We start from the raw sequence: 121,896 nt of genomic DNA on the forward strand, positions 1-121,896 counted from the left end.
GTGTTTCTAGCTCCGACAGTGCAGTAATATCTAACAAGTAATATCTAACAATTTCACAACATATACCCAATACACACAAATCTAAGTAAAGGAATGGAATTAAGAATATATAAATATATGGACGAGCAATGTCAGAGCGGCATAGACTAAGATGCAATAGAATAGAATAGAATAGAGTATATACATATGAGATGACTAATGCAAAATATGTAAACAATATTAAAGTGACTAGTGTTCAATTTATTAAAGTGGCCAGTGATTTCAAATCTATGAATATAGGCAGCAGCCTCTGATGTGCTAGTGATGACTATTTAACAGTCTGATGGCCTTGAGATAGAAGCTGTTTTTCAGTCTCTCGGTCCCAGCTTTGATGCACCTGTACTGACCTCACCTTCTGGATGATTCACCCCTGTGAACAGGCAGAGGCTCGGGTGGTTGTTGTCCTTGATGATCTTTTTGGCCTTCCTGTGACATTGGGTGCTATAGATGTCCTGGAGGGCAGGTAGTTTGCCCCCGGTGATGCGATGGGCAGACCGCACCACCCTCTGGAGAGCCCTGTGGTTGTGGGCGGTGCATTTGCCGTACCAGGCGGTGATTCAGGATGCTCTCAATTGTGCATCTGTAAAAGTTTGTGAGGGTTTTAGGTTCCAAGCCAAACAAACACAGTCAATGTCGATGCGCTTCATTCCATTTCCATTGTGAAGAGATGCAGCAATAAATCTTATCCTGTTAAGGAAATCTCCATCTTTTTTTATGCACTTAGCGCACTTGACTTGCTAAGATGTTTCCTAATGAATGGCCTGTGATTAATTTAGCAGGGCATAGTCATCCTGCGATACTCACTGAGAGTGACGACGGTTGGTCGGTTTGACACTTGATATTCCAATCATGCCACTCTGTTTTCTTCTCTGTGATGTAGAGATATCTGAACTACACGACTGAATGCTTCCCTGCATCAATCTATCAGCAGATATGGCCTAACTGGGTTCTGGTCTGTGTGTGTACGTGTGAGCTTATTGGCACACACAACACTAAAAGCCAACTCAAAATATGGTTCTTCCACAAATTTTTCTAAGAATAATTATGTGAGAAATCAGTAGACCATATAGGCATTGTGACATGCCGCAAGTTGATTACAAAGGCCAGTTGCCTCTTATGAATGTCAAACACAGAGTTTTGATGATGGCGAAAGGTTCTTTCACTTTGGTCATTCTAATTCATCTTTGTTAGGTTTCAAGGTTTATCCATAAATGAAATAGACAGCTCATTGTTCAGAAAAGAAAAGGCCACTTCACTTTTAAGTTTGTCTTTTGAATGAATGGCCTTCATTCAAAAGAAGCAGGTCCAATACTGTGTATAATACCTTAAGGTGTGGACATTAGGTATGTATCACCTCAGTATAGAGTGAGTAAATTAGGATAATTGCTATGAGTGTGTCGGAACTACGGCTCTGGCATCCCAAACGGTAACAGAGTATAAATCACTTTTAAAAAAGGCTGTTCTCTGCCAACATCTTACCTCATGCCCATAAAACTTCACCTGTCTCAGTAGTCCAATAAAATTCCTCTCTAATTAGATGATAATATCTTCTTCTTTTATTTAAGACCTAGGCTAGATTACTTTTAAATGAAACCCTTGTGAACTGTGCTTGGAATAAATCCCTGTTGTTTTTAATTAATGCATTATTAATCTGTTATTATGAAATGAATTATTAAATGCTTAGTTTATAGGTTTTAACTTCATCTGTTTGTCAAATGATCTGATAACAAGAATTACTTTGGCACTGTTTGAAGTTTGTTATGGCAAAAGGTGAAACACTGGACATAAAGATGTATGACCATTAAAGTTAGACCTTGGCCTCTTGACCTCTACGTGCTCTATTCAGTCTGTATCACTTGCAGATTGCACAATAGAAATGAAAAAGTAATTTCCGATTGAGCAGACAAATGCAGCGTTTACTGTGAATGCAGTCTCTGCTAACACATTGCCTTTAAATTTCAATCACGCTGTAACGCTGAACTTCTGCGATATGGATTGAATAGAGCCTTAGGACTCTGCACATTACTCTTCTAGGTCTAGCCATTACCCAACAAGGGAGGATGAGGATTCTTGAGGGAGTTAACCATCATGGCACTCAATCAACCGGCCCCTCCCTTATTTCCAAACGGCTTCCAGAACATCCTGTCTGTGCCATGGAAGGTATACCAGAAGTAGGTCAGGTAAAATCTCCACTCTGTACTAATGAATTCCCTCAGCATTGAGTTACCGTTACCGTTTTAGAAGTGCGCAATTTAAATGACTGGGCTAAAGCACGATGGGGAGCCGTAGTTAAAGCAGAGACAATCTACAGGTAGACGGGAGGACAGGAGATTACCAGAAGCGAGGCACTCTAAGAAACTAATCTGCCTCTGCATGCCAGACAAGCCTTGTGATACCTGGTGAATAGGCACAGAGGGAACGAATGTGCATTGAGGAGATTAATATTGCAGTCCCAAGGAAAGTCCAGACTGTTCATGAGCAGTATTTTAATAGCCCACATATATCCAATTCAGGCAGCTGTTATACAGTTATAAATCTTCCGCCTTGGCCAAAAGAATGGCACATCTTAATTGACAGGGCAGTATGCAGAGAATGTAAACATCTGCAGGTCAGAAAATCCCACTGCTGCACAGCGCTTAATATTATTGTGAGTATGTGACCAAGAAATACATACAGCGCCTTCAGAAAGTATTCATACCCATTGACTTATTTCACATTGTGTTGTGTTACAGCCTGCATTCAAAATTGAATACATAGATTTTTATTTTTCACCCATCTACACACAATACCCCATAATCACAAAGTGAAAACGTGACATTTTTGCAAATGGATTGAAAATGAAATACATAAATATCTAATTTACATAAGTATTCACACCGCTGAGTCAATACTTTGTAGAAGCACCTTTGGAAGCAATTACAGCTGTGAGTCTTTCTGGCTAAGTCTCTAAGAGCTTTCCACACCTGGATTGTGCAACATATGCACATGATTATTTTCAAACTTCTTCAAGCTCTGTCAAATTGGTTGTTGATCAATGCTAGACAACAATTTTGAAGGTCTTGCCATAGACTTTAAAGCAGATTTAAATCAAAACTGTAACTCGGCCACTCAGGAACATTCACTGTCTTCTTGGTAAGCAACATCAGTGTAGATTTGGCCTTGCGTTTTAGGTTATTGTCCTGCTGAAAGGTGAATTCATCTCCCAGTGTCTGATGGAAAGCAAACTGAACAAGATTTTCCTCTAGGATTTTGCCTTGCTCCATTCAGTTTCTTTTTTATACTGAAAAACTCCCCAGTCCTTAATGATTACAAGTTTACACATAACATGATGGAGCCACCACTATACTTGAAAATATGGAGAGTGGATTTGCCCCAAACATAACACTTTGTATTCAGGACAAAAAGTGAATTGCTTTGCCCCATTTTTTGCATTATTACTTTACTGCTTTCGTGACGTTGTATTAGTTAATGTGGCGACTGTTGCTCATCGAATGATTACACGTTTCTAATTACGTGATTAACTGAATCAAGCAATTATTAACTCATTAACCTGGGGCACCATGGGAAAACTAGTTTTTATTGAGTTTCTATTTCCCAAATTAACTCAAAGAATATCAGAATATCGATTTTACCACAGCCGCTAATTAACCAGTTGCCTCTAACAGTCTCGTTCTGAACGTCGTATAGCCCGGGATTCTGCACGGACCCAGGTCTCACTAATGAATTCGCACCACACCAATCTTAGTTGAATGTTTATTTACTAAAAAGCTAAAATGATGATAAAAGATACACATACACAAAAACACATTCTAGGCTATTGATTAGAACTTAGTATAACGGGCCAACACACTAGGGCGCGTGCTACCCAAAATGGGGATTTAAAAGAGAGAGAAAGAGAGAAAGTACACAAGAGGAATATACATTTGGGTGAAATTGTCAGCTATGCTCATTCTAACCCTAGCCTTGCCCCAAACTGCCGCTGTTATGAGTCAGAATATAAGGATGTAATTACTTGTGGAGGTTCTCCGTGGATTTTCCCGCGTGGACCGTTCAAGCTGCTCAATGACGCACTTCTCCTGCGCACCTCTCTAGGTGTCCTCACGATGTCCGTGTCCTTTGGCTTTACTGGCCTGTTCCTTTGTTCTCGCTCTGGAAGGGGTCTTCGGAGGACAGATAGCTCTGTAGCTCAGAGCTCACAGCGTAAAGATGAAAGAGTGTAGATACCACCATTCGATTCGATGGGGAGTGGAGGCTAGGTGGTTCGGCTTGAATACACCCGCTTAGACACGCTACTCATCCATAGCTTGGGTAGAAAAAGATTTCTTTGTCTTCAAACTTGTTGCGTTTTGGGTTCGTTGACCTTTTAGACCTTTGGCTGCAGCTCGGGTCACTTAGTCTAATCTGTTAATTCTGCACTCACAGGTTTTATACCCTCGGGTCAGAAGTGGGCGTAACCGCCTTCAGGGCAATTCTCTGGGCGTACCAAGTTTGAGGGGCAAGGTATAGATTTTACTCAAATCCAATTTTAGACAACTAACTTCACATTTCATCTCTACCGAAACATTCTCTTTGATTTGGACATTTTCCACACAACGTACAATGTATAAACATCAAGCATATACGAGGAAAACTCTTAACGTTACAATGTTATCATAATAACGTAATCTATTAACCTTTAATAACAAAACAAAAATGACATACATTTTCATATTCCATCTATCGTCATGACCACCATTGTAGTTGACGGAAACCATTGTTCCAAAGTCCCTTTATTGCATGTTTAAAGTTCTGAGGCTGGTTCTCCATAGTGAGAGGGAATGTTTTCTGTGGCCTCAGAATTACCATGGGCGTGAGGGGTCATAAAACCCCCACATCTTCAGACCCCTAGATCTCTCCTCCTCTGTTGGGGTTGAGAGATAATCTGTAGGGTTGTGGTCTCCTGTAACCTGACCTGATCAGGACAGTCATGACACTGCCTTTTTGCTAACATGATTTAGAATATTTGTATTCTGTACAAGATTCCTTCTTTTCACTCTCTCAATTAGGTTAGTATTGTGGAATGACTACAATGTTGTTGATCCAGCCTGAGTTTTCTTCTATCACAGCCATTAAACTCTGTAACTGTTTTAACCCTTTACAGTCTAAGCCCTGTCTAAGCCTGGGGAGGGGGGTTCTACTAAACTATATGGAATTATTTTAAGAAGGTCATACCAAGGTGTCACGCCCTGATCTGTTTCACCTGAACTTGTGCTTATCTCCACCCCCCCACCAGGTGTCTCCCATGTGTCACCATTATCCCCTGTGTATTTCAAATCAAATCAAATTTTATTTGTCACATGTGCTAAATACAACATGTGTAGACCTTACAGTGAAACACTTACTTACGAGCTCCTAACCAACAATGTAGTTAAAAAAAATATGGATAAAAATAAGAAATACAAGTAACAAGTAATTAAAGAGCAGCAGTAAAATAACAATAGCGAGACTATATACAGGGGAGTACCGGTACAGAGTCCATGTGCTGGGGCACCGGTTAGTTGAGGTAATATGTACATGTAGGTAGAGTTATTAACCTTTCTCGCCCAGGGGTTCCGCTGGCGGGACACCCACAACATTCCGCTGAAAAGGCAGCGCGTGAAATTCAATTTTTTTTTTTAGAAATATTTAACTCACACACATTAACAAGTCCAAATGAAAGATAAACATCTTGTGAATCCAGCCAACGTGTCCGATTTTTAAAATGTTTTACAGCGAAAACACAACATATATTTATGTTAGCTCACCACCAAATCCAAAAGAGCACAGACATTTTTTCACAGCAAAGATAGCTTTCACAAAACCCACAAAGAGATAAAATTAATCACTAACCTTTGAACATCTTCATCAGATGAGTCATATGACATCATGTTACACAATACATTTATGTTTTGTTCGATAATGTGCATATATATATATTTAAAAAATCTCAGTTTACATTGGCGCGTTACGTGCAGTAATGTTTTGATTCCAAAACATCCGGTGATTTTGCAGAAATACTCATAATAAACATTGATAAAAGATGCAAGTGTTATTCACAAAATTAAAGATAAACTTATCCTCTATGCAACCGCTGTATCAGAATTCAAAATAAACTTTACGGAAAAAGAATAATCTGAGAACGGCGCTCAGAGCACAATCCAGCCAAAGAAATAGTCGCCATTTTGGCGTCAACAGAAGCTACAAAAACACTATAAATATGCACTTACCTTCGAATAACTTCATCAGAAGGCACTCCCAGGATTCCCAGTTCGACAATAAATGACTGAAAAGTTCCATAAAGGCCATCATTTAGCCACTTGTTGTTAGCATGTTCAGCCCACGAATCCATTTTCATGACGCACGAGCAATAACTCCAGACAAAAACTCAAAAAGTTCCTTTACAGGTCGTAGAAACAAGTCAAATGATGTATGCAATCCATACTTAGGATTTGTTTAAAGTGATGATAACAACAGAGAGGGAGGGAGCAATGCAAATAGTCTGGGTAGCCCTTTGACTAGATGTTCAGGAGTCTTATGGCTTGGGGGTAGAAGCTGTTTAGAAGCCTCTTGGACCTAGACTTGGTGCTCCGGTACCGCTTGCCGTGCGGTAGCAGAGAGAACAGTTTATGACTAGGGTGGCTGGAGTCTTTGAATATTTTTAGTACCTTCCTCTGACAGCGCCTGGTATAGAAGTCCTGGATGGCAGGAAGCTTGGCCCCAGTGATGTACTAGGCCGTTCTCACTACCCTCTGTAGTGCCTCAAGGCGGCGCAGCTTGCACCTGAACATCTTCCAGTGGGCTTGGGTAAAGCCTTGGATCTCTCCACTGTCCCCGCGGAGTATCAGGACCTCTGGGAGGTTTTCAACAAGGCCCGCGCCACATCTCTTCCTCTGCATCAACCCTATGATTGCGCCGTTGACCTCCTCCCAGACACCACACCACCTCGTGGTAGGTTATATTCTCTATCTGGTCCGGAGACCAAGGCCATGGAGGAGTACATTGAGAACTCTCTGGCTGCTGGGAGCATTCTTCCTTTGTCCTCCCATGCCGGTGCAGGGTTCTTCTTTGTGGCGAAGAAGGACATAACCCTGTGCCCGTGTATCAACTACCAGTTCCACAATGACATCACAGTAAAGAACCGTTACCCGCTACCGCTACCACTCTTCTCCTCGGTGTTCGAGCCTCTCCAGGGGGAAACTGTATTTTCGAAGTTGGACCTTGATAATGGTAGCGAGTGGTTTGCAGAAGAAGATGTCATCCTTAATTGACCCCCCATAAACGTAACGGACATATACCAGGAGCTGTGCCGTGCCCACCATGTCTGTTCACGCATCCAGCTGTAACACATATAATTCACTGGCTTGTATGCAAAGCAGTAATTGTTTCAAAACATCTCCTGCCATGTCACTGATGCGTCATGAAACAGTGTTGTTGGATGAAGACATTGTCTTTATAGTTTTTTTGGCCTTTTCCCCCAGCATTGTCCCAGCCGGAATGAAGTCCTCCACAATAGTATGGGGCTTGTCTGTCCTAGCCACTCGGTAGCTCACCATATAAGACACTTCTAGCCCCTTCTTATTAATGGTATCTGTTGCTTTTATGCGTGTCTTCCTACATGTATACATGTCGTCTTTATTCTCGCTCAAAAAACTAATGTGGCTTATTTTTCAAATTGTCGTGTTTCGTTTCTAAATGTCTGCACAAGGTTTCCTGCGACAGAGTAATGGTTAATGTGATTGGATATCCATTATTTGACTAGGCTACCTGTATTTAACATTGTGTTGTTATTTCGCTGAACACTAGATGGTTTCATTTTATTTTTGGCAGTGACACGGTGCTACTCAGGCGAGAAAAAAACCTCACCCAAATGTATTGTAATGAAAATATAAATGTATTGTTTGAAATTGCGAAGAACAATGTGAATCACATTTTTATTTGGTGCACCCCCGACGGCATTGCACGTACCTCTGGGGGGGGGGGAATACCTGCTCTAAGGTAACCTGCCATCCCGGCTCCTGCCGAACCCTGGCCTTCCTCTGACACCGCTTTGGTGGCCCACTATGGTTTCTGACATCTCCTCATTCGTCGCCGCATGCACGGTATGTGCTCAGAATAAGACTCCTTCAACCAGTCCCCATTCCTCATCACCCCTCTTCCCATATATCCCTGGACTTTGTCACTGGTCTACCTCCGTCTGATAGCAACACCACCATCCTTACAGTGGTGGATAGGTTTAATAAAGCGGCCCATTTCATCCCCCTCCCCAAGTTACCTTCAGCAAAGGAGACGGCCCAGCTCATGGTGCAGCACGTCTTCCCGAATCCATGGACTTCCTGTTGACATAGTCTCCGATCGTGGTCTTCAGTTCTCGTCCCAATTCTGGAAGACATTCTACACCCTCATTGGGTCATCGGCCAACCTGTCCTCCGGGTTCCATCCTCAATCCAACGGCCAGTCGGAGCGTGCCAATCAGGACCTGGAGACGACTCTTCGGGGCCTCATCTCGGCCAACCCCACCACCTGGAACCAGCAACTTGTGTGGGTGGAGTACGCTCGGAACACCCTTCCCAGCTCAGCCACTGGCTCTCGCCCTTCGAGTGCTCCCTGGGTTATCAGCCCTCGCTCTTCCCCGAGCAAGAGGAAGAGGTCAACATACCCTTGGACCAGATGATCATCTGCCGCTGTCAGCTTGGTCCACTCTTCTCAAGACCACTTCCATGTATCGTCGACAAGCGGACCGCCACCGGACCCCAGCTCCTCGCTATTGTCTCAGGCAGAGAGTATGGCTGTCTACGCAGGATCTGCCCCTCCAGGTAGAGTCTTGTAAACTTTCTCCCCGTTTTATTGGTCCATTCCCCAAAGTCTTTAGCCCCTCTGCTGTTTGTCTTCTGTTATCCCGTACCCTCCGTATACATCCTACTTTTCATGTGTCTAGAATTAAACCGTTGTCTCACAGCCCTTTGTCTCCTGTTTCCCGGCCCCCCCCCCCCCCCCCCCCCCTACTATCAAAGCGTCGTAGCAGAAGAACAGACACTAGTATGAATTGAAGCCATGTTTTTATTAAGCCATGAAATGGTCACCGGGATTTTCTCCCACTGAAATCTAGTTGATAAATTACAGCCTCGAGCCAGTAATCTATCATCTGGATTTCACATGTGGTCTACTACAGTGCACAGAGAGACCAGCGAAAGACAGGAAGGGAGCTTGGTCACCTGCAGACCGTGGCTTATCAGGAACAGGACTTGCATGTTGGAGAGATAACAGTTCCACCAAAGGGATTTTTAAGAAGGCAGGATTTTTTTTCCTGAGTCACCAACAATGTCCCATTTATTCTTTGAAGAATATTAGCCAGATAATCATAATGTAGTGCAAATTTTTTTTTGACAGGCTGACTAGGATAAAGGAGATACTCACTTTGGTTAACTAATCCATTCACACTGACCTTTCCCTGCTGTTCTCTCTGTGTGTGTGTGTGTGTGTGTGTGTGTGTGTGTGTGTGTGTGTGTGTGTGTGTGTGTGTGTGTGTGTGTGTGTGTGTGTGTGTGTGTGTGTGTGTGTGTGTGTGTGTGTGTGTGTGTGTGTGTGTGTGTGTGTGTGTGTGTGTGTGTGTGTGTGTGTGTGTGTGTTGCTGTCACAATTAGGAAAGATTCCCATGAATGTCCGTGCTATACATCAAGGACAAAATGCAAATGTCCACGGGAGTGATTATTAATTTATGCAGCATTGGCAGACTAATAAAACAAATACATCACCTACAGTATTCTCATAAATATAGTCTTTCTATGACTGAAAGTAATTTTTCATGTAGCACACCGCATAACATTTCCTTTCCTTCTACTCAGTCTGTAAAGCCATACTGAAAGTGACATTTTATTTTAAGCTTGCCTGTTTAACATTTGTTTGATTTTGCAGTGAGGAGGTCTGCTGTTTCCCCGAGGCAGCCCTTCAGACTCTGAGAGCCCATTTGAGAAGTGATTACCTTTTGACAGCTCTGCCCTGGCGGGAGAGTCGTGCTGGGATCCAGCGGGGTGAACACAGTGTAGGCGGGTGTGCGTTGGTGACAGGTCGTAGCCTGAGCTCCAGACACCCCGCAGAGGGCTTTCACTCCTCCCTAATTACCCCAAACTCCATTACAGGTGTCTGCAGGCAGGGCAGCAGAAAGCCCCCTAATTCTTCTCCTCTCAGGCATCCTGTGAGCATGGGGAAAGTATAGGGCTGCATTAGCAGGGCTGAGAGAAAGAATCAGAACAGGGAGCACAACTTCCACATTACATAACGCCACAAGCAGCCACAGTCATCCATACGGATTTTCAGTGCCTACTTTAAATGGCACTGAGGAGAACATACTGTTTAGAAGAATATTTCCTCCCGAAAGCTATTTATGTGGCCAGAAATGTCACTCTTTTTCAAATTTACACAGTGGGGTTCAGGTGGAGTTGAGATTAGGTGTTTAATTCACAAGGCTACAAAAAAACAGTAGCTATGCTTCATTAAGGGTATGAGTCAGAAACCCTGTCTTCAAATAGCAGAGGGTATAAATAACACCTGTATCATCTGCATGGCATTCTCAAAACTGGCACAAAATAATCCTTTGCTCCTGAGTCTGGGTGTCTCTTTCCCAATGACAGTCTGTCACTCCAACAAGATCTCATGGTTTGACACGGTCTGACATCAGTACTCAACGTTTGCCCAGGGGGGAGGACATTGCTTTTGGATGGTTAAGTATAGACATTCATTCCGATTGGTTAAGGCTTAAGGTTTGGGATAGGGTTAAAAAAAATAAAAATAAAAAGGAGAATACAAACGAGTGCCTAGCACTGGCATTGAACCTTCAATCCCTGGAACTGGAGCTCATGGCTTGCGCCCAACCGCCATCCCCCGTCCACAAACCCCTAGCAAGCCGCGAGCCTACTTGATGGTAATAGCGCTCCCCGTTGCCCCTAGTGGTCGGTAAAAAGCATCGCCCGACGTCCTGGGGACCTGGACGAACATTGAATATTGCATTGGATATGTTGTGACCTGGCTGGTCACTGTCTGACAGCTTCCCAACAAGTAGCCCTCTGCTGAGGAGACAACAGTGTGAGCACCTGATTCAGGTGTATACCAGGGATGAGGAGAGATGTCTGTAGTTAGGTATACAGGTTCTCCTAGAGGTGAATGTCTCCTCTCATGCATTCTCCGGCTAGACAGGCTCTTATTGGCTCAGCAGGGAAGCTGTGATTGGACTTTCTCAGTCTTTCTCAGTATCTGCTGTCAGCAACAGTCACAGGTGCTACTTTTATTGGCAGGCAGTGTGTGCGTGAGTGGTGCGTGTGGGTATGCCTGTGAGTGAAAGTTTGGGGTATATCAATCCGTTACCAGTCAGTGAGTTGCCGATTTAAGAGCAGTACATCACCAACGTAGCGTTTCATAGCTGTCTACCACCCATGCTCCTGCCAGTCTGGTTATAATAAATGAATTACACATTATGTAATAACACAAGTGAATGGGGCATGAATATCTGACGATGTTCACCCCTGCTGTGCTGCTATTTAGTAGCATAACATGGCCATTTTCATTGAGGTAGACATTTACATCTTGCCCCATGCTGGTTATGCACCCCCCCAGGTTTTTGATAATTGCAGACAATGTGTGACGTCTCTACACCCACTGCTACCAGTGCTTGATAACCATGACCAGTCTCTTTGCTTTGATCTGTGTTTGGATCTGGTAGTCAGTACAATATTGTGCTTCCATATGGCATATTATGTAACAATAACTCATTGCTCACTGAGGTATTGTGTGTACAGAAATGTGAGTATTCTAAAAGTAAACTACAACAGAAAATACGGGGCATTTCTTGTTGCAGTGTGAACAGCACTTTTTATTTATTTTACCTTATTATACAGGTTTTTTCTCATTGAGATAATATCTCTTTTCCAAAAGAGACATGGTCCAATAGCAGCAGGGGGAACAACGTTTCAGACAAAACAACTTACATACAGTAACACAACATTAAACAAATCTATAAACACACATACAGTACAACAATTACATATTACATTAAAAACACAAAAATCTTGACTAAAAACAATTACACTCTTCTATGATATATACATCGATCAAGTGTTTAAACTCCAACGAAACTAGATCATCACATTTTAAAATGTTCAGGAGAGAATTCCAGGACCACGGTGCTAAGTAACTAAAACTATTTCTACCATGACCTGTTCTAATTTTTGGTACTGTTAGAAGCAAATCAGAATGGGACCGTAATTTATATTTATTTACTGACCTGACTAAAAAAGGACAGAAAATGGCATTTTACCCAATATGGCATTATAAATCAGTGTTTAAGCCTACGCACGGTCAATGATGACCAGCCAACAGCGCTGTAGAGATCACAATGTGTTAGACGTTTCTGATTTATTCATTTACTGGAACAATAATATGAAAAGCGTTGGGTATGACTGAAATAAGAGGATTGACGGTGAAATACTAACTCAGAAAACCGTGTGAGCCAAATATATTTGAGAATTTCTGCCCCTGGAGCCTGATTTAATGGAAGTGTAATTGATGTGAGATGGAATTGATGATTTGTCAGGTTTGTGTTTGTCAATCTTCTTCAATGTCATACCTGGTAGGGCGCCTGATATGCAGAGGTTGGCATAGACTCTGTGAAAATGTGTGGCAGGTTGTTAACCATCCCGAAAAGATCTGGTTGACCTTGTCTTTGTGATCTAGGATGAACTGATATTGTTTGACCTGAGGAGAGACTGTGGTCTGTCTGCAATTCTTTATGAGTGATGGAATTACGTTTCTGATATGAAGTGCAACGCAATGCATGTCTGTCTAAAAGAAAATGTGATTACAAATGGTCAATTGAAACTGACCTTGAGCTAAATTCTGTTAGTGGCATCTACATAGGGAATTAAAAAGGTACACTCAGCTGTTTCTAAGCCATACAGTAAATGATATCAGTGAAATCCCTGACTTGATTATTTAGAAGGATACATACATCTCAGCATGGATATTTTTTATATACAATTTCCTAGATACTAACACATACTGTATTACACATTTTTCTACAGGCAGAGTTGCCTTGTTATAAACTCAGCAAAAAAAAGAAACGTCCTCTCACTGTCAATTGCGTTTATGTGTAAATATTTGTATGAACATAAGATTCAACAACTGAGACAAAGAAATGGAATAATGTGTCCCTGATCAAAGGGGGGGGGGGGGTCAAAACCAAAAGTAACTGTCAATATCTTGTGGCCACCAGCTGAATTAATTACTGCAGTGCATCTCCTCCTCATGGACTGCACCAGATTTGCCAGTTCTTGCTGTGAGATGTTACCCACGATTCCACCAAGGCACTTGCAAGTTCCCGGACATTTCTGGGGGAAATGGCCCTCACCCTCACCCTCCAATCCAACAGGTTCCAGACGTGCTCAATGGGATTGAGATCCGGGTTCTTTGCTGGCCGTGGCAGAACACTGACATTCCTGTCTTGCAGGAAGTCACGCACAGAACGAGCAGTATGGCTGGTGGCATTGTCATGCTGGAGGGTAATTTCAGGATGAGCCTGTAACGCACAGCGTTGAGATTGCCTGCAATGACAACAAGCTTAGTCCGATGATGCTCTACCTCCAAATCGATCCCGCTCCCGAGTACAGGCCTTGGTGTAACACTCATTCCTTCGACGATAAACGCGAATCCGACCATCACCCCTGGTGAGACAAAATCATGACTGGTCAGTGTAGAGCACTTTTTGCCAGTCCTGTCAGGTCCAGTGACGGTGATTACTCGCAATACTAAAATGTCTCCAGCATGTTTTGCAATCTATAACACTAGTATTGCGAGGCTGCCATTGGCAACCGCTGCTGTGGACATAATTTTAAGTACAACTCACTTAACAGGTGGAAGTGAAAATGGCAGGCTTTTGGCACAATTAATTTAAGGCTAAAGATACAATTAAGTGTAAAATGAGAGCAGACACTCTTACCGATACTGCAAATGGCTGCTTCAAATCCTTAATAATGGCTCTGCAGCAGTAAACACAGACATGGAGTCGGGGGAGAGTAAGGAACAGGTGGCGTATATTGTGGTCACCTTTGTTCTGCCGGTTTTGATTTGATAACGGTTTGACAGTTGGGCCTGCCCATGGGGCTCTGAGTCAGGGCTGCAAAGGGGAAGAGGTGAAGGCTACAGATGGACCCAGCACTCACCAGGGGTTCATCGACCATCTGTACCTCTCCTTCACAGGAGTGACAGATCCAGAAGAAAAAGGCAGGTGTAAATCTAAGGAAGGGTGAGAAGACAGGGTAAAGGAAAGAGACACAAAGACAGGGCGGTAGGTGGCGGTAGGTGGCCTTGTGGTTAGAGCATTGGGCAAGTAACTGAAAGGTTGCTGGATCAGATCCTCGAGCTGACAAGGAAAAAAATATGTCGTTCTACCACTGAACAAGGCAGTTAACCCACTATTCCCCGGTGGGCCGTCATTGTAAATAAGAATTTGTTCTTAACTGACTTGCCTAGTCAATAAAACAAATAGACAGGCAGCAGCTCTAGGGAAGAAGTTAAATGTGTATTCACTGAGTATACAAAACATTAATGCTCTTTCCATGACATACTATCCAGGTGGAAGCTATCATCCCTTACTGACGTCACTTGTTTAATCCACTTCAAACAGTGTAGTTCAGTGGTTCCCAAACGAGAGGTTGCAGCCCCATGTGGGGTTGCCTGGTATGAAAATGGGTTTGAGTCACGTTCGTCGTAAGGATCGGACCAAGGCACAGCGTGAGTAGAGTTCCACATATTTAATAAAGAGAAACTCATAAACAAAATCACAACCGAAACGTGCCGCTACTGATGTGCACAAAGGCAACTATACGTAAACAAGATCCCACAACACAAACAAGGAAATGGCTACCTAAATATGATCCCCAAGCAGAGACAACGATAAACAGCTGTCTCTGATTGGGAACCATATCAGGCCAACATAGACATACAATACACCTAGATGACAACACCCCTAGACATACAAAACCCCTAGACATACAAAACCCAGCGTACCCACCCTAGTCACACCCTGACCTAACCAAAATATAAAGAATAACAGAGATATCTAAGGTCAGGGCATGACATCGAGGGAGAATTGACAAAATCCTGAAGAAAATAATATGCAGTACCAGCCCAAAGTTTGGATACACCTACTCATTCAAGGGCTTTTCTTTATTTTTACTATTTTATATATTGTAGAATAATAGTGAAGACATCACAACTATGAAATAACATATGGAATCATGTAGTAACCAAAAGTGTTAAACAAATCAAAATACAGTATATACAAAATTAATTATAAAATCATCTTTGTATCTCAAAATCATTGTAATGTGGTTAACCTTAAAATTGTAAATTAAAATGATTCAAATCTAAAAGATATAATTCAACCAGAGAGCGCCCTTACGTCATTGGAAAAGGCTACACTTTATTATTATTCTACCTTTATTTCAACAAGGAACACATACTGAGACCATGGTCTCTTTTACAGCTGGGCCCTGCGTGTTCATGTTACACATCCCGTTTAGGTACAATGATTAAGAAATTACACAAGACACAAAAAACAATCACAGAAGACAAAAAAATACAACAGCAGTTTGTTACATTTACACATACAGTTGAAGTCAGAAGTTTACATTCACTTAGGTTGGAGTGATTAAAACTTGTTTTTCAACCACTCTACTAATTTCTTGTTAACAAACTATAGTTTTGGCAAGTCGGTTAGGACATCTACTTTGTGCATGACACAAGTAATTTTTCCAACAATTGTTTACAGACAGATTATTTCACTTATAATTCATGTATCACAATTCCAGTGGGGCAGAAATTTACATAGACTGTGCCTTTAAACAGCTTGGAAAATTCCAGAAAATTATGTCATGGCTTTAGAAGCTTCTGATAGGCTAATTGACATCATTTGAGTAAATTGGAGGTGTACCTGTGGATGTACACTGCTCAAAAAAATAAAGGGAACACTTAAACAACACAATGTAACTCCAAGTCAATCACACTTCTGTGAAATCAAACTGTCCACTTAGGAAGCAACACTGATTGACAATAAATTTCACATGCTGTTGTGCAAATGGAATAGACAAAAGGTGGAAATTATAGGCAATTAGCAAGACACCCCCCAAAAAGGAGTGATTCTGCAGGTGGTGACCACAGACCACTTCTCAGTTCCTATGCTTCCTGGCTGATGTTTGGTCACTTTTGAATGCTGGCGGTGCTCTCACTCTAGTGGTAGCATGAGACGGAGTCTACAACCCACACAAGTGGCTCAGGTAGTGCAGTTCATCCAGGATGGCACATCAATGCGAGCTGTGGCAAAAAGGTTTGCTGTGTCTGTCAGCGTAGTGTCCAGAGCATGGAGGCGCTACCAGGAGACAGGCCAGTACATCAGGAGACGTGGAGGAGGCCGTAGGAGGGCAACAACCCAGCAGCAGGACCGCTACCTCCGCCTTTGTGCAAGGAGGTGCACTGCCAGAGCCCTGCAAAATGACCTCCAGCAGGCCACAAATGTGCATGTGTCTGCTGGAATAAAGACCTCCTCCATTCCTGCCATTATTGAAAGAGATTGTGATACCTCACATCTCAAAATAGGGCTACTTAATGTTAGATCCCTCACTTCCAAGGCAGTTATAGTCAATGAACTGATCACTGATCATAATCTTGATGTGATTGGCCTGACTGAAACATGGCTTAAGCCTGATGAATTTACTGTGTTAAATGAGGCCTCACCTCCTGGTTACACTAGTGACCATATCCCCCGCGCATCCCGCAAAGGCGGAGGTGTTGCAAACATTTATGATAGCACATTTCAATTTACAAAAAAAACAACAGAAGTTTTCATCTTTTGAGCTTCTAGTCATGAAATCTACGCAGCCTACTCAATCACTTTTTATAGCTACTGTTTACAGCCCTCCTGGGCCGTATACAGCGTTCCTCACTGAGTTCCCTGAATTCCTATCGGACCTTGTCATCATAGCAGATAATATTCACATTTTTGGTGACTTTTTTTGGGCTAGGGTCACTCTGTTATATCTGGAGTATTTCTCCTGTCTTATCTGGTGTCCTGTGTGAATTTAAGTATGCTCTCTCTAATTCTTTCTTTCTCTCTCTGAGGACCTGAGCCCTAGGACCATGCCTCAGGACTACCTGGCCTGATGACTCCTTGCTGTCTCCAGTCCACCTGGCCGTGCTGCTGCTCCAGTTTAAACTGTTTTGCCTGCGGCTATGGAACCCTAACCTGTTCACCGGATGTGCTACCTGTCCCAGACCTGCTGTTTTCAACTCTCTAAAGACAGCAGGAGCGGTAGAGAAACTCTGAATGATCGGCTATGAAAAGCCAACTGACATTTACTCCTAAGGTGCTGACCTGTTGCACCCTCGACAACCACTGTGATTATTATTATTTGACCCTGCTGGTAATCTATGAACATTTGAACATCTTGGCCATGTTCTGTTATAATCTTCACCCGGCACAGCCAGAAGAGGACTGGCCACCCCTCATAGCCTGGTTCCTCTCTAGGTTTCTTTCTAGGTTCTAGCCTTTCTAGGGAGTTTTTCCTAACCACCGTGCTTATACACCTGCATTGCCTGCTGTTTGGTGTTTTAGGCTGGGTTTCTGTACCACACTTTGAGATATCAGCTGATGTAAGAAGGGCTTTATAAATAAATTTGATTAGGTGGATAAAGGCTTGCTCTGAGAAGTGTTTGTAGTTTCTCTTTAGAATTATACGGGGGTCAGGGTTTTTTAGCCTAGTGTCTCTGATACATGCAATAGGGCAGTGGTCACTGATATCATTTGAAAATAACCCACTTGCTATATGTTTGTGAGGTGTATTTTTTCAAATCAGGTATATTAATGTAGATTTTTCAGAGTCTTTTGGATTAGGACGGGTAGGTATAGTTATTCGTTGAGTAAGATTTAGTTTGTTACAAATGTCTTTTAATTTAAGCAATGCTAGCATCAGCCAGTCCAGATTGAGATCTCCAATAATCAATCATTCAGAGTTTGCATAATTAGACATTAACTTAAACAATTTGCATAGAGCAGATACCGGAGCTGAGGGTGGGCGATAGAGCAGATACCGGAGCTGAGGGTGGGCGATAGAGCAGATACTGGAGCTGAGGGTGGGCGATAGAACAGATACCGGAGCTGTGGGTAGGCGATAGAATAGATACCGGAGCTTAGGGTGGGCGATAAACTCCCACTAGCGTTAATAGTGCATTATGACCAAGGACCACATTTAGAACTAAGCATTCATACGGTTTCAGAAAATAAGTTGAAATGGACATATGGCAATACCTCCACCTCTACCCACTCTGTCTGCTCTGTAGACATTGTACACAGCTAACAGAACATCTGAGTCTACCTCTACCCACTCTGTCTGCTCTGTAGACATTGTACACAGCTAACAGAACATCTGAGTCTGGAACAGAGACACAGAGCCAGGATTCAGATATAATCAATATGTCTATCCTGACTATCCTACCGATCCTCGACTTCGGCGATGTCATTTACAAAATAGCCTCCAACACTCTACTCAGCAAATTGGATGCAGTCTATCACAGTGCCATCCGTTTTGTCACCAAAGCCCCATATACTACCCACCACTGCGACCTGTATGCTCTCGTTGGCTGGCCCTCGCGTCATATTCGTCGCCAAACCCACTGGCTCCAGGTCATCTATCAGTCTTTGCTAGGTAAAGCCCCGCCTTATCTCAGGTCATTGGTCATCATAGCAGCGCCTACCCATAGCACACGCTCCAGCAGAAATATTTCACTGGTCACCCCCAAAGCCAATTCCTCCTTTGGCCGCCTTTCCTTCCAGTTCTCTGCTGCCAATGACTGGAACGAACTGCAAAAACCACTGAAGCTGGAGATTCATATCTCCCTCACTAGTTTTAAGCATCAGCTGTCAGAGCAGCTCACAAATCACTGCACCTGTACACAGCCTATCTGTAAATAGCCCATCTAATTACCTCATCCCCATACTGTTATCTATTTGATTTATTTTTGCTCCTTTGCATCCCAGTATCTCTACTTGTACACTCATCTTCTGCACATCTATCACTCCAGTGTTTAATTGCTATATTGCAATTATTTCGTCACTATGGCCGATTTATTGCCTTACCTCCGTTATCCTACCTCATTTGCAAACACTGTATGTAGACTTTTTCTACTGTATTATTGACTGTATGTTAGTTTATTCCATGTGTAACTCTGTGTTGTTGTTTGTGTTGCACTGCTTTGTTTATCTTGGCCAGGTCGCAGTTGTAAATGAGAACTTGTTCTCAACTAGCCTACCTGGTTAAATAAAGGTGAAATTAAATGAATACATTTTAAAAAATGTCAGCATGTGATTGTGAGACCAGTATTTCAATAAAATCTAACTTTTGGATCAAGATTCTAGCATTCAAATGAATAATTCCAAGGCCACTGTTTCGAGAGCTCATATCAGATGGAGCATTCAAGGTAATATTAGATGAGCGATGCTTCCTCGTGTAGCTACTGACAGGCCTGAGTTGGATGGAGACGAGATTACTTCTAACAATACCCCTCTGCCTGTACGAGGAAGTGGCAACACGGTACCTTGACAATAGTGTAACAATAACATAAATCCATCAAACGTTTCATCCATGTTAGCAGCACCTGTAGAGCTGTTTAAAGCTGGGAGGGGAGCAATGAGTATAGTCTGATGGGTAATTGACCAATTCCGCACTTGAATCATTCCCACGGTGAATGACTAGGCCTGCTATGAAACTACACACTATTGCAGAGAATTTGATATTACCGGCCACAATTGATACATCAATACCTCTCCAAATAGACGTTAGCTGTGACGGCCGAGATGCCCATGCATTGACTGTTGTTCTCTATACATGTCGGGGGATGCTTTTCACAAGGACATATTGTTCTGTCTCACGATTCCCTAGCATGAAAGGGCACAGGGGATGTTCAGTGTGCTGAGTGGCTATATTGATGAAGAACAGATTCCATGGGGTCAAATGGTGGACTTTTGCACAGATGGGGCTCCATCTATGGTGGGACGGTGGGCAGGCCTCTGCACTCTAGTTATGAATGTGTCTCCCTCTGCCATATGGACGTATTGTATGATACACCGAGAGCAACTGGCGGCAAAAGAGCTGAGCACAGAACTCGGAGATATACTGCAGCAGGTAACTTAGATTGTAAACTACATCAAACCACATCAACTGCACATCCACTGCACACCCGTTTGCAAAACTATGTGGAGATATGGGATCAGAGCATGACAATGTTTTATTTCATACCGAGGCTTGGTGGATATCGAGGAGGAGTGTTAGAAAGATTTTTCACATTGAGAGAGGAACTGTTGTCATTCACAATGGATAAAAAAAAGATTTGTTGTCTTTCTGTGTAATGAAAAGAAAACGTGTCTCCTTACCTATGTAACAGACACATTTCGGAAACTGAACGAACTGAACACAAGCATGCAGAGGAAATACAAAAACATTCTACAGATGAGTGACCGAATCAGGGGATTCAGAGAAAATAAATCTTATTGGAGAGAGTCTTTCAAAAGCGAACCATGCCCCCTTCCCTCGGCTGGGCATGTTTCTAACAGAACACAGCATCAGTAAGTGTCCCACACGAGTGATGACTGCTCACCTCCAACGCTTGGAAGAGCACTTTGGGACCTCATTCCCAATCTGTTTGCCTGTGATCCTGGCTCAGTTGACATGCCGGTAAGTGAAATCGAACAGCTGATTGAGCTGTCATGTGACAATGCATTCACGAGTCACTACAGAGGAGTTTTAGTTCCTGACTCATAGGGAATACCCCGCCGTCTGCCTCTGAGCATTAATGCCGCGTTCAAAACAACTGGAAACTTGGGAAAGATCATTTTGAATGGTCATGCAACTCGGAATTCCAACTTGGGAATTCAGACCTCTTTGTAGAGCTCCGGCTTGAAGATCACTGACATCATTTGACTCAGTGTGCTCGTCTGCATTAAAACCAAATAGCCTTCCAGGTTGGATGTGACAACAGAGATGAGGTGCGCACTGTCGACCAAGCCCCCTGACTTTGAGAAGCTCTGACACAACATGCATCAAGCACATTTAATTCGTTGTGGTGAGATATGTGATGGTGAGTTGAGAAGACAATCAGAAATACTGTTCAAATGTTTTTCTATTGACTGCCATAGCCCCAAATAAAAAAGTAAACATTGGCTGTTAATTACCTTTTTTTTTTACATGGTTGGGGACGTGAGAATTTTCACATATGAAAATGGGGTTGTGGGCCAAAAAGGTTTGGGAACCCTTGGTATAGATACAGGGCAGGAAACAGGTTAAAAAAAGATGTGTAAGCCTTGTGTAAGACAATTGAGACAGGGATTGTGTATGTGTGCCATTCAGAGGGGGAATGGGCAAGACAAACTATTTAAGTGTCTTAAAATGTACGGTAGTAGGTGCCAGGCACACAAGTTTGTGTCAACAACTGCACTGCTGCTGGGTTTTTCACGCTCCACAGTTCCCTGTGTGTATCAACAATGGTCCACCACCCAAAAGACATCCAGCCAACTTGACACACAACATGTGCTTCCCTGTGGACTGCTTTCGAGTCATGTAGAATATATGAGAAGATGTTCTTAATGTTTGGTATACTCAGTGTATGTTCCCGAATGGCGCAGAGGTCTAAGGCACTGCATCTCAGTGCAAGAGGCGTCACTACAGTCCCTGGTTTGAATCCAGGCTGTATCAAAGCCGGCCGTGATTGGGAGTCCCAATTGGCCCAGCGCTGTCTGGGTTTGGCTGGGGTAGGCCGTCATTGTAAATAAGAATTTGTTCTTAAACTGACTTGCCTAGTTAGATAAACAATTAAAAGTTCCTTAGGCAGTAACCTATGCTGCAATGTTATTTTAGCACAGAACAAATGCATCTTCCCCTATCTTTCACTTTAAGCACATTTTACTGTCATTTGTCATCACTTGCAGTACTTGAGCAGTGCAAAACATTTAATCAGTGCTACTGAATACATTGACATGATTCAATCATAGGTGATGATAGTATTTCTCCTTAATTGGAAGTATTTCAAGGATTTTGACAATGAATCCCTTTATCTACTTCCCCAGAGTCAGATGAACTTGTGGATAAAAATGTTATGTCTCTGTGCCCAGTATGAAGGACGTTAGAGGTAGTTTCGCGAGCCAATGCTAACTAACATTAGCGCAATGACTGGAAGTCATACTAGCATGCTAGCAGTTACCATAGACTTCCAGTCATTTCACTAACACTACTTAGCAATTACATTAACTCTCGTTAGCAACTTCCTTCAAACTGCACACAGAGACATAAAAATGGTATCCACAAGTTAATCTGACTCTAGGGAAGTAGATAAAGGGCTTCATTGACAAAATCTTTAAGTATCCCTTTAAGATATTATATGGATGTCAAAAACCTGCATCACAATAAATAGATAACAGTTCCTCAACAATGCACCATGCTTTAACTCATCGATGATGGCAATGACGTTCACTAACTGCTTGCCTCAATTTTCATTTAATGCTTGAAAATTATTCAGATAGTATTGCTAATTTGTGAATGATGAGTTGTTATCGATGAGAATCCACTAACTCTGTTCTTTCCCAGAGTTAGACTTCCTAATTATATTGTCCTGTCAGTAGTATACTGGATATGATGCTACAGTAAAACACCCACAGAAGACCACTACAAAGTTTCGGGAATAGTCACACATGTAATTTAACTGCAATATATTTAGTACACAGACAACGTGCTCCAAGTGTGTTGGCCAGATTGAATATGTGAATATGTTAATGTGACATATCCCTAATGTGGCTGTTTATGGCGAAAAATGATGCCATTCGCACTGTTTTCATGTTTCCATTGGCAGCATCTGGGGAGAAAATCCTTTCCTTCATAGATTGGATTAGCCTGAGCAACATAGCGTTTCTAACTCTAATGAAAAATAAGAGTCACATTTTTCCCCCACGTCATGCTTCTCCAAATCTGTCTTGCATTGTAAGAATTCCACTTCTTTCTGTATAAAATGGGAACTTAAGCATGACGTTTGGAATGAAATATGCCAGTTACAGACTCAGGAAGTGTTAATCCGTCTGTACATTGCTGCACACAGAGGTACGCAAGCTACCATGAGTCATGTTTTACAGACTGTGGGTTCCCTCTGCGCATCGTTGGGGCTATTCTCACAATCAAGCCATTGTTAAAATACAGCTATTTAATCCAATGGTTAGAGGACCATTGCTGGCAGCCATAATGGAATCTGTTTCTCTCTCCCTGTTATTATCAACAAGCTGTGGAACCATGCAAAGCATTTCCATGACACAAACAGCCTTTGGATTTTGTCTTTTTCATGTCCTCTCTTTGATGAGATAATGTCCTCTCTTTCGAGTCCTCTCTGCCTACAAATAGTCAACAGTTTGTGAAGGGGATTTCTATAGATTTGATTGTTTTCTGACGAACTAAGTCAAGCAGTTGACATACTGTACTAAAGCACTATTGTATAACACTATGAGTAATACAGTACGTAAATAGTATGTAACCTATTAACCTTCTATAAATGCATTTCCAAAGCAAATACATTAATCATTGTCGATCCATCAATTCTGTAAACATTTCCCCCCCTCTGATGTTGTTGTCGAGTTGAATAAAATTGCCATTTAGAAAACACTAGTATGTCCAGAGCTCAGCTGGGTGCACTGCAGTTTGTAGAACAAGATCAAAACTGAAAGCGCAAACCACTGCATTTAACCATGGCAAGGTGACTGGGAACATGGACGTGTACAAACAGACCAGCTATGACCTCTATAAAGCAGAACGATAGTACAGGGACAAAGTGGAGTAGCAATTCAAGGGCTCAGACTTGAGACATATATGGCAGGGTCTACAGACAATCACAGATTATAAAGGGAGAACCAGTCACGTCGTGGACACTGACGCCTTGCTCCTGGACAAGCTAGACACATTCTTTGCCCGCTTAGAGGAAAACAACATTGAGCCGCCGACGTGGGATCCCAAAGCTCCCGAGGACTGTGTGCTCTCGTTCTCCGTGGCCGACATAACTGTTAACCTTCGCAATGCTGCCGGCCCAGACGGCATCCCAAGCAGCGTCCATCAGATCATGGGAAAACCAGCTGACTGGAATGTTTACTTCCATATTCAATCTCTCCATATATCAGTCTGTTGTCCCTACTTGTTTCAAAATGTCCACCATTATTCCTGTACTCAAGAAAGCGAAGGTAACTGAACTAAATGACTATCGCTCCGTAGTACTCACTTCTGTCATCATGAAGTGCTTTGAGAGGCTAGTCAAGGACCATATCACCTCCACCTTACCCAACACCCTAGACCCACTACAATTTGCATAAAGCCCTAACAGATCCACGGACAATGCAATCGCCATCGCACTGCACACTGCCCTATCCCACCTGGACAAGAGAAATACGTATATAAAAATGCTGTTCATCAACTTCAACTACAGCTTAGCCTTTCCACACCACAGTGGCCTCCAAACTCATCACTAAACTCAGGGGAACTCACCTGTGGAACTGTGGCAACAACACCTCCGTCACGCTGATCCTCAACACGTGGGCCCCAAAAAGGTGCATGCTCAGCCCCCTCCTGTACTCCCTGTTCACCCGTGACTGCGTGGCCTCGCACGTCTCCAACTCTATCTTCAAGTTTCCTGACGACACAACAGTGATTTGCCTGATTACCAACAACGATGAGACAGCCTACAGGGAGGTGAGGGCCCTGGCGTAGTGGTGCCAGGAAAATAAGATCTCCCTCAACGTAAAAAAAACGAAAGAACTGGTTGTGGACTACAGGAGACAGCAGATGGAGCATGTCCCCATCTACATCAACGGGGCCGCAGTAGAGAGGGTCAACAGCTTCAAGTTCATTGCGTGCACATCACTGACAACCTGAAATAGTCCCTTCACACAGACAGTGTGGTGAAGGAGGAGCAACCCGGTGTCACAGGAAGGCCCAGAAAATCATCAAAGACCTCAGCCACCCGAGCCAGGTCCTGTTCGACCCGCTAACATCTAAAAGGCGATGATCGTACAGGTGGATCAAAGCTGGGACCGAGAAACTGAGAAACAACTTCTGACTCCAGGATATCAGACTGTTAAACATTCACCGCCCCGACACTGCCCTGAACCTTAGTCAATGTTCTACCCGGCTACCTTAGAGATTGCTGCCCTATGTACATAGTAGGAGAGGGAGTTTTCAGTATAAAAAAAGAAACGGAATGGAGCTAAGCAAAGGCAAAATCCTAGAGGAAAAGCTGGTTCAGTCTGCTTTCCACCAGACACTGGGAGATGAATTCACCTTTCAGCAGGACAATAACCTGAGAAAAAATAAGAAACCGCACTGTGCAGGTTTCTTATTTTTTCTCATGTTATTCAACTGTTAACATGCTCTGGAAAAATAGACAGCTCAGATGTGCGTGTGCTGGACAATAATCTAAAAGGCCAAATCTACACTGGAGTTGCTTACCAAGAAGACAGTGAATGTTCCTGAGTAGCCGAGTTACAGTTTTGACCTAAATCTACTTGAAAATCTATGGCAAGACCTGAACATGTTTGTCTAGCAATGAACAACAACCAATTTGACAGCACTTAAAGAATTTTGAAAAGAATAATGGACAAATGTTGCACTATCCTGGTGTGGAAAGCTCTTAGAGAAAGACTCACAGCTGTAATTGTTGCTAAAGGTGCTTCTACAAAGTATTGACTTAGGGGTTTTAATACTTATATAAAAGAGATATTTCTGTATTTAATGTTCAATACATTTGCTAAAATGTCTAAAAACATGTTTTCACTTTGTGGTTATGGGTTATTGTGTGTAGATGGGTGAGAGAATTATTATTTTTGAATTCATTTTGAATATTGTTAACACCTATGTGAGAATGCTATTCACTGACAACAGCTCAGCGTACAACACCATAGTGCCCGCAAAGCTAATCACTACGCTAAGGACCCTGGGACTAAACACCTCCCTCTGCAACTGGATCCTGGACTTCCTGAGGAGCCACCCCCAGGCGGTAAGGGTAGGTAACAACACATCCGCCACGCTGATCCTCAACACGGGGAACCCTCAGGGGTGCATGCTCAGTCCCCTCCTGTACTCCCTGTTCACTAGTGACTGCATGGCCAGGCACGACTCCAACACCATCATCAAGTTTGTCGATGACACAACAGTGGTAGGCCTGATCACCGACAACGATGAGACAGCCTATAGGTAAGAGGTCAGAGACCTGGCCGTGTGGTTCCAGGATAACAACCTCTCCATCAACGTGATCAAGACAAAGGAGATGATTGTGGACTACAGATAAAGGAGGACCGAGCACGCCCCCATTCTCGTCGATGGGGCTGTAGTGGAGCAGGTTGAGAGCTTCAAGTTCCTTGATATCCACATCACCAACAAACTATCATGGTCTAAACACACTAAGACAGTCGTGAAGAGGGCACTATTTCCACTCAGGATACTGAAAAGATTTGGCATGGGTCCTCAGATCCTCAAAAGGTTCTACAGCTGCACCATTGAGAGCATGCTGACTGGTTGTATCACTGCCTGGTATGGCAATTGCTCGGGCCTCCAACCACAAGGCACAACAGAGGGTAGTGCGTACGGTCCAGTACATCACTGGGGCCAAGCTGCCTGCCATCCATGACCTCTATACCAGGCGGTGTCAGAGGAAAGCCCTAAAAATTGTCAAAAACTCCAGCCACCCTAGTCATAGACTGTTCACTCTGTTACCGCATGTCAAGCGGTACCGGAGCGCCAAGTCTTGGTCCAAAAGGCATCTTCACAGCTTCTACCCCCAAGCCATAAGACTCCAGAACAGCTAATCAAAGGGCTACCCAGACCCCTCTTTTACACTGCTGCTACTCTCTGTTTATTTTCTATGCATAGTCACTTTAACTCTACCTACATGTACATATTACCTCAATTACCCTGTGCCCCCACACATTGTCTCTGTACTGGTACCCCCTGTATATAACTTTGCTATTGTTATTTTACTGCTGCTGTTTAATTATTTGTTAATTTATTTTAAATGTTTTACTAATCAATTTTTTACTTAACACTTATTTTTTCTTAAAACTTCTTAAAGCATTGTTGGTTAAGGGCTTGTCAGTAAGCATTTCACTGTAAGGTCTACATCTGTTGTATTCGGCACATGTGACAAATTTGATTTGATTTGAGTCTCAGACCATGAGAAACAAGATTCTCTGATCTGATGAAATCAAAATTGAACTCTTGACTGAATGCCAAGCATCACGTCTGGAGGAAACCTGGCACCAACCCTACGTTGAAGTATGGTGGTGGCAGCATCAAGCTGTGGGGATGTTTTTCAGTGGCAGGGACTAGAAGACTTGTCACGATCGAGGGAAAGATGAACCGCACAAAGTACAGAGTGCCTTGACGAAAACCTGCTCCAGAGCACTCAGGTCCTCAGACTGGGGCGAAGGTTCACATTCCAGCAGGACAACGACGCTAAGCACACAGCCAAGACAACGCAGGAGTGGCTTCATGTCTCTGAATGTCCTTGAGTGGCCCAGCTAGAGCCCGGACTTAAACCCAATCGAACATCTCTGGAGAGACCTGAAAATAGCTGTGCAGCGACGCTCCCCATCCAACCTGACAGAGCTTGAGAGGATCTGCAGAGAAGAATGGGAGAAACTCCCGATGTACAGGTGTGCCAAGTTTGTAGTGTCATACCCAAAAAGACTCCAGGCTGTAAACCCTGCCAAAGGTGCTTCAACAAAGTACTGACTAAAGGGTCTGAATACTTATGTAAATGTGATATTTCTTCTTTTTTTAGATACATTTGTAAGAATTTCCAAAAACCTGCGTTTGCGTTGTGATTATGGGGTATTGTGTGTAAATTGATGAGGGGGAAAAAAATATTTAATCCATTTTAGAGGCTGTAACGTAACAAAGGGGGGAAAGGGAAAGGGGGGAAAAAGTCAAGGGTCTGAATACTTTCCTCAATTCACTGTATAAAATTGCTCGTTCTGATATTTCTTAATTAACAAATGTCTGTATATTTGCAAAAAAAATATTTCTAGCTATTACTACACTGTTGTAATTACAGCACTCTCTGGCGCTCAAGGGCGCCAGGCGGCCCATCATTACGCACACTTGTCACCATCATTACGCGCATCTGCGCAATATAGGACTCACCTGGACTGACTCCATTACTTTGTTGATTGTCCCTCTATATCTGTCTGCTCCTCAGTTTGTTCCCCCTGTCAGCATTGATGTCATTATGTTTACCCCTGTCCAGACGCTATCCTTGTTTGTCTCTTGTCTATTATCCATTAAATGTTCACTCCCTGTACTTGCTTCTCGTCTCCCAGTGTCAGTCCTTACAGAATGCTGACACCACAATTTGAAGCATCAGGGAGTTTTGTGTTTTTTGTTTTTGTTGGTGACGTTGGGTCCGGGTACCGCTAACTCAGCTGGCTTCTATGCCTTAGCTGGCTCGAGAGGTTTCCTTGCCTCGGTTGGCTCGGCAGGCTCCCATCCCACATCATGCCTCAGCCGGCTTGTCGGGCTCCCACGCCTCAGCCGGCTCATCGGGCTCCCATCCCACGTTATGCCTTTGCCAGCTCGTCGGGCTCCCGCGCCTCGGCCGGCTCGTCGGGCTCCCATGCCTCGGCCAGCCCGTCAGGCTCGCCCAGGTGGGACGCCATCATTACGTGCATCTGCACAATATAGGACTCACCTGGACTCCATTACTTTTTTGATTGCCCCTCTATATCTGTCTGCTCCTCAGTTTGTTCCCCGTGTCAGCATTGATATCGTTACGTTTTCCCCAGTCCAGACGCTTTCCTTGTTTGTTTCTTGTCTATTACCCATTAAATGTTCACTCCCTGTACTTACTTCTCATCTCATAGCATCGGTCCTTACAGTTGGAGCTAGAAACACAAGCATTCGCCACACCTACGTTAACATCTGCAAATCTGTGAACGCAAACAATAAGATTTGATTACATTTTTTATTTGATTCGATTTTGATCAACATCATTGATTGTTTATGTTTGAGTGAACTACTTTGCCCTGAAAACCTTGAATAATCAAACCTGATATCTTCCTGACTTTTCAACCACAAGTGAGAGGGGCATTTGTCTGTTGCGATCTTATACTACTGTATATTCGTATTAATATACAGTACAATTAATGTGAAAGGACAATCATAAAAAATGTATGATGTTTTAGTTGCCATTGAGATAATCAATTTCAAATAAGTGTTTTCCGCAAGGGTGTAACTTCGTGCTGCACATTTGGGGGGGGGGGGGGGGGGTAAATGCGGTATGGGGGCAGATGGTTGTTTTTGAAGGGAAAATACATAAAAAAATGTACTGATAATTTTGTAAATATACCCTAATCATAACTGAAATAGCAATATTTTTATATATTTCTTTAAACTTTACTCTTAACAGTTCAGATACTCACCACCACACCCCTTCTTTAACTACATTTAAATGCCATAACCTATTATTCTATTTTTCTACCCTTCACTATGCTTGGCTTGTACATGGTCTTGAATAGAAAATGTATACCCAATTAACTTAAAAGGAGTTGAGGCAATCAGAGTGTAACCAGAAATGTCTTACTTGGTTACACAATTTAATTGTAGTATTTAATTCATAAAATAATTCAGTGACATTCAAAATATAATTCTTCAATATGGAATAAAATGCTATAGGAAAATAGACTTCAAAATAAACCAATCAATATGGCATCACGCTCAAGAAATAGATGTAAAAAAGACATAGCAACAACTCATTGTCATTCACCATCAAGTAAAAAAACATACACATTCAATAACAGTCAATAACCGGTTGCAACCTTATACATGGTACAGAGAGGGGTCAGATCTTCAGTCTCAATTAACTTAAATGCAACAAATACCATTTTACGCCTGTCACTGCCAGCAATAACATTCTGGCATATTGTTTCCATATCTATGCTATCCAGCTTCTCCTGGTGAATATGACAGAAAGCAACATGGTTCAATCTGCTTTGTCATTGTTGAGCGCAGCCACGTCTTCAACCTCCTGAGGACACTAAAGCTCCTTTCTGCTTCAGAGGACCAGACACGTACGACAAGGAGCAACCTGACCAGAGCTTCAACATCGGTAAATAAGCCATGAACTTCTACTGGCAGTCCTTTTAGAATTTCTGCAGCCTCTGCACTAGAACTGAGTAGTTGAGTAAAAACATGGGCAGTTGCACTGCAAGAGAGTGGGTATTAACATCTGGATATTGAGCTACCATAGATTTAATCTGTTCAGTGAGTAGTGTTCTCCAGTTTCAAGGGTCAGTAGACCATCTTGTTGAAACCTCTCATTAAACTGTTAATCGACCGCATCTCCTACCTTATAGAACTCTATTCTCTAGTGTTCCATGGGAGATTTTGGTTTATAGACATTTGCCTTATAACTCAAATTCTCACCTGATGACCTGTTCGTCCTCTCCCTGCTTCAACATGGGTGGTGCTCTCCCTCTCACTCTCTCTGCTGCGTGTCTCTGGCCCATGCCATGACAATCAAATTAAATCCGAATAGAGGCAATACCATTTGTTATATCACTTGGGCTACAGTCAGAAAAGATGAGAAGTTGAAAAGATAGTGCCATATAAATCAAATTCTCACCTGATGACCTGTTCGTCCTCTCCCTGCTCACTCTCTCCCTCTCTCTACTTCCTGCCTTTGACCCCTGCAATAATCATATGACCAAATACCATTATCATCTGACAAAAATAGCTGTCCTTAATTATGGTGTTAGCTTATTAACATTAATTTGATTCTTTTTTTATTAGCAGAATTATTTATTTACTGGCTGGTAATTATGTATAGCTAGCTAGCTGATGACACACTAGTCCTTTATTGTAATGAGTGCGCTGAGAGTCGGGAAGCAAGTACAGGGAGTGAGTGTTTTAATAAATAAACACGAAACACAAACAATGCGCAAACATGAAACAGAGTCAATAACAGCTGAGGAAAGAAACAAGGGTGACAGATATGGGGAAGATAATCAGGGAGGTGATGGAGTCCAGGTGAGTGTCATGAGGCGCAGGTGCACTTGACGATGGTGACAGGTGTGCGGGATAATCAGCAACCTGATGACCTAGAGGCCGGAGAGGGAGTATACGTGAAGAGGGAGTATACGTGACAATTAAGAATTGTACAGTGTACGGTGTAGTTAGCTAGCCAGCTATTTAGCCATTCCTTCATAACTTACAGTTCTCTGCAGCCTAATCTTATGTCCTGCACTTTTCTCTTATTTGGTGATGGCATCTCCATTAAGGGCACTACCCACTGGGCACAGTCGTCAGTTCAATGTCTAGTTTGATTTACATTTGATTGAGTTGTCAACTAACGTGAACTCAACGAGAAATCAATAAAAAATCTCTGGGAACTAAAAATATATATTTTGAGGAATATTTTGAGGAATTTAGTCGGGGTCTCAACTTACTGTTTAGAGTTATTATAATAGTTCAAAGAATGTGCAATTAAAAAATGTGGTTGTGCATCAGCAGTCACTCAATTAGCCCATGTCAGCAAATTGTATTTATTTATTCGAAAGTTCGTCTAGCGGCCAGCAATCGAAACTTGTAGTAAGCATGGTCGAATTACCGACCGGGCTGTGGCCCATTGATCATCAGTTATCATATTAAAAACTGCTAACTTTTTCTCCATCCTATGGCAAAATGTATAGAATTGCTAGAAATTAGCTGTAAAGCTGCTGATTTTTCTCTCCACCCCATTGGAAAAATTTGTAGAATTGCAGCAAACTTGCTTTAAAATGAAAACATTTTCTCTATGGCAAAACGTGCAGAATTCCAGGAAAAGTATCTTTGCTGTGGCCCCCACCCCCATCAAAGTTTCCCATCGCTGATCTAGAGGGTGACTCTCCGCTGTAACGAGGGGGGCCGCTAAAATGTTTTACTCGCAAAGTGGGGTAAGCAGACCCATGAGCCACTGCGGCCCCTCATTTCCTTTTTACATTTAACCTTTATTTAACTCATGATGAGTTCCAATGTTTTGTGGCCCCCGCCCCCATCAAAGTTGCCCCCCCCCCCCTCAACTCATTCAGTTAGTAGTCAAAACATCAATATCACAACCCAGCAGAGTTTATAAATGGGAGTGGTTTTGTCATTGCCTGCAATCATTACTCTGGATAGAAGATATTTCATGCCTCAGAACTATACCTTCATTACCTTTTAAAAAAAATGTATTTCCCAAGCCTGAAGAACAAACAGAATTTTACCTCAATTATAAAACCATAATTTGCTCAAACGGACTCATTTTGGGTGTTCTGTTTGACAGCGGGCAATCGGTCAACTTGCCATGCATCTCACACCACATCTGACCCTGTATGAGACGAGGTGAACGACAGTGAGAGTTAGAAAGAGACCGACAGAAAGAGAGAGACATGTTCTATGTCTCATCACCCCCAGGACGTCCGCTATCTCCGAACAGCTGTTGTCTGAGAGCTAGAGGCAACACTGCGGCGTCCTGTCAACTCCTTCTCCTGTGAAAGCCTTGTGCATGCGAAACAGTTACACGCTGCCCTCTCGCTCTCTACCTCCGTCACTCTCTCCCCCATCTCTCTCTCCGTCTTTCACTACCTCCCTCCCTCTCTCTCTCCGTCTCACTCACTCACTCACTCACTCTCTCTCACCCTCCTCTTTAATGCTCTGCACCTTCAAATCTAATCCAATCAAGCTTTATTTCTATAGCACATTTCAGACCTGAATGCAACGTAATGTGCTTCACAGGAAAAAACAAATAAAAAACAATGAAAATAAAAACAGAAATGTACCACACAACAAACATAAGAGGATTAAAAACAAAAGAATAACAATAAAAACTGACAGATTAAAAAGTACCCTAAGGAAAAGCAAAGCTAAAAAGATCTCTTAAGATCTCTTTTTAAATATGTCCACAGTTTCGGCCCCCTTCAGGTTCTCTGGCAGGCTGTTCCAGAGGCTGAGGGCATAGTAACTGAAGGCTGCCTCTCCATGCCTCTTGGTCCTAGGCTTTGGATCTTAGCACACATGCACTCACTCACGCACACACAATACATTCATGCTACACACACACATCACAATTGCTGCTACCAGACTTATTTACCATTGCAAATATTGCAGAATTTAAACACTTGCCCCCCAATCCAACCTTCCTCTGATACATGTGTAAATATTGTACTATAAATTGTGCCTTCCTGTATTATACTTACGCTAAAATGTTTATTCTATTCTACTGAGCCATTTACTTTATGTTCATATTCATATATTTTATTATTTCTTATTGTTGTTGCATTGTCGAGAAGGAACCCGCAAGTAAACATTTTTTGGGATGGTGTACTGTATACCATGTGTATCCTGTACATACGACTAAGAAAACTTGAAACTTGCCTCTTAATATGTGCACCTCCACTTTCTATTGCATAAGCTTTGTCTCTGTGCCACCTTTTAAACAATCTTCTCATATCTCTCTCTGGGCACATTCTATGAGTTCACATTCTCTCATTATAGACACAGACGGCGCCATCTTGCCGAAGAACATGGCTGACGTTTTACATTCTCCCAACCAATTGTACTATTTTGTTATTTTTTTGCGTTTTGTGTAACTTATTATTTTACTTATTGTGTACATAATGTTGCTGCTACCATCTCTTATGACCGAAAAGATCTTCTGGACATCAGAAAAGCGATTACTCACCACGGACTGGAAGAAACTTTTTCCTTTAACGAGTCCGACGAGAAGAATGTCCTGCATTCACTGGACAGGCCCAGATCCACGCCTTTTGCGTGAAGAAAAAACGCCGAAAAAGGGGACCAAATCTGGGATCCTTCTGAGAATTCGGAGACCAGCGAGTAAACTCCCAATGCCTTCCATTCTTCTTGCTAGCGTGCAATCATTGGAAAATAAAATTGATGACCTACTATTAAGATAATCCTACCAACGGTACATTAAAAACTGTAACATCTTATATTTCACTGAGACATGGATGAACGAAGATACGGACAATATAGAGCTAGCGAGATTTTCCATGCACTGGCAGAACAGAGACGCTACCTCTGGTAAGACGAGGGGTGGGGGTGTGTGTCTTTTTGTCAATAACAGCTGGTGAGCAATGTATAATATCTCAAGCTCGAGTCTAATATCAAGCAATGTCTAATATTTCAAGTCTCAAGGTATTGCTCGCCTCAGGTAGAGCTGCAGACCACATTATATACCAAGAGAGTTCTCATCTGTATTATTCGTAACCGTCTATTTACCACCACAAAACAAAGCTGGCACTAAGAGCGCTCTCAACCAACTCTATAAGGCCAAAAGCAAAGAAGAAAATGCTAACCCAGAAGCACCGCTCCTAGTGGCCGGGGACTTTAATGCAGGCAAACTTAAATCGGTTTTATCACATTTTTACGAGCATGTCACATGTGCAACCAGGGGAAAAAAATCCTAGACCACCTTTACTCCACACACAGAGATGCATACAAAGCTCTCCCTCGCCCTCCATTTGGCAAATCTGACCACAATTCTATCCTCCCTATTCCTGCTTACAAGCAAAAACTAAAGCAAGAAGTGCCTGTGACTCGCTCAATACGGAAGTGATTTGATGAAGCAGATTTTACACTACAGGACTCATCCAATAGCATTGAATACACGACCTCAGTCATCGGCTTCATCAATAAGTGCATTGATGACGTCGTCCCCAGTGACTGTACGTACATATCCCAACCAGAAGCTATGGAATACAGGCAACATCCGCATCGAGCTAAAGGCTAGAGCTGCCGCTTTCAAGGAGTGGGAAACTAATCCGTACGGTTATAAGAAATCTCGCTATGTCCTCAGATGAACCATCAAACAAGCAAAGCGTCAATACAGGATTAAGATTGAATCCTACTACACCGGCTCTGACGCTCGTCGGATGTGGCAGGGCTTGAAAACTATTACGGACTACAAAGGGAAACCCAGACGCGAGTCTACCAGACGAGCTAAATGCCTTTTATGCTCGCTTCGAGGCAAGCAACACTGAAGCATGCACGAGAGCACCAGCTGTTCTGGATGACTATGTGATAACGCTCTCGGTAGCCGATGTGAACAAAACCTTTAAACAGTTCAACATTCACAAAGCAGTGGGGCCAGACGGATTACCAGGACGTGTACTGGATCAACCTCAAGTGCCTTCACTGACATGTTCAACCTCTCCCTGACTGAGTCAGTAATACCTACATGTTTCAAGCAGACCACCATAGTCCCTGTGCCCAAAGAAGCGAAGGTAACCTGCCTAAATGATTACCGCCCTGTGGCACTCACGTCGGTAGCCATGAAGTGCTTTGAAAGGCTGGTCATGGCTCACATCAACTGCATCCTCCTGGACACCCTAGACCCACTCCAATTCGCATACCGCCCCAACAGATCCACAGATGACACAATCTCAATCGCACTCCACACTGCCATTTCTCCCCTGGACAAAAGGAACACCTATGTGAGAATGTTGTTCATTGACTCCAGCTCAGCGTTCAATACCATAGTGCCCACGAAGCTCATCACTAAGCTAAGGACTCTGGGACTAAACACCTCCCTCTGCAACTGGATCCTGGACTTCCTGACGGGCTGCCCCCAGGTGGTAAGAGTAGACAACAACACGTCTGCCATGCTGATCCTTAACACTGGGGCCCCTCAGGGGTGAAAACTTAGTTCCCTCCTGTATTCCCTTTTCACCCACGACTGCGTGGCCAAACCCGACTCCAACACCATCATTAAGTTTGCTGACAACACAACAGTGGTAGGCCTGATCACCGACAACGATGAGACGGCCTATGGGGAGGAAGTCAGAGAACTGGCATTGTGGTGCCAGGACAACAACCTCTCCCTCAATGTGAGCAAGACAAAGGAGCTGATCGTGGACTACAGGAAATGGCGGGCCGAACAGGCCCCAATTAACATCGACGGGGCTGTAGTGGAGGGGGTCGAGAGTTTCAAGTTCCTTGGTGTCCACATCACCAATAAACTATCATGGTCCAAACATACCAAGGCAGTCGTGAAGAGGGCACAACAAAACCTTTCCCCCTGAAAAGATTTGACATGGGTCCACAGATCCTCAAAAGGTTGTACACGCTGCACCATCGAGAGCATCTTGACCGGTTGCATCACCAAATGGTATGGCAACTGCTCGGCATCTAACCGTAAGGCGCCACAGAGGTTAGTGCGTATGGCCCAGTACATCACTGGGGCCAAGCTTCCTGCTATTCAGAACCTAAATAATAGGTGGTGTCAGAAGAAAGCCCATAAAATTGTCAGAGACTCCAGTCACCTAAGTTATAGACTGTTTTCTCTGCTACCGCACGGCAAGCGGTACCGGAGCGCCAAGTCTAGGACCAAAAGGCTCCTCAACAGCTTCTACCCCCAAGCCTTTAGACTGTTGAACATTTCATAAAAATCGCCGCCGGACAATTTACATTGACCCCCCCCTCCCTTTTGTACACTGCTGCTACTCACTATTTGTTTGTTACCTATGCATAGTCACTTCGCCCCTACCTACACGTACAGATTACCTCAACTAGCCTGTACCCTTCCACACTGACTCGGTACCAGTGCCCCCTGTATATAGCCTCGTTATTGTTATTCTTATTGTGTTACTTTTTATTATTACTTTTTATTTTAGCCTACTTGATAAATATTTTCTTCTTCTTGAACTGCACTGTTGGTTAAGGGCTTGTAAAGTAAGCATTTCACTAAAAAGTCTACACTTGTTGTATTCGGTGCATGTGGCAAATAAAGTTTGATTTTGAATTGAACAAAACATATGACAAGGATCATCAACTAGATTCAGCCGCAGGCCAATTTTTTCTTGAGCGGATGGTCAGGGGACCGGAACATAATTACAAATAATTTAAAGACCGCAAATCAAATCAAATCTATTGGTATTGGTCACATACACATATTTAACATATGTTATTGAGTGTGTAGCAAATGCTTGTGTTCCTAGCTTCAACAGTGCAGTAGTATCTAACAATTCACAACAATACACACAAATCTAAAAGTCAAATAATGGAATTAAGAAATATATAAATATTAGGATGAGCAATGTCTGAGTAGTATTGACTAAAATACAGTAGAGTACAGTACATACATATGAAATGAGTAAAACACTATATAAAATTATTAAAGTGACTAATGTTCCATTTAAAGTGACCAGTGATTCCATGTCTATGTACATAGGCAGCAGCTTCTAAGGTGCAGGGTTGAGTAACCGGGTGGTAGCCGGCTTGTGACTGCTATTTAACAGTCTGATGGCCTTGAGATAGAAGCTGTTTTTCAGTGTCTCAGACCCAGCTTTGATGCACTTGTACTGACGTCGCCTTCTGGATGATAGCGGGGTGAACAGGCCTTGGCTCGGGTGGTTGATGTCCTTGATTATCTTTTTGGCCTTCCTGTGACATCGGGTACTGTAGATGTCCTGGGGTTGCAGGTGGTGCAGTTGGTGTACCAGGCGGTGATACAGCCCGACAGGATGCTATCAGTTGTATATCTGTAAATGTTTGTGAGGGTCTTAGGGGTCAAGACATATTTCTTCAGCCTCCTGAGGTTGAAGAGGCGCTGTTGCGCCTTCTTCACCACACTGTCTGTGTGGGTGGACCATTTAAGAATGTCAGTGATATGTACGCCAAGGAACTTGAAGCATTTCCCCTTCACTGAGGTCCCGTTGATGTGAATAGGGGCATGCTCTCTGTTGTCTCCTGAAGTCCACGATCAGCACCTTTGTTTTGTTGATGTTGAGGGAGAGGTTATTTTCCTGGTACCACTCCACCAGGGCCCTCACCTTCTCCGTGTAGGCTGTCTAGTCATTGTTGGTAATCAGGCCTACTACTGTTGTGTCGTCTGCAAACTTGATGATTGAGTTGGAGGCGTGCCTGGCCATGCAGTCATGGGTGAACAGGTAGTACAGGAGGGGGCTGAGCACGCACCTTTGTGGGGCCCCTGTGTTGAGGATCAGCGTAGTGGAGGTGTTGTTTCCTACGTTCACCACCTGAGGGCAGCCTTTCAGGAAGTCCAGGACTCACGGCGGGGTTCAGACGTCCAGGACACAGGGCATGGTTCAGACCCAGGGACCCGAGCTTAATGATGAACTTGGAGTTGAAGGCTGAGCTATACTCAATGAACAACATTCTTACATAGCTTTTCCTCTTGTCCAGATGGGATAGGGCAGTGTGCAGTGCAATGGCGATGTCATCATCTCCAGATCTATTGGGGTGGTATGCAAATTGAAGTGGGTCTAGTGTATCAGGTGAGGTAGGGGTGATATGATCCATAACTAGCCTCTCAAAGCACTTCATGATGACAGAAGTCCACGATCATTTCCTTTGTTTTGTTGACGTTGAGGGAAAGGGTATTTTCCTGGTACCACTCCACCAGGGCCCTCACCTTCTCCCTGTAGGCTGTCTAGTCATTGTTGGTAATCAGGCGATAGTGATTTAGTTCAGTTGCCTTTGCTTTCTTGGGTACAGGAACAATTGTGGACATCTTGAAGCAAGTGGGTACAACAGACTGGGATAGGAAGAGACTGAATATGTCCGTGAACACTCCAGCCAGCTGGTCTGCGCATGCTCTGAGGACGCGGCTAGGGATACTGTCTGGACCGGCAGCCTTGCGAGGGATAACACGCTTAAATGTCTTACTCATGTCGGGCACGGAGAACGGGAACCCACAGTCCTTGGGAGCGGACCGCGTCGGTGGCCCTGTGTTATCCTCAAAGCGGGTGAAGAAGGTGTTTAGCTTGTTCAGGGGCACGATGTCTTAGTCTGCGACGTGGCTGGTTATCCCTTTGTAATCCGTGATTGTCTGTAGACCCTGCCACATACGTTTTGTGTCTGAGCCGTTGAATTGCGACTCCACTTTGTCTCTGTACTGATGTTTTGCCTGTTTGACTGCCTACGGAGTTAATAATTACACTGTAATTATGCGGTGGTTTGTGCTTTCAGTTTTATGCACATGCTGCCATCTATCCACGGTTTTTGGTTTGGGTAGGTTTTAATAGTCATAGTGGGAACAACATCCCCTATACACTTCCTGATGAACTCAGTCACCATGTCAGTGTATACATCAATGTTATTCTCAGAGGCAACGCAAAACATATCCCAGTCCACGTGATCAAAACAATCTTGAAGCATGGATTCTGATTGGTCAGACCAGCGTTGAATAGCCCTTTGCACGGGTACTTCCTGTTTCAGTTTCTGCCTATAGGAATGGAGGAGCAGAATGGAGTCGTGATCTGATCTGATCTGATTTGCCAAAGGGAGGGCGGGGGAAGGCCTTGTAGCCATCCTGGAAGGGAGAGTAACAATGGTCTAGAGTTCTTGTTGCGCGAGTACTACAGGCAATTTGTTGATAGAACTTCGGTAGCGTTTTCCTCAAATTTGCTTTGTTAAAATCCCAAGCTACAATACATGCGGCCTCAGAATATGTGGTTTCCAGTTTGCATAAAGTCTAGTGTAGTTCCTTGAGGGCCGTCGTGGTATCGGCTTGAGGGGGAATATACACGGCTGTGACTTAAATCGAAGAGAATTCTCTTGGGAGATAATATGGTCGACATTTGATTGTGAGATATTCTTTGTCGTGAACAAAAGGACTTGAGTTCCTGTACGTTATCGCAATCACACCATGAGTAGTTAATAATGAAACATACACTACTTCCTTTCTTCTTCCCAGGAGGGGTTCTTTATTCCTGTATGTGCAATGTACTGAGAACCCAGAAGGCTGTATTGATGGGACAGTATATCCGGAGAAAGCCATGAATCCGTGATACAGAGTATGTTACAGTCCCTGATGTCTCTCTGGAAGGAGATCCTCGCCCTGAGCTTGTCTACTTTATTGTCCAAGGACTGAAAATTAGCGAGTAAAATACTCGGAAGTAGTGGATAGAAGTGGTGGATGTGCACGCCTCCTGAGTCGGACTAGAAGTCCACTCCGAATACTTCTTCACCGTCGGCGACGACTTGGAGCAGCTTCTGGGATAAATTCAATTACCATGGGAGGTACGAACAAAGGATACAATTCGGGAAAGTCATATTTCTGGTCATAATGCTGGTGAGTTACAGACGCTCTGAGCTGGTGAGTTACCGACGCTCTGATATGCAAAAGTTATTTTCGGCTGTATGTAATAACACAAAAAACATACTGGGTAAATAATGTATGAAATAACACACACAAAAACAAAATACTGCTAAGTTACTTAGGAGCTAGAGGCAGTGATGCCATGTCTGTTGACGCCATCTTAGCATATTTTGTTATCCAAACAGAATTCCAAAATCCAAATCACTTCGAGATGATTTCCTGGTATTTTTAAAGTATTTTATGTCCAACAATAAATAAATAAAATACATATGTATTATAATTATTGTTTTATTTAGTGCTTGAGCCAGACATGTGAAGGACAGAGAACAGGACACAAAGAGGTAATACAATGACTTGCAAAAGTCTTCACCCCCTTGGCATTTTTCAACCTGGAACCTTACAACCTGGAATTAAAATAGATTTTTTGGGGGGGTTGTATCATTTGATTTACATAACATACCTACCAATTTGAAGATGCAAAATATTTTTGATTGTGAAACAAACAAGAAATAAGACAAAGCAACGGAAAACTTGATGATGATGATGCCACCACCATTCTTCACTGTGGGGATGGTGTTCTCGTGGAGATGAGAGATGTTGGGTTTGCCCCAGACATAGCGTTTTCCTTAAGCTCTATTTTAGACTCATCTGACCAGAATACCTTCATCCATATGTTTGGGGAGTCTCCCACATGCCTTTTGGCGAACACCAATTTTTTTCTTTAAGCAATGGCTTTTTTCTGGCCACTCTTCCGTAAAGCCCAGCTCTGTGGAGTGTACGGCTTAAAGTGGTCCTATGGACAGATACTCCAATCTCTGCTGTGGAGCTTTGCAGCACCTTCAGGGTTATCTTTGGTCTCTTTGTTGCCTCTCTGATTAATGCCCTCCTTGCCTGGTCCGTGAGTTTTGGTGGGCGACCCTCTCTTGGCAGGTTTGTTGTGGTGCCATATTCTTTCCATTTTTTAATAATGGATTTAATGGTGCTCCGTAGGATGTTCAAAGTTTCTGATCTTTTTTTATAACCCAACCCTGATCTGTACTTCTCCACAACTTTGTCCTTAACCTGTTTGGAGAGCTCCGTGGTCTTCATGGTGCCGCTTGCTTGGTGGTGCCTGTCACATCTGCTCCTGCCACGCCCTCTAGTGCTCATCCTGTGTCTTCTTGACCTGCCGCCACTCCCACAGTGCTCTCTCCCTCTCCTTCTCTCTGTGTGGGTGGAGACAGGTGTGCTAGAGTCAGAGCAGATCCTCACCAGCTGCAACCTGTTCCATAATCAAGACCTCTACATATACTCAGTCCTGCCTCTTCCACACTGCCAGATCGTAATCTCTGCCCAGTCAGTCCATGTTTCTAGCCATTTGTTCCTGTTGTCCTTGTTTTCCCTTGCTTGAAGCTGTTTCCTCTCCACTATAGTTCTGCCCGCTCTGACTCTGGTCCCTGTCTCCAGTTCGACTTCTCGTCAGTCCTGCTACCCTGTCCCAACACCTCTCGCTCCAGCCTCAGCCTCTGCACCTGGTTTCCGGCAACCCGCTCAAGCTTCCCCTGGCCTGCACTCAATCTTCCCCCAGTGTTTCAATAAATACTTTGGTTACCTCATCCCAGTATCCTCATCTGACTCTGCTCTTGGGTTCACCTGTTCCGGTCCATGTGACAGTGCCCCTTGCTTAGTGGTGTTGCAGACTCTGGGGCCTTTCAGAACAGGTGTGTGTATATATATACTGAGCTCATGTGACAGATCATGTGACACTTAGATTACACACAGGTTGACTTTATTTAACTAATTATGTGACTTTTGAAAGTAATTAGTTGCAACAGATCTTATTTAGGGGCTTCATAGCAAAGGGGGTGAATACATATGCACGCACCACTTTTCTGTTGAAATTTTTTTTGAATTTTTTTAAACAAGTATTTTTTTTCATTCGACTTCACCAATTTGGACTATTTTGTGTATGTCCATTACATGAAATCCAAATAACAATCCATTTAAATTACAGGTTGTAATGCAACAAAATAGGAAAGATGCCAAGGGGGATGAATACTTTTGCAAGGCACTGTACCACTCATTTAGCAGACCAGATTGATTGTGTATTAGGCAGCACCTTTAATAAATTTCCCTATATAAGAAAATTAATAAACATGTCCTAAACTGATTGACCTGTGAAGCTTGTAATGTTCTCGGCTCCCCTCAGCTGTCAGAAGCAATTTGCAAAGAGGAGAATTAGGCAGTGTCAAACTATTCTCCGGTCTCCATGGTACCAATTTAAATGGCACGGACTACACCAGTCATGCATATGTATGAAGTTAAAATACAAGACACCAGATATTGACTATAACCACTAGTGTTCATTTCACCATTTGTTTTACACTTTTGGGGACTTTTCTGTTCTTGTTTTTTATACTGTGTCTCTCCATACAAGTGTTAAGGTATTGCATGAAATTTGTTAGGAATGCTATATAAAGTCACTGTCAGCAAAAAGTGGTGTAGTTGTAGTAGAATATGAACTCATCTGATTTCATGAGTTTGGATCTGTTCAAAGCTCTCCTCAGGACACAGGAGGTAAATATTTCAATGGAAACCCTGTGCTGTCTCAGAATGAGATGGAAGAGGGTAAATACAGGGATTTGTGAACTTTCTGTTAACCTACCAGATGTGTCTGGGTTGGGTGTCTGTCTGCTGAGAAGATTACAGTCTTGAGTCAGGCTGTAATCTCAGGACCGTGACATTGTGTAATAGCTCCCACTATAGAGGTTTCAGATTTTCAGATGGGCTTTTTTAAATCCAAGTGTATGAGATTTTAGATAGCGAGCAGGCAGAGTTATCTTTGTCAGAACCACTACATTTACAATGCACTCACGCTGTTGCTTGCTGTTTGATATTTGTACAACATCTCCTGTCAAAAAAATTAAGTGTTCAAAATCTAATTAATAAAGAATTCAAATCATATCTCTCCCTGTGGAGAAACTGTTGCCAATGAAGCTAGACACAACACGGCACTAAGTGTGCACCTGTTTCTTAGTCAGTTAAGTGGCAGCTTGACTAATTCATTTGAGACCATTTAATGTGGATGAGAAACAGCTTAAGCTGGATGCGTCAGTGACTGAAACCACCAGCATTAGTAGCCATTATCTAAAACCCATGTGCATTCCTAAAAAGATGGTAGACACACACAGCGACAGATATTCACCTTGTCAGCTCGGGGATTCGATCCGACAACCTTTCAGTTACTGGCCCAACGCTCTAACCACTAGGCTACCTGCCACCCCGCAACTACAGCCCACAACATGCTTATAACACAACATGTGTACAGAGCTGCTGTACAACAAACATTATGTCTTTGATAGAGCATGGCGCTTGCATCGCCGGAGTTGTTGGTTCGATTCACATGGGGGACCAATACAAAAATATATGCACTACTGTAAGTCGCTCTGGATAGAGAGTGTCTGCTAAATGACTAAAATGTTAAGCAAAAATGTAAAATGTAATAAAATACATACACAGTGCCTGGTGTGCCTCTGTGAAAATGGTCTTATTGAATGGTCATATTAAATCTCTCCTTATGTCAGTCTGTTGTCCCCACTTGCTTCAAGATGTCCACCAATGTTCCTGTACCCAAGAAAGCCAATGGAACTGAACTAAATGACTATGTTTATTATATATGCATATATAACTATACATTCATGTACATAGTACCTCAATTGGCCCGGACCAATCAGTGCCCCTGCACATTGGCTAACCGGCCTATCTGCATTGTGTCCCACCCACCTCACGCCAACCCCTCTTTTACGCTACTGCTACTCTCTGTTTATCATAAACGCATAGTCACTTTAAGCATATCTAAATGTACATACTACCTCAATCAGCCCGACTAACCGGTGTCTGTATGTAGCCTCGCTACTGTTATTTTCCATTGTCTTTTTACTCATTCTTATTTCTTTACCTACCTATTGTTCACATAATACCCTTTTTGCATTATTGGTTAGAGCCTGTAAGTAAGCATTTCACTGTAAGGTCTACACCTGTTGTATTCGGCGCACGTGACAAATAAACTTTGATTTGATTTGATCGCCATGCAGCACTCACTTCTGTCATCATGAAGTGTTTGAGAGGCTAGTTAAGGACCAGAGCATTCTGGCAGGCTGTATCGCCGTATGATACGGCAAATGCACCACCTACATCCGCAGGGATCTCCAGAGGGTGGTGCGGTCAGTCCAACGCATCACCGGGGGCACACTGCCTGCCCTCCTGGACATCTACAGCACCTGGTGCCACAGGAAGGCCAAGAAGCTCATCAAGGACATCAGCCACCTGAGCCACGGCTTGTTCACCCCGCTACCATCTAGAAGGCGGAGACAGGACAGGTGCATCAAAGCTAGGACCGAAAGACTTTGAAACAGCTTCTATCTCCAGGCCATCAGACTGTTAAACAGTCATCACTAGCCGTCCTCCGCACCGGTACCCTGCCCTGAACCTTAGACACTGTCACTAGCCGGCTACCACCCGGTACTCAACCCTGCACCTTAAAGAATGCTGGCCTATGTACAGTGCATTCGGGAAGTATTCAGACCCCTTGACTTTTTCCACATTCTGTTACATTACAGCCTTATTCTAAAATTGATTAAATAATGACAAAGCAAAAGCTGGTTTAAAAAAAACTGAAATATCACATTTACATAAGTATTCAGACCCTTTACTCAATACTTTGTTGAAGCACCTTTGGCAGCTATTACAGCCTCGAGTCTTCTTGGGTATGACGGTACATGCTTGGCACACCTGTATTTGGGGAGTTTCTCACATTCTTCTCTACAGATCCTCTCAAGCTCTGTCAGGTTGATGGGGAGCGTCGCTGCACAGCTATTTTAAGGTCTCTCCAGAGATGTTCAATCGGGTTCAAGTCCAGGCTCTGGCTGGGCCACTCAAAGACATTCAGAGACTTGTCCCGATGCCACTCCTGAGTTGTCTTGGCTGTGTGCTTAGGGTCGATGTCTTGATAGAAGGTGAACCTTCACCCCAGTCTGAGGTCCTGAGCACTCTGGAGCAGGTTTCCATCAAGGACCTCTCTGTACTTTGCTCCGTTCATCTTTCCTTCTATCCTGATTAGTCTCCCAGTCCCTGCCACTGAAAAACAGACCCACAGCATGATGATGCCACCACCATCCTTCACCGTAGGGATGGTGCCAGGTTTCCTCCAGATGTGATGCTTGGCATTCAGGCCAAAGAGTTCAATCTTGGTTTCATCAAACCTGTTTCTCATGGTCTGAGAGTCCTTTAGGTGCCTTTTACTGAGGAATGGTTTACGTCTGGCCACTCTACCATGAAGGCCTGATTGGTGGAGTGCTGCAGAGATGGTTCTTTCTGGAAGGTTCTCCCATCTCCACAGAGGAACTCTGGAGCTCTGTCAGAGTGACCATCGGGTTCTTGGTCACCTCCCTGACCAAGGCCCACCTCCCCCGACTGCTCAGTTTGGCCGAGCGGCCAGTTATAGGAAGAGTCTTGGTGGTTCCAAACTTCTTCCATTCAGAATGATGGAGGCCACTGTGTTCTTGGGGACCTTCAATACTGCAGACATTTTTTGGTAGCCTTCCCCAGATCTGTGCCTCGACACAATCCTGTCTTGGAGCTCAATGGACAATTCCTTCAACCTCGTGGCTTGGTTTTTGCTCTGACATGCACTGTCAACTGTGGGACCTTATATAGGTGTCTGCCTTTCCAAATCATGTCCAATCAATTGAATTTACCACAGGTGGACTCCAATCAAGTTGTAGAAACATCTCAAGGATGATCAATAGAAACAGGATGCACCTGAGCTGATTTGAGTCTCATAGCAAAGGGTCTGAATACTTATGTAAATAAGGTAGTTCTGTTTTTTATTTTTAATGCTTTTGTAAACATTTCTAAAAAAATCTGTTTCCGCTATGTTATCATGGGGTATTGTGTGTATTGTATTTATTTAATAAAAAAATAAATATATTTAATCAATTTTAGAATAATGCTGTAACATAAAAGAATGTGGAAAAAATCAAGGGGTCTGAATACTTTCTGAATGCACTGTACATAGAGTCATTGAACACTGGTAATTTTAATGTGTACATACTGTTTTACCCACTGTTTATGAATATACTGTATTCTAGTCATGGCTCATCCTATATAACTACAGCTGTACACACCTTTTTCATTCACATATTGTCCATATTGTCTATACACACTATGTATATACACTGAGTATACCAATCATTAGGAACACCTTCCTAATATTGACAAGGTGTCTAAACCGTTCTACAGGGATGATGGCCCATGTTGACTCTAATGCTTCCCACAGTTGTGTCAAGTTGGCTGGATGTCCTTTGGGTGGTGGAACATTCTTGATACAAACGGGAAAATGTTGAGCTATACCCCGTTCAAAGGCACTTAAATATTTTGTCTTGTCCATTTACCCTCTGAATGGCATACATACACAATCCATCTCTCTGTTGTCTCAAGGCTTAAAAATCCTCCTTTAACATGTCTCCTCCCCTTCATTTACACTTCTTGAAGTGGATTTAACAAGTGACATCAATAAGAGAACATAGCAGGTGTTCCTTAATGTTTTGTATACTCAGTGTAGATATATATATTTTTTTATATATATTTTTTTTTTATTCCAGGCTCTGACATTGCTCATGCTGATATTGCACATTCTGATAAAAAAAAATTTTTTTTTCATATTACATTTTTTTATTTGAGATATTACTGCATTGTTGGAGCTAGAAACATAAGCATTTCACTGCACCTGTGATAACATCTGCAAATCTGTGTACCCGACCAATAAACTTAATTTGATTTGAAAAAGGTCTGACAGTGCAACAATGCCATCTACAGATATTTGGTAAGTAATGGGTCCCAGGAAATGCTTTTTATAGTTAAATACCTGCTGCCACCATGTGGTATCCTTCAAGAAATACAACTTGAAACAGAGAATTGTTATTTTATTTAATTGAATCTTTATTTAACTAGGCAAGTCAGTTAAGAATAAATTCTTATTTACAATGACCGCCTACCAAAAGGCAAAAGAACTCCTGCTGATATAAAAAAATTATAAAATATAAATATAGGACAAAACACACATCACGACGAGAGACAACACTACATAAAGAGAGAGCTAAGACAACAACATAGCAAGGCAGCAACACATGACAACACAGCATGGTAGCAACACAAAATAACATCAACATGGTAGCAACAGAACATGGTAGCAACACAAAACATGGTACAAACATTATTGGGCACAGACAACAGCACAAAGGGCAAGAAGGTAGAGACAATAACACAAAACACAATGCAGCCACAACTGTCAGTAAGAGTGTCCGTGATTTAGTCTTTGAATAAAGAGATTGAGATAAAACAGAGCGTTGGGGACCTTTAACAGAATGTCACTGGCAGAACGGGTGTTGTATGTGGAGGTTGAGGGCTGCAGTAGATATCTCAGATTGGGGAAGTACAGAGAAATACAGAGAAAAAGTGTGGTTATTTTGTTTCTCCCTATTATTAAAGCGTAAAAAAAATGTATTTTTGAAAAACACTAAACATCTATTTTATATCCTTCTAAAATAAAGGATTCTGTTATAAAGGGGTTACTAGATTATTTAATAAACTAATCTCACAAGTGTATCTGTTCCAAAGACGATACATTGTCAATGATGACGGCAGCATATCAGGGTCACCACAGTTCCCAGATCCTCATTCACTGTGACAGTGCATTTTGAGTGGTGTGAAGCCTGAGCAATAGAATAAGTTGTGGTTTCACATTAATAAATCAACTCATCAGATTTTGTTCAATAGTGGAAACATAAAATGAATAATCATCAATCGTTCAAGCTCTGAATGCTGAAATATACCTTGGTAACCAGTTTATAATAGCAATAAGGCACCTGGGGGGGTTGTTGTAAATGGCCAATACACCACCGCTAAGGACTGTATCCAGGCATTGCCTAAAAACAGCCCTTAGCCATGGTATATTGGCCATATACAAAACGTCCTCGGGCCTAATTGCTAAAGTATAGGCCATATAATGGTTATTGCCTATTGCACCCCAAATACTCAAGCAACTAGGCTATCAGTCAATTCAAGTCTCAAACTACCCAATACTGTGTAGATGACAATGTGAAGTTTTTTACTCGTGAATCCTTCAATTAGACCTAGGCCTACTTATTTTTTTCTTTACTCGTGAAAATGTTTTTGTTCATGTAGTGTATGTCTGCAGAAGCTAACACACAAAAAAATTCTCAACAGTTTTGGCGTGATTATGACCGAACAGCATTGTTTTTCAAAGGAGCTTTTCTTGAGATATTAGCACGAGCGCATTGGCCATCACTAGTGAGTAGCCTATGCTTCATCTTCATCAGTGGGTGAGTCAGTGAAACTAGAAAGTTTATTTTGTAGCCTTTATATCTATATATATATAGATATAAATATACAGTGCATTCAGAAAGTATTCAGACCCTTTCCCTTTTTCCACATTTTGTTACGTTGCAGACTTATTCCAAAATGTATTAAATAAAAAACTTTCCTCATCAATCTACACACAATACCCCATAATGACAAAGCAAAAACAAGTTTTTAGAAATGTTAGCAAATTTATTTAAAATAAAAACAAAAATACTTTATTTACATAAATATTCAGAACCTTTGCGATGAGACTCGAAATTCAGCTCAGGTGCATCCTGTTTCCGTTGATCATCGTTGAGATGTTTCTACAACTTAATTGGAGTCCACCTGTGGTAAATTCAATTGATTGAACGTGATTTGACAGTGCATGTCAGAGCAAAAACCAAGCCATGAGGTTGAAGGAATTGTCCGTAGACCTCCGAGATAGTATTGTGTCAAGGCACAGATCTGGGGAACGGTAACAAAACATTTCTGAAGCATTGAAGGTCCCCAAGAACACAGTGGCCTCCATCATTCATAAATGGAAAACTTTGGAACCACCAAGACTCTACCTACAGCTAGCAGCCTGGCCAAACTGAGCAATTGGAGGAGAAGGGCCATGGTCAGGGAGGTGACCAAGAACCAAATGGTCACTCTGACAGAGCTCCAGAGTTCCTCTGTGGAGATGGGAGAACCTTCCAGAAGGACAACCATCTCTCAGCACTCCACCAATCAGGCCATTATGGTTGAGTGGGTAGACGGAAGCCACTCCTCAGTAAAATGCATATGACAGCACGCTTAGAGTTTGCCAAAAGGCACCTAAAGACCCTCAGACCATGAGAAACAAGATTCTCTGGTTTGATACAACCAAGATGGAACTCTGTGGCCTGAATGCCAAACATCACGAATGGTGGTGGCAGCATCATGCTGTGGGGATTTGTTTCAGTGGCAGGGACTGGGAGACTTGTCAGGATCGAGGGAAAGATGAACAGAGCAAAGTACAGAGAGATCCTTGATGAAAAAATACTCCAGAGTGCTCGGGACCTAAGACTGTGGCGAAGGTTCACCTTCCAACAAGACAACGACCCTAAGCACACAGCCAAGACAATGCAGGAGTGGTATCGGGACAAGTCTCTGAATGTCCTTGAGTGGCCCAGCCAGAGCCAGAGCCTGGACCTGAACCCAATCTAACATCTCTGGAGAGACCTGAAAATAGCTGTGCAGCGACGCTCCCCATCCAACCTGACAGAGCCTGAGAATATCTGCAGAGAAGAATGGGAGAAACTCCCCAAATACAGGTGTGCCATGCTTCTAAAGTCATATCCAAAAAGACTCGAGGCTGTAATTGCTGCCAAAGGTGCTTCAACAAAGTACTGAGTAAATGGTCTGAATACTTATGTAAAAGTGATTTCATCAGTGTGGAATGCTCTATTTTACTATTGCAGCACCCAAAGAAAAGAACACAGTTGCACAGGACTTAAATAGGTAAGACTACAAGGTGTGCATTGAAGAAGTATCGACTGATACTGACTCAATGTATTCGGAGGTAGGCCTATACTCCACCAAAACTCCATTGAGATGTAGGCTATATCGTGGAGTGGAGTTTAGTCAGCTGTGAACGCAGCCCATGCAATACTTTTTCTTTTTTTTTGGAATGTAGTAGGCCTACCCACCGTAGACAACTACATGAGGACACCAAGGTCCGGACCTCAGTAATTTGGGGTCACTTAGAAATGTCCTTATTTTTGAAAGAAAGGCACATTTCCTGTCCATTAAAATAACATCAAATTGATCAGAAATACAGTGTAGACATTGTTAATGTTGTAAATGACTATTGTAGCTGGAAAAGGCAGATTTTTTTATGGAATATCTATATAGGCATACAGAGGCCCATTATCAGCAACCATCACTCCTGTGTTCCAATGGCACGTTGTGTTAGCTAATCCAAATGTATCATTTTAAAAGGCGAATTGACCATTAGAAAACCCTTTTGCAATTATGTTAGCACAGCTGAAAACTGTTGTGCTGATTAAAGAAACAATAAAACTGGCCTTCTTTAGACTAGTTGAGTATCTGGAGCAGCGGGATTTGTGGGTTTGATTACAGGACTAAAATGGCCAGAAACAAAGAACTTTCTTCTGAAACTCGTCAGTCTATTCTTGTTCTGAGAAATTAAGGCTATTCCATGTGAGAAAATGTCAAGAAATTGAGGATCTCGAACAACGCTGTGTACTACTGCCTTCACAGAACAGCGCAAACTGGCTCTAACCAGAATACAAAGAGGAGTGGGAGGCCCCGGTGCACAACTGAGCAAGAGGACAAGTACATTAGAGTGTCTAGATTGAGAGACAGACGCCTCACAAGTTCTCAACTGGCAGCTTCATTAAATAGTACCCACAAAACACCAGTCTCAACGTCAACAATGAAGAGGCGACTCCGGGATGCTGGCCTTCTAGGCAGCCCAAACTCTTGAACGGTAGTGTACAGCAGCCAAGGTGATAATGGCTGGGGTCATTTTTGCTTGTTTTTTCTGTTCTCCAAATATAACTTTTTTATTTGTATAGAAATGTACAAGTTGAAGCTCATTTACTACACTTCTATACAATAAAAAACTTCGGACCTCACAAAAATTCTAACCACTACTACACTGTAGCCTAAGTAGGCCACTGCTGACAGTAATAAGAGAACATTCGGAACCCACTACGGTGTTTCCGGTGCCAAGTTCCTGGTCATGTTGCAGCAGTAGGTAGGAGGGAGATTCAAAGATGTGAGAAGTGTGCAGGAGGGCTTGTGACAAAAGAGTGTGTAGTTTCAGGGAAAAGGCTGGGAGTTTCAAAATAGTAGTGGTGGCCATGTTGCCGGGGATCAGAAATGTCCTGTGCGAGTAAGACAGATTGAAGTTTCCAGGGTGAGAGGAGCGCAGAAAGTGTTACATGCTGAGGCAGTGAGGAAAGTAGAGGATGGTGTGTTAAAGGAATGGGAAAGTAGGTCAGTACAGAGTGACCAGAACAGTTTGTGCTTTAGTAAGGTTGGCTTCTTGGAATTTATTGCTATGGTCATTAATTTTACCGCACAGATGGGAAGGAAGTCCCAGAAGATTGAATAGGTAGTAGCAGAAGCATAGATGTGTTTGGGTATCAGAGATTTTAGTGCAAAAAAACTACAGGGGGTTTTGAGAGAAGGGGTTCCAGCCTCCCAGGCTGATGACCTGCTGTAGGATCTGTTGGGGCCAAAGTATTGGGCAGGGGTGGACGGGTGTGTTGGAGATAGTGGTATATATATATAGATGGGGATGCAATTTCCTATTTTTTTATTTCCCTTTTCTGTGAACAAAATGTGCAATACAATGCACTTTCCAAACTGAAAGGCAGCAATACACAACGAAGCGGCTGTCTGCCAGAAAACCAGACGAAGAAGAAGTAGTGAGACAACTAGATCAAAGGAGACTGCCAAGTTGCGGAAGTGCGCGCTCTGTCTGCAGAGAATGACACCTTGAAATGCATTAGGACCTTGAAGAAACTGGCGTATTACTTAATTATGAGCGCAGCCGGTATCGACCAATAACATGAGTTGGTGTTGTGCTAATGAAAAATATCTGTTCCACTGAACTGACGCCGTTTCGATTTCAGTAGTTACCAGCGTTGTCCTGAACGAGACCAATCGGTATTTCCATGCGTCTGGATTGGTCGGCTGGCGCGTTTCTCGAGTTATGGGCGCATTACAGTCATTATCTGATGAACCCGGATACAGAGAATTGGCAGAGAAGACGGGTTGTGAGTATTACGTTTTTGTTTTTTGTAGTATACGATTACAATTTTGAGAATACGCATTTTTATGGGATTATGTAATCCTGCGCTAAAATGTATCATTATTGTGAAATGAAACGCCCCCACAATAAGTAACCCCATTCTCAATAATAAGTATCTTCATAATACACGTCATCAAGTGTAGCGGTAAGTGTTCTGGGGGCTATTTCCACAGCAGAACAGCATGAGTTATATATTGCTGTAGGCTACAGCACTAGTATGAGTATCTTTCCTGCTAGTTGGCGCCGATGCTGTCAGCGCGCAAAAGGCTTTGACATAACCGGAAAGCTAGTTTCATGTCCACTGTGTCACGAATGTTGAATAAAATTCTATTTGAACTTACTCTGCTGATTGTTTGTCGGGTTGGTTCTTGTATAGTGCGGAATTTGAGACAATATCCACATGAAAGTATAAGTAAACTAACTTTTAAAAGCCTGGTAGTGCGTTCAGATCACCTGAAACATGCGCAGGCAATGCATGCATACTTGTCTAGAGGCCTCCTGTAGACGTTTGTTTACATTGTTTTGCGCATGTGCCAGGGGATATAAATATCAATGGAGGTACCAGTGTTTGGAAAGTCAGTTTAATAATACTTTATTACTTTCCTGTGGATATTTCTGCTCAAATTCCTACCCACAAAAGGACAACCCGCACAGACTACATTTACATTTACATTTAAGTCATTTAGCAGACGCTCTTATCCAGAGCGACTTACAAGTACATACATCCATACTTTTTTTTTGTACTGGCCCCCCATGGGAATCGAACCCACAACCCTGGCGTAGCAAGCGCCATGCTCTACCAACTGAGCCACACGGGGCTACTGGTAGAATACATTGAAATGCAATTGTATTCAGCATTCTGGCTTGTGAGAGGACATTTTCAAATCAAATGTATGGCATTAATCTCAGACTGTGAACCTGAGGTATCACAGTCGGATGATTGTCAGGCATCTAGTAGGTCTACTGCAGTGTCTTTCCTGATACCCTGCAATGAGATGAGCTACCATGTCCATATTAAAAGCAGAACAATGAGAAGACTGTTTGATCAAATATGGAATGTCCTTGTGATTAAAGTCAGATGAAAGAAATGAGACTTGATAATCGTATTAGACCAGATTAATCGCCTATATTTTTTTAAAGCTGCAATATGTAACCTTTTGGGCTACCTGACCAAATTCACATTAACAAATAACTCACATTTCTTTCTCATTGAAAGCAAGTATAAGAAGCGGTAGATCTGTTCTATGTGCACTATTTCTATGCTTCCCAATCTTAAATTTAACTTTTGCATCTTTTACTTTCGGTTTTGTACACTATCTTCAAACAGCTGAAAATACAATATTTTTGGTAATGGAAAATATATTTCACAGCAAATTTAGATGGTAGAATGATTCTCTACACTATACTTTCTTGTTTTGTCACATAAACTGAAATTAGGTGAACTATTAGAATTTTAGCAACCAGGAAATGGTTGCTAAAACGATTAAATCTTAAAACGGCAATTCCACGCCAGTGTAGCCGAAAATAATTTTGTATCGCCAATTGTTCTGGCAATTTTCACGTAGAAACTTCATTGGATATTTGACATGCTTTTTACATTTGTATCACAAACCATTTGTGGATTAAGACCTATACATGTCTCCTGTAACAACATCTTGGTGTCATTATACTTCTTATAGTGTGCTCTGAAATATGGAGTATGTAAAATTTTCATATGAATTTATTCAACACTAAAAATATTAATGTTAATAGATCAAAGTACCCTTTTTGATTTTGTTAATTTCACGACATTGTTTAGAACAAAATACTCTACAAGTATATAACATTTCCATAGTGGGCTCTCTGATTATTCTTAAACTTTGATCAGAGGACATTTTTTGGAAGTTGAAGCTCATTTACTGGATTTCTATACAATAAAATAAAACATTTTTTTTTTAAGTGTTATTTGGAGTACAGCAAAAATGGCTCAAGCCATTATCACCTTTGCTGCTTTAGGTTCATTCACCTCAGTCGATCTACAAACAAATAGCCTATTAGCTTTACAATTTGTAATGTTATAGGCCTACCCCTGGAAGGGGGTAAATATGAGAAATGATTCACAGATAGCATCAGGGATTGTTCAGTCAGTTGTAATGATGAATTGCATAAAATCATATATTCTATACATTGATAGGCTCTCTTCTCTCAAATTACATAGTGTTCACATTTCTATTCCTAGGCATTACTAATCAAGCTCCTAACAAACAGACATCAATGGAGCACACAGATGATTGTATTATTACATTCACATAAATTATTAGAATATTACTTACGATTCTGTATGAATATCATTGATGTAGTGGTAAAAAAAGGTGGGTAATGGGAACTATAAACTCCAGTGGGCGATGGAGATAAGACGAACAACCACCAATATAACAAAAAACAAATGACATTTTTAGAATTGTATTGTTTGCATTTTAATGTCGGCCTATAGGGAAGATGGGCCATGTGGAGATGTTCTTATTGAATTCTTTCAACATGAACAACTCCAAGTTTGGGAACCACTGCTATAACCTCGCTCTCTGCTTGCTTCCTCTCTTTCTCTTCTGCTTCCTCCTGCATGCATTGCAGCCTGACTCAGCCTCACCACTGAGCGCCACATCGCTATCTGTCTCAGTAGGCTACTCTCTGTGAAGCAAAGCTATTATGACAACTCAGTAGCCTATTTTCTGCTCCTGCTGAGGTAGGCTCCGTTTAACGTTAGCTTCTTACTTCATCCTTCTATCTGACAAAGTAATACTAGCCAAAGCCCTTCAACGTCTCTCCCGGCAGCTAGCCACCTGACTGACTGACATACACTATACAGTACCAGTCAAAAGTTTGGACACATCTACTCATTCCAGGGTTTTTCTTTATTTTTACTATTTTCTACATTGTAGAATAATAGTGAAGACATCAACACTATGGAATAACACATATCAAATCATGTAGTAACTAAAAAAGTGTTAAACAAATCAAAATATATTTTATATTTGAGATTCTTCAAAGTAGCTACCCTTTGCCTTTGATAGCTTTGCACACTCTTGGCATTCTCTCAACCAGCTTCACGAGGAATGTTTTTCCAACAGTCTAGAAAGAGTTCCCACATGTGCTGAGAACTTTTTGGCTGCTTTTTTTGTTGTTGTAAAAATTTATGTAACCTTTATTTAACTAGGCGTTGAAGTCATTTAAGAACACATTTTTATTTACAATAACGGCCTACACCGGCCAAACCAGGACGACGCGGGGCCAATTGTGCGACGCCCTATGGGCCTCCCATCATGACCGGTTATGATACAGCCTGGATTCAAACCTTTTCCTTCACTCTTCAGTCCAACTTATCCCAAACCATCTCAATTGGGTTGAGGTCTCGTGATTGTGGAGGCCAGGTCATCTGATGCAGCACCTCATCCCTCTCCTTGGTCAAATAGCTGTAGTGACCATAACATTGTGGCAATAATAAGGAAAGCCGAAGTGCCAAAGGTTGGGCCTAAAATAATTTATAATGTTTGCTCAGGATTCTTTTGTTGAAAATGTATGTTGGTCTGATGTGTATGAGGAGGTGAATCCAGATGCAGCATTGGAAGTATTTGTTAAATTATTAATGCCAATTGTTGAAAAGCATGCACCTGTTAATTAAGAAATGAACTGTGAGAACTGTTAGAGCCCCCTGGATGGATGATGAATTGAAAAATGTTATGGTTCAAAGAAATTATGCAAAAGAGGTGGCAAACAAGTCAGGCTGCTCATCTGATTGGTTGATATACTGTAAACTGAGACATTTTGTGACTTAACTAAAAGAAGAATCAATTATATTTCCAAACAAAGATAAATGACATAAAACACAATGGAAAAAGATTTTGGAGTACCTTAAATGATATAATGGGCAGAAAATACAATTAATCTCCATCGTTCATTTAAGTTGATAGTTAATTTATAACAAAAGCTTTCGATAATGCCAATCGTTTCAATTACTATTTTGCTAGTAAAGTGGAAAAACCCAGAAGTGAAATGAAAACATTAAACAGTGATCCATCATATTTTTGTATAAAATATCTAATAATGAAAGCGAAGGATTGCTGTTTTGATTTAGTCAAGTTAGTGTGGGACAGGTGAAAAAACTATTGTTATCCATCAATAATGACAAGCCACCAGGTATAGACAGCATTGATGGGAAACTATTGAGTATGGTAGCAGAATCTATTGCCACCCCTATTTGCTATATATTTAACCAAAGCCTAAAGGTGTGTGTGTGTGTGTGTGTGTGTGTGTGTGTGTGTGTCCACAGATGTGGAAGTATGCTAACGTAATTCTACTGCCTAAAAATAGTAAAGCACCCTACTGGAGTGATTTAAGGTAGATACTGTATGTATAGGGGTATATGAAAAAATAACAGTGTGTGGGTGTATGTGAGTGCGTGCGTTTGTAGAGTCAGTATAAATGTGTGTGTGTTGGAGTGTCAGTGTGCGTGAGTGTGTAGAATCCTGTCAGTGTGCTAGAGACAGGGAAAAAATAAAATACAAGGGACAGGTAGTCTGTGTAGCTATTTAGCAGTCTTAAGGCTTGGGGATATAAACTGTTCAGGAGCCTGTTTGTGTCAGACTTGATGCACCGGTACCTCTTGCCGTGCGGAAGCAGAGAGAACAGTCTATGGCTTGGGTGGAGTCTTTAATGATTTTTCAGGCCTTCCTTTCACACCGCCTGATAAGAGGTCATGGATGGCAGGGCACTCGGCCCCTGCCATGCACTGGGCTGTCTGTACCACCCTCACATTGCCATGTGATCCAGGACAGTGCTGTTGCCATAACAAGCAGTGATGCAGCCAGTCAGGATGCTCTCAATGGTGCAGCTGTATAACTGTTTGAGGATTTGAGGGCCCACGCCAAAACTTTTCAACCTGTTGAGGGGGAAGCGGCACTGTCGCACCTTCTTCACGACTGTGCGCACGTGTGTGTGAACTATTTTAAGTCCTTAGTGATTTGGACACCATAGAGCTTGAAGCTCTCGACATGCTCCACTTCAGCCCTGTGGATGTGGATGGGGGCATGCTCCCCCCATTTCCTGTAGTCCATGATCAGCTCTTTGGTCTTACTGACGTTGAGGGAGCGGCTGTTGTCCCGGCACCACGCTGCCAGGTCACTGACCTCCTCCCAGTCTCATCGTCGCCAGTGATCAGGCCAACCACTGTCGTGTCTTCAGCAAACTTGATGATGGTGTTGGCGCAATCGTGGGTGAACAGAAGGGGACTAAGCTTACACCACCGTGGGGTAAGCGTGGCAGAGGTGATGTTGCCTACCCTCTTCACCTGGGGTCGGCCATCAGGAAGTCCAGTATCCAGTTGCAGAGAGAGATGTTCAGTCCCAGGGCCCTACGCTTGGTGACGAGCTTGGAGGGGAAAATGGTGTTGAAAGCTTAGCTGTAGTCAATGAACATTATTCTCACATAGGTATTCCTCTTTTCTAGGTGGGTGAGGGCAGTGTGGAGTGTAATTGACATTGTGTCATCTATGTGGAGAATCCATCAAGTTCCAAGCGAAAGTGATGGATTATAGTATATTAAAAATACACAAAAGCATCTATGAAATGTCAATGGAAGAGGTATTCAAAATAAACAAAAGGCCTATATCTACCAGTGGAAGGATAGTTAAGATATTTCAAGGACTTTTCACACTTGAGTACAGGTTCAGATCAAGGAAAGCATAAACATTCAGATTTTGTATTTTTCAACACTACAGAAAGTCAAATTATTCAGTGTACCATTTTCGCTTTCATTGAAAGCTTACAACCAAATTGTAAGTTTGTTCTTGTCTGAAAGCAATTTTTCAGAAAAGCAGGGAGTATTACAGTTACGAGAGTCCCATTGGTAGCAAATCCGCAATCAGAGATAATCCATGTTATAGAATGGAGGAAGAGGTGGCTGGTTCTCCCTTGGCCTTAATCTTGCCAGGACTCCCCTCTCTTGCCTCTGTAACGCCGGCATTTCCTTTTGGATACCCCGAAAATTGGGGTAGAGCACTCACCTTGTACTGCGCTGACTCCGATGACAGGTGATTGGTTAAAATAAATGGATAATAAGATGATAGTTGAAGCTGTATTGTTAGATTTCTTTTAGTTATGAGAAATATTACTGTGATGAAGATTCCAGATTGTCTGCACAATCAAATAATATTCAGCTTAGACACGCATACATACCCCACAAGACATGCCATCAGGGGTTTCTTCAGTCCCCAAGTCCAAAACGAGTTCATGACAATGCACTGTATTATACAGAGCCATGATCGCATCGAACTCCCTTCCAACTCAAGCAAACAGCAGAATTACCTTAAAAAATAATAACTATTATTATTTTAATAATGAATTATATCTCATGGAACGGTGGGGACAGTGAGGGGACAAACACAGACACACTCTAACACACAATTATTGTTGTATTGTTTGTATATCGTTGTATTTTAAATTTGTGTGACTGTCCTTGTGTATCAGTGTTTTGTTGCATGTCATGTTTTGTGTTTTTTGTGAACCCCAGGAAGAGTAGCTGCTGCTTCTGCAAAAGCTAATGGGGATCCAAATAAACAAATAACAGTGTAGGCCTAACTGAGCCACAATGAATAATAGATTAGATACTTTGTATATAGCTTCAGAAAAACATGCAAGCAATGAGGCCGTGAACAGACCTTTTTTCTTCACCATCTCTATTGTCTGAAATCCCCACCCTCAGTGAGTTTCCTCATACCACTGGTAATCCAATATTAGATCTTCACATACTGGTATGCCCATACAATATACCTAGGAATGTATCACATGCGGCTGGTCGCCCCCTAATTGGGGAGGACGGACTCATAGTAATGGCTAGAATGGATTGAATGGAATGGTAAATAACTCATCCAAGATATGGTTGATACCATTCCATTCACTCTGTTCCAGCCGTTATTATGAGCTGTCCTTCCCTCGGCCTCTTTTTCACACACTGAAACACTCACTCACTCTCACACACACACACTCTTATTTCAAATATTGTGGCGATTAGATAGATAGATATCAGTCCTTGTTTGAATGCATTTGAATACTTTGAGCTCATCATTACATGTAATACACAGTTTAATACACATTTATTACAGTCTCTCTAAACTACGATGAGAGAATGCAATGTGAAATCGTTTTTACATTTGAATATACAAATCCACTGGCATCAACTAAAAATAGATGCTGAATACACATTCAGCCCTACTCTCTGCTTATACTGTGTGTGTGTGTGTATACAGTGTTAGTCCTGAGGATGTCAAATTAGGCAAACTGAATGATAAATTAGACATGACAACAAGACACAAACATAAATTGTAGTTGGCAAAAGTTAAAAAACAATGTTCCGTTAACATCATTACTCTGCAATCCAAAAATGGTTTCCTGCTCATTCAGTGTTAACTGATGTGCTGCCTGGCATTTTGCTAATAAGAGGCCTCTTGACGTTACGTGTTCTCCTTCATCCATGTATGTCTCTAACCTGCTGTGATAGGATGTCCCTCTCTGTCTTGGACTCATGACAGTCCTTTTTTTGTTCCTCAGTTTCCTTAGAGCAAATTGGAATCCTGCACAAAAGATTCAAGCAGTTGTGCCACAATGAAGACATGCTGAGGTAGGACTCCCTAATAATGTTTGACATTCATACACTCTGTAAAGGCCCATTCTAACACACTTTATTTTTAACTTGTGCTGTTACTATGGGGACACACATGGGTGTATCCTGGCATAATACATTTCTGGTGAAGTGGTTCTTCCCATTTCTTTATAATAAACTAGCCTAACAGGTTTTGGTTTGGCTTTTGTTTAGCAAGATGTTATAAGTGACCAGCTTCCTGGTGCACACCTTTTAATTATCTCCTTGTCTTTTCACTTGTAGGAGAGCTGACCTCGACACAATTCCAGACCTGGCATGCAATCCAATCCGCACCCAAATTATAGAGGCCTTCTTTGACAAAAGGTAGAATCCTGCACAAAAGATGTTCCCGTTAAGTACCTCAATAAGTACAAGACTGAGGGCTCTATTTTAACAAACCAAACGCAAAGTAAATCTTAGCTCACTTGCGCGGCGCAATTGAGTGGTTGTGTGTCTGAAATATTTGGGCTATTTTGACAGCGGGAAAAATGGGCGTAACACCTGGTGTTAGCGTAAAGAGGCAGGCTTTCTTTGAATTAATATAAATTGTTGGTGTGAAGAGGGCTTGATCACTCACTGGCCAATGAAAACCTGCTCTAACACTTTTTATGTGGTTGCTTCAACTTGTAACAAGATTTGTAAATGTTATAATAAGATTAGTCTACCTTTGACGTTGATATGGCGAAGTAGAATTGTAAAGGCAAAGAAACAGGCATTTATCAATAGTTGATTCCACACCACGGACAGCGATTGGAATTCCTGCAATTTGACATTCAGATCCAACAGATGACAGTAGAAGATGCTTTTTCTTTTTATATAAATGAAAAACAGTAATTAGACTTTAACAACTTGATGTTTCTAAATAGGCGTATTTCATTCAATGGGCATCGCGCATAATGAGTCCAACGTTTCACAGGAGCTGGTTATAAATAATATCCATAGCCTATAATGAGACTTTGGGGTTTCAAGACACATTGGGTTTTTTAGACACCATTTCAGGGCTCGACATTAACGCAACTCCGGTAAATAAAAATGTTGGACAAGAAGAATATAGATTTAAGTGATCCGAATGGACAAGTAAAAGAAGAAAAGCGTGTCGACTGTTTTTGCTGCTCCCAAAAGTGCTATTTTAATATAACATTGGGGATAGGCTATTATATTAATTAGTCTACTGTGTGCCTCCGCTGGCAAGATCCATGCCATAACCAACTAAATAAATATCCCCACTAGCGTTGCCTGAAATGTGCCCTTTTGCGCATGTTTTTTAAGGGCACACCTCAGATATTTCTTACCCTCCCACCTCAACGCAAGCGAGCTGATATTAGACACGTCAATTACCAATCCTGGCGCAAGGTTTGGAAAATAGCAGAGCGCCAGCTTTAACAAATCGAAATTGCTAACGAGCGTGCGTTTGACAATTGGGCTGGCTTAACCAGTCGAAAATAGTACCCCAAAAAGTGAACTTCTCAAGATGCTCCTAGGTTATAGCTATCTACCTACATAGTGTGATTTTCATTAAACAGTAGGTTTGGTGGTGCCTCACAGATGTCAAATGTCAGCCTCATCTAGAAACAACCCCTAGCCTTTAGCCCCTCGCCATTAGCCACTACCACCTAGCACTTGTGTAGACCGGAAAGGTTTGAATATTAAGTTTCTTTCCAAAATGATATAATCCATTTTCAGAAATCTTGATAAATTAGCTTTTATTGTTTTAAAGAACTTATGAAAGAGTGAAAAAAAAAAAAAAAACGAATCATGGCATAGTGTTGCTCAATGACAGATAGGCATGAATTTATCTTCAATCACTTGATGGTTTCATTTCAGAGACAAATAATAATGTTTTTTCAGCAAAACGAAAGTATACAAAATATTAAGAAAACTTCCTCTTTCCATGACAGACTGACCAGGTGTATCCAGGTGAAAGCTATGAGCACTTATTGATGTCACTTGCTAAATCCACTTCAATCAGTGTAGATTAAGGGAAGGAGACAGGTTAAAGAAGGATTTTTAAGCATTGAAACAATTGAGAAATGGATTGTGTGCCATTCAGAGGGTGAATGGGCAAGACAAAAGATTTAAGTGTCTTTGAACGGGGTATGGTAGTAGGTGCCAGGCACACTGGTATGTGTCAAGAACTGCAATGCTGCTGGGTTTTTCACACAACATTTTCCTGTGTGTATCAAGAATGGTCCACCACCCAAAGGACATCAAGCCAACTCGACACAGCTGTGGGAAGCATTGGAGTCAAAATGTCCAGCATCCCTATGGAACGCTTTGGGGGGGGGGGGGGGGGGGGACAATTCAATATTAGGAACGTCTCATTCCAAATTCATGGGCATTAATATGGCGTTGGTCCCCCCATTTTCTGCTATAACAGCCTTAACTCTTCTGGGAAGGCTTTCCACTAGAGGTTGGAAAATTGCTGCGGGGACTTGCTTCCATTCAGCCACGAGCGTTAGTAAGGTCGGGCACTGATGTATGTTGATTAGGTCTGGCTCGCAGTCGGCGTTCCAATTCATCTCAAAGGTGTTTGATGGGGTAGAGGTCAAGGCTTTGTGCAGGCCAGTGAAAGGTCTTCCACACCAATCTCCACAAACCATTTCTGTATAGACCTAATTTTGTGCTTGGGGGCATTGTCATGCTGAAACAGGAAAGGGCCTTCCACAAAGTTGGAAGTACAGAATCGTCTAGAATGTCATTGTATGCTGTAGTGTTAAGATTTCCCTTCACTGGAACTAAGGGGCGTGGCCGAACCATGAAAAACAGCCCCAGACCATTATTCCTCCTCCACCAAACTTTACAGTTGGCACTATGCATTCAGGCAGGTAGCGTTCTCCTGGCATCCGCAAAACCCAGATTCGTCCGTCGGACTGCCAGATGGTGAAGCGTGATTCATCACTCCAGAGAATGTGTTTCCACTGCTCCAGAGTCCAATGGTGGCAAGCTTTACACCACTCCAGCCGACGCTTGTTATTGTGCAATGTGACTTTAGGCATGGCACTTCAACACTTGGCGGTTCCTTCCTGTGAGCTTGTGTGGCCTACCACTTTGTGGCTGAGCCGTTGTTCCTAGATGTTTCCACTTCACAATAACAACACTTACAGTTGACCGGGGCAGCTCAAGCAGGGCAGACAGTTGACAAACTGACTTATTGGAAAGGTGGCATCCTATGACGGTGCCATGTTGAAATTCACTGAGCTCTTCATTAAGGCCATTCTACTGCCAATGTTTTATCTATGGAGATTGCATGGCTGTGTGATCGATTTGATACACCTGGGTGTGGCTGATATAGCCGAATCAACTAATTTGAAGGGGTGTCCACATACTATTGTGTATATGCAGTGGGGCAAAAAAGTATTTAGTCAGCCACCAATTGTGCAAGTTCTCCCACTTCAAAAGATGAGAGAGGCCTGTAATTTTCATCATAGGTACACTTCAACTATGACAGACAAAATGAGAAGAAAAAAAATCCAGAAAATCACATTGTAGGATTTTTATGAATTTATTTGCAAATTATGGTGGAAAATAAGTATTTGGTCAATAACAAAAGTTTATCTCAATACTTTGTTATATACCCTTTGTTGGCAATGACAGAGGTCAAACGTTTTCTGTCAGTCTTCACAAGGTTTTCACACACTGTTGCTGGTATTTTGGCCCATTCCTCCATGCAGATCTCCTCTAGAGCAGTGATGTTTTGGGGCTGTTGCTGGGCAACACGGACTTTCAACTCCCTCCAAAGATTTTCTATGGGGTTGAGATCTGGAGACTGGCTAGGCCACTCCAGGACCTTGAAATGCTTCTTACGAAGCCACTCCTTCGTTGCCCGGGCGGTGTGTTTGGGATCATTGTCATGCTGAAAGACCCAGCCACGTTTCATCTTCAATGCCCTTGCTGATGGAAGGAGGTTTTCACTTAAAATCTCACGATACATGGCCCCATTCATTCTTTCCTTTACACGGATCAGTCGTCCTGGTCCCTTTGCAGAAAAACAGCCCCAAAGCATGATGTTTCCACAACCATCCTTCACAGTAGGTATGGTGTTCTTTGGATGCAACTCAGCATTCTTTGTCCTCCAAACACGACGAGTTGAGTTTTTACCAAAAAGCTCTATTTTGGTTTCATCTGACCATATGACATTCTCCCAATCTTCTTCTGGATCATCCAAATGCTCTCTAGCAAACTTCAGACGGACCTGGACATGTACTGGCTTAAGCAGGGGGACACGTCTGGCACTGCAGGATTTGAGTCCCTGGCGGCGTAGTATGTTACTGATGGTAGGCTTTGTTACTTTGGTCCCAGCTCTCTGCAGGTCATTCACTAGGTCCCCCCGTGTGGTTCTGGGATTTTTGCTCACCGTTCTTGTGATAATTTTGACCCCACGGGGTGAGATCTTACGTGGAGACCCAGATCGAGGGAGATTATCAGTGGTCTTGTATGTCTTACATTTCCTAATAATTGCTCCCACAGTTGATTTCTTCAAACCAAGCTGCTTACCTATTGCAGATTCAGTCTTCCCAGCCTGGTGCAGGTCTACAATTTTGTTTCTGGTGTCCTTTGACAGCTCTTTGGTCTTGGCCATAGTGGAGTTTGGAGTGTGACTGTTTGAGGTTGTGGACAGGTGTCTTTTATACTGATAACAAGTTCAAACAGGTGCCATTAATACAGGTAACGAGTGGACAGAGGAGCCTCTTAAAGAAGAAGTTGCAGGTCTGTGAGAGCCAGAAATCTTGCTTGTTTGTAGGTGACCAAATACTTATTTTCCACCATAATTTGCAAATAAATTCATTAAAAATCCTACAATGTGATTTTCTGGATTTTTTTCCTCATTTTGTCTGTCATAGTTGAAGTGTACCTATGATGAAAATTACAGGCCTCTCTCATCTTTTGAAGTGGGAGAACTTGCACAATTGTTGGCTGACTAAATACTTTTTTGCCCCACTGTATAGTGTATCTGCCTTAGGGTCATTGTCATGTTGGAAGGTGAACCTTCTCCACAGTCTGAGGTCCAAACCGCTCTAGAGCAGTTTTTAATCAAGGATCTCTCTGTGCTTTGCTCTGTTCATCTTTCCCTCAATCAAATCAAATTGTATTTGGCACATGTGCCAAATACAACAGTTGTAGACCTTATTGTGAAATTCTTACTTACAAGCCCTTTAAGATATACTTCTCCTTAATGTGTCAGATTTCAAAAAAGCTTTATGGCAAAAGCACACCATGCAATAATCTGAGTACAGCACTCAGGCACCAAAACAAGCCATACAGATACCCACCATGTTGTGGAGTCAACAAAAATCAGAAATAGCATTATAAATATTCACTTACCTTTGATGATCTTCATCATCACCCCCAGGAATCCCAGTTCCACAATAAATGTTTGTTTTGTTCGATTAATTCATGTCCAAATACCTCCTTTTCGTTTGTGCGTTTCGTACACTAATCCAAATGCACAACGCGTGAGCACTAAGTCCAGACGAAAAGTCAAAAAAGTTATATTACAGTTTGTAGAAACATGTCAAACGATGTATAGAATCAATCTTTAGGATGTTTTTATCATAAATCTTCAATAATGTTTCAACCGGACAATTCCTTTGTCTTTAGAAATGAAAAGGAACAGAGCTCGCTCTCACGGCCGCGCGCTTGACTTAGCTCCCGGCATTCTGCCAGACCCCAGGTACAAACAGCTCTTATTCGCTCCCCCTTCACAGTAGAAGCCTGAAACAAGGTTCTAAAGACTGTTGACATCTAATGGAAGCCTTAGGAAGTGCAATCGGACCAAATTTACACTGTATTTTGGATAGATAAAGACTTGAAAACCTACAGACCTCAGATTTCCCACTTCCTGGTTGGTTTTTTTTCTCAGGTTTTTGCCTGCCATATGAGTTATGTTATACTCACAGACATCATTCAAACAGTTTTAGAAACTTCAGTGTTTTCTATCCAAATCTACTAATAATGTGCATATCTTAGCTTCTGGGCAGGCAGTTTACTCTGGGCACGCTTTTCATCCGAATGTGAAAATAGCACCCCCAGCCATAAGTTAACCAGCAATGCAGTTGAAGAAATTGACTTAAGAAAATATTTACTAAAAAAAGTAAAATAAACGTTTTTTATAAAAGTCTTCACAATAGAATTACATAACAATAATGTGCGGTAGCAGAGAGAACAGTCTAAGACTTTGGTCACAGGAGTTTTCAACAAAAAAAAATTGACGCCGCCTAGTATATAGGTCCTGGATGGCAGGAAGCTTGGCCCCAGTGATGTATAGGGCTGTACGCACTACCATCTGTAGCGCCTTACGGTTGGATGCCGAGCAGTTGCCATAACAGACGGTGACGCAACCGGTCAGGATGCTCTCTGGTGCAGCTGTGGAACTTTTAGAGGATCTGATTCATGCCAAATCTTTTCAGTCTCCTGAGGGGGAATATGTGTTGTCATGCCCTCTTCACTATTGTCTTGGTGTGTTTGGACCATGATAGTTTGTTGATTAACTTGAACCTCTCCAATGCAGCACAACAATGTTAATGGGGGCCTGTTCGGCCCTTCTTTTCCTGTAGTCCACGATCAGCTCCTTTGTCTTGCTCACATTGAGGGAGAGGTGGTTGTCCTGACTCCACACTGCCAGGTCTCTGACCTCCTCCCTATAGGCTGTCTCATCACTGTTGGTGATCAGGCCTACCGCTGTTGTGTCGTCAGCAAACTTAATGATGGTGTTGGAGTCGTGTTTGGCCACGCAGTCGTGGGTGAACGGAGAGTACAGGAGGGAACTAGGCATGCACCTCTGAGGGGCCCCGGTGTTGAAGATCAGCATGGCAGATGTGTTGTTGCCTCCCCTTACCACGTGGGGGTGGCACGTCAGGAAGTTCAGGATCCAGTTGCAGAGGGAGGTGTTTAGTCCCAGGGTCCTTAGCTTAGTGATGAGCTTTGAGGGCACTATGGTGTTGAACGCTGAGCTGTAGTCAATGAATAGCATTCTCACATACTGTAGGTGTTCCTTTTGTCCAGGTGTGAAAGGACAGTGTGGAGTGCGATTGAGATTGCGTCATATGTGGGTCTGTTTTAGGTGGTATGCGAATTGGAGTGGGTCGAGGGTTTCCGGGATGATGGTGTTGATGTGAACCATGACCAGCCTTTCAAAGCACTTCATGGCTACCGATGTGAGTGCTACGGGCTGTAGCAATTTAGGCAGGTTACCTTCGCTTCCTTGGGCACAGGGACTATGGTGGTCTGCCTGAAACATGTAGGTATTACAGACTAGGTCAGGGAGAGGTGGAAAATGTCAGTGAAGACACTTGCCAGTTGGTCCGCTTATGCTCTGAGTACACGCCCTGGTAATCCATCTGGCTCCACAGCCTTGTGAATGTTGATTTCTTTAAATGTCTTGCCCACATCAGCTACGAAGAGCGTGATCACACAGTCGTCCGGAACAGTTGGTGCTCTCGTGCACGCTTCAGTGTTGCTTGCCTCGAAACGAGCATAAAAGGAATTTAGCTCGTCTGGTAGGCTTGTGTTACTGGGCATCTCGCGGCTGGGTTTCCCTTTTGAAGTCCGTAATAGTTTGCAAGCCCTGTCACATCCGACGAGTGTCAGAGCCAGTGTAGTAGGATTCAAACTTAGTCCTGTATTAATGCTTTGCCTGTTTGATGGTTCGTCTGAGGGCATAGTGGGATTTCTAATAAGCGTCCGGATTAGTCTCCCGCTCCTTGAAAGTGGCAGCTCTAGCCTTTAGCTCGGTGTGGATGTTGCCTGTAATCCATAACTTCTGGTTGGGATATGTATGTAGTCACTGTGGGGACGATGTCGTCGATGCACTTATTGATGATGCCGGTGACTGTGGTGGTATACTCCTTAATGCCATTGGATGAATCACGGAACGTATTCCAGTCTGTGCTAGCAAAACAGTCCTGTAGCGTAGCATCCGTGTCATCTGACCACTTCTGTATTGAGCGAGTCACTGGTACTTTCTGCTTTAGTTTTTGCTTGTAAGCACGAATTAGGAGGATAGAATTGTGGTCAGATTTGCCAAATGGAGGGCAAGGGAGAAATTTGTATGCGTCTCTGTGTGGAGTAAAGGTGCAAAAACATTTTTGTCTCTTGTTGGACATGTGATATACTGGTATAAATTATGTAAAATGGATTTAAGTTTGCCTGCATTAAATTCCTCGGCCACTAGGAGTGCCTCTTCTGAATGAGCATTTTCTTGTTTGCTTTTGACTTTATACAGCTCGTTGAGTGTGGTCTTAGTGCCAGCATCGGTTTGGGGTGGTAAATAGACGGCTACTAATAATATAGATGATAACTCTCTTGGTAGATAGTGTGGTCTACAGTTTATCATGAGGTACTCTACCTCAGGCAAGCAATACCTCGAGACTTCTTTAGTATTAGACATCGCGCACCAGCAGTTATTGACAAATGGACAATCACCCCCGCCCCTTGTCTTAACAGACATAGCTGCTCTGTCCTGCCCATGCACGGAAAACCCAGCCAGCTCAATATTATTTGTGTCGGTGGTATTTGGTATTTTATTAGGATCCCCATTAGCTGTTGCAAAAGCAGCAGCTACTCTTCCTAGGGTCCACACAAAACATGAAACATAATACAGAATGACATAATACAGAACATCACAAGAACAGCTCAAGGACAGAACTACATACATTTTTAAAAAGGCATACGTAGTCTACATATCAATGCATACACACAAACTATCTAGGTCCAATACACACAAACTATCTAGGTCCAATACACACAAACTATCTAGGTCCAATACACACAAACTATCTAGGTCCAATAGGGGGGAGGCATTGTGCCGCGAGGTGTTGCTTTATCTGTTTTTTGAAACCAGGTTTGCTGTTTATTTCAGCAATATGAGATGGAAGGAAGTTCCATGCAATAAGGGCTCTATATAATATTGTACGCTTTCTTGAATTTGTTCTGGATTTGGGGACTATGGAAAGACCCCTGGTGGCATGTATGGTGGGAGAAGTGTGTGTGTCAGAGCTGTGTAAGATGGCTATGCGAACAATTTGGGATTTTCAACACATTAATGTTTCTTTTAAAAAGAAGTGATGCAGTCAGTCTCTCCTCAACTCTTAGCCAAGAGAGACTGACATGCATAGTATTAATATTAGCCCTCTGATTACAATTAAGAGCAAAACGTGCCGCTCTGTTCTGGGCCAACTGCAGCTCAATTAGGTCTTTCCTTGCCGCACTGGACCACACAACTGGACAATAATCAAGATTAGACAAAACTAGAGCCTGCAGAACTTGCTTTTTGGAGTGTGGTGTCAAAAAAGCAGAGCATCTCTTTATTACGGCTAGACCTCTCCCCATCTTTGCAACCATTGAATCTATATGTTTTGACCATGACAGCTTACAATCTAAGGTAACGCCAAGTAATTTAGTCTCCTCAACTTGTTCAACAGCCACACCATTCATTACCGGATTAGACTGGATCATAAGATATTACAGTATTTAATGTCCAGTTGGTAGGATAGTCTCGACCGTAGTTCATCAAGTTTGTTTTCCAGTGATTGATCGTTGGCCAATTAGACTCCTGAACAGGTAATCAAATGGCTAACCGGGCTATCTGCAATGTGTCCCGCCACCCACCACCCGCCAACCCCTCTTTAACGCTACTGCTACTCTTTGTTCATCATATATGCATAGTCACTTTAACCATATCTACATGTACATACTACCTCAATCAGCCTGACTAACCGGTGTCTGTATGTAGCCTCGCTACTGTATATAGCCTCGCTACTGTTATTTTTCACTGTCTTTTTACTGTTGTTTTATTTCTTTACTTACCTATTGTTCACCTAATACATTTTTTGCACTATTAGTTAGAGCCTGTAAGTAAGCATTTCACTGTAAGGTCTACACCTGTTGTATTCGGCGCACTTGACAGATACACTTTGATTTGAATCGATGGTAGTGGTGATTTACTCACTCTCCTCCGAATCCTCACAAGGCATCCCCACCTCCTCCCTCTGTATCTCTGCATTTTCTTCACGCGAATGACAGAGATTTGGGCCTGGTCTCAGGAAAGTAGCATATCCTTCGCATCAGACTCATTAAAGAAAATATTTTAGTCTAATTCGAGGTGAGTAATCACTGTTCTGGTGTCTGGAAGCTCTTTTCAGTTGTGAGACAGTAGCAGCAACTTTATGTACAAATAAGTTACAAACAATGCGAAAAAACACAATAGCTCAGTTGGTTAGGAGCCCTTAAAACGGCAGCTATCCCCTCCGACAGCTATATATCATTATATCCTGACTAGTCTCCAAAGGTCCTGCCGCTGAAAAACATCCCCACAACAAAGGGCTACCCAGACCCCTCTTTTACGCTGCTACTCTCTGTTCATTATCTATGCATAGTCACTTTAACTCTACCTACATGTACATATTACCTGAATTACCTTGACTAACCAGTGCCCCCGCACATTGACTCTGTACTGGTACATCCCTGTATATAGCCTTGCTATGGTTCTTTTACTGCTGCTCTTTAATTACTTGTTACTTTTATTTTCTATTTATCAATTTTTTTACCTAAACAACAATGCAGTTTTCAGAAAAATAAGTGTTAAGGGCTTGTAAGTAAGCATTTCACTGTAAGGTCTACACCTGTTGTATTCGGCGCACGTGACAAATAAACTTTTATTTGATTTGATCGCCATGTAGCACTCACTTCTGTCATCATTTTTGAGAGGCTAGTTATGGACCCGAGCATTCTGGCAGGCTGTATCACCGTCAGATACGGCAAATGCACCACCTACATCTGCAGGGATCTCCAGAGGGTGGTGCGGTCAGTCCAACGCATCACCGGGGGCACACTGCCTGCCCTCCTGGACATCTACAGCACCTGGTGCCACAGGAAAGCCAAGAAGCTCATCAAGGACATCAGCCACCTGAGCCACGGCTTGTTCACCCCGCTACCATCTAGAAGGCGGAGACAGGACAGGTGCATCAAAGCTGGGACCGAGAGACTTTGAAACAGCTTCGATCTCCAGGCCATCAGACTGTTAAACAGTCATCACTAGCCGTCCTCCGCACCGGTACCCTGCCCTGAACCTTAGACACTGTCACTAGCCGGTTACCACCCGGTACTCAACCCTGCACCTTAAAGAATGCTGGCCTATGTACAGTGCATTCGAGAAGTATTCAGACCCCTTGACTTTGTCCACATTCTGTTACATTACAGCCTTATTCTAAAATTGATTAAATAATGACAAAGCAAAAACTGGTTTAAAAAAAACTGAAATATCACATTTACATAAGTATTCAGACCCTTTACTCAATACTTTGTTGAAGCACCTTTGGCAGCTATTACAGCCTCGAGTCTTCTTGGGTATGACGGTACATGCTTGGCACACCTATTATTTGTTACTTTTACTTTTCTGTTTATCAATTTTTTTACTTAAAACCTGTCTAGGATCAGCGTGCCGCTAGCGGCACACCCCCCCCCCCCCCCCCCACTGAAAAACCAGTGCCGCGAAATTCAAAAAAAATATTTTTTTTAAATATTTAACTTTCACACATTAAAGTCCAATACAGCTAATGAAAGACACAGATCTTGTGAATCCAGTCAACATGTCCGATTTTTAAAATGTTTTACAGGGAAGACACAATATGTAAAGATGTACATCTATTACCTAAAAACACATTAGCATAATCCACCATCTTTTATTTGTCCGCCAACACCAGTAGCTATCACCAATTCGGCTAAACTAAGATATTTATAGCCCCTAACCAACAAAAAATCTCATCAGATGACAGTCTGATAACATATTTATGGTATGGGATAGGTCTTGTTAGAAAAAAGTGCATATTTCAGGTAGATTGCATAGGTTACAATTGCACCCACCGTCACAAATGGACTAGAATAATTACTATGAGCAACGTGTTTACCTACTTACTAATCATCAAACATTTCGTAAAAATACACAGCATACACGAATCGAAAGACACAGATCCTGTGAATACAGACAATATTTCAGATTTTCTAAGTGTCTTACAGCGAAAACACAATAAATCGTTATATTAGCATAGTACATAGCACATAGCAGCCCAGCATTGATTCTAGCCAAAGTGGGCGATAACGTCAACATCGCCAAAAATATATTAATTTTTTCACTAACCTTCTCAGAATTCTTCAGATGACACTCCTGTAACATCATATTACACAATCCATATAGAGTTTGATCGAAAATGTTTATATTTAGCCACCAAAATCATGGTTAGACAATGTGAAATGTAGCTCAGCTGGTCAGAAAATGTCCTTGCGCCACTTAGACAGTGATCTACTCTTATACATAAATACTCATAAACGTGACTAAAAAATATAGGGTGGACAGGGATTGATAGACAATTTAATTCTTAATACAATTGCGGAATTACATTTTTTAATTTATCCTTACTTTTCAATACAGTTTGCGCCAAGCGAAGCTACGTCAAAAAACATGGCGTCCTAAGCCACTAAAATTTTTCGACAGAAACACGATTTATCATAATAAAAATGTCCTACTTTGAGCTGTTCTTCCATCAGTATCTTGGGCAAAGGATCCTTTCTTGGGAGTAATCGTCTTTTGGTGGAAAGCTGTCCTCTTGCCATGTGGAAATGCCAACTGCGTTCGGGATGAACTGAAAAGCGTGCCCAGCTATTCACAGCGTTTCAAAAATAAATGTCCCAAAATCGCACTAAACGGATATAAATTGCTATAAAACGCTTTAAATTAACTACCTTATGATGTTTTTAACTCCTATAACGAGTAAAAAGATGACCGGAGAAATATAACAGGCTAAACTAATGCTTGGAACAGGAGCGGGTCGGTGTCCTCCACGCGCGTTACGCACCAAGAAAAGACTTGCTAGCTACAGGGTTTTTTAATTTATAGTGCCTGTGAACGCGCAATCGACCCCATTGAAATCGTCATCACGTAAAGGCATCCAGGGGAAGACGTAAGCAGTGTCCGTATAGTCATAGCAATAACAGTGCCCTTTTAACTGACTCCAGAACAGTGGCCAACATTTCTGAAATCTGACTCCATGTCAGGGAAATTGCTGTAGAATGGGCTCTGTTCCACTTAGAGACAAAATTTCAACTCCTATAGAAACTATAGACTGTTTTCTATCCAATAATAATAATAATATGCATATTGTACGATCAAGGATTTTGTGGGAAGCCGTTTCAAAAATTACCCGATTAGCATAAATAGTCTCAACAGCGCCCCCATCCTCAACAGGTTTTAACCAACAATGCAGTTTTAAGAAAATTAAGTGTTGTGGGCTTGTAAGTAAGCATTTCACTGTAAGGTCTACACCTGTTGTATTCGACGCATGTGACAAATACAATTTTTTTGATTCGATGCTGCCACCACCATGCTTCACCGTAGGGATGGTTCCAGGTTTCCTCCAGACGTGACGCTTGGCATTCAGGCTGAGTTCAATCTTGGTTTCATCAGACCAGAGAATCTTGTTTCTTCTTATGGTCTGAGAGTCCTTTATGTGCCTTTGGCAAACTCTCTAAGCGGGCTGTCATGTGCCTTTTACTGAGGAGTGGCTTCTGTTTTACCATAAAGGCCTGATTGGTGGAGTGCTGCAGAGCTGGTTGTCTTTCTGGAAAGTTCTCCCATCTCCACAGAGGAACTGAAGCTCTATCGGAGTGACCATCGGGTTCTTGGTCACCTCCCTGACCAAGGCCCTTCTCCCCCAATTGCTCAGTTTGACCGGGTGGCCAGCTCTAGGAAGAGGCTTTGTGGTTCCAAACCTCTTCCATTTAAGAATGATGGAGGCCACTGTGTTCTTGGTGACCTTCAATGCTGCAGACATTGTTTGGTACCCTTCCCCAGATCTGTGTCTCAACACAATCCTGTCTCGGAGCTCTACGGACAATTCCTTTGACCTCATGGCTTGGTTTTTGCTCTGACATGCACTGTCAACTGTGGGACCTTATATAGACAGGTGTGTGTCTTTCCAAACCATGTCCAATCAATTGAATTTACCTCAGGTGGACTCCAATCAAGTTGTAGAAACATTTCAAGGTTGATCAATGGAAACAGGATGCACCTGAGGTGAATTTCGAAGCTCATAGCAAAGGGTCTGAATACTTATGTAAATAAGTAAGATATTTTATTTTTAATACATTTGCAAAAATGTCTAAACCTTTTTTTGCTTTGACATTATGGGGTGTTGTGTGTAGGGAAAAACAATTATTTAATCAATTTAGAATGAGGCTGTAACGTAACAAAATGTGGGAAAAGGGAAGTGGTCTGAATACTTTCCGAATGCACTGTATAGCATTTTCCCCCAAAAATAATAATATGTAATACACACCTAAATCCTAATAATTAAAATCTGAGAACGGTTTACACCCACATGAATGTACCGATAAGCAATCATTTCTGGTGTTTTGGAAAGGAACTCTTCATATATGAACTGAGCAAAAAAAGAAATGTCCTCTCACTGTCAACTGCTTTATTTTCAGCAAACTTAACATGTGTAAATATGTGTATGAATATTACAAGTTTCAACAACTGAGACATAAACTGAAGAAGTTCCACAGACATGTGACCAACAGAAATGGAATAATGAGGGCCTCCCGGGTGGCGCAGTGGTCTAGGGCACTGCATCGCAGTGCTAACTGCGCCACCAGAGTCTCTGGGTTCGCCCCCAGGCTCTGTCGCAGCCGGCCGCGACCGGGAGGTCCGTGGGGCGACGCACAATTGGGCTAGCGTCGTCCGGGTTAGGGAGGGTTTGGCCGGTAGGGATTTCCTTGTCTCATCGCGCTCCAGCGACTCCTGTGGCGGGCTGGGCGCAGTGCGCGCTAACCAAGGGGGCCAGGTGCACGGTGTTTCCTCCGACACATTGGTGCGGCTGGTTTCCGGGTTGGAGGCGCGCTGTGTTAAAGAAGCAGTGCGGCTTGGTTGGGTTGTGCCTCGGAGGACGCATGGCATTCGACCTTCGTCTCTCCCGAGCCCGTACGAGAGTTGTAGCGATGAGAAAAGATAGTAATTACTAGCGATTGGATACCACGAAAATTGGGGAGAAAAGGGGATACAATTTAAAAAATTAAAAAATTAAAAAATAAAATGGAATAATGTGTCCCTGAACAAAGGGGGGGTCAAAATGAAAAGTAACATTTAGCTCTTGTATGACCACCACCTGCTTAAGTACTGCAGTGCATCTCCTCATGGACTGCACCAGATTTGCCAGTTCTTGCTGTGCGATGTTACCCCACTCTTCCACCAAGGCACCTGCAAGTTCCTCGACATTTCTGGGGGGAATGGCCCTAGCCCTCACCCTCTGATCCAACAGGTCCCAGACGTGCTCAATGGGATTGAGATCTGGGCTCTTCGCTGGCCATGGCAGAACACTGACATTCCTGTCTTGCAGGAAATCACACACAGAACGAGTAGTATGGCTGGTGGTATTGTCATGTTGGAGGGTCATGTCAGGATGAGCCTGCAGGAAGGCTACCGCATGAGAGAGGAGGTTGTCTTCCCTGTAACGCACAGCGTTGAGATTGCCTGCAATGACAACAAGCTCAGTTCGATGATGCTGTGACACACTTCCCCAGAGAACGACGGACCCTCCACCTCCAAATCGATCCCGCTCCAGAGTACAGGCCTCGGTGTAACACTCATTCCTTCGATGATAAACGTGTATCTGACCGTCACCCCTGGTGAGACAAAACCACGACTCGTCAGCAAAGAGCACTTTTTGCCAGTCCTGCCAGCGACGTTGGGTTTGTGCCCATAGGCGACGTTGTTGCCGGTGATGTCTGGTGAGGACCTGCTTTGTTGTTACAACAGGCCTACAAGCCCTCAGTCCAGCCTCTCTCAGCCTATTGCGGACAGTCTGAGCACTGATGGAGGGATTATGCGTTCCTGGCGTAACTCAGGCAGTTGTTGTTGCCATTCTGTACCTCTCCCGCATGTGTGCTGTTCAGATGTACCGATCCTGTGCAGGTGTTGTTACATGTGGTCTGCCACTGCAAGGACGATCCGTCCTGTCTTCCTGTAGCGCTGTCTTAGGCGTCTCACATTGCAATTTATAGCCCTGGCCACATCTGCAGTCCTCATGCCACCTTGCAGCATGCCTAAGGCAAGTTCACGCAGATGAGCAGGGACCCTGGGCATCTTTCTTTTGGTGTTTTTCAGAGTCATTAGAAAGGCCTCTTTAGTGTCCTAAGTTTTCATAACTGTGACCTTAAGACACTAACAGCTTACAGACGGTAGGCAATTAACGACCGTTCCACAGGTGCATGTTCATTCATTGTTTATGGTTCATTAAACAAGCATGGGAAACAGTGTTTTAAGCCCTTTACAATGAAGATCTGTGAAGTTATTTCGATTTTTACTAATTTCTTTGAAAGACAGGGTCCTGAAAAAGGGACGTTTTTCTTTTTTCACTGAGTTTATAATCTATATGACAATAATACAACCTTAGCTAGCAATAGGCGAAGTCGAGCTACTACAATATTGCGTACAGTATCCTTTTCAGTATCCATGACGTGTCTAGGATGTCATGCAGTGACCTCATCTGTCCACAAGATAGAGATATTTATGTTCCTTGCTTTTATACCTCTATAGAAACTTCCATCAGAATGGTGACGGGACGGTCGAGGAGATCAGCTTTGAGGAGTTCCTTGTGGTGATGTCCCACTTCAGACCTCCAGCACTGAACATGACAGAGGAACAGAGAGAGAAGGTCAGGAGGGAGAAACTCCGCTGTGAGTACCGTTATTAAAATGTTAGTGTGGACTGGTGTTGAGATGGATGTTTTGCATTATAGTATAGTTTCACTACCAAATGAAACAATGTGCTGAAATTGATATAATAATATATAAAAATGAAAGAGATATAAATGGATATAATTCTTTGTGTCTCTTTCGGGACACACAACAGGTGCGTAAATACATACATGAATCACAAGTAATAAATACAGCAGACAGCACATGTGGATTCAGTTCCTTGTTAGTTCCTTATTAGCTTGTGTACTTTCTAAAATGGCATTCAGAACACTGTACATGGTTTGATGTGTACTATGGCTCACACTGTGACTGGAATCCATACAGGAATCAATTACGGTATCTGTAAACGTTCTGCTGGGATAGCAGGTACGCATACAACAGATCTATATCCCATATACAGCATTAATCAGCAAATGCATTACAGTGATGCCTCATGACACATGCAGGTAAGCAAATATTTGTAGAGTTCGTGTAAGATTTTCTTTATTTTCTTTCCCAGTCCTGTTTAATATGCACGACACAGACAACGATGGAACAATCACTCTGGAGGAGTATCGACATGTAAGCCACTGCTCAGCCCTATCTTTCAAATACCCTATCTGCCTATCACTATGTATTGTAACCATGACTGCCTTTCCTCTGAGTGTACTGTAGGTAGTGGAGGAGCTGCTGTCTCGGAGCGGAGCCCTGGGAAAGGAAACGGCTAAAGGAATAGCAGATGCTGCCATGCTGGAGGTAGCCAGTATTTCCATGGGTCACATGGTACGGCTGCTTTTTTTACATCTTGTAAATGTTTTTTTCCTCACTCTGAGTTTTACATCTGGAATCAGCTGCTATATGACATCTGACTATTATAAAAGTTTTTTTTCAATACCATATTCAATAATCTCATTCTCAGGAACCAGATGAGTTTTACGAGGGGATCACTTTTGAACATTTCCTGAAGGTTTGTTATAAAACATTATTTTGTGTCTAATAAAATTGTTTGTTTGTTGTTGGTAAAAGTCATGGCTATAGTTTTCTTTTTAAAAGGTTTTTATTATTAAATAAACAAAGTATAGATTATTTAAGTGAGCTTTGCTGGAGAGCCCATTAAATCATCACTTCTTTAAAGGCGTAATCTGCACTCCTTACATCCATTTTTTTTCTTTTAAATTAACGATATATGCCCATTGATTAATGAAGATTATAAACTGGGTGGTTGGAGCCCTGAATGCTGATTGGCTGACAACCGTGGTATATCAGACCATATACCATACGTATGACAAAACTGCTCTAATTACGTTGGTAACCAATTTATAATAGCAATAATATACCACGGCTAACGGCTGTATCCAGGCACTCCGCGTTATAACAGCCCTTTGCCGTGGTATATTGGTCATATACCACATCCCCCGGGCCTTATTGCTTAATTATAACTTTTAAATGCCTCATGACCTTAGTTCAACTGTCACATCCCATTAGAACCCAAAATATAAGCTTGTTTAACACCGTTGTTTGTAAACAATGATATTGCAAACAAATACTGTAAAACATCAAAACTATAATTTACATTTCTGGTGGATGGTCAGACCTTGCATCTATAGCTCTGTCTTTGAAAATCTAAAGTGGTTACATTTCTCCAGCCCTATCTCTCTGCTGTTTGACAAAACTGCAGATTGTCCCTTTAACACAAACAATAGCAGCACAATTGTTTTTCTTGTTATTAAAGTACACAATAGTTGAAGGTATCGTCTGAGTTTAGTAACTAAGTACTATACTGGTAGTAAAACAACATTTTCTTTTCAGATACTGAAAGATATCGAGATCGAGACGAGAATGAACATTCGCTTTTTGAATATGGACACGACGACTCTGTGCAAGTGAGGATCTTCCACTTTTTTTTATTACGATGATGCACAAGCACTCTTCTATGGTCTTTTTTATTTAGTGGCCAGTTAGGGCATACTTTACCTTCTCTGACCAACTATTACAAAGCTCTGTTTAATAGTTTTGGGTGACGGTTTAAGCTTCTACTATCTAGTAGCCTCTAACACACACTTTATGTTTTTACAAATGTATTGGATAAAAAAATATATATGTGCAACTATGCAAATATACACAGGTTAGCAGTAGGTATGTTATGAATTTAGCATGCCTGTATCTATCACTCCATATTTTATTCAAGAGTATTCACAATGCTCTAAATGCCATGAATCAATAATAAATTCAATAATAATGCAACAATCCAGTAATAACAATGTAATAAGCCAGTAATAAAGTGATAGCCAATTGTGCAGCTCCATGATTGAAGTGAATGCAATTTACCTCCTAGTATATCTAGGGCACTGTGTGGAATAGACTACAAACATTTGCACGTCTCTTCTATACCACCATCACACCTAAACTGTTTTGCTGCCAATGCCATCAGTTTGGAATCAAAACAGGTTAGAATATCCATGTACATTAAGAAGTCACTGACCAATAGAAACAAAGTACAACTGACCAGCCTAGCAGTATAGCATACTGCACATTTCCTATGGCAAGACCCTCCTCATATTGAGATAGTAGTTTCAAGTAAAATGTGCGTCAGACTTGTGCAAATGTTTTAAGAATCAAGCCCACATTACCAAGCATTTGTTGACTGTTAGAAATAGGAACAATGATATGCAACTTGTCTGTGCTGCCCTCTAGAGACCAAAGAATGTGAAATATCTCATTCCCACATTTAATCATCTCTATACTACCTATTTTGTTTTTTTAAATTTGTACAATTGTGTGACTTCCATCAAGATACATATTTGATTATTGTTCTTCATCTACACTTAAATGACTAAAGCACAGGAGGTTGGTGGCACTTCATTCTAATGACTGGAGTGAACAGTTGGAATGACATCAAACACATGGTTTCCAGGTGTCTGATGTCATTCCATTTGCTCCATTCCTGACATTTATTATGAGCCGTTCTCCCCTCAGAAGCCTCCTGTGGACTAAATGGCATGCATTCATTGAATTAATTTGGCCTTAAAATACATTTTATCTGCAACTGATTAAGTAGGCACCAGCAAATACTGCAGCCTGCCGATAACTTGATTGCATCTACAGATTGTAGCATGTCTTGGTCTTTGAATATCCATACACACTGTATATTTGTACTGTAAAATACAATATTTTCATTCCGATTTGGGATGTTATTGTAGCAAGGAATAATGTAAATGGTGTGGCCTTCTCTTTTTATTGAGAACATTAAAATAGGAAACCGCTCACCAAAAGTGAATAATGTTTGAATGATTATGTACTGTAGGAATTGGATTGTGTTTAGTTTGCTTTTAAGAAAATAATTGTATTATCAGACAGCCTTGGAGAGGGATCTATAATGAAACTTGAATCTGCTTTGAGCTTAATCAAATCAAGTGGGGGCAGCACATAGCCTAGGGGTTAGAGGCGTGAGCCAGCAACCGGAGGGTTGTGTGTGTGTGTGTGTGTGTGTGTGTGTGTGTGTGTGTGTGTGTGTGTGTGTGTGTGTGTGTGTGTGTGTGTGTGTGTGTGTGTGTGTGTGTGTGTGTGTGTGTGTGTGTGTGTGTGTTTCCGCTTTGGGCTGAATGTGTCAGTGTTTTGTTCATATGAAATCCCTAGTTTGAAATCAACTGTTTTTCTGGAAGCTATATATATATATATATATATATATTAGTTGGACCTTGTTTGCAATTGACCAATAAAGTGATCTTAATCAAAGTGAATTTATGTACTTACCTTCTCAAAAACCTTTAAAGACATGCTCTGTATCTTTGGCGACGAGAGAGTACTGATGTGGTGCTCATGTCAAATTTTATTTGCCGAATACAACACGCACACACTGGCAACCCTTACAGTGAAGTGCTTACTTACAAGCTCTTAACCAACAATGCAGTTTTAAGAAAATACCCCCAAAAAAGTAAGAGATAAGAATAACAAATAATTAAAGTGCAGCAGTAAATAACAATAGCGGGGCTACATTATATACAGGGGTACCAGTACAGAGTCAATGTGCGGGGACACCGGTATTGAGGTAATATGTACATGTAGGTAGAGTTATTAAAGTGACTATGCATAGATAATAGAGAGTAGCAGCAGTGTAGAAGGGGGAGGGGGCAATGCAAATAGTCTGGGTAGCCATTTGATTAGCTGTTCAGGAGACATATGGCTTGGGGGTAGAAGCTGTTTAGAAGCCTCTTGGAGCTCTGGTACCGTTTGCCGGGCGGTAGCAGAGAGAACAGTCTATGACTAAGGTGACTCGAGTCTTTGACAATTTTTAAGGCCTTCCTCTGACACCGCCTGGTATAGAGGTCCTAGATGGCAGGAAGCTTGGCCCCGGTGATGTACTGGGCCGTACGCACTACCCTCTGTAGTGCCTTGTGGTCAGAGGCTGAGCAGTTGCCATACCAGGCAGTGATGCAACCTGTCAGGATGCTCTCGATGGTGCAGCAGTAAAACCTTTTAAAGATCTGAGGACCCATGCCAAATATTTTCAGTCTCCTGAAGGGGAATAGGTTTTGTCGTGCCCTCTTCACGACTGTCTTGGTGTGCTTGGACCATGATAGTTTGTTGGTGATGTGGACGCCAAGAAACTTGACGCTCTCAACCTGCTCCACTACAGCCCCGTCGGTGAGAATGGGGGCGTGCTCGATCCTCTTTTTCCTGTAGTCCACAATCGTCTCTTCATAAATGTGACGTAGTAAGCAATTTTCAGGGACCACTTTTGGCTCGTGAGCACTACTTTCAGAACTACTGGCTGACAAGGTAAAAATCTGTCATTCTGCCCCTGAACAAGGCAGTTAACCCACTGTTCCCCGGTAGGCTGTCATTGTAAATAAGAATTTGTTCTTCACTGACTTGCCTAGTTAAATAAAGGTTACATTTTTTTTTTATGAAATAAACTGGCTGAAAGTATGTAAAAGTACCAGTGAATCTCTTTAACTTCACCAGACCTCATATATTTCCCCACAGACCTCAGTTATGGCATTACTCCCTCTGTCATAGTCTATATGCTGCGGTGAGGATGGCCACCCCCCTTACCTTACCTTATGACAGACCTCACTGCCCATCTGATGGGTTTTCTATTAATCTCAGGTAACCTACATACTGATCAAATTTTATTTTATTGTAAATTAGTGGTGGTTTAGCACAGTTGACTGTAATTTGATGTAATTTGTAGTTTTCAGTACAGTATGGTTAACATGAAATATTTACATAATTATCTGCCAAAGTAGCATGTTATTGTAGCGTTCCTAGTACTCCCATAAAATGTGCTCAATTTATCTGAAGGGAGTTTTTTTCTGTCTGTCCCTCATGAGCAGACAGACTTTTAGCTGATTATAGCAGCTTTTATCATCCTCCCATTTTTCCTGTATGTATATGACCTTTCACCTTTTCATGGATACAGAAAATAACATGATAAAGAGAAAGCCAGTTAGTGCTTTGGTTTCCCTGAAGACTTATGATTATCAAGTCTGTTTCAATCACAAAGGGAATCTGTGTCAATGACCTTTCATTCCAGTAAATGTTTGAGGATTTCAGTTGTTGCCCAGACTTACCCCATTGTCTCTTGGTTTTAAATAAAGTTCTGGGTTGAAACAGGGAACTTGATTCATGACCTAGAATGTATCCCTCCTCAATTTCCAGTTTTGCATGAGCTTGTGATCTAAGGAAAGCTTAGAATATTTCTGATGGCATTTGTCTGTTGCTTATTTGGATAGTATTTCTAAAGATGCACACACTATTACAAACTATCAGTTACATTCATTGTGTCAACTGCAGAAAGTTTACTTACTACCTTTTTCCACCCATGCAACATACTTGGTTGTATTTGACATTTGATAAAGTAAACTGACAGTCTATTGATTAGTTTTATATAGAATGTAAAATCATGAAACTTGAATTTTGTCCCAGTCCCGGTCTGCCTTATAGGGAGTGATGAAGAGAACCATTACATCTATGTGAACGCATCCCCCCATAACACACACATAATCTGACCTATACACACCCACACCTTGTGACTGGCCAGACAGAGGCCAGACAGAAGCCTGCCACTTTCACAAAATCTTTCCTATCAGATGCTGTGCTGTCTTGAAGACATGTCATTGTGAGATGAGATCACAGACTGTGTCTCAATTGCTTCCTGGCATATCTCATGTTGGGACCACTGTGTTGACGTTCTGCAGTCTAAGGTTAACATCACAGTCACAGACTTCACTTGAGCACAGGCTGCGAGAATACTTTTTAATTTGCTCACAAAACTTAAAATGGACAAAACTATCAAAGTGACTCAGATTTGACAAAAGACATTCATTTTAAAATCTCACAGTAGTCTACAAGAATACTGCAGGGCAATTTTAACACAAGTTAAGTTAATTAGTTCTCAACACAAACAAAATGTATTTAAGTTATTCAAAGTCGAACATTTGTGCAGAGGTTTTTTCCAGTGGCAGCAATAAGCTTCCGTAACTTCTGAACACGTGTCCAAATAAATAATAAATAAAATATAATAGAAAGTTGGCCTCAGAACAGTGCATTTGTGTATGCAAATGTCCTACTTTTGCACATTTGGTTCTTTAAGGTCCTTAGTTCATGTCTCATCTGTGACAGGAGCTCCTTGAAATTCTTCAGAACCACACAACCATAGACCTTCTGTTGGAACACGTTTTGGGAGGGGTGTATTGACGTTGGTCCGTCTACAGGTTCAAGTGGGATGGGCAGGTTTGGAAAGAGGTTTTGGTAGATGCAGTTTATTTGGTTGGCCAGACCACTAGTGCGGTACTGGGCAGTGGTGAGGTTGTTTAGCAGGGGGCTGGAGGGTGGCTGTAAGTCTCTCTGTTGCTCAGTGACTCTCTTCAGGTGTGGTAGGAAAGCCTTACAGTGGGAGTAGATGCTCAGCATCCGCTCTGAGGGGTCCAGGCCAGAGATGTTTGGGTCAGGAACAATGTTGGTTGGCATCTGGCAGAACAGTTCTGACATGTCTCCTTGACTGGCTTTCTGGAGATCAAGAAGTTGTTGGTAGCACAAGTATAATGTGTTATGATTTGGCAATAATGTAGCTTTAAAGCAGTTTTACATTTCCCATTAGACTGTGGACAATTTCATTGTATGCATGTTACACTAGGCAATAATTCTGGATAAATGTTATGGCATTGATTTTCTACTTACATATATTTTTAAGAGGTCCACAGATTCCATATGTATGAGTCTGGTTAGCTTGGAACTTCTTTGTATGTGACTCTCACACTGTTGGTTCCTACATGCTATTCCAGCATTCACTGAATCAATGGCAGCCACCAGTAACAGGGAGAGCAATGCTGAGGAGCAAGATATGACACAATTTGAAATCTACGTCTGCATTGCTTGCTCTTTGGGGTTTTAGGCTGGGTTTCTGTTTAAGCATTTTGTGACAACTTCTGATGTAGAAAGGGCTTTATAAATAGATGTGATTTGATGACGCCAACACCTATCACAGACACTTAATCATGCTACCTTAGCAGTGTTACATGAAAATCTAAATTAGAAGTATGAAGTTCTGAAATAGATATGTTGCGATAAGTAGCTGTGGTAACGGTTACAATATGTAAAATGTATACATGAGCAAAGGACACAAGTTGAGTGTACATATACAGATGTAGGATCTTAATTTGATCGCTCTTTTGATGCTGAGAATTTGTTTCAACCCCTGTTGTATCAAACTAGTTCAAATTTAAGATCCTACATCTGTACTAAGTTTGCACCTGTGCACTGAGTAGTCATTCATACACAAAAACAAAAATCAATATGCAATTATGTGCACAGCATCATACATTCAAGTCTGCACATTGATGTTCTATAAATACTAGAGACATTACAGCAAAGTAAAGTACAGTATGCAGATGGTTGAATGTACAATTAGAGAATGAAAAGTTGAAATATAGTTATCTTGGTTGTATAATGTAATTGTACTTACTTCTTGCTGCTTGTGATATGGACAGCTGAGGATACATATTCTTTACATGACCACTCATTTCTCATACAGTGACATAGGCCAAGTGTCAGACACAAACTAGTCATGATCACTCCCCTGAAAAACCTTTTAAAAGACTGAAACCACGCATTTGTCATTGGAGGAAATGACGTGCTCGGCTCTTTCTTTGTGAAGCAACCCAATTTCCCCAGAATGTATTTTTTCAGACCTGAATTATTTTCTCTGATGTCAAATCTTAATGAATACCAGATCTATCTACAACAAATGTGTATTCAGTTGTGTATATTCAGCACATACATTTACAAACAGGATAACTGTCAAAGGATTATACTATTTGAGGTACTGTAAGTGCTGAGTTAACAAATATTAATGTAATAACCTATGCATATGTGAGGTCATTTGTTTTATACCAGTCACAAGAGGTCAACCTACTCTGACACAATTCATTGTACATAGTACTGTCGCCACCTAGAGTAAGTGGTTGTGAAGTTTTACAGTAAATCGATGCATGCAGTGTTGCAATCTGAGTTTGGGTATCATATAATGATACATTGTTGATTACCTTGTAGTTACACACAGGAGGTGCATGGAGTATAGAAAATACTGTAAAGCTGTGCTCTTGTCAATAGAGGAAACAAAACAGAGTGAGCGCACAGTGGTTGCTTACGTCAGTTAAGACCATTTTCATGTTCATGAGAAACCCTTGCATGTGGCCTTACGGGAAGCTGTCAACGCACAGGAAGAGTGTCTCAATAGCTAACTTTCACCAGTGCGTAAAAGACAGAGTAAAGAATGGTTCAGAGTCACCAAATTAGGCCATAAGACAACATTACCACATCGTGATTATTAGAGGAGCCCGGGGTTGGTTGTCACAATGCTTATTACTCAGAATCTAGGAGGGGTATTTGGTATTAATTAGGATCCCAATTAGCTGGTGTAAAAGCATCAGACAATCTTCCTGGGGTCCACATTAAACAATACATAGTACAGAACATTATTAGTAGAGAACTAAAATACCTACATTTATAATGTCACACACAACCTACATATCAGTACAAACGGTGCATTCAGAAAGTATTCAGACCCCTTGACGTTAGCCTTATTCTAAATTGATTCTTTTTTAATTCCATCAATCTACACACAATACCCCAAAATGACAAAGCAAAAACAGGTTTTTAGAATTATTTGAAAATGTATAAAAAATGTAAAACAAATACCTTACTTAAATATTCAGACCCTTTGCTATGAGACTCTAAATTAAGCTCATATGCATCCTGTTTCCATTTATCATCCTTGAGATGTTATTACAACTTGATTGGAGTCCACCTGTGGTAAATTCAATTGATTGGACATGATTTGGAAAGGCACACACCTGTCTATATAAGATCCCACAGTTGACAGTGCATGTCAGAGCAAGAACCAAGCCATGAGGTCGAAGGAATTGTCCATTGAGCTCCGAGACAGGATTGTGTTGAGGCACAGATCTGGGGAAAGGTACCAAAACATTTCTTCAGCATTGAAGGTCGTCAAGAACACATTGGCTTCCAACCATTCTTAAATGGAAGAAGTTTGGAACCACCAAGACTCTTCCTAGATCTGGCCGCCCGGCCAAACTGAGCAATCTGGGGAGAAGTGCATGGGTCAGGGAGGTAACCAAGAACCCAATGGTCACTCTGACAGAGCTGCAGAGTTCCTCTATGGAGATGGGAGAAGCTTCCAGAAGGACAACCATCTCTGCAGCTCTCCACCAATCAAGCCTTTATGAATGACTGGCCAGACGGAAGCCACTCCTCAGTAAAAGCCACATGACAGCCCACTTGGAGTTTGTCAAAGGGCACCTAAAGAACTCTCAGACCATGAGAAACAAGAATATCTGGTCTGATCAACCAAGATTGAACTCTTTGGCCTAGATACCAAGCATCAAGTCTGGAGGAAACCTGGCACCATCCCTACGGTGAAGCTTGGTGATGGCAGCATCATGCAGTGGGGATGTTTTTCAGCAGCAGGGACTGGGAGACTAGTCAGGATTGAAGGAAAGATGAATGGAGCAAAGTACATAGATCATTGATGAAAACCTGATAAAGGAATTTATATGTTTAAAGTAATGACTAAAGTATTCCACCCTGAAATCATATAATTGTATGAAATGTGTTAGAGTCATAATTTAATAATGTGTGTGACTAGACCATTGTGTTACTATTTCGCAATATGAGCTGGGTAGAGTTGAGACATTCAAGGCCAACTGAACTGTCGACTTGTTATAACTGAAAACTGACAACAGGAAAGAGGGCCCTTCCAAGGCCCCTCTAATCTAGGGAGGAGAGGAACGGCTAGAAACTGCCAGGCTGGTAGAAAAGTGATAAAGTGTGTGTGTGTGTGTGTGTGTGTGTATTTAGGTGGGGGTGGGTGGGAGTTATAAAATGATTGTTTGAACTTTTTACTAAAGAATACTCTGAATAAAGGATTGATTTATTGCGGACTGGGGGCTTTGTCTAATTCTTCATTAACCAGGGTCTTACAAACTTCTGGGAATTGGTCAAAGCTATAGTGCTAGTTGAGTTCAACCATTGGGATAAAAATTCTCCTGACAAAACCTGCTCCAGAGCGCTCAGGACCTCAGACTGGGGCAAAGGTTCACCTTCCCAACAGGACAACGACCCTAAGCACACAGCCAAAACAACGCAGGAGTGGCTTCGGGACAAATCTCTGAATGTCCTTGAGTGGCCCAGCCAGAGGCCGGACTTGAACCTGATCGAACATCTCTGGAGAGACCAAAAAATAGCTGTGCAGTGACACTCCCCATCCAACCTGATAGAGCTTGAGAGGATCTGCAGAGTAGAATGGGAGAAACTCCCCAGATACCGGTGTGCAAAGCGTGTAGCGTCATACCCAAGAAGACTCAATGCTGTAATCGCTGCCAAAGGTGTTTCAACAAAGTACTGAGTAAAGGGTCTGAATACTGATTATAAATATTATTTTCTTTTTTTCTTCATTATGGGGTATTGTGTGTAGATTGAGGGAATTTTTTTTTTTTTTCCATTTTAGAATAAGGCATAACAAAATGTGGAAAAAGTCAAGGGGTCTGAATACTTTCCAAATGCACTGTAAGTATATTATGGGACTATCCATAGACAATTACTATTATTGAAAGAGTAAAGGGAGTGCTTTATTTAAAGCCTATTTGTAAGTTCCTAGGTCAATCCATGTGTTAACTATCATCATAATTAGCATTGGGGGTGTGGTTGAGGGATAGTTGTCACATTGATGTTGGGATTGCATGTCACAATCTGACAATCATCCACATTGTAACAATGTACCAAGTAAGCTAAATGACGTTGAAAAGACTCCTACTATACTTATTTTAGTGTACATTGAAAAGACATCCACTTTTCAAATGCTTGGACAGCACAGTACAGTCCAGTAGTTGAATTCAACAGAGTACAGTTGAGTTTAATTCAGTAGAGTACAGTATAGACCAAAGTATAGTACAGTTGAGTTTAATTCAGTAGAGTACAGAAGGATACAATACAGTACATTATACTGAACTCCACTGTACTGTATCCTACTTTGCTGTACTGTCCAGAACTATACTTTAATTTTAGTCTCTTTACTGTGTTGTACTGAATACACTACTTTTATTTTCTTTACTGTACTCTACGTATGTATTCTACTGAATACATAATTTTTCTTTACTGTACTCTGCTGTGCTCTACTGTATTCTGTGCTGTCCGAACTTGTGAAACATAAACATCTATGAGTTGAGTTTATTTAATTTTTACAGGGACAGTGCACATTAATCAACGTTTCAGTAAAAGTGCCGGTTTTAGCCAGTCGCCTAATTTTCAACCGCAGTCCCTGGGCAGGTTATTAAAAACAATTACAATATAGACAATCATTGAGCAGTGAGCACACGCAGAGCAACATAGGATAAGCAAGACATAGCATACAGACAGAGCAACATAGGACAAGCAAGACGTAGCATACAGACAAGAGCAACATAGAACAAAAACCAGCAAGACAAAATTCATAAAAGCAACAAAGTGTTTCCACACCTCACAAGCTATAGACAATCATTGAGCAGTGAGCACACGCAGAGCAACATAGGACAAGCAAGACATAGCATACAGACAGAGCAACATAGGACAAGCAAGACGTAGCATACAGACAAGAGCAACATAGAACAAAAACCAGCAAGACAAAATTCATGAAAGCAACAAAGTGTATCCACACCTCACAAGCTACAGACAACATGGAAAGCAGCCATACACAGCTAGGGATTATGTTCACAAATCTGATTGACCTTTAGCCATGTCTTCATGTTTTTTGTGAAAGTGTGATATGTGGTGCAGTTATGTGTGTCTGATGGCAGTGTATTCCAGACATGGGAAGCTCTCACAGAGAAAGCGGATTTACTAAAGGTGCTTTTCCTTAAGGAAACTATACAGTCACCTCTATAGGCAGACCTTGTGGATCTGCTGCCGTATGTTTGGGTTTTCTGTTTAACAAAAATACTGAGTGGAGGGGGAGCCAGGCCATTTAGGATCTTGAATACAAGACATGCGTCGGTGTATTGCACAAGATTTTCCCAACTCAGGAGCTTATGCTTTCTGAGGATGTAACAGTGATGATGGCTATTGGCCTTCCTATCAAGCACTTTGAGAGCCTGTTTGTAGACAGGCTGAATAGGTTTTAATGTTGTACAGCAAGCTTGGGCCCAACTAGTCAAGCAGTATGTTAAGTGGGGGATTATCATAGATTTGAAGTACAGTTTTGCTACCTCTGTAGTCAAACAATTTCATATAAATCAGAAATTAGCTAGGTTGAATTTGGTTATCTGAATTACCTTTTTCACATGCTTTTTAAAAGAGAGGTTGGAATCAAGTATGATGCCAAGGTACTTAAAATCAGATACCACCTGGAGCTTCTCCCCTGACACATAGACATCTGGCTCAGTAGCATCTGTTGCCCTCTTTGTGAAGAACATGCAAACAGTTTTTTTCACATTGAGATGCAAACACGAGTCACTGAGCCACTTTGTAACCTGGACCATTACAGTAGTGAGTTCTTGTGCAGCTTGTTGTTTGCTCTTTGCATGCACATATATCACTGTATCATCTGCATACATTTGAACTTCAGACCCAGTACAGACAGAAGGCAGATCATTAATGTACATGCTGAACAGGAGGGGCCCCAGTATTTACCTTTGGGGCACGCCCACATCATAGCTAAGAGTGGGCGACAGCTCATTTCTCACTTTGACACACTGAGTTCTGCCTTCAAGGTATGATTTCATCTATCTCAAGGCATCGGGGGAAAAGTTGAACATGGACAATTTTGTGATGAGAATCTCATGGTTAACAGTATCAAGAGCCTTCCTTAGGTCCAGAAATACAGCCCCAACAACGCCCCCTTTGTCCATCTTGGACTTCACATTTTTCAGAAAAAAGCAGTTGGCCGTTTCTGTGGAGTGTTTCGCTCTGAAGCCAAACTGCATGGAGTGTAATGTGAAGGGGCTGTTGTTGAGGTGGGCAATCAGTTGTTCTGCTACACATTTCTCAACAACCTTTGACACCACAGGTAGTATACTAATGGGCCTGTAGTTACTCACGTCAGCAGGGTCGCCCGATTTAAAGATGGCCGTTATTATGGCCGACATCATACCCTTGGAAACACCCCGAGACCAATAGATGTGTTGGTGACCTTAGTAATGGGGCCAATGAGTGACTCTTTGTAGTTTTTAAGAAAGGTAGAGTCCAGCCCAAACACATCTTTGGCTTTAGAGTTCTTTAGTGAGCTAATCACCTTGTTCACCTTTGACTCAGAAACCTCCCTTATGATGAAGACAGGTTGAGCGTCATTCACTAGCACTGAGCCCAAGAAACCAGTGGAGGGGTTCTGTGTCAGTACCCTGACAGAGTCAATAAAGTAGGAATCGAAGGCTATTGCTATTTCGACTGCATCCTGTGTTAGATTGCTATTCACCATGATTTCTAGTCTTTTTGCAGTGTTACTATGGTCTTTCCCTGTTAACTTTTTTAGATTCTCCCAGATCAATTTAGAATTTCCCTTTGCTTCACCAATTATGTTATTAAAAAGGTTTGCCTTGGCCTGTCTGATTTCTTTCATCACCTTATTTCTCAACATGGTAAACCTACATCTGTCATGCTCTAATTTGGATCTTAGGGCTATTTTTAGAGCATAATCTCATTCTTTCATCAATTTCCAGATTTCTCCATTTAGCCAAGGAAGAGTGCTCTTTTGGCCAGTTATGGATTTTCTTTTCTTTAGGAAACCATTTATTGTAGTCTGGACTGTGGATAGAAGAACCTGACTATCAGCTTCCACGTCTGTATAGGACAAGAGATCATTCCAGTTAATTCCCTTAATTGCGTTTTCAAAATAGTTTAATTCAGTTTTAGGTATTCTTAGTTGATCCGGCTTTCTAACAGTAGAGAGGTTAAACCTGCTCTTAGACAGCTTTCTGGCTATAAGTGTCAGATTATGATCAGATAGCCCAGTAACCATATTGAATGATTTAGTCACTCTCTCTGGTTTATTACTGAACACCAAATCAATCTGTGTTTTAGAGCAACAAGTCATCCTGGTTGGCCCTTTAACTAGCTGTGTAAGGTCAAAGGTATTAGTGATCCGTTTGAGGGTTTTCCTACAAGACGTGTCTTCATAATTAATGTTAAAATCTCCCATTTAAGATGACCTCTTTCCCAAAATCACATTCCCTAAGCATGTTATTAAACTGATCAAAAAACACACTTTTGGTGGAAGGTGGCCTATACATTCTAATAAGGGTAAAAGACATTTGGGGAGACAGTGTAACGTTCAGGCCAATACATTCTAGTTCATTATCACAGAACCACTCAATTTGTTCACATCGGATATGTTCTTTAATGTAAATCATCACACCCCCTCTTCCTTCAATCCTGGCTCTCCTGAAAACATTGTAGCCAGGCACAATCAAAGCAGCATATGGAGAGTTTTTATGGAGCCATGTCTCTGAGAGGCAGAGGAAGTCAAGTTTGGAATCTGTGAGTAGATGTTGAATTTGATCACTTTTTGGAATGACACTACGAATGTTCAAGTGCCCCCCTAGTAGTCCCTTGGGTTTAGCTCGTGGGTCCCAGATGACTCGAGAGTGATTGACACATTGAAAAAAGTTACATTTTCTGTGTATTATGACGGCTGGGTTTAGGCCGTTTTGTTTCGTTTTGATTAAGGGCAGTTCGGTAGCGCAATTAACAATCGCTCCCGCCTACACAGGATGCTGGGAACTAATTAAAACAGCTTGCGTACCAGAAGCAGAGTCAGGAATCGCATATAGCGACTTAGAGTCTAAATCTATCCTGGAGCCGGGTGAGTCGAGAGAAACCATGGGACCATAGCACTCACCCACTTCCACAGCGGCGACGATCAGTGGACGAGGCCATCCACTGCTTTCCACTCCGGTGAGTATCGCTGGTTCGGTGATGTTAGGCCCAGGATTGAGTTGCACATCCCTAGAGAGCAGGAGGGTAGTGAACAGGTAGTTTAACAGTTTCCGATAAATGTTGGACTTGTGTTTGTTACGCCTAAACGGGTCAGTGGAATAGGGAGCGAGGTAGACTTTGCCATTATTCAGAACATTATGGTATGCTGTGTACTGTCCGCTCCCGTGGAACGGTGAACCAATGTGTTTGGTGTTGATATTCTCCGGCAGTAGATTTATTGTGTCATCCCAGCAAGGACGCACTGAGATTATCAGTAGAACAGCTACATAACTGACAATCATGGCAAAGTACTGGAGATAAAACACATAATTGCGCTTTAACTCTTTGCATGAGTTACTTAGCTGGGGTCGGCGTACACCTGATGTTTTAGATAAAATAACAGCATTCGTATGAGAAGCGGCACTGCCCCACCACCCTGTCTACCGTCCTCCATTATTATTGTCAATTCAGTCAATGATTGGTTCCGGTCCGGACCTGCTTGTCAACTGTGTTTCCACGTAATTTCAACAACAAAAAATACAGTGTGGTGGTGTTGAATCAATGTGGAAAAAGTCATCAACTTCAGGAAATGTAGTCTTTTTTTCACTCAACTTTTAACCTAAATGCAAAAACACAGTGATCTTTTTCGTAGATTTCATATTGAATTCACATTAGTTGACAACTCAACCAAATATAAATCCAAACTAGATGTTGAACTGTTGTCTGTTCCCAATGGGTAGTGACTTAACAGGAACCAGGATTGAGATGGGGATCCTTTTATCCTCATAGAGTATCTTAGAGTTATGAGCATAAATAGTTTTGTAAGCTATACTGGTGCTGAAAAATACACAAAGTAACAACTAACCCCTGTCTCTTCTACCTGTAGTGTCGGTCTCTGTCCCTGGCACCAAACCAAGCCATACCTCGAAGGCTGTTGAAACCTACAAAAGTTTATTTTGTCAGGAAACTCCTGTTAGGTAAATATATTTCAGAGAGGCCCTTTTTTCATCAGATGATGATTGTCCAATTACTTATCAGATTGTTGTTTATAGCCAATAAAAAAAAGCATGCTTCTCCATTTTCAACCACAATCCCCAAATATTTGAATGAACCAACCATGACCCAAACAATTATGAATTTTCAGTGATGACATTTGTGAAATGAATCACCAAAGTGGGACAAGTACTGAAAACAGTCATTTATTTTTAAGAGAGACATTTTACTCACTCATGACATGATGTAAGAATGATGCATGTTGCTTCATTTCTGCTTGACTCAGACGGGTTGTCATAATCACCTAGCAATGCCGTCAGGGGTACGCCAAATAAAATGTGATTCACATTTTCAAACAGAGGTTGTTTTTTTTTCTCGCCTGAGTAGCCTCGTTTCACTGCCAAAAATAAAAATTAAACCTTCTAGTGTTCAGCGAAATAACAACACAATGTCAAATACAGGTAGCCTAGTCAAATAATTAACATCCAATCACATTAACCGTTACTCTCTCGCGGGAATTCCACTAACGGTCCGTATGTAGCCAAACGTAGCTGCTGCTCATTCCTTTTGCTCGAAAATTGATGAATGGTTAAAAAGAGTAAGGCCTGCGTCCATAGAGACACATACCAGCTCTACTACCAGTTGGTACAGGTGTAGTACTGCTACTACCAGCAGTACTACACATGCACCTGTCAACGACACAAGTTGTTCTGCATCCATGAGAACATCCAATGCTAGTATCAGTAATTCTACATTTGTTGTTAGCCCAGCTAGCATGGGCACTGACAGTTGTGAATCTAATGCAGCCGAAGAGCTACTGCCTCCTTACCCGGGGAAGCACCGAACAACAGACGGAGTTGGACCATCGAAAGGTGCAAATATGATGAGAATTACATAGGCGTACAGAGGCCCATTTATCAGCAACCAGTACTCCTGTGTTCTAATGGCACGTTGTGTTAGCTAATCCAAGTTTATCACAGACAGAGATGCAAAGAAAAAGCCATATCTCAGACTGGCCAATAAAAAGAAAAGATTAAGATGGGCAAAAGAACACAGACACTGGACGAAGGACAGCATCCCAGAGTCGCCTCTTCACTGTTGACGTTGAGACTGGTGTTTTGCGGGTACAATTTAATGAAGCTGCCAGTTGAGGACTTGTGAGGCGTCTGTTTCTCAAACTAGACACTCTAATGTACTTGTCCTCTTGCTCAGTTGTGCACCGGGGCCTCCCACTCCTCTTTCTAGTCTTGTTAGAGCCAGTTTGTGCTGTTCTGTGAAGGGAGTTGTACACAGCGTTGTATGAGATCTTTCGTTTCTTGGAAATTTCTCGCATCGAATAGCCTTAATTTCTCAGAACAAGAATAGACTGACGAGTTTCAGAAGAAAGTTCTTTGTTTTGAGCCTGTAAAAAAAAAAAAAACACAAATGCTGATGCTCCAGATCCTCAACTAGTTTAAAGAAGGACAGTTTTATTGCTTCTTTAATCAGGACAACAGTTTTCAGCTGTGCTATCATAATTCCAAAAGGGTTTTCTAATGATCAATTAGATTTTTAAAAGGATAAATTTGGATTAGCTAACACAACGTGCCATTGGAACACAGGAGGGATGGTTGCTGATAATGGGCCTCTGTACGCCTATGTAGATATTCCATTAAAAATCAGCCGTTTCCAGCTACAATAGTCATTTACAACATTAACATTGTCTACACTGTGTTTCTGATCAATTTGTTGTTATTTTAATAGACAAAAAATGAGCTTTTCTTTAAAAAACAAGGACATTTCTAAGTGACCCCAAACTTTTGAACGGTAGTGTATATTTGGAGTAGTGCCTTTCCTCAGCCACGGTGTGTTATATGTGCTATATGTGCAAAAATACTATCTCACAACTCGATGAAACCTTTACTCTTGCGCAGACTTTTTAGAAGCAAAACATACCAATTAGAAAAATAAGTCAAGGGAGTTTTTTGTTGTTGCAATAATTAAGATTGCTTTTGAGTAGTAAGACATGTATAAAAGCAACAGATACCATTAATGAGAAGGGGCTAGAAGGGTCTTATATGGTGAGTTACCGAGTGGCAAGGACAGGCAAGCCCCATACTATTGTAGAGGAATTCTTCCTGCTGCCACGGATATGGCTGGGACAATGCTGGGGGAAAAGGCCAAAAAAACTATAGACAATGCCCTCATCAAACAACACTGTTTCACGATGCATCAGTGACATGGCAGGAGATGTTTTGAAACAATTACTGCTTCTCTTAAAAGCCAGTGAATTCTATGCGTTACAGCTGGATGAATCAACAGATGTGGCGGGCCTGGCACAGCTCCTGGTATACGTCTGTTACGTTTATGGGGGGTCAATTAAGGAGATATCCTCTTCTGAAAACCACTGGAAACCAGGACAACAGGAGAGAATATTTTGGACAGCTTTGTGACATCAAATGGACTGTGGGGTTCAAGATGTGTTGGTATTTGTCCTTATGGCGCAAAAGCCATGACAGTGAGACATAGTGGAGTGGTAACGCGTGTGCAAGTAGTTGCTCCCGAAGCCACTTGGGTACACTGTAGCATCCACCGAGAGGCTCTTGCTGCCAAGGGAATGCCTGACAGCTTGAAAGACGTTTTGGACAATACAGTGAAAATGGTTAACTTTGTTAAAGCAAGGCCCCTGAACTCTCATGTATTTGCACTATGCACTATACAATGAAACGGGCAACAACCATGTAATGCTTTTACAACATACAGAATCACGCTGGTTATCACGAGACAAAGTATTGACATGTTTTTTTAATTGAGAGACAAGCTTAAAGTTTTTACTGACCATCATTTTCACTTGTCTGACCGCTTGCATGATGACGAGTTTCTCACACGACTGGCCTATCTGGGTGATGTTTTTTCTCACTCAATGATCTGAATCTAGGATTACAGGGACTCTCCGTTACTATATTCAATGTGCGGGATAAAATTGAGGCTATGATTAAGAAGTTGGAGCTCTTCTCTCTCTGCATTAACAAGGACAACACACACGTCTTTCCATCATTGTATGATTTTTTGTGTGCAAATGAACTCAAGCTTATGGACAATGTCAAATGTGATATAGTGAAGCACCTGAATGAGTTGGTTGCGCAATTAGACAGGTACTTTCCCGAAACGAATGACACAAACAACTGGTTTCGTTATACCTTTCATGCCCTGCCTCTAGTACACTTACCGATATCTGAACAAGAGAGCCTCATCGAAATTGCAACAAGTGATTCTGTGAAAATTGTAATTTAATCAGAAGCCACTGACAGATTTCTGGATTGGGCTGCGCTCAGAGTATCCTGCCTTGGCAAATCGCGCTGTTAAGACACCGATGCCCTTTGCAGCCACGTACCTATGTGAATGAAAACTAAATACAGGAGGCACAGACTGTGTGTGGAAAATTATTTAAGACTGAGACTCTCCAATGCAACCCAACATTGCAGAGTTACGTGCATCCTTTCAAGCACATCCTTCTCATTAACCTGTGATGAGTTATTCAGAATTTTTGATGAACAAATACGTTTTTATATGTAAGATGATTAAATAAAGAGCAAAATGATTGATTATTATTATATTATTTGTGCCCGGGTCCTATAAGAGCGCTTTGTCACTTCCCACGAGCCAGGTTGTGACGACAACTCACACTCATTGTTATGTTTAAATGTATCGTATGTGTGTGGCAGGCTTACAATTATGGCAAAAAACAACATTTGAGAGTGTGCTGACCTTGGTGCTAGAGGGGGTACGCAGCTGGAGGTTGAATGTTTGAAGGGGTACAGGACTATAAAAAGTTTGGGAACCACTGACCTACACCATTGCTTTATGCTATATGAATAACATGACGTTTCAATCCTGGTTCCTGTTAAGTCACTGCCCGCTGGGCACAGATGTCAGTTCAACATCTAGTTTTGATATATATTTGGTTGAGTTGTCAACTAATATGAATTCAACGTGAAACCTACGAAAAATATCACTGTCATTGTGTTTAGGTTTGGTGAAAAAAATACAACATTTCCTTACATTTGACAACTTTTTTCAAATCCAATCTGTTTTCCACATTGATTCAACATCATCACATTGATTTTTTTTGTTGGAATGATGTGGAAACAATGTTGATTGAACCAGTTTTTGCCCAGTGTGTGTGTTACGTGAGAATGCATTTGCTTATGTACACTAATTTCCCTTTAATGATGATGATCCACATGTTCCCATTTCAACTCAGCAATGTTTTTGGAGGTGAGCATTTTATTCTGATTTACATCAGCAGGGACTCTAGTTCTATCAGATGACTGACTGCTTGAGAAAAGTGAGGGGGAACTCATACGACCACATCTCTGTCAGCACAACTCAGGTAAGGGTAAAGTGCCTCCACCACAACTCCTCTACCATTCATCCCAGGGTACTTTCCATTTGGCCAATGTTTAAAAGGCTGCTGCTGATACCACAGCCAGTCAACACTTCGAGGAACTTACAGTTGAATTCTTGCCAGTGAATACAGACTTGAAGTCAGTGAGAATGTCCCTCCCCTACAGCCAGATCAAAAGAGATGAACAGTCTGCATGGTAAATGGTAGACCACAGGGCATCGAGGAAACACAGGAAGCACTGCTGTGTAACTTCCCTCACCAGCAGATCACACACAGCACTGTGGGAAATTTGGAGTGTCCCTTCTAGTGAATCTGACATGCTATTATTATTTTTGTATTTCTTGTGACTCCTTACAGTATGCGGTTACTCTGGTCAATAACACTTTGTCAGGTCAGGGTGTATACTGTATATAACGCATATAGTAACAATACAGGAAATAATAAAATAATTGCACATTCATTCACTGAAATTGGATGCAGGATGTTGATGCAGTCATCATGTTTCAAGAGAATCTCTTTTATTTTTTCTATGCCACACAGGAAATGCTGCTTGGCTTAGTTTAGGAAAGTCCCCTTTATTCTAGCTAAATACATATTTCTTTATAACTGAAGTTCACATAAACACTTTGGTTCATAACAGGTTTAAACCATTTTCAACCAAACCAGAGAAAATAGCATATGGATCTAAACCATTTGTCAACAAAAGTTACAATCTGAAAAACCCTCAACTCAAAATATTTTGCTTTCAAAGGAGTAATTTACAGCAAATCATTCCAAAAATGAGGCCTACTAAATAACTTTGACACTTGAATTCCTGCAAGGAGCCATAAGTCTGGGGGTATCAACAATGCCATACTAGGTTGTTCACATTGAAAATATGAGTTGTTTATTCATGTATTTCGAATTCCATAGTTAGTTCTCTTGCATTTGTCAGATATTATACCATTCTCAATCTCACTTGCCCAGCCCACCACTATGAAGAGCATGATTTCCATCACTTATCAATGTATAGGGAACAGGAGAGTTTGGAGGCAACTGTCAAAATACCAGGGTTGCATTCAAGAAATCTTTTGAAACTGTTCACCCTGGACACTTTGAAATAGTTTGTAACATCCATAGACAGACATTCAATCTGGTCTTCTGTCTGTGTCACAGGATCACAAAGGCTGATGGTGATATTAGAAATCAAGCACCAAACAATTTCCTTCCCAGTCACTGTAATGGACACATTGTGCAACCTTATTTGCAATAACAACAGTAAACACTGCAAAACATGGTACATCTGGTAGCTAAACAGCTATGACTTGAATACAACCCAGAACAAAGCAACCACCTGCCAGACCTCTTTAAAAAATATGTATTTACAGTAATTCTGTGGTACCATTAAACTGTTTTTATACAATCTGATAAGTCTGCAGTGATTCGTATTCAGTATGTTGATCTACTGTATTACCATGTCAGTTCTATTTGTGACACAAAAAAAACATATTTCCAATTATAATGTGAAGTTCCTTCATCAGTAATTGACCAAATCTTCTGTATCTCCTAGTTAGGTTCTCAAATACAAATATTTATATCAAAAGTTATACAGCACAATTCTCACCATTTCCTTTACAATAGCTTTGATTAGTGAACATTAAATTATTCACAAATTGGGATGGAACAAACAATGGTGTTGGCCGTGCTAAACAAACATGAAAGAACAACGACAAATCAAAACCGCTTCATAGGCACAACTTAAATAAAGGCATTTGTGAAATTGTCATATCTAATATGGCGCTTATGTTCAGTATCAATAGGCATTAAAACAAAAATGCTATGACCACTTTTATTTACAAACGGCTAAAATCTCTTGACAGATTCATGCTTTACTTCACAACCTGAATGTGTCTTTAAAGTGCATGCAACAATAAGCAGTTTTACTGAGTTGAATCATTGGGATAAAATACACACCTTGATCAAACTGATACCAATAAATCCTAAATACTGAACAATGGGAAATAAATACCGTAATTGTTTAAAAAAAGTGAAGGACTATATTTTTTAGCGCAATATGGAATTAAGTAAAAGCTCTCCATAAAACTGTACATACAACATCTGACACCGTCCCCATACCCTCTTTTTAACTCACAGTTTTCACATCCAGTATTTTTCACATTCTCTGAGAAGATGAAGCAGCTAAACATCACGGTGTCGTCCGCAGCTCACATTCCACAATCGCAATGCCCCTCAATGTAACATAAGCATTAAGCATTAATGAACATGATGGTTAATACTTAAACATATCAAAGTGCTCATTTTTACTAAAATTTCCTGAATTTTATACCAAAAGGAGCTGTGACGGCATGGAGGAAAGAGTCAGTTCTTATTTTTGATAAGCATTAGTTTCTTGGTTTGTCTTGTGTTTTGGATGAATCTTGTTTTATTTTCCCCCTTTTTTAAATTGCACAAAAGTAGTTCCCCTGGCACATGACAGCACTATGCTATGATGTGGTATCTAAAAGACTAGAGAGAGAAAGGGCGAGAGAGTTATCCAGCGTTGTCACTGTGGAGGTTGACGATGGTCAAGTCGACAGTGAGACCGTGCAAGCACGTGTCTACACCATACACCAGAAGGGAAGAGTCCTCCACACACACATCCATTTTCATCTGTCGTCCTCCTTGGGGAAGTCCAGTGATCCTAAACTCTCAAACCCCAGCTTAGCGCTCTCTGCATCGAACGCGTCCATCTCCCTCTCTTGCCGTTCAAACAGGTGCTTGATCCTTTCAGTGCGTTCCTTCTGAAGTGAGGCCAGCTCCTCTTCAATCTGAATCCATGTTGAATATTAAACAATAAAGTAAGTGAAGTGGTCAGTTTAAAGAGGTGAGTCTGTGTTACTTATAAAATAATCAAAACATACCTTTTGTTCCAGGTGGGCCCTGCGTAAGGAGACTTCCTGCTCCAGCTTCTGCAGCTCCCGCTCGTGTTGGGCTTCTGTCTGGGCCTTGGTCTTGTTCTGGTAGGCATCCAGGAGCTCCATCTCCTGCTGCAGCTGCTGCTTCAATGCCTGGCACTCTCCTTGCTGCTCCTCCTCCAGACGCATCTGGAGGACCACAGAGACGAGAGCGAGAGGGGTTAAAAATACATGTAAGTAAAGTAGCCTTGCACGAGCTGGAACGACTCATAGGATCAAAAGCTTATCTCCTGTTTCTGTAGCGTGAGGCAGCTTGATGTGCAAATACACCACTGGGCAGGACACTAGTCTATCGCAGGGCCTTAACCCAATCCATCTCCTTAATGCTGAGTGACAAGCAGACTCATCGGGTCCAATTTTTTTTGTCTTTGGTATGACTCGGCCAGGGATCGAACTTCCGACCTTCCCATCTCAAGTCGAACACTCTAACCACAAGGCCACCGAGTTGGCAAAAAATGTAATGCATGTACCAGCAGAGATTTGTGTGACTGTTTGGAGGTTCAGGGTAAGTCCCCTTACCGCTTGTGAGGCCATCATCTCGTTGATGCTCTGCTCGTACTGCTCGGCCAGCACGGCGAGCTTGCGTGTCTGCTCCTCCTTCAGTGACTTTAGGATGGCTTTGTGCTCACTCTTAGGAGAGACCTCAAGCTGATGGTTCCTCAGGGCTTTGTACTGCTTGGTCTGCACCTTACACGTGTCCTGGAACTGTTTCTTGATCTGCATCTCCAACATCTCCAGAAGGACAAATGGAAAGAAAAATTGTAAGAAATATACAGTAAGAACCAATAAATTTGCCAGTTTTGGGTGCTGGCTGAGCTTCAGTCTGACCAGGGGTACAACTTTAACTAAAGGGTCTTTGCTAGATGTACAGGCATACAATGATTTACCATTGGCTCTTACTAAACCAAATGTGCAGTGCAACAGCTGCAGTATAGATTCTATGCACCTTGAGGTTCCGGGGCTGCTGCCGCTGCTCTAGGGCGTGCTTCCTGTGCAGCTCTCTCTGCCGCCGGCCGTTGTACTCCTCCTGGTTCTCCAACTCGGTCTGGTGCTGCAGGCGGATCAGCTCAACACGGAGCCTCTGCAGTGTCTGCAGCTGCCTGCGCTCCAGCTCCTGAGTGGACTCGTCCTGTCGGATCATCAGGGCCTGCTCCATCTCCTTCTGGGTCTTCTTCTTATTCAGCTCCTGGGACGGGACATATTCCTCATCTTTCCATTTCATTTTAAATATACAGTTCTTCAGATTTGTACAATGCAAATTAGGCCATTTAACAAAAGAGGTTAAGATGACTATTTTACCGGGAACTATGGGGCAAAGTTGAAGAAAGCAATCATACAACAGACTGATAAAGAAGGGATATAAAAGCGCACATCTATCAGCATCATGGACCCTGCATGTAGTGAGTTCAGTTAGCTAACTAAATCTCAGAGAGTAACTGTACCTCTCTCATTTGCTCCTGTTCAAACTCGTGCCTCCTGACCAGTGTCCTGCGTTTCATGGCCCGGCAACTCCTGTCATAGACCAGCCTCTGCTGGTCAAGGAGATGGGCCTCATCATCAGCCTGTGAGCGCTGCACCGTCTCCTTGTGCCTGGACAGACGCTCCTGCTTCTCCTCCTTGGGTGTACTGGGGTCCTCATTCATCTCCTGCAACACCCAGACAAGAACCAGGGCTTAGTGGGTCATGGGAGAAAATGCATGGAAAAATGCAAACAATTTGTTAATGATTCATACATTTACCTCTTTGATCTTGTCTTTACAGAGCCTGTACTCTCTCTTCTGGTTGTCTAAGAAGGTGGTCAGCTCCTTCTTTTGCTGGGCAATGATCTGTTGCTGGATCCTCTTCTCCTCTGCTGTAGCTGCCTTTAACTGTACGGGAACATTTTAAAGGTTTATCACCTCCCTTTGATGTTCTGTTTAAAATTCTGACATTATGCTGAAAGGGCAACATTCTAAGGATGCTATCTAATCAAGGAGTTGAACATTTTCAGTTTACACCTCATTCATACCAATCAGGACCTACTGTCCTACCAGGCGACAGTACATCATTCACCTCTTTGTCTGTGTGAACGGCGTGCCGTTTGGCCAGTCTCTCCAGTTCTATGTAAGTGTTGTTGGCGTGGGTCTCCACTTCTTTCTGCAACCGGAGCCTAAGCTCATCCATCTCCGCCTTCAGCCTGTTTTCCAGGGCGATCAGCTGCTTCTGGTGCTGCCGCCGCATGCGCTTATAACCAGACATCTGCTCCCGCAGCTCAGAGTCCTGCTCATGCTCCTGGATCTACCTGGTAACCTGGACACAGGGGTCAGGGGTCGGGGGCCACAGAGAGAACGGTCAGGGGTGAAAAGCAAGAGGGCCCGTGAAGGAAGACGACTGTAAAATGTAAATGTACTGTGTCGTTCGAGTATCCTAGTCATATTCAGTAATAGACCTTAAAATACAGTAGAACAATGTTCTTTGTGAATCTGAAACATAACTTAACATATTTTATTGTCTTTGCAAGAATACCTTAAATGAAATAGCGAGTCCCCACAAAGACTATTTACAGTAGACCTAAAGCTAACTACAGTATTTATTTGGTTCTATGTATTTGCTTTTACTCTAGAGAGCATTCTCTGAATTTCACCCTTGATGTAGTATAACTAAATTAATTCCAGAATATACCGAATATAATCTGCGTTCTAGTCCAACATGTAAAGTCCAATCAATTATAACTGAAGATGGCCTCTATGACCACCTATCACAAATCCTGTCATAAATTTGACACATAAAATACACACGCAAAGGCACATGCACACAATTGTTATTTGGTGGACATTCCTGGGGATTATTAGCTACAGTATTTGTGGATAGCATTTTCCAGGGCAGGAAATAATGCACACTGTTCCTCTTCACTGATTGATCATTGCTGCTTGGCTCAGATTTCATGCTAGAAACATAGCACATGCATCATCAATTATGGTTGCTACATACATTAACATAAAGAGGGTGCCTTGAACGTCAATGTGGTGTTCCTCATGCTAATATATCTGTCACGTACAAACTGTATATGTAGCCACAAATGGAGCGGTGTGAGCCTGGGTTGCAGGCCTAATATTGAATGGTAAAGGTACAGCTTGTAAATAAATAACAAAAACACTTGAAATCATGATAAACCGATATCGAAAGAGATTTGATAGAAATCCAAACGATTACACACATATAAAAGCACAGGCAGAGGGGGGAAACGGAGGATTGAAAGAATTACACTTATTAACGGGATCCGGTTGCCATGACTACAGATGTGCAGCTGAGAGGGCGGAGAGATCCCCCCCATTTTTCTTATGCAAACAGCGGGGAGAGGGAGCCTGCCTACCAAAGATGCTGATGATTTGATGGTGGCAAAGCATTCACAGATCTTGCAGTCGAGAGCCCGGCTCTTGTGAGAAGAAGTAGGCCGCAGCTCTGGCCTGGCGTCCCTGTGCACAGCCTCATCCCTCACGCAAGCATGGTCCTGCAGGGGGGGAGGAAAAGTAGGAGAGAGAGGGGGTGGGCGCTTCCCAGGCCCTCTGTGCTCGCTGTTGCTGCTGCTATCGCTGCCGTGTCTCCCAGCATCCAGCACACATCCTGCTTTAAATGCATCCTTCCCCTGCGTGGTCCCTCGCTACTGCCTGCAGCTCCTCGCTAGAAATGAACAGGGCATCGCAGAGTGATAGCGGGCCCCGCCAGGAAGGCAGCAGCTGAAGGCAGTCCTTGTCTCTGGCGTCTCCACTTCCTGAGGAGGAGGAACCAAATGGATCCGGTGGGAAAGGGTGAAATATACAATGCCTATAACATACAATCAGGGCAAAAAGAAGAGGAGGGAAATTATAAAGAGAGATTGTTGCACTCCTCCCGAACTCAAAATAAAATTAAAAGATTATGGGCAGTATTCCTTTTCTTGTATTCCCATGATGATATGAAATGTTAGGTGATCTATGAAACTATGCAAATCAAACAGAGATCCATCCAAGGCATATTTCTCCTATGACGATACTAATCAGCTAGATATTTATTATATATTCCAATTCATTTTCAGTCAAAATACATTGTGCTCTTTCTTATATGGTTGTTTCTAGTGCCTTCTATTGATCTCTCCAGCTCTCTCACTAGCCATCTTTCACACTCCCACTTTATTTTTAAAGAGACACTGCAATGTTTCACATACTTGATGGAAGCTGTACAACGATTCTTTAAATTCATTATATGGTGTGGATTCCTTCATTTAATAGAATGTTGTTGATTCTTGATACAGATTTGTAAACATTTCTGAATAAACAACAAGGTCATTATAAAAGTCATACAATAGTAGTATTGTAAAAACTACTTAAAACGAATACTAGTTCAAAGGGCTGGCTGTAGGTAACCTGCTGTACAGATAACTTGATTACCCTTTACAATAACTTTCATGAATAAGCCATTATAAATGTTTATATGTGTCTTGTAAATTATTATGCATGCCATAATTGCTTCTGAATTGTAATTATGTTTATACATGCTTAAAATAAATGTAATTATAATTCATTAATAGGTACGCTGTTTATAAATATGTATATTATTTGTTAAAGCTGCAATATGTAACTTTTTGGGCAACCTGACCAAATTCACATAGAAATGTGAGTTATACAGTGCATTCGGAAAGTATTCAGATTCCTTGACTTTTTCAACATTGTGTTACGTTAGCCTTATTCTCTTCATTCTACACACAATACCCTATAATGACAAATTAAAAACAGGTCAGTACCTTGTTGAAGCACCCTTGGCAGCGATTACAGCCTCAAGTCTTCTTGGGTATGAGAGGGAGGTTCCCCCATTCTACTCTGCAGATCCTCTCAACCTCTGTCAGGTTGGATGGGGATTCCTTATTTACAAGGACGGCCTACCAAAAGGCAAAAGGCTTCCTGTGGGGACGGGGCCTGGAATTAAAATAAATAAATAAATACAATATAAATATAGGACAAAACACACATCACAAAAAGAGAGACAGCACAGCACTACATAACGAGAGGCCTAAGACAACAACATAGCAAGGCAGAAACACATGACCACAGCATGTTAGCAACACAACGTAACAACATGGTAGCAGCACAAAACAAGGTATAAACATTATTGGGCACCGACAACAGCACAAAGGGCAAGAAGGTAGAGACAACGATACATCACACAAAGCAGCCACAACTGTCAGTAAGAGTATGCCCCCTTTATTTATCCTATGGTTCGGACTTGGTGTACAGGAAGAATACAGTAAGAATGGTCCATGTTCTGAATTCTGTCGCTGTACATTTCAAAAGTGCTGAACAAATAGTTATATTGACTACATCCGTCCTAGCTCGCTCATTAATGTCTTAATCAAAATTACGTATTGCCTCTTATCCGCTCGTCATCCCCTTATGCCATAGTTTGTACATCTTAATTGTCAGTAGAAACCACATTTGTTTAACGTAAGTCAGCCATATCAGCTATGTTTTTTTAAAGGCAGTAAATGAGGCTGAATTAACTGTTTCGCTGCCAGACAAGGCTCCACTGATAGCCATGTGTAGCAGTGGTAAGGTGTTGGGATTGCTGTTGGGACAGCATTATGTAGGCCCTAACAGTTTGTGGGCACCGTTTGTCATCGTTATAGTCCAATTAATGTATTGTTTAGTGTTGTGTAGTGGCTTTGCTGGCATGCCCCACCAAGATGTACATGCTAAAATCGCCACTGCAGCTGACCCAGTGTGGTTTCATAAATTTAGTATGAGATTTAAATGGAGTTCTTCTGGATCATTGCACCAGAAACTTAGAACCTATCACTGACCATGGATGAAGGTGTACTACAAGATCAAGCATTTTCTGGAGTGTGTTAAAACAGAGAAGGAACTGGCTAACATGAAATAAGACTTTTCAAAATGCAAAGCGAATTTGGCCAAGGCTGATGCGAGGAAGAAGGCGATTGAGGAAATAGGGCATCTCTTCTGCAAGAGATGAATGACTTGCAACTCCAAGTAGCATCTTTGAGTGAGCATTTTTCATAGAACACAATCATTAGCTGATGAACATTTCAAAATGTTTCAAAGATACCGTTGCATCAATTCATTGATATTGTGTAATTAAATAAACTGTACATGTACTCTTGTTACGACAGCAGGAATCTGAGAATCTCACAGATGCTGAGGAGAGATGTGAGGGACTCAACAAGAATAAGATCCAGCTTGAGGCCAAACTTAAAGAGACAACCGAGAGACTGGAGGATGAGGAGGAAATGAATGTTGAGCTGACTACCAAGAAGAAGAAGCTGGAGGATGAGTGCTACGAGCTCAAGAAAGACATTGATGACTTAGAGCACCTCTGGCTAAAGTGGAGAAGAAGAAACATATAACAGAAAACAAGGTATGGCGTAATAGATTATATTGTTTCATTGTAAATTCAACCTGCTAATGTGAATGGAATGATGAAAATTACATTTTGATTTGGTATCAACACAGTTCGACTCTCGTTCACTTTAACCAGGTTAAAAATCTGACAGAGGAGATGGCCTCTCAAGATGAGAGCATTAGCAAGCTAACCAAGGAGAAAAAGCCCTCCAAGAGGCACATCTGCAGACCCTGGTGGATCTCCAGGCAGAGGACGACAAAGTTAACACTGACTAAATCCAAGACCAAGCTTGAGCATCAAGTGGATGATGTGAGTTTAGATTTTGATCAACTAGCTGGAATAAAACCGTCTCAGAATTACATTTAACAAATATGTTCTCTAATTGTATAGCTTGAGGGTCTTCAGGATCAAGAGAAGAAGCTCCACATGGAAATTGAGAGAGCCTAGAGGAAGCTTGAGGGTGACCTAAAACTGGCCCAGGAATCCATAATGGATCTAGAGAATGACAAGCAGCAGTCAGAAGAGAAGATCAAAAAATAACATGGACTGCAATTTAGTAAATCATCTACTGTATCAACATATACATTTTATTAGGATTCAGACTTAACTGTCAACATTGCCTATGTATATAACAGGAAGGACTTTGAAACCAGCCAGCTTCTAAGCAAGATTGAAGTTGAGCAATCTTTGGGGTCTCAGCTACAGAAGAAAATCAAGGTGTTCTAGGTGTGAAGTATGCAGTTTATAATGTATTTATTTTCATTCAATAATTTATATATGTGTGAAAGGTGGACTCAATTGCATTAACCTTTTCATCTTAGGCCTGTATTGAGGAACTGGAAAAAGAGATTGAGGCAGAACGTACTGCCCACGCTAAGGTTGAAAAGCAGAGAGCTAATCTTTCCAGGGAACTTGAAGAGATCAGTGAGAGGTTTGAAGAGGCTGGTGGTGCAACTGCTGCTCAAATTGAGATGAACAAGAAGCGTGAGGATGAGTTCCAGAAGCTGCGCCGGGACATTGAGGAATCCACCCTGCAGGATGAAGATACCGCTGCTGCTCTCCACAAGAAGCAGGCTGACAGCGTAGCAGAGCTGGGAGAGCAGATATGCAACCTTCAGCGCATCAAGCAGAAGCTTGAGAAGGAGAAGAATGAATACAAAATGGAGATTGATGATCTCTCATGTTACAGTATCATAGAGGACACCAATTAATATGAATGTAATTTCAATCATGAGTGATGTGCATTTACACCAGGTGAATATAGCGAGCAGCTTAAAGAGAAAGAAGCTCTTGTTTCTCAGCTGACCAGAGGGAAGCAGGCACACACTCAGCAGATTGAGGAGGTGAAGATACACATTGAGGAGGAGGTCAAGGTAAGGACCTGTCATTACAAACAATCAATTCCTACATTTTCATTTGTAACTTTATTATAACCAATTACTTGTTTTTCCTTCTTAAAGGCTAAACCCTAGCCCATTGTTTGTAATCAGCCAGCCATGACTGTGATATGCTGAGGGAGCAGTTTGAGGACGAACAGGAGGCCAAGGCTGTGCTGCAGTGTGTAATGTCCAAGGCCAACAGTGAGGTAGCTCAGTGGAGAATCAAGTATGAAACTGATGCAATCCAGTGTACTGAAGAGCTTGAGGAGGCAAAGTGTGTTCAAAAGTAACAACTAATACAGTATGTAGCTCTTTTTCTGATTTTTGTTCTCATAGTTTCTCATTGCATAATTGTCATGTTCAACAGGAAAAGCTTGCCACCCATTTGCAGGAGGCTGAGGAACAAATTGAAGCTCTGTACTCCAAGTGTGCTTCTCTGGAGAAGACCAAACAGAGACTCCGGTGAGAGGTAGAGGACCTCATGGTTGATGTGGAGAGCGCTAATGCCATGGCTGCCAACCTTGATAAGAAGCAGAGGAACTTTGACAAGCTAGAAAGGGAGAAAGCATACTAATAAAAAGAGATGATTGTAATGAGAAACAATGACAGATCATTATATTTCTTGATCATAGTAGTGTAAGTTAGTCACATTGTACATGTTTGCAGGTTCTGGCTGAGTGGAAACAGAAGTATAGGAAAGGACAGACAGAGCTGGAGTGATCTCAGGAAGAGATTCTCTCTATGACCACTGAGCTGTTCAAGATGAAGAACTCCAATGAGGAGGCTCTGGATCAGCTGGAGACCCTGAAATGTGAGAACAAGAACTTGCAGTATAGTGGTTCAATTAATGTTCAGTCAAGAGAGCAATTAGCCAAAGAAATCTGTAAAACCAATCACATATCACATATTTAGAGGACGTTTTAAAAGCAGAAGTTGAATGACATTAATGCTGTTATAACCCCAGCCTTTTGGACAATTCTGGACAATTCCACTTAGTGTAATATTCACCCTTTTTTAACTGCTAATAAATCCAGAAATGTATGGAGCCACATATAATTTGAAAAAGCATAAATGTAAGATTAAATATAAGCCTTTTAAACGTTCCTAGGTCCATCCTACACACACAATAATGTATACTTAAAAAAATGTAATAAAAAATAAATGTTTCCTCCATAGACATCCAAATAATTTTTTACTGAGATATTCTTTCTCTTTCCCCAATAGATCAACAGTGTCAAACATAGCAACACCAAAAAGGTTCATGATTGGGTGAATAGCTCCGATTTTACAGCAATTTATGTGTGCATGTCGCAATTCTGGGTGTTGTTGGCCTGCTTCCTTTTTAGTAGCTAGCTAGCTAAAAATTGATATTCAAGAAGGCATGTGTAAATGATAACAGGGATGTTTTATACTGTTAGCTTGAATCCGTGGGATTTCAATTATGTAAAGATCAGAGGCGTCATGCCCGTAAAGGGCACCAGTGCGTGTGTCCCCTCAGATTTGTCCTGTTTTTCAGACGTTAAATTAATTAAAATGTTTAATTAACTGGATTTTTAATCCCACGTTTTATCATAATTATTTATAAGATCTGTCAGCTGTATTTTGTGGCGGGGGCACATTGACTGGACCAGACAAAGAGCACCCAAAACCCTATTCTACCTAGTAGGTGGTTCATTCCAAGGTGCACCACACAGCAAATGCTAGGCAAGATGCTAGATACTCTAGTGCATGCAGACAGTATCGTCAGTGGAGGAGGAGCGAGTGTTGAGTGACACACACAGCGTTTTAATAAAGTTAGAGTAGTTTGTCTGACTATCTTAGCTGGCATCCCTGCTAGCATTGTTGCTTTAGAAAATACAAAAATTGCTTTAATTCTTGGGTTATGATACTATATGCCAGTGTGGCAGTTGTACTAAACTCCAAAGGCATAAAAGTTCTTAAAGAATCAATGTGCATCATTCATTTAAATGACAATTGAACAGGTAAAAGGTATAGTTAGATAACCTATGCAGAAAAATACACTTTATATTTTTTTACATAGAATTAGGCATTATGATTATGGCTCTGGATTACAGGAAAAAGCTGTTTCAGGTGTTTGAAAAATGTAAAATTCTACGACCTACAGACTTATCCCAAAAACAAAAAATGTTTCCAAAATGTAGGCGGTACATGGGGTTATAGCAGGTTTTAATGTGTCTAGTTGAATCAATATTTTTGACCAAAACGCCTTTCTGTGTATCTGCAAAGAAGATATCAGACCTGACTGAACAGATAAGAGAGACTGGAAAGAGCATTCATGAGCCGGAAAAGGCCAAGAATACTGCAGAGTCTGAGAAGGCAGAGATCCAGACTGCTCTGGAAGAAGCTGAGGTTAGTAGTCATATGCATGAATATGCCCAGTAAGCTTAGTCGAAAAATGTATATAATTTGTTTCTTGTGTAATACATAGGAACCTCTGGAACATGATAAATCCAAGATTCCGCGTTTCCAGCTGGAGCTCAACCAGGACAAGGGTGAAGTCGACAGAAAGCTTGCAAAGAAGGATGAGGAGATGGAACAGATCAAGAGGAACAGCCAGATGGTAATGAACCCATGCAGAGCAATCTGGGCCCTGAGAGTCAAGAAGAAGATGGAGGGAGACCTCAATGAGATGGAGATTCAGATGACTCATGCCAACCACCAAGCTGCTGAGGCACAGAAACAGCAACGGTACTTCCAGGGACAACTCAAAGACAAGGTAAGCTTTTTGATCAACATTTGTTTACAAAGTCAATCACTTAATGACTACCCCCATGTTTCAAATCATATCGAATCAAATCAAATTGTATTGGTCACATACACGTGATTAACAGATGTTATTGCGGGTGTTGCGAAAGCTTGCGCTTCTAGCTCCAACAGTGCAGTAATATCTAACAAGTAATATCTACACAACATATACCCAATAGACACAAATCTAAGTAGGAATGAATTAAGACTTTATACATATATGGATGAGCGATGTCAGAGCGGAACGGACTAAGATACTGTAGAATAGTATAGAATACAGTATATACATATGAGATGAGTAATGCAAGATATGTAAACATTATTAAGTGACGAAGATACCGTAGAAATATAGAAAACAGTATATACATACATATGTGATGAGTAATGTCAGATATGTAAACATTATTAAGTGACTAAAATACCATAGTATAGAATACAGTATATACATATGAGATGAGTAATGCAAGATATGTAAACATTATTAAAGTGACTAGTGTTCCATTCCTTAAAATGGCCAGTGATTTCCAGTCTATGCTTATAGACAGCAGCCTCTACTTTTGTTCCATAACATCTTTATTATTAGGATGCCAAACTGCACCTTGATGATGCAATCAGAGGACAGGATGACATGAAGGAGCAGGCAGCCATGGTGGAGCGCAGGAACGCCCTGATGTTGGTTGAGATTGAGGAGCTGAGGGCTGCTCTGGAGCAGACAGAGAGAGGCCAAGCAAGAGCTGGTGGATGCCAGTGAACAGGTTGGACTGCTGCTCTCAGGTAGTCATTTCATTTATACCTTTTGTTTACATTTTATCCTAATTTTGATGAACTTGTTCTTTACATGATTTGTCTTGAAGATAATTCTTCTGAGCACCAAGAATAAGCTTGCGGTTGCTTGGTTTCAGGTCCAAGGTGAGGTGGAAGACACTGTTCACAAAGTCAGAAATGCAGAGAAGGCCAAGAAGCCCATCACTGATGGGAGTAAAATAAAATATGTATGTATTAATTACCTAAAACTTTCTATAAACAAATTTGATGTCACAAACCATGCTGCATTGATAGCTGAGGAGCTGAAGAAGGAGCAGGACACCAGCACTCACCTGGAGAGGATGAAGAATAACCTGAAGGTAACAGTCAAGGACCTGCAGGTCCGTCCGGGTGGGAAGTAAGTTAATGATTGATTTACTATTGATAACAGGCGCTAACATTTGAAAGGGGATAGCTATACACTATATGTACATAATGAGCAGAATTCTAATCAAAATATCGATTCCTAAATCAAGGTGCGTGAACTGGAGTCTTGCCTGGTAGGTGGAGCAGATACTATTAAAGGTGTCCACAAATGTGAGAGGAGAGTGAAGGAGCTCAACTACCAGGTAAATTAATTGTCTGTGTTGAACAAATGGCTAGAAAATGATTCGACTCTCAGCATCTAAAATAAAACTAATGTCACACCTCCCTCAAACTGAGTAGGACGAGAAGAATGTTACCAGGCTGTAGGATTTGGTGGACAAGCTGCAGTTGAAGGTTAAGGCCTACAAGAGGCAGGCTGAGGAAGCGGTAAGTCACTTAAAAGCAAATTCATCTCTAATTATTCTACAAAACATGGTAAACCTGAACTGTACCACCCTTAGCCTTCTAATTACAACTATCTCTTATTGTCCTTTCAGGAAGAACAAGCCAACACTCACCTGGCCAAGTTCAGGAAGGTGCAGCATGGACTGGAGGAAGCTGAGGAGCGTGCTGACATTACTGAGTCCCAGCTGAGAGCCAAGAGTTGTGACTCTGGAAAAGGTCATTTTGACGTTACATTCTGTTTAATGGAAAAGTTATCCTATTTTACATTTTATTCCATTCTCCAAAGACGAGTGTGCAAGGAACAAGTTCCTGATGCCTTTCTGTGTTTCATATAATGTGAAAGTCAATGTGAAAGTGTATTAAACCGTTAATCGCACCAGTATTATTCGTTTTGCATGAAACTCCCTCTTAACATCCCAAGGGGTTTATTTCCCCATTTGTGGAAATAAATCTGGTTGTTTGTATGATTCATTTGTGTATTTCCAGGAAACAAAAGAAGCTGAATAAAGAAGTGTTCATCAACAATGCTACTGAAGTTCTCAAAACTGCTCATACAATGATTGCCATTGTGAAAGTCTTTATGTGCATTGATTAAAATATTAAACAATATCATCTCTGCAGTTTTGTTAATTCTTTAACTGAAATTAATGTATTTCAAAATATATTTTCAACCAAATGATCGAATGCATAATTCTTATAGGTCGAATAATATAAGTGCATTTGACCTACCTATTCGACCACCTATTTAAAGGCCCAGTTTTCCTGTGTTTTATATGTATTTCCATACTACGAGGTTGGAATAACTGTGAAATTGTGAAAATTATGATACATTTCAACCTGTTTTGGTGGGATGGAGTTTTGGCTAAATTAGTTAATAAACCAATAAGAAAGATAGTTCCAATCCTCTCTGCCAATAACGTCTAGTTTTCAGTTTTTCCCTCCCCACTCAGATCACTCCCAGACAGTCCTGGCAAAATTCTTGCTTGAGAAATTGCTTTGCTAAGAAACTATTTTAGTTTGTTATTGACCATTATAATTTTTTTAAATCACAGTAAGGTACTTAATTGTTACCCAGAAATTATTTGATATTGAGATAAAAATGGCTGTCTTGGACCTTTTTAACATTTATCTGGTTAAACCCCCTGCAATCCCTTGGTGGAAAAATTGCCTGCTCTGCATCGGCTATGTAGTTGTAGCCTACAACTGTGCAAGCCAACAACAGCAACTTGGGACATCATTCATGTAAAATTCTGTCCACGATAAGCAGACTGATAAGCAGCTAGTCTCTCAAACCCGACCATAGGCAACAAAGTGACTAGGGTCTGGTTTCAGTAACGGAACTCTGGAGCTCTGTCAGAGTGACCATCGGGTTCTTGGTCACTTCCCTGACCAAGGCCCTTCTCCCCTGATTACTCCGCTTGGCCCGGGAGGCCAGCTCTAGGAAGAGTCTTGGTGGTTCCAAATGTCTTCCATTTAAGAATGATGAAGGCCCCCGTTTTCTTGGGGACCTTCAATGCTGCAGAAATATTTTGTTAACCTTCCCCAGGTCTGTACCTCGACACAATCCTGTCTCGGAGCTCTACGGACAATTCCTTCGACCTCATGGTTTTTGCTCTGACATGCACTGTCAACTGTGATACCTTATATAGACAGGTGTGTGCCTTTCTAAATCATGTCAAATCAACTGAATTTACCACAGGTGGACTCCAATCAAGGTGTAGAAACATCTCAAAGATGATCAATGGAAACAGGATGTACCTGAGCTCAATTTCGAGTCTCATAGCAAAGGATTTGAATACTTATGTAAATAATGTATCTGTTTATTTATTTTTTATAAATGTGCAAACATTTTAAAAGCCTTGAGTTGTCATTATGGGTATTGTGTGTAGATTGATGAGGAAAATGTTTTATTGAATGAATTTTAGAATAAGGCTGTGAAGGGTCTGAATGCTTTCTGAATGCACTGTACTATGTCTGTCAGCAACAAACCTATTCACCATACCTAAAATATTATCTGGCCTAGTGACCTTGTGACTGACAATGTAAACAAAACTTACTGTGAGTTGCAAGCTTGCTGTACTGGACTAGACTGAAATCTGCTACCTAACCCAATTTACATGGGGGCTCAGTGGGCATGCGTGCATCATGGATTCTGCCAAATTTGGTAAACGCTTGCAGTCCATACAAGTGCATTATGCATAACAATGTAATTATTTATGGCTGTATTGGAGTAATCTGCCTATCGCGGTCAGAGAGGAAGAGGAAGAGAGAGGCCCAACTCAGTGGAAATCTGTTTCCTTTCAGCAGGAGGTGTTTTTTCGTTGTTTTGCCCACCAAGCAAGGAGTTTTTGTATGGAGGTCAATGAGAGTGTCGAATTTGTCCCCAAACAATGTATGGCTTATTTGCTACGTGATGTTTATTTGATCGAATAGATGTTTCATAATGCTTATTAAGTTGTTACGAGTATACTGATATAAGCAGGACACGTGACATCCCGGCAACGTTGTCTTGTGATGGCTATGCATATTTTACAATAATGAGATGTATCCACCAATCCAAAGAAAGGATAGGCGGGAGCTAGACAGCCTGCCGTGCTGCTTTGTGGACACCGACTCCCATTGTTAGGGCAGAGAGACGTGTATCTTGTCAGTATATCCATAATCTTTGTTGCGGTGCAGTAAGCCTGTGAGCAGTAGTGTAGTGGTGCCTGGAGAATCAAATCAAATCAAACTGTATTTGTCACATGCGCCGAATACAACAAGTGTAGACCTTACCGTGAAATGCTTACTTACAAGCCCTTAACCAACAGTGCAGTTCAAGAAGAGTTAAGAAAATATTTACCAAATAAACTAAAGTAAAAATAATAAAAAGTAACACAATAAAATAACAAGAATGATTCTATATACAGGGAGTACCGGTACCGAGTCAATGTGTAAGGGTACAGGTTAGTTGAGGTAATTTGTGCATGTAGGTAGGAGTGAAGTGACTATGCATAGATAACAAACAGAGTAGCAGCAGTGTACAAAACAAATGGATGGGGGGTGGGGTGTCAATGTAAATAGTCCAGTGGTCATTTGATTAATTGTTCAGCATTCTTATGGCTTGAGCCTTTTGGTTCTAGACTTGGCGCTCTGGTACCGCTTGCCGTGCGGTAGCAAAGAAAACAGTCTATGACTTGAGTGACTGGAGTCTCTGAAAAATGTTGGGGCTTTCCTCTGACACCAATTATTATATAGGTCCTGGATGGCAGGAAGCTTGGCCCCAGTGATGTACTGGGCCGTACGCACTACCCTCTGTAGCACCTTGCAGTCAGATGCCAAGCAGTTGCCATACCAGGCGGTGTTGCAAGCGGTCAGGATGCTCTCGATGGTGCAGCTGTAGAACTTTTTGACTGTCTGGGGACCCATGCCAAATCTTTTCAGTCTCCTGAGGGGGAAAAGGTGTTGTCGTGCACTCTTCACAACTGTCTGGGTGTGTTTCGACCATGATAGTTTGCTGGTGATATGGACACCAAGGAACTTGAAGCTCTCGACCCGCTGCACTACAGCCCCACAGAGTGGGTATACTCTCATTTTCATTTCATTTAGGGGGACAAGATAGTTAATAGATGTGCTCTGCAGGGAGTCAGTCACCCTCTTGATCTGCTACATCTCATCCTTCTCAGCAAGCTTCCTATCGACTTCACCTTTTGCTTAATTGAGCTCTAGCCTGGACATATTTCCTATTTAATTTGGAAACAGATTAGGCCTGAGACACTTGAAATATAGATCAGATTATCTGGATTTGGACATCTGGACATTTGACAAAATTCAAGTGGGAGTTGGAGTGGGCTATCACAGTGCATACTTCAGTCTACAGTATCGTACAGCTGTCAACATAAAAGTATAGCCTAAGGCAAGTGTTCCATATCATCACACACCAAACTATTTCTGTGACACAAGTGGAAAATCATATTTGGATAATGCAACAGAATATCCTTGCAGGTGGCAGTGTTGAAAAGCCATTTAATATGATTTATTTAAAATATCACTACTTATTACTTTGGTGTATTTACGAAACATTGTACTGCACTGATAGTAACATACGCATTCCACTGCACCTCCTATAACACCTGCAAATCTGTGTACGCGACCAATACACTTTGATTTGATTCATGTTCGTAGGGCTTCTTAGGCCTACATAAAGTATGAAAAATATTGTAACCTATAATATTGTATTACTTCTCATTAACCTGTTGGGGATGGGGGCGCTGTTTAGACTATTTATGCTAATGTGGCTAATTTTTTAAACGGCTTCCCACAAAATCCTTGATCGTACAATATGCATATTATTATTATTATTGGATAGAAAACAGTCTATAGTTTCTATAGGAGTTGAAATTTTGTCTCTAAGTGGAACAGAGCCCATTCTACAGCAATTTCCCTGACATGGAGTCAGATTTGAGAAACGTTGGCCACTTTTCTGAAGTCATTTAAAAGGGCTCTGTCGTTGCTATGACTATACGGACACTTCTTACGTCTTCCCCTGGATGCCTTTACGTGATGACGATTCCAACGGGCTCGATTGCTCGTTCACAGGCCCTACAAATGAAAAAAACCTTTAGCTAGCAAGTCTTTTCTTGCTGCGTAACGCGCGTGGAAGACACCGACCCTCTCCTGTTCCAAGCGTTAGTTTAGCCTGTTATATTTCTCCGGTCATCTTTTCACTCGTTATAGGAGTTACAAACATCACAAAGTAGTTAATTTAAAGCGTTTTATAGCAATTTATATCCGTTTAGTGCGATTTTGGGACATTTATTTTTGCAACGATGTGAAAAGTTGGGCACGCTTTTCAGTTCATCCCGAACGTAGTTGACATTTCCACATGGCAAGAGGACAGCTTTCCACCAAAAGACGATTTCTCCCAAGAAAGGATCCTTTGCCCAAGATACTGATGGAAGAACAGCTCAAGGTAGGACATTTTTATTATGATAAATCGTGTTTCTGTCGAAACATTTTAGTGGCTTAGGACGCCATGTTTTTTGACGTAGCTTCGCTTGGCGCAAACTGTATTGAAAAGTAAGGATAAATTAAAAAATGTAATAACGCAATTGTATTAAGAATTAAATTGTCTATCAATCCCTGTCCACCCTATATTTTTTAGTCACGTTTATGAGTATTTATGTATAAGAGTAGATCACTGTCTAAGTGGCGCAAGGACGTTTTCTTTACCAGCTTGTCTACATTTCACATTGTCTAACCATGATTTTGGTGGCTAAATATAAACATTTTCGATCAAACTGTATATGCATGTTGTAATGTGATGTTACAGGAGTGTCATCGGAAGAATTCTGAGAAGGTTAGTGAAAAAATTAATATCTTTTGGCGATGTTGACTTTTATCGCTCACTTTGGCTAGAATCAATGCTGGGCTGCTAATTGCTATGTGCTAAGCTAATATAACGATTTATTGTGTTTTCGCTGTAAGACACTTAGAAAATCTGAAATATTGTCTGTATTCACAGGATCTGTGTCTTTCGATTCGTGTATGCTGTGTATTTTTACGAAATGTTTGATGATTAGTAGTTAGGTAAACACGTTGCTCATTGTAATTATTCTAGTCCATTTGTGATGGTGGGTGCAATTGTAAACTATGCCATATACCTGAAATATGCACTTTTTTCTAACAAAACCTATCCCATACCATAAATATGTTATCAGACTGTCATCTAATGAGTTTTTTTGTTGGTTAGGGGCTATAAATATCTTAGTTTAGCCGAATTGGTGATGGCTACTGGTGTTGGTGGACAAATAAAAGATGGTGGATTATGCTAATGTGTTTTTAGGTAATAGATGTACATCTTTACATATTGTGTCTTCCCTGTAAAACATTTTAAAAATCGGAAATGTTGACTGGATTCATAAGATCTGTGTCTTTCATTAGCTGTATTGGACTTTAATGTGTGAAAGTTAAATATTTAAAAAAAATATTTTTTTTGAATTTCGCGGCACTGGTTTTTCAGTGGGGGGGGGGGGGGGGGGGGTGCCGCTAGCGCCACGCTGATCCTAGACAGGTTAAACCATAATCAGTGAGCGTATGTTTTTTAAAATACAATTTTTTTTACAAAATTGCCCCTTTTTCCCCCAATTTCGTGGTATCCAATTGGTAGTTACAGTCTTGTCTCATCGCTACAACTCCCGTACAGACTCGGGAGAGGCGAAGGTCGAGAGCCGTGTGTCCCCTGAAACATAACCCAACCAAGCCGCACTGCTTCATAACGCAATGCCCACTTAACCCGGAAGCCAGCCGCACCAATGTGTCGGAGGAAACACTGTACATCTGGCAACCGTGTCAGCGTGCACTGCGCCCGGCCCACCACAGGAGTCGCAGGTGCGCAATGGGACAAGGACATCTCTGCCAGGCAAACCCTCCCCTATCCCGGACGACACTGGGCCAATTGTGCGCTGCACCATGGGTCTCCCGGTCGCGGCCGGCTGTGACAGAGCCTGGACTCCAACCCAGAATCTCTAGTGGCACAGCTAGCACTGCGATGCAGTGCCTTAGACCACTGCACCACTCGTGAGGCCTACGAGCGTCTCTTATTTCAAATCCCATACTAAGCACAACTAATTACTCCCAGACCAGGGAAGGAGGTCAAGGAATGGTCTATGGAATTAAAATATCTTATGCACACGTGATATATCAAGCCCAGTGGATACCATGTGGTGTTACTGTAAATAAGTAATATTCACAAATCAAGGGGTGACTGAAAATATTACAGATTGTGACTCTTATTAATTCATTTGAGGAAACCATGTCTCACCATCAATCATATTTGTCCTGTTTCCATTTTCATATCATGTCAACACATTTTGTCAAGTACCATGGATAGGAAAGTAGGATGGGTGGTGTTAATGACAAACTAATTTAGTTCTGTAACTGGGAAGATCTTGAAATCTCTACCACATGGGATCAGTTATTGGAGCTGTTTTTAATAGCCTGTGAGACATGAGGAGGAGAATTTAGACTGGGTAACAAGGCTCCCATGCCTCTCATGTTCTACTGCTTTGCCAGTAGTGCTGCACCAAATGCCAACACCATCAGCACCATTTAAACATCCCTCTCACACCACCAATCTAAAGGTTGTGTGGCCATTTAAAGCATTTGATATTCATTTTATTGGCTGGGAACACAGTAAGGAAAGTAATTGAAAGTTGTGTTATCCTGGCTGTACTCCATCAAAGGAGACCTTTATGTTTTCTACTTAAAGTAACTTGACACTGGGAAAAACACCAAGCAGAATATGTTTTCTTAAATGATACCTTATTTTGGTTAATAAAACATGTTCTTACATACATACAGTGCCTTCAGAAAGTATTCAGGCCCCTGTCTAGGATCAGCGTGGCGCTAGCGGCACACCCCCCCCCCCCCCCACTGAAAAACCAGTGCCGCGAAATTCAAAAAAATTATTTTTTTAAAATATTTAACTTTCACACATTAACCTCTTGGAACTATAGGGGGTGCTGTTCCGCATTAGCATATTTGTGTCTCCAAATTAAACTGCCTCGTGCTAAATTCTTGATCGTACAATATGCATATTATTGTTATTATTGGATAGAAAACACCTTCTAGTTTCTATAGAAGTTGAAATTTTGTCTCTGAGTTGTACAGAACAATTTCTACAGCACTTTTCATGACAGGGTTCAGATTTCAATTTTTTTTACCTCTGATCTGGGGTCTGTTTTTAAGGCGACAGTGAATGCTATGAAGAAACCGACACTGCCTACGTCTTCCTCTGGGTGTCTGTACGTCATCACGCTTTCAATGGAATCGATGGGATATTCACAGCCAGTATAAAAGACCAAAATGTATAGAGACCGCCCTTTCTCGTCGTGCGCCTGAAGCGTGAAGGGCATCGGACCTGCCTCGTTCCAAATCGTTTTCTAACCAGCAATATTTCTCCGGTCATGTTTTCACTCGTTTTAGGTGTTAAAAACATCAAAATGTAGTTAATTTGAACCGTTTTATAGCAATTTATATCCGTTTAGTGCGATTTTAGAGGAATTTATTTGTTGTGCACTCTGAAACTTTGGACACGTTTTGGGGTGTCGGTCGTTGGTGGTGGACATTTCGAAGGACAGAGGACATCTATCGACCAAAAGACGTTTATAACATAGAAAGGATACATTGCCCAAGAATCTGATGGAAGAACACCTCAAAGTAAGCAATATTTAATATGATAAATCGTGTTTCTGTCGAAATATTTTAAACGCACATTTCGCCATTTTGTTTGGTATAGCTTCACTTGGCGAACCCTGTATTGAAAAGTAAGGATAATTTTAAAAATGTAAATCAGCGGTTGCATTAAGAACTAATTTGTCTTTCGATTCCTGTAAACCCTGTATTTTTTAGTCAAGTATATGATTAGCTATTAATTAAACCAGATCACTCTGAAAGATGGCGACCGACATTTTCAGGCTTGTTTTGCTACTATTTTCATTGTGTAACCACGGTTTTGTATGGCTAAATATGCACCTTTTCGAACAAACTGTATATGTATATTGTAAAATGATGTTACAGGAGTGTCATCGGAAGAATTCTGAGAAGGTTAGTGAAAAAATTAATATCTTTTGGCGATGTTGACTTTTATCGCTCACTTTGGCTAGAATCAATGCTGGGCTGCTATGTGCTATGTGCTACGCTAATATAACGATTTATTGTGTTTTCGCTGTAAGACACTTAGAAAATCTGAAATATTGTCTGTATTCACAGGATCTGTGTCTTTCGATTCGTGTATGCTGTGTATTTTTACGAAATGTTTGATGATTAGTAGTTAGGTAAACACGTTGCTCATTGTAATTATTCTAGTCCATTTGTGACGGTGGGTGCAATTGTAACCTATGGCAGCTACCTGAAATATGCACTTTTTTCTAACAAAACCTATCCCATACCATAAATATGTTATCAGACTGTCATCTAATGAGTTTTTTTGTTGGTTAGGGGCTATAAATATCTTAGTTTAGCCGAATTGGTGATGGCTACTGGTGTTGGTGGACAAATAAAAGATGGTGGATTATGCTAATGTGTTTTTAGGTAATAGATGTACATCTTTACATATTGTGTCTTCCCTGTAAAACATTTTAAAAATCGGAAATGGTG

The 121,896-nt window shown here is 41.8% G+C and overlaps 3 protein-coding genes and 1 pseudogene across 4 annotated transcripts; 2 read left to right on the forward strand and 2 right to left on the reverse strand.

The window, feature by feature from the left end:
• The first annotated feature begins 51,920 nt into the window (after positions 1-51,920).
• LOC129814429 (calcineurin B homologous protein 3-like) lies at positions 51,921-80,605 on the forward strand. 2 transcript variants are annotated; one of them, XM_055867548.1, is made up of 9 exons: positions 51,923-52,439; positions 55,085-55,196; positions 60,055-60,124; positions 60,389-60,469; positions 76,731-76,870; positions 77,391-77,452; positions 77,546-77,653; positions 77,790-77,837; positions 78,680-80,605. In XM_055867548.1, the coding sequence occupies exons 3-9, from the start codon at positions 60,117-60,119 to the stop codon at positions 78,755-78,757; spliced, it is 525 nt and encodes a 174-aa protein (XP_055723523.1). In that variant the 5' UTR covers positions 51,923-52,439; positions 55,085-55,196; positions 60,055-60,116; the 3' UTR covers positions 78,758-80,605. The 2 variants fall into 2 exon arrangements, with proteins under 2 accessions (XP_055723514.1, XP_055723523.1); XM_055867539.1 differs by lacking the exon at positions 55,085-55,196 and having other exon boundaries at positions 51,921-52,439.
• A 2,509-nt stretch (positions 80,606-83,114) lies between these two features.
• Positions 83,115-84,941, reverse strand: LOC129868656 (uncharacterized). The gene is made up of 3 exons (XM_055942830.1): positions 84,837-84,941; positions 84,053-84,201; positions 83,115-83,881 (listed from the first exon to the last, which is right to left on the reverse strand). The coding sequence occupies exons 1-3, from the start codon at positions 84,892-84,894 to the stop codon at positions 83,408-83,410; spliced, it is 681 nt and encodes a 226-aa protein (XP_055798805.1). The 5' UTR covers positions 84,895-84,941; the 3' UTR covers positions 83,115-83,407.
• A 13,270-nt stretch (positions 84,942-98,211) lies between these two features.
• LOC129814442 (serine/threonine-protein kinase TAO3-like) lies at positions 98,212-104,810 on the reverse strand. Its single transcript, XM_055867560.1, has 8 exons — positions 104,022-104,810; positions 102,722-102,958; positions 102,409-102,537; positions 102,112-102,315; positions 101,616-101,855; positions 101,189-101,401; positions 100,616-100,798; positions 98,212-100,522 (listed from the first exon to the last, which is right to left on the reverse strand). Exons 2-8 carry the CDS (start codon positions 102,905-102,907, stop codon positions 100,361-100,363), a joined length of 1,317 nt encoding a protein of 438 aa, XP_055723535.1. The 5' UTR covers positions 102,908-102,958; positions 104,022-104,810; the 3' UTR covers positions 98,212-100,360.
• A 1,837-nt stretch (positions 104,811-106,647) lies between these two features.
• Positions 106,648-113,261, forward strand: LOC129833741 (myosin heavy chain, fast skeletal muscle-like; annotated as a pseudogene).
• The last annotated feature ends 8,635 nt before the right edge of the window (positions 113,262-121,896 follow it).

Source organism: Salvelinus fontinalis, chromosome 2 (assembly GCF_029448725.1).
Source record: "Salvelinus fontinalis isolate EN_2023a chromosome 2, ASM2944872v1, whole genome shotgun sequence".
Taxonomy (NCBI): domain Eukaryota; kingdom Metazoa; phylum Chordata; class Actinopteri; order Salmoniformes; family Salmonidae; genus Salvelinus; species Salvelinus fontinalis.

What these genes read in the sequence shown, in the direction of transcription:
- LOC129814429 (XM_055867539.1), top strand. Translation starts at nt 52,376, where the DNA reads ATGGGCGCATTACAGTCATTATCTGATGAACCCGGATACAGAGAATTG. An exon ending in CAGGAGGGAGAAACTCCGCT is followed by an intron (nt 76,871 to 77,390) that starts GTGAGTACCGTT and finishes TTTCTTTCCCAG; the next exon opens with TCCTGTTTAATATGCACGAC. An exon ending in CTTTTGAACATTTCCTGAAG is followed by an intron (nt 77,838 to 78,679) that starts GTTTGTTATAAA and finishes TTTTCTTTTCAG; the next exon opens with ATACTGAAAGATATCGAGAT.
- LOC129868656 (XM_055942830.1), bottom strand. Translation starts at nt 84,894, where the DNA reads ATGAGTGGTCATGTAAAGAATATGTATCCTCAGCTGTCCATATCACAA. An exon ending in CATATCACAAGCAGCAAGAA is followed by an intron (nt 84,202 to 84,836) that starts GTAAGTACAATT and finishes CTTGCTCCTCAG; the next exon opens with CATTGCTCTCCCTGTTACTG. An exon ending in TGGACCTCTTAAAAATATAT is followed by an intron (nt 83,882 to 84,052) that starts GTAAGTAGAAAA and finishes CTTGATCTCCAG; the next exon opens with AAAGCCAGTCAAGGAGACAT.
- LOC129814442 (XM_055867560.1), bottom strand. Translation starts at nt 102,907, where the DNA reads ATGTCTGGTTATAAGCGCATGCGGCGGCAGCACCAGAAGCAGCTGATC. An exon ending in CCGTTCACACAGACAAAGAG is followed by an intron (nt 102,538 to 102,721) that starts GTGAATGATGTA and finishes GTTCCCGTACAG; the next exon opens with TTAAAGGCAGCTACAGCAGA. An exon ending in GTAAAGACAAGATCAAAGAG is followed by an intron (nt 102,316 to 102,408) that starts GTAAATGTATGA and finishes TGGGTGTTGCAG; the next exon opens with GAGATGAATGAGGACCCCAG.